Source organism: Callionymus lyra, chromosome 4 (genome assembly GCF_982586985.1).
Source record: "Callionymus lyra chromosome 4, fCalLyr1.hap1.1, whole genome shotgun sequence".
Lineage (NCBI taxonomy): Eukaryota > Metazoa > Chordata > Actinopteri > Syngnathiformes > Callionymidae > Callionymus > Callionymus lyra.
The window spans coordinates 32,618,781-32,759,761 of NC_141821.1; the positions used below are offsets into that span (position 1 = coordinate 32,618,781).

Genomic DNA, 140,981 nt, shown 5'->3' on the forward strand with positions numbered 1-140,981 from the left:
CTAAAAATAATCCCCTGATTAGAGCCATGTGTTGAATTTGGGTCGGTGCGTTATGTGTGTGTTGAACTGCGGTGGGTCGTAGCGAGAAGGGAGGAGGCAGCGGAGGGTGGTATGAATCAAACCAGAGAGAAAAAACAGTTTGTCTTTTCGCTGAGCTCTGATAATAATGCCACGTGAGTCCCCGCTGTATGGAGTTTATTTACTCTCACAACTCCAAGTGTACACACTTTTGCTTCCACGCACACACACACTTAGGTTCTGTCGTCGGCATGACACACACAGATGTCTCCCAGTCGACTTACAAATATGGACATAAACATGTAATCACATCCAGACCTGAAGAAGTCCAGCTCCGTGATGCTAGCACACATAGTGGGGGAGGGCGGGGGAGGGCGGGGGTGCACACCAGGTGGATCATGTTGGAATAGTTTTGTCTGGACAGCTCAGAGAGAAGAAGATAATTCATATGTTCTTCAGCCAGAATTAGTTTCCTATGAATACACTTGGGTGGTTTAAACGTTAACTAAATAAAGATGGACTGAGGACCATACGTCCTCCATTGTGTGTCAACATTTTTGACAGTTACTCCTCTCAGTCTCCATCAGTCATCTCTGTGAAAACTGACCTTTCTCACATGATAATGAGCTTCTTTATTTTAACTGAATGTGTCAATGGTGTACTTTTGTGTTTTAAGGTCTGACGTGAGAGTCAAGTAAGGTTGCAACTGTAAAAATGCATTTCAGGGCCACCATACTTTAGATCTTTATAACTGAAAAAAATAAATGTATCAGATGTACATATGTATTCCTTAAGTTTAAGTTTAAGCTTAACTATCTTAGCAGCAGCATGTGCTGTTAACAGCCAAAGGGATTAAATATTAAATACTAATCCGCCTGTTGGATGAACTAAGAGACTAAACACAAACACATCAACACATATTCCTGCTGGAAGATGTGGATGTTTATTTCAACCCAATACTTGCCAGTAATCGTCCTGCAGGTCTTTTATCTGTTTACATAGATGATCGTTTTTTAAGCCAATGACAGAAACAAATAGTGATGAGGGCTTCCATGATGAGTCTGGAGGAGATTCAAGTGTCTGCTGTGACTTTTTGAACTTGTATTAACTCATAAGTCGCCCATTGTTCAGCCCATATCGTCTCATATCTCCCCGTCAGAAGTGTGGACGCTGCCATGGCGACAGTTGTACACACTTGTCTTGTTACGTGTGTGACAGAGTTGCTGCCTGAGATGAAGATATCTCATCATCTGGTGATCATCATCTCCATCTGAGGGGTCGACTATTGTGTCACCCACCAACAAACATAGCAGTTCACCGTCAGCGGAGAGTACGACTCCGTATTACGAGCCAGCGTCTGCTTATTTGATAAGAAGTCGTCCGTCAGGAAGGAAAATAAACAGCCGACTTGCTGCTACTGCAGAGGAAGAACTGTTAGTGGAGCACAACACAATATTTACACTGCTGGACAGATACACACACAGACTCACACTTGCCAGTACATGTACATACACCTTCACACAAACACCGCAGCGTGAGCAAACACACTGCATAACAGGTGTCTAGACAGGCTTTACAATTATACATTTAATCCTGTTTTAACTCTTAACTTGGCGACGAAGAGTTAGTCTACGTATTCAGTTGTGTAATGTGCATTTTTTACGATTAGTATTTATTTCAATCTCATTTTTTTTTTCTAAATTAACACACATAAAACATATACTGTTCAGCTACAATCAAACATGGTCAGCTCAAGTCAACAATTGTAACCTGAAGAAAAACATTTGGTGTTTTGTTTTTTTTTAGTGTATTTTCATGCTTTTCGATTCGCGGACCAAAATATTTTCTTTTTTTTTTTTTTTTACATAGGATAATATCGAACCAATTTTTTTTTTAGATATGCCGATGTGTTTCATTAGCTTCATATGAATTATTCTGATATAATTTATCTGTTTGTTTGTGTATCTGTTCTAGAATCCAAATTAACGAGGTAAAAATGTACTTGTTTTATTGTTGTTCGTTCCTATAAATGCCTCCTTTGACCTTATAAGACTTGAGTGGATGTTCTCTGAGTAACAATCGAGAAGCAGCAAGAAAAAATCCTTGCAAAACTTCTTGATCCAGCACGGAATATCTCCAAGCGCACCAGGGTGTTCCAGCTTCGTCCACCTTCTTGCCAACCGCTGATTTATCTTCCTTTTCTAAACAACCTGTTAGCAGATTTGCACAGCCCACCGCAGTGAAGATACATCTGCATTTATTTCTGTCTATTCCCTTCCAAATCTGAACTTCATTACCGTACAAATGCAGTGTTATGTTTACTAAAATGAATCCAGACTCAATAATGGGGACGGTGATGGAACACACAAGTTGAACAAATGGCGGGTCTGCTAATGGATTCTCAGAGACTGCCTGAAGAAATCGAGAGAACAGATCCAGGGGTAGCTCTTGTCGGAGCATCTGCCGGAATAGTCAACAAACAGCTTTAAGCTTTTCGCTGCCATGATCGTCTTCAAGGACAGATGTCAAACCTTCTCAGTGGAAAAATATCTTAAATCAAAAGTGGAGGAGAAACATTGAGCTTAAAGTTTATGGTCATTGCACTCTGAGTTTGTAACTGACTCTATAAGAGCTAAGTATTTATGTTATGTTTCTATAAGGGCATGTATTGCATGAACAATTTAATTAAATTCAATAAAGTTCTACCTTCTACCTATTGAGCATACAGTGGTCCCCCGCCATATCGCGGTTTACACAGTGGGTTCTCGCAGATTTTATTTCCTTATAGTACTTCATATTTAAATGTACTGTAGTGACCTTTGTATTATTATACAAGCTTTTAAGTTGCCTTGTAAAGAGCGCTTGACAGCTGTGATCAGTTGGCTGGGCGGCAAAGTACTGTGTAAGCTGTTCAGGTCAATGTTCCTGAGACTGTAAGAGGGATGGCACCTCATACGATATTGAATTACCAATTTAAATTAAATGTAAAATTATACATTTCCTTTATTTGAAACGAGAAACCAAAATTAATGTTAATTAATATGAATTACTTCGTAGATTTGGTTTGATGTGGAGAGGTTTCAGAATGTTACCCCAACAAAACCAAATTATAAGGTCATTTCCACCACTAAAATGGGCTGTAACAACCGACCCAACCAAAAGCATTTATTGTTGTGCTTCACTATAAGACCAAACATGGGTCAATTGACGTAGCAATACCTGGACATTAAGGTGTTGCTGATGCAAGGGATTGACCGAAAACATCGCCATTATTGAAGCGATGAACCACTGCACCGGTCTCACGTCGCCTACTTACACACTACCTGTACAGGCAGAGGAAGAAGTACCGCCAAAAGGGTACTACATCATCGGCTTGGGACTAGATTATTAGAGACGAATGTTTCTGGACCAATTGGTGGAAAAATGCCATTAGATGCAGAACCAACCGTTGCGAGTGGCAACGTCCTTAACATGATGTACAGTATGTAAAGCCTTGTTAACATTAGCTGGAGCTAAACTTCAGCATGGAAAAGGTTTTATTATATTTGATCTTCATCATGTGATTTTAGGCCTTAGCAAAGGTGCTATTCTGCACTGCAACAGTAACCCTATGTGTTCAGGTCCTTTAAACATACATCAGATTATCGTTGTATTTTCAAATGATGTTTGTTAGTTTGAAAATGATAAAACTATCTAGAAAATCCAAAGTGGTGAAGCTGTCAATCAGAGTCATAATGGACTCGACAGTAGATAGAAGGTTTGACAAGTGTGACCTCCTCAAGGGTGCCTGTCAGTCAGAGACACCCCCCAACTCCCCCCTCACCTTACATGGCATCTGTGTATTGTTGTCAAACAGTCGGCTAACTCGGCGTATCTCGCCCGCATGTGAGAGCATCTCGCAGCAACATTTGTTTATTTGAAGAAGGAAAGAGAGCAGAGCCAGGGGACTCGGAGCGGTGACCTATTGGCTCCGAGCTCCGCCCTCTGGCTGTGACTGACAGATAGCATCAGTTCCCGTCCTTATCAGTTCCCGCTGCTCTGGTCTGATCTCCAGCCAGGGTGGGGAACAAGAGGGCTCAGAAACTTGTTTTGGGTAAACATAAAGTGCAGCATGCAAAGGTCTGTTCATAAGTCTGTGAAATAGTCTTTAGGCCGATCTTATGTGTGTAGCAGAGGACTTCTGTCGAACAATCACAACACAGTCTCGGCTACATGAGAACATCGTTGTGTTGTTGCTGCCAGCAGACGATGTGTGCGTCTGTGCGTGCGTCTGGGTGTGTGTTATTTCTCTTGGACAGTGGGTCGCTCTGTGTTTGGGACTTTCTTCAGCTCATTCTGTGTTTTTTCTTTTCCTTTTTTTTCCTTCTGTGGAGTTGAGATCATGCCTCGCCGCTGACTCTGAACATAAAGATGCATTGAGTGATTTGGGACCCTTGGCCAGGCCTTAAGGTACAAGTGGAAACAGCCCTCTGTGTGTGTATGTGTGTGCACTCCAACACACACTCTTTCTCTCGGGGAGAGAGTGTAGTGGGCTCCCGAGGGCCAAGGGGACTATCGTTTTCCTCGTTAATTATGACCGTCTGGCGAGCCTGAGAGCAGGAAACGAGAGAGATGGAAAGAGGGAGGGATGGTAGATAGATGATAGGGAGGCATAGGAAGGAGGGAGAAAGTGAGTCAAAATAAGGGAGGAGAAGTCAAATTCAAGATGGATGATGGGAGGCTTGAGGGGAAAGTTGAGGAAGAGGGTAGAGGAGAGAGTTTAAGTCACATTTAAATTAAAGTTTGATGAGACGACCAGGTGCTCTATTCATTTCAAACTCACTTCACTCCCTAACTTTTTTCATTCCACTCTATGACTTCACTTTTGAGCTAAAGCCTCCGACCCTTCGACGTCTTGTAAGAGCTGTTTTTCATTTTCCAGCTGCACCAGACTTATTGCATACTTGTTTGTTTTTTAAAAAAGTGAAATGCCGCTTGGGCAGGGTTGAGCCAGTCAGCTATACGAGCTGAGCCCAGCACAGCGCGTCTGGGATTTAACTGGCTCCAGGTCCAATTACGACTGTCTGCTGCATCTGGACACAGTTAGGAGTTTGAGTCAAAACTCACACTTCACTCCAACAGGGATATAAATTCACAACTTTCTGACAACTGGCCAGTTTGGGATTTAGCTCGCGACAAAAAGCCCGGCAGTATTTACTGCGGGGCAGCAGCCGGAATGAGGTGACGCTGAAGCCCGAGAGGTTCTTCAAGGAGGGCGTCAGATAGACCCTCAATCACAGAATTAAGTTGCAACGTCGCAGGAAGCATGTGTGTGTGCTGCCAAAAAAAGTTAAATAACATGGAGGAATGTTACTTTTCAGATCATTTTGAGTCCATTAAACACACAGAAATATTTCAATTAAATAAAACCAAGAAAAATGTTCTGGTGGCGATAGTTAAGAGTATTCAGTAGTTTTGTACCACTTTGCTTCTAACAGGCCCCCATGATTACATGTATTGTGTTCATAGAAAAATACTGATAAGATAAAGAGAAATGGAGTTTTTTTTTCCCATTTTTCAAGCAAAGGTTTGGGCTTTAGCAATACCCATCCCTAGATCAATGATAATTTATATTTAAGATGTTAGATAAAGCATAACTTGACACGTCTTGCTTAAATAAGAATAGTTTTCAAGTGACCTTGGTTCAAAAATGTTTTGTTATTAATCTTTTGACATTAAACGTTCCTAGATGAGAGGTTTGACCACTCAGGAATACTGCTAGCACGCCTTCGACCCCAGTCAAAATCAAGGTATTTCTTTTTTCATCATTTTAGGAACAACAACTTTGGTTATAGACAAAAGTTTAAATGTAATTATCAATTCATCTGACTCTGTACAAAAGAATGTCTAAAGGAAATTGCAAAAGGTGGACCAGAATATTGGATGTTGAGCTCCTCCACTGTGGAAACAGCTTATAGGGATGGAAAGGATTGAAGCGGTGGAAAGTTACGGACCCTACACCCGATTGGTACGCAGCTTTCAGAGGTGATGGAACAAATAGGAAATAAAAATATTGCAGGAAGTAACTGGCAAAGACAATGTTGAGCTTTCACCTGCAGAAAGACACAAGTTAGTCAACATGTTCACACGTACAGCAACTCACACTCGGCTCGGGCACAAACGATAGCTCAGAAAGAGTTGTTCTCCCTCAGGTCAGACCCCACTTGGACTGGGATCTTTTTGTCAAAAACTCAATAACAGTGGAATGAGATCCAATAACAGCCTCGGATATACACATGCACACACATGCACACTCGCATTATTACTTTGACAATGTTTGTGGTGTGTGTGTCAGGACGTGTCCATTTGTACTTCCAGCTCAGTGTGTACACAATTATTACAAGACTATGAGCATGTTTCTTCAAGTGCAGTTTGGAAACAGTTATTACAGATTCCCTTTATGACTTCATACGGGAACTGTGTAATTGTCTGTACTTTTACATTATTACATTTGTTGTATCACTGCTGTGACTCGTCTGCGGTGGGAACAACATAACTGTTATTAAACAACAACAATCATTATGATACAGCTGATATGAGTCTAGTGGACAAAATGAACAAAGTATGATCATTTGTACAAGTGACTAAAGGAAGACTAAACCTCTGCAGCTCCCTGAACTGAAAATCAGCTTTTGTTTATATGTTTAAGTCATTTCAAATCTTTTCTTCTGCTCCACAATCCTAAAATTCTCTCCTGGACCCACATGGAGCTCCTCTGACATGAAAAATGAAAACAAACAGCAGGCGGTGGTGACAAAGATCTGGAAAAGATGTTGAAATTCACCAGAGAGTAATTGCCTGAATCTGGAAAAATGGCTTGGAAGTTTTAATGTGTGTGAAAATGTTTGGATTTAGACTCAGCTTTTTTTTTTAGAATGGAAATACTTTGTAATTTGATCAACTTTCAGAGAAGATCTGAGAAGTTTGAATATGTGTACTTGTGATTTATGGTTAACCATTCCTGCTATCGTCTGAGTACTGACTCCAGTTCAGAGGTCAAACTAGGATCATTTACTTTCCTAAGCAGTTTTCCCATGGCTCTGTATTTTAAGGCTAGTGGAAAAAAAATCTCAGGGATAAAAGGTTCCAACATCTTCTGCTCTATTTTTACAACAGTGAAAAATGGATTGACAGCACTCATGATTAAATGTATGACGGTTAAACACACCTAAGCTGCAAGCAGAGGTTCCTTTTTTGAGCGATTAATTCAGGTTTTTGTCAGCCTGAGGAAGTGACACAGCTGCTGGGGTCATCAGCCTACAGAGGGAGCAGAGAGGGGACCGAACCAGAGTTGCCGTTGTCATGGCAGCCAGCCAAACAATGAGATGAGGAGACAATCTGTACTCCAAACCTTCATTAGAAAAAGTAAACTACCTCATGCATTACGCACACACTCAGCTATGAGCCATACACTCTTAGCAGATTCACACCTGACAGCCAAAAGTGTTGTGAGATCTACCTCGGAGTCTTTGTTGCCGAGACCACAAATCACGCCACATGAGCGCTCGCACTCTTTGACGCCTGTCATCCTCTTTACTTTTCATTACCTTCATATCAACATTTATAACCATCTACATGACAATCTGTGCGCGGCTCTATGGTCGTCCTCGGAGGTGACAGGGGTTAGTTCTGAAGGGAAGCATTGCATGCTGGGATAGTGGCCTGCTGAGAGAGAGGCATTCTGGGAGGCGGTGTCCCGCGGGCAGGGCCTCTGGGGGATGCAGTATGGTTAATAGTCCTTTCATGGCCGGCCCACAAAGCCTTTTGTCCCGGGCTAATTCATCCTACCCAGCGTGGAGAGATGGAGAGGGGGAGGGGGTTTTTGGGGGTTCCCTGTTTGGTCGCCCCACCCTCTAGAGCACCAGGGGTAGGACAGGCTGGTCAGGGCATAACACTACAGGACCAAAACATTGGCAGAGAGGTGGCTAACTGCACCACAACACTGGAGAATCACAGTAACTCAAGTACTGCAAAGAACAGCAAAATGGTAGAGCTAACTGAGCTTTACATATTCAACAAGTGATTGTCAAAAAATACCTTTGTAATACTTAAAATTAACATTGTTTTTTCTCTTTTGGCATTTCCTATGAGAGGTTTCTAAAGCTCCCGAACCTGATCCTATCAAGATGGTCCTCACAAATCAAAGTTCTGTGTTTATGTCTTTACACCTGTCGCTGTCCATCATGAAGAAAATAAAGGTAATATGTGAACATTTAGAATTAGAATATCTAAACACACTATCTCAACGGTGGAAATGATCATTGGTATGTTGGTGCATATAGTGGAAATGGTGGTGGAGATGATTTGAAAATGCTTCAAAAAGAACACAAGTTTGCTGGCTGGTGACTCTGTCATTGATCTATGACCCTCCACGACCCTCAACCCTTTGATACATTACTTGACCAGCTTAGAAAGTCTTAACAGCAGTTCCAGATCCCACTGCAGTCCTAAGGAAAGGCGAGTGAGGCTTTATTTTATATCCTTGATATCACATGGAAAAAACACGTAGTAGTGAAAGAGCTCTGACTTAGAAACTAGTCAAACCTGAATTAAGTTCATTCGTGAACAAGTGCATTGACATGTTTACTAGTGAATGCTTAATTGCTCACTAGTTAACTTGTAAAGTATAGTATGCTCACTAGTTAAGCCATTGTTGTCTTTTATTAGTGATCTAGTTTGATCCAATTTATTTACTAGTGAACAAGTAACAGTGATGTTGTTATTTTACCCATGAAACACTTGCACAAGCACTAGTGAACTAGTAGGCCTTTAGGTTTAAAAAAGTTATTAGTGAAAGTCATCGTGACAACTAGTTACAAAAATGAAACACAACTGTGATTTGTAGGACACGACAACTAATCAACACTGAGTTTGCAGTGAAGACCATTATTAGGCCGTAATGGGCTTCACTTTCGTAACCTCTCGTTCGCTGAGATTTGAGACGGGGGATAAAGTACTTTATAAAGTAATGACTTCAAAACATTATCATGATGAGTGACTTACTGCATCTTGGAGAGGAAGACTTCAACAGTTTAAATATGGGAGTGAGTCAGGAGAGTTTGGCCCTTGTAGTCCAGGCAGGTGGGTGGGTACCCAGGTGTGCCAGGACGAAGTTTAATGGGCAGCTGAAACTATTTTTTTTATATATATCTAACTGCAAAAAAAACACTGATATATATCTGTATCTAGGATCTGACTCATCCCATAAACACGGAACAATGATGCTAGCTGTCCAAACATCTCAAATCGATCTATTGAATTGCTGATTGGAATCCTTATTTACTAGTTCACATGATAATGCTGAGGAGGTTTGGCACTGCGAGCCACAACATCAGTGCCAGGTGCAATGAAGGGCCCACATGTCTCAATAGACAGGGTCAACACAAACTCTATGGGGGCACCCCAAATCATGGGAAGGGACTAGGGTGAGGGGGAGGGGTGCCCTTTCCCTGTTTTGGGTGATACAAGTTTGGGGGAATAAGCTTTTAATCACAGATATCCTCACAACAACTAGTTGTCAAATGTTTACTGGTCCAAGGCTAGGTGTAAGTTGGAGCCAGAAGATGCCAGGAGTGTGAGGCAGAGGGCCTCAGCAGCGCCCGGCTCTGGGGTTCTGGGAGCCGGTCCCTATTGTTCAGATCCCTCCTCCTGCTTGGGAAGTGGGAGGACCCGAAAAGGCGTCGCAAAAGGGAGAATTGTTTGAGAGCTCAGTCATCCAAAAACGGCCTTTCAATGTGAGAACTTGGGGAGCCGAAGAAAATGTCGGTGGCATCGCAGTAAATTAAAGAAGCGACGCTTTTTAGAGGGAACAGAGAAGTTAGAACTTTTTGTTTTAAAAGGACTAAAACTCAAGAGGAGACGCAGCTTGAAGGTCGGCTGCTGGAAAATCGAGGTGTAAGCACCACATACTGCAGTTTTGGTAAGTTTTAACCTCTTTTTTGTTGTACCGTAATACACCGTAACAACAACGTTAGTAACACCTAATAGTTGAGCTGCACAATAACAACTTTTATCTCACTTTAAGGCACCACAAATGTGTTTTCCTAACTCCACATTCACGTTTTTTATTCACAATACATCGCTTTTAACCACGCATTCGCTAAACGTGTAACTTTAAAAAGTTAGCCAAACACACGACTGTTTATCCGAGGACAAGCGTTGACGTTACAGCTCGATATCCACTCAACTTATTTCAAGTTATTTATGTTAGTCTTCATGTTTAGCTGGTCTGGATAACCTCTGCGTCCAAACTTCTGCATTACTTTCCACAATTCTCCTCGTTCTTGACTTTATTTTACTCTGCTTCGCCTCGACACGGTGTTTTATTACGGTTTCCGTATCGTTTTATGGTCTTTAAATCGATTTTTCTGGGTGTTTTTGTGAAGCAGCGTCTGTAGGTTTAGCAGGCCGCAGCCTATAGCAGCTCCCGCAGGAGAGACAACACCGTGGAGGAACCCCCATATGACCGCAGCTTCTGGGGTGCCGAGCTGGAAAATGGGGGTGTAAATTCAGGATAAAAACAGGAAAAAGGAAAAGGCAGGATCGCTTTTGGATGTTGAGGAATGTCCTCACCGTGTTAGCATCAGTATCCGGAAGATGCTTATCAGTGATACATATGATACAGAGGGGGGTCAGCAACACTGTTGTGACTGAGCAAAGGGGGTTATAGTTGTGCCATAGTTACTTTAAAATACATCTTGACACGTTCAAAAACCTCTGATGGAACCACAGGTACCTTACACCTCACAAGGACCCAGTATTATATTCAGCAGTATCATCATACTTTTTGTATGTTTGAGCTAGACAGTTTTAAGAGTTAAATAATCCTTAGTTTAATATATTAGTGTGACAACTGAATCAAACAAATGTGACCAAATCTTTGAGATTATTGTCATGTATTCATTTAGTGCTTACATCTTATTTACTAGTACTTATCTTTCATTTCTTAAAGGTAAGGTAGAACTTTATTGATTCCTCAGGAGGTCTCCTTTGGGAAATGGTTTATTGTTATTATTATTTTAAAGAAGCTCACTATTATTTGAGAGGATCAAAATGTCTTAATAACAAACTTTTATATTCGTACAAGCAGTAAAAAACATCTTTCAAAATAGTTTTGCGTTACAGCAACATAAGATTTGTAGTTAGTCACAAAGTTTTAGTGCTTTGTCTTTAAGTGTCTTAGTTTCAGGAACAGTTTAAACACAGATTTCTTTCTCCGGCTTTCATTTTTAATGAGTAAACGATTGCGTTAATAAGCGACTGTTAATGACTGTCCGTCAGGAGCAGGCATGCAGGAACAGCCGTGGGCGTCTCGGGTTTCCAACCCCAGGTGTCGTTTTTTTGTTGTTGTTGTTTGGATTACATGCGGCCTCTGCATGGAGAGAACATAGCCGTCCGGTGACGAACATGGCTTCAGACAGGAGGTTGCGATTGTTCCCAGCCAAATCAATGTCACTTGGATTAAAAGTCGAAGCCGACCGCAGGGCCTCCTCCAATTAGGCTGACAGTTTATAAGGGAATTAATTGGTCTCGGAGAAGAAGGAGTCTCTTGTTGCTGTCCTTGTTTTTGTCACTGATGATCGGCAGTCGGTCGCATCAAAGTGGGAACTAATTGATTTCGCTGTGATTATTTGTCTGTTTCACACTGTTTTAATGTCGATGAGCCGGTCGAATTGGATCATAAAGATGAATATATTGATGAATACGACAAGTGTGAGTTTGACTACGTAGATACATAGATGCTTGTTTAAAGTCCACCATAAATATTCACATTAGTCCTCTTTTGGTTAAATAATGCAAATTAATCAAAGCCCTTTAAGGTGCATTTGTTGTTTTATTAGCTGATTTTAAATTTTGGTTCCATATAGAAAACTAAAAAATAAATGTCCATTCATTAATCCACCTGCATATCAATCTAAACATGATAAAAATATGACCAAGACTACAGCATGTTGAGTTTTTAGTAGCAAAGAAGACAGATACAGAACCTTCAAATACTCCAGGTTATTACAAGTTTCCTTTAAATGTTGTGAAAAAAACAAAACAGTGCAGCTTCAAATAAATGTTTAGGACACTTATAAAAGCAACACCTTTATTTAAGGGGTTTGTTTCCACGATTTCCAGACTCAAAACAATCTTTAACACATTGCCAAGTACGCCTAAGCAACCACACAGTTAAGACATATCTTGCTCAGTTAAAATTGGGAAAGTGAAGAATAAAAAATAAAAAATATGACATGCATTAAATGTGTACAGAAGCTCACAATATTCTCTTAAAGCAAAATATATATACTTTGTTTAAAAAAATGTTTTTCTGTCTGTAACACTGAGTTCCATGTGTCATAGCTGCTATAGGAGGTGCTCTGGTCAGCATCTAACATTTCAAAGTTTTTCTTAAAAACTGGTGTTTTGAGAGAAGCTAGGTTTGTCAGAAACTGTCCACTGTTTGAAAAGTTGTTGACATTAATTTGGTTTGGTGTGTAATGTAGGAGTGTAAGATTAAGAACAAGGTTTGAACTGTGCGGCTGGGAAGCTGCGTAGCTGTTGTTTCAGGGTGTAACTTTGGCATTAAGTGACAAAAGAAAAAGGAAAAAAGCTCCTTCCTGAGGGCACGCTTTTATCTCTATGACAGCGGGAACACTCAAGCAGACATTACAGCCTGCAGCCACATGTGTGAGTGTGTTGTTGTCTTCTGTGTGTGACGGTTCCCATCTTAACTCCTCAACCAGCCACTGAGGTGTTTGACAAGAAAACTTCCGAGCGTTTAAACATAAACTCGATAATGTTCAAACTCGCCTGAAAGCCTCTCATGACCGACGAGGGCAGCGGTTTTCTCATCAACCGAGCATTACTGGCCCGTTGACACATGATGCATTCATCCTTCACTGCTGACAGATTGAGTGGGTTAGACCTAGACCTCGGTGGCCCCCGGGAGTTACCCGGGCCAGTCACAGACCCAAAGAGGGACACCTGGACCGGCAGGTGGCCTCGGTCCAGGCTCCTCCCCCCGCGGCCGCATACCTCTCTCCTCCTGATCCTCCCTGTCAGCCAAGACCACAGTGAGAGGAGGAATGTGAGCATGAAAAAGTTGAGATGAATAGTGAAGGAGAAAGTTCTGACAGAGAGGCCAATTAAGCAACCTGCGATCAAACAAGCACAGTTTTTTGCAGAGATGATGACAAATTGGAGATGAAGTTGGAGTAGAAGTGAAGCGGTAGATAGAAGCTCTTTCCCACGGACCTGTGTTCTATCAGCCTGATTCAGGATCAGGGACTGAATTATCTTTTCTGGCCATTTACTCACCACAAACATCCTTGAGCTGATTTAGAACTGAATATTAGGGATCCACGTTATTTTGTCTTGGATTCAGTTTCTAATCTGAGTAATGCTGATAAATACAACTTGTAGACACATATACACTGACAAAAAAGAACATACGGTAACAAAGATAATGGCTCAGTCAAGCAGGAAGCTAGCAAAGTGGATTCTTTATGCTAAAATCTTGATTGTTTTTAAAAGGGTTATGTTCAGTTAATTAAAACATCTTGTTGCTCAGATGCATAAGTCCCCATGTGAAACATTTAATTTCTTAACAAAACCTTTATTGTGAAGTGAAAACTTCTGACTTTGTGTTTTAACCAAGATATATTTGTGTTAGGCCTTGTTGACACAAAGTTGTTTCATTTTCTATTCAATCTTTTGTCGTTTTTAAACATCCGAACATATCTCATTTATTTGTCTTGTTTTTTAACTCAATTAAACACGTGTCACCAAATTGTTATCAACATCAACGATTTTAGTAACCTATTTATTGTTCAGTCTCCACTTGAAGGTGTGTCTCTTGAAGGGTGATTATTACAGCCTGACATGGTTCTCATCGATGTATAGGAAACACTGGATTTTGTATAAACTTTGTTTAGAATGAAGTTTGTTATCTTGTTTTAGAAACGGGAAGCTTGCACCATATATGAAGTTAGTGAAGATTTGAAGACTGTGTTAATATTTCCCAATACACTCATCTGTAGCTGTTATCTGTAGTTCTATGTTATTGATATGAAGCAATGACTTTTGGAATGAAGTCGAGATAAGCAGTGAATATGATGTCATCATTAAAAAAAACTTGGAGATGCAGAATCTTCTCTTACATTCACTATGACATGCAGTTTTTAACAGACTCAGATCCAGCGACTTAAAACTCCAGATTCTACACAGAACTTGGTCTCCATGTGGACCTGGTCTGATTCAGCTCAAGGTCGCCAGTAGTGTCGCAGTCTCTGTAAACGTAGCCATTGTGCTCACCAGCCTAAAGGAGATTATCCAAATCCATTTAAACCCGTTGAGTTGATTTGTTTCACTACTTAAAGTTAAAGTTCTTGATCAGCTAATGAAGTTAACTTTCAAACACAAACACGCATTGTAAGTCGGTAAGTGGTGTTAGCTCATTGATCAACTCCAGACTCTAGTGAGAAAACTGTGTGTGTGTGTGTGTACACAAATAGCCCTGTGTGTGCACAAAGTAGATATTTGGACAAAGATTAGGGGCTGATTTTACGAGCCAAAAGCAACGCAGACTTTCTAATATCGTTCACACACACACACACACCCCCCCCCCCCCCCCCCCACACACACACACACAAAGGCACGTGATGTGAGACTTGCCTGCCACTCGCTCCTCACACTGATTTTAAGCAACTCTGTGGAACAAGAAAAGGTTCCTGGCTTAGTGCTGTACTCCTTCTTGAAACAATAACAGGGGAATAAAAATGACAAGGAATCTGGATTTGCTCCAAGCTTTTAACCAATAATCAGATTTAAAGTGTTGCCTGGAGAGGGAAAAAGTCATCAGTTAAGAATGTCAAATTGGCAGGAGAAGACATGATTCAACAGAATAAATCATTGGGCACCAGATTAGTTCATGGGCCCCCGAGGTTATCAGCTCTGGAATTTTCCATCGACAGTGTCTGCCATGGTTTGTGAGTGTGTGTGTGTGTGTGTGTGGTTTTACTTTATGATATTTTAGAGCTCCCCCCCTGAGGACAGATCACATCCTTGTCTGTGAGTGACAGCACAAATGCTGGCTCTGCTGCTTTACTTTGTCTCACATTAGCACACACACACTCACACACACACACTAATCCACACTCTGAAACTGAGAGCACTCTTTGAAACAAGCCTCCTTCCAGCTGTTTCTCCTCTCAACAACGACCCTCTGGCTCTCTGCGAGGAGCTGCCAGTCCGAGTCGAGTCCCTCCATCCTGACTTCTACTCGCCGTCTCTTCAGTTCAATTTTCTTCTCAAATTCTTTACCCGTATCTGTTTTTCCTATAAGTCGTCTCCCGGCAGTTGTTTCACTTAACGGCCTCATTCCCTCGCCACTCTCACACTCTGCCTCCGCCCTGGCCTTATCTCAGTTACCGCCAGATATCTGTTTTTCATATAATATTTCACCGGCTCTGTGTTTTCCCACTCCTTCGTCTCCCACTGTTTTAGAGTCAGGCAGCCCCTCGCTCCCTCTGCCTGCTCCTGCTGAATAATGGGGAGAAATTGCTCTTGATTTATAATTGGTTCCATTCAGTCTTGTGCATGAACTGCCAACTCCCCCCCCCCGATCCTTCCCTCTCTGTGTTGCAAGGACTCACAACCTTGTGCGCACATATACAGTACATGTGCACACACTAGCATGTATGACTGTGGTGCTGAGTGTAGTTCAACTCTGCTTCTTAGAAGTGGTAGCCCATTTTTTTTTCTTGTTGACATTTGCAAAAAGCTGCTGAGGTTTGTGAGTATACTTTTAGGCTGTAAGAGGAGTGATTTGTGTGTTTGTGTGTGTGTGGTGAGAGAATAGTTGTGGCTGGATGTGTGTGATGAGTACTGTGAAATTTGCGCATTAGTTATTTTCCATGTTATGCGCGTGTTTGTTGTGTGGTCCTTCTTTTCTGGGAAAGATGCATTAGTGTGTGCGATTAAATTCCCTCTCTCAAGTCAAGTCAAATATGGAATTGTTTTAATGCAGCCTCAGTGTTATTTTAGGGATCACTCTTGAGCTGTGGCTGTATATTTGGTATCGGAGCCAAAGACTCAACTGTAGGTGAAACCATAACACCAAACGTTTGCTATATCACTCTAGACAGCTAAACACTCCTGTCAAAGTTATCTTGAGGTGTGCAGTGGTCAGTACCTAGGAAGATCTGACCCAGCTACCATTAGAGGTTTAACACAATAATAAACATTTATATTTATTCCATGTTACCGTATCGTTATTCGAATACTTTTTAATTCACATTACATTATTTATTATATTGGTAGTTACTAATATAGATCCCTTTGCTTTTTTATTGTCATGTGTTTGGGTTGTTGATCCAATATCTGGGTGTTTTGACCCCATTTTCATGACGATCAAGGCATCGCCACTTTGGTATAGGGCTGGCACCTTCTAAACTAGAAAAGCACAGGGACAACCCCCAGCCAAGGTTCTCATTCATTTATACAACATTCAATATCAAATTAAATCAATAAATCATTGTCCCTGATTCAAGATTTGTGTTGAGTTAAAGCTAAAACTAAGTTTACAGGCCCGAAATGGAATTCGCACCACTTTAAAAAAAAACGCCTGAGTTTATTCAAACAATGTGATATGAATAAGGACTTGTCTTGTCACCCCTGCAACATTAAAGTTGATTTATTTTAGTGATAATGTTGTATGTCGTGTTATTAAAAAGTATTTTTTGTTATTTCCGAACGGAGATGGGCTCGTGAGCAGCAGCGACAAGATGCCATACAAGTGAATAATGTAACCTTTCTGAATCCTGAGGAAACTTTAGAAAAACATCAAAAGAAATCCTAAAAAACAACAATTTTTTTAAATTAAAAAACAGATGCAAGCGTAAAACATCTTTGATCTTGAACACAGATAAGTTCTCCTAAATTGTGGCGCAGTGACATGTGAAGCTCTGAAGCGTATTTTTCAACATCTCATGTCACATTTATTTCTTTCGAAGGGAAAGTTTATGCTTAATTCTCCCTCGTCCAACACGGTCTACAGTGTCACTCCGGCCTGATCCTCGTGTTCCCATGGCCCCCATGGGCACGCTGACATCTCACGCCACACCGAGGAATGTGTGGGGGGGCCGGGGAGGGGGGCGTGTTCACCGGGCCACCATAATTAGCTCTCCGCGGTTAATTCAGCCCCGCTATCTAAATTATGCAAATGTGCTGTTGCCTAATTGATTAGAACGCCACCTTCTTACAACCGTGTCTCTGTCCAGATCCTCGTTAATCCTCCAGACGCTCTGTAGCTCGTTAGCGAGGGTCCCGGGGCGGGGGGGGGGCGCCATATAGGTTGTTAATACTTTGAGAAACGTGTGCTGTGTGAGCGAGTTATTGTGAAGGGCGAGGGCAGGCGAGGAGGGGGTGGAATCTCGTTAGAGATGCTTAGATGCGTTTGATGTGTACTTTTATGGCATGAGAACGAGCCATGTCTCGAGCGAGGGCTTTAAGCTTGTGCCCCCCACTCCACCTGTTGGACCCGGTTTCCATGAAAGTATCAGACTGTTCTGTTCTTCTCTGACCTCGCTCTAGGGGCGAGATAGGTGGGAACAGATTTTCATCCCCTTTGCATGCCAAGAATTTGATCTCCTGAATGAATAACTCTTGTCACATTTCTGTGGGACCCGAAGCGATCCAAGTCAGCGCCGTTCACTGAGAGGCTGTCGCACTATTTCATGAAGCGCTCGTCACGCCATGTCACACTTTGTCACATGGTGTCAACTTGATCACCACAGAGAAGTTTAAAGAACGCATCTCTCTAGAACCCCCACTACTACTATGTTCTTGATTGTCATTGTCAAGTATTTTGCTGGACTGAACTTGTACTTTGATTTAAAATAACAGCCAGTGTTACTGTCAATCCCAGCTAAAGGCAGCTCCTGTAGACTTATCTATGTGATCTCAAATCAATCCTCACGTCTTTTTTAATTGTAAACATGAGTACTCCGCCGACATGTTTGAGGGTGACCTGGGTCGGGCGAATACACCTCTATGGATTGACATAGTAAACTATGTTGTCATGTTCGTAGGTGCTCTGCGGGCCCCTCCCTCTCACTGACACGTCTTTGCTCGCCTGCCTCCCTGTCATGAGATTCTACATCCTGCCACCTCAGTTAAAAGACCCTTCGTCCCAAATACCAATACTTCCATGAACCCCTTCTGCTCATCCCTCATCAATACATAGTGGCATTGAGCCCCCTCCATCTCCTCAAAATCTCCACACTCTCAAACCTCTTGGTCATTGACCCCCTCCATCCTTCTCTTTGGTCAATGAGCAGGACCCATCAGCTCTTCCCCGGGCCCTTCAGAGCAGCGTCTCCCCTTTCTCCGAGGGTCTGCGGGGTCTTTGTCTGTGCACCGGCTCACTGCTTTACAATGACTCTCCACTCTATTAAGGTGCGTTCTGCCTGTTAGCGTCGCCTGGGGCAACCGGCCTCCCGCATGGCAGCTATGCAGCATGGCATTGTGGGACGCTGGGCTGAGCTGGGCAGTTGAACCCCCGGCACTCCTCACACTTGACACCGCATGTGTTTATCTAAAGGGGGGGCTTTGTGGTGTTTGGAGAACCTTTAGGGAGGGGTGTAAAAAGACGTAAAACTCTGGGAGGAGGGGGCACTTTAGGGAGGTGATAAATATTCAGCAGGAGAAGGAGTTACTACCCTGACACCCCCTCTCGTCCACCACCTTCCCCTCCCCTCTTATGTGTCCTCTTCATGCCAGAAAGCAGATGGAATGTGAGCGCTCAGGGAGGAGGCTCCAGTCTGGTTTTGTCCAATTAGCAAGGTTGTCAAAATGAATTTATCCACGGAGGCAAGAGGACAATAACGACGGTAGTGGCCCCCATAGAACAGGGGCCCCGGTGTCTTTACTCAGCACGCTCACAGTCAAGTGACTCTCACATATAAGAAGATCACGAACATGCCTTCACCCGAGCTGCATGCCAGCACAGCCATGCTCACTTGTGCCCGACCCTGGACCTCTGATGCTCACCTGATGCACAGGAAGTCTCACCTGGACACGCAGCTCATATCACTTCCAAACTACTTCTCAACCGTAGTGAACATGTCCAGTTCATTCCCGGCCTCGGCTTGGTTGAAGGATCTGGTCCATCATGTTGATATTCTCACTTCGCAGGACACACACCTTCGTGCAGACAATTATTAAACATCATTGTGCAATGATTCTATGGTAATTATTTAGTACTTAAAGTGAACTTCATAATCGGTGGTGGATCTCAACCAGAAGATTTTGACCAATCAATGGCTCAGTGAGGGCGGCGTGGTTAGAGGTACTTTTTTGCTTTCTCAGGGTTCAATTTTACCATGGCAACCAGCGCACTTGCTGTGACCGCCCTCCACAGTTTCCGTAATGCCATGAAAATATATATATATATAATATTTATATCTATATTATAGTTGGTATGGATACAGATTGATTCACTAGCATGAGGCTGAAAATGTCACTGTTATGACATTTTATAATAATTGTTTCACAAAATTCAGTGATTAACCAAATCTCAATATGGTGCTTATTTATTCAAAGCCTTTTATTTAAGTTTGTGAATATTTGTTAAAATACGTATTTGTTATAAATGTATAATTACTAGCAGTAGAAGAAGAGGATGTTAATGCATAGCTGATATGCTAAAATGACATTATGTCAAACCCGAATGCAATATTTAAAAATGTTATTGCATTATTTGTTGTAAGTCAAATAAATGACTGAAAATATATATTAAAGTTGCATTTTACTTTCTTGTTGTTTTCAATAGGTGTTAACAAGAGCATTATATATATATATGCACACACATTTGCTTTGGTGCCCCTACTACGAAAGAAATGTTTGCCTTGGTGCCCTAAGATGTATGCTGTTCTTTAAGGCAACACTTGCCTTGACCTTAAAAAGTTTAAATTCAAAGCCTGCTTTCTTATGTCATTATTTTTTCTTTTTTTATATAAGTGATTTTTTTGCAGCACAAATGAGCGCTGTTATTACTATAATTTTGTTTATATGACTTTCCTGGTAAAACCGTGGTATAATGCTGTACTCCAAATCACCTGAACCTTACCATTGGTTGACAAAACAACAATAGAACAAGACTTGTGCTGTAACTCCCCCAGTGTAAGCCAGCCATCCTAACTCTTTATAAGGAATGATTGATGGTTTACCTCAACAAGCTTATTTCCATTTAAATCCTGATGATTATCCACTAATCAAGCCAATTTCACAAATGATAGGAAATTGCCTCATACATCAATATGTAAACGAACAGAAGATTTAAATTACACCAAAGTCAAGTAGCCGTGTCATAATATTTTCCTGTGAGGATTGATTTTTTGGGGGGTAATATCACTGCATTTGTGCCCCAGATAGTTAGAATTCAAACAGTCTGCCTGCGATTCTTTCAAACTTCTCTGTTTACACATAATAACTCTGTTTTGGGTATTAGCTGAGTTGTTTTCATTACACAATTGGATTTTTCTTGGTTAATAATTCCAAGCTGCGGTTTTAAATACTTGAGTAGGATTATGGGCATATTTCAGCTGTTTTCTGCTCCATTTTCAGGAAAAGAAGCCAGATGGATTTTTTCTCCTTTTCTTTTTAAAGTGGACTGGAGTGCACAATGGGGCGTGAAATGAATTGTGTAATTATTTCTGTTTGTGCTCTCTTTTTTGTTTCAATATTCTTTGTATTTAGAGCAAGTTTGATGTTTTTGATGTGTCAAAAGTAAATCAATGTAGTGTGTAAGGAAGGCCATTATATAAATTAAAATGCATTTTGGAATTGTTTCATGTGTATATGTGGATTAATCAGACTAAAAGAAACGGTTATTATACGTTTAAAAGTTTTTATTTTGCACGTGAACATGTATGGTAGTGAATTAGTTTAGGTGACACCGGTGCCAAACCCCAACTTTTGAAATGGCTTGAACTGTGTTCAAAAAGGAAAGACAAAACTTGAAAGCAATATTCTTAAACAAGTTAAACATGTTTCCATTGAAGCATGTTTGTGTTGTTTTATTTTGAAGCTAAATTGTGTGTGTTTGAGGTTGTATGTACAAGGTCTTTGGATACACTAAATAAGGTTTGATTACTCAGTTGAGGGTCAAAAAATGCTTGATTATATTGGTATTGATTATACATCCAAAATGTTATTCCACTGACTTTTCCATTTCTCCTTTGTATCCTCCTGGGTACCTTCTTTGCTGAATTCAAACTTTGGTCAAACAGGAAGTGACAGCTAAATATCTGTTCCTCCTCAGTCAAGTATTCTCAAGTGCTCGCCAAACTGAGCTGCCTGTCCCGGTTAAGTCTTGTAGAAAACATTCGGGGTCTGGACCAGTGCGCACACATGACCATGATTTGTGGCTCAGCGTTGGTGCTCTGCTTTGTATCAGCCTCGCTCATGCGTAGGAGGCTCCTCTCCCTCTGTCTGACATCCCTGGAAGGATGGATGGAAACAGTTGGACATGGATGTCAGTCATGCTGTTTGAACTTAATGTCGAGTATCTGCTAAGCAAACACAGATCCCAGCTGACCCATGAATCAGCCGACTCAGAGACACCAAGACCCACTATATCAAAGAGCCGCTCTGATTTCGGCCTCTCGCCCCGTGACCAGTTAACAGTCTTCACATGTCAGGCGATGTGTCCCGCTGGTTGCCTAGTTGGCAGTGTGACTGGTGTGGTTTACGGTCAGCGACCCGCATAGTCGGGACAGGTGCCTGATTCAAATGTAGGTGTCTTTTATGGGCAGCTGTCCCAGGTTGTGTCCATACAGGCAGTGGCCACAGAAGCCACAGGTCGCCCCTGGTAGCTCCAAGTTTGTTTACCAATGAACCCACTTGTGTGAGCGAATGGGACTAAACATGTATGGAGGTGAGCGAGTGGAGAGGTTCTCACATTAGAATCTACATTGGTGTCTCACAACTGCATTTTTACTTCTATACCCAAAACCTGACAACACATTCACAGTTGGAGCCATTGCAGCAAAACTGACGTCACATTATTAAAATAGTAATTGCATTTTCTAATGTTAATAGCTGTTAATACATGTAGCAAATATGGTGAGTAAGTAAGTAAGTAGTATTTGTGTAGTACTTTTCTAGACTAGGGTCACAAAGCGCTAAAACAATCAAAACAATAATAGATGATTAAAAGGTAAAGAAAACACAGAGAACAACACAGGAGTCTCAGAGAATCAAGGAAAAGCCTGCACGAATAAAAGTGTCTTCACATGTTTCTTGAAGGAGTCGGAAGACTCATGACAAGTGTAAATGTTTTCATAAATACTACATCTTCTGATCATTGATGGAAGCAGTTGTTTTCATTCTCAACTAAGTTACAGTTTTATTACAAAAACACTGAATGGTGGTCAGATTTAATAACATTGTTATCTTGCATTTTTTAATCAAACCACTCCAAATACTTAGTTTATAACATGTATATTTTTCGTGGAACTGAAATAATCATTTACGATACATTTTCTTAGAAAGTTGTTGCTTTAGACAATGTTATTTGTTTTGCAAAGGTGTTTACAATCGTGTTCACGTTACATTTTTCTTTTAGTTTATTCCCCATACTCCAGGCAGGTGCCAAGTCACTCTTTTCATGGTGCTGTTTTGAGTTCCTGTTTGCTCAGTACATTGTAACAACTTTGTGGTCTGTTCAAATCGTCTTTCCAGGAGACAGGAAAGGTTCTTGTTTAACTTGGGATTATGCTTGAAGGGCCTGGAGCCTTTCTGCATGTCAATGACTAGATGTCCTGGGCATGAGAAGTTTATCTGAATTCAATTAAAACCACTTGTTTGTGCAGTCCAGCACTAGTGTCACCGGCCATTAATGAATAACCCTGTAAGAGTTTCCATTCTCTGTGCTCTGGCCCAGTGTAGGTGTCTCAGAGCGAGTCGACTTCATCAATCACCTCCGAGCTGCAGTAGAATCAACAGTTCCAGTTGGGGACAGTGTTCATGCAACATGCATGTAGACGTGAGAGTGGAAGAAAGAGGGACTCAGTTTTGCAGGACCACCCTCCATATCCTGACGGGAAGTTGTTAGTTTAACCTGACAGGAAAGAATTTGGGAAACTTGGCAGTGAGCAACAAGGGAGAGAGGGAGAGAGAGATACAGGCTCCCCTTTCCACTATAACCATCTTGCTTTTCCCGTTCTATATACCAGAAGGGTAAAAGCCTCCCTTCTCTCTTCCATCTCTCACATTGCTCTGATAACCCCCCAATTCACTGACCCCCTCATTCCTCTCATTAGTTGTTCTTTGTCCCACTGCTCAATGCTGGCTGTGTGTTTTCCCTCTCCCTTCCCCCTCGCTCCTCCCGGACCCTCTACCTGTATCGGTTACACCTGAGCGGGAAGACTGCGGGGGTCAGGTTGCGAGGCGCGGTATGAGGGCGCCCCTTTGATGAACATGACGAGTGCGGGCGGAGGAGACGGGGTCGGCGGGGTGATGGCGGCTCCGTTGAAAAGAAAGACTTTTTTTGTGTCTGGGGTTTGGCTGCTGAGGGTTCTGCAGAGTGAGGAGACTCACAGAAGTTTGATCAGATGAAAGGACGGAGATTGTGACCTCGGCTGATTCCATCTCTCTGCAGTCGTGTCTTGCTGTTTGTGCGACTCGCTAACCTTTAACATGCTCTTGTGTTTCAGGTTGTATTGTATGGAAGATGTCTGGAAAGCGTGACTGGACGCCGTGGATGAAAAAGAAAAGTGTTCCAGTATTGTGCGCTCTGGGTGCAGTACTGCTGTGCTGCCTGCAGGTGGACGCCGCCCTCTCTGGTAAGTTGTGAAAATGATTGTAAGTTTAATTTTATCTATTTACGGCTGATTTCTTTCAAGAATGAAGTTAAAAAGAAGTCATTGCTACTCATTTATACCAGATGTTCTACACCTATTCCCTCACAGATGTCTCAGCTTCTGGCCGTAATAGTAAGGTTCTTTTAAAGGGCTTAAACCGGTAATAGAGTTGGTTCGAATTACCATTCTAAAATGACAAAAATAATTAAATCATGGCTATTTAGACAGATGATGGAAGGAGTTGTTTGAAAGCAAGTTTGTTTTGGTTAAATAGATTTGTTGCACAACATTCATTGCTCCTTATGTGAAGTTTGGTTACAATAAAGAAAGGATTACTATTGCTCAATGTGTTCCTTCAAACAAAAAAAAGACAATCTTTGCACTAAATCTTTGAAAATTTAAGATTTAAATTGGAAATGTCATGTTGTTGACTCTGGGATATTCAGGTAGAACGAAAGTTACGTATGTAACTACGGTTCTATGAGTCCCGGATGACCGCCAGAGGCGGTGCTTCAAGCACTGAATGTATCCATCTCGCGCATGCGCAGTTCGAGTTTAATACCAACAAAGTCACCTGTGACCCCTGATGACCCCGGAAGGGGTATAACTTCCGGTGACATCAGAGGATCTGTTCCTGCAGAATCTTCTCGCGAAAACACAAGGATTCTGAGTGACAGAACGCTCTGGCGGTCATCCGGGACTCATAGAACCGTAGTTACATACGTAACTTTCGTTCTATTTCGTCCCTACTGACCGCCAGAGGCGGTGCTTCAAGCACTGGATGACCCATAACAACAAGGTCACAAAGAATCACAGTACGTACCTCATTGAGGGGAAGCAACAGAGTCGGGCAACAGGACCACACCTAATGGATGAGGAGTGGTGACGTTCACCCGATAGAACCTGAAAAAAGTGCTTGGTGAGGCCCAAGATGCTGCCTCACAGATGTCCTCCAGGGGTACCCCGCGTAGGGCTGCCCATGACGTAGACATCGCTCTGGTAGAGTGGCACCTCACCCCGAATGGCGGGGGGTGACCACTTCCTTTATATGCGTGGGTAATCACATCCACGATCCAGTGAGACAGTCGCTGTTTGGAAAGAGCAGAGCCTTTCCTAGGGCCACCATAGCAAATGAAGAGCTGGTCCGACCGTCTTATACTTGCGGTTGCAGCTATATAGGTTCTTAGAGCCCGCACAGGGCACAGCAGTCCCAACCTGTCTTCCCCTTCCGGGGGAATAAATTGTGCCACTTGAATGGGACGGTTGAGGCTCGATAGTGACAGAACCTTTGGGAGAAAAGCCATATTTGGCCAGAGGGTAACCCCTGAGCCGTCTGAGCTCCACCGCAGACATGACTCACTCACAGACAGGGCATGTAGTTCCCCAACACGCTTCGCTGAAGCGATGGCAAGGAGAAAAGCAGTCTTAGCAGAAACCCACTTCAGCTCTGTCTGAGCCAGGGGTTCAAAGGGAGGCAGACACAAAGCGTCGAGCACCAGGTGCAAATCCCATGCTGGGGCGCGCTGTGTGCGTGGGGGGCGTAATCGCCACGCGCCCTTTAGAAAGAGGGACACCAGTCTGTGGGACCCCACTGTGTTATCATCTACCCGAGCATGTTGAGAGGAAATGGCTGCTGCGTATACCCTCAGTGTGGCAGGAGACCGGCCACTGTCCAATAGTGACTGGAGGAACTCCAGAATCTTTGGGACTGAACAGTGCACAGGGTCCTCACCCCTGTCTGAACACCATGCAGTAAACAGTTGCCACCTATTTGCATACTGCAGCCGTGTAGAAGGCGCCCTGGCATTTAGTATAGTGTCGCAGACAGCATCTGAACACTGCGTCAGAAGCGGGTTGGGCCCTGCAGCGGCCAGACCCATAGTTGCAGGCGAAGAGGGTCGGGATGCCAAATCTGGCCCTCTAGCTGAGACAGGAGATCGTTCCTGTCGGGGAGGCGCCATGGTGAGCTGCGGCAGAGCCTGCGCAGCAGTGGAAACCATGTTCTCCCTGGCCAGAAGGGGGCTACCAACAGCAGCCTGTGACCCTGCTGGAGGACCCTCTGCAGTGTTGAGAATATCAGAGGTATTGGGGGAAAAGCGTAGAGGAGACCTTCTGGCCAGTCGTGCGCAAGAGCATCCTGGCCCAGAGGACTGCTTTCCTCCTTCAGGGAGAACCAGAGGGGACAATGGGTCGACTCCCTTGTGGCAAACAGATCTACCTCTGCTCTGCCGAATGTGTCCCAGATATTGAGCACCACCTCTGGGTGAAGCCGCCATTCCCCCGATGGGGGCTTGCCCCGAGAGAGCAGGTCTGCGACCTGATTCCGGTCCCCGGGCAAATACATTGCTCTTAGGCTGGCCAGGCGTGGAGCCGCCCACAGCAAGAGGTCCCGGGATGCTTGCAACAGCTGTGCAGACCGGGTGCCCCCCTGGTGGTTTATATGCGATACGGTCGACACATTGTCTGACCGCACAAGCACATGTCGCCCTCTCAGGAAGGGGAGAAAGTAGTGCAGGGCCATATACACAGCTCGTAGCTCTAGAACATTGATGTGCACCGAGCAGTCTCGAGCAGACCACAGCCCCTGGGCTGTACGGTTTTGCCACACTGCACCCCACCCTGAGAGGGAGGCGTCTGTTGTGATGGCCTCTCGGCGGAATGCAACCAAACCCATCTGCACGCCCTGGAGGAGAAAACCTCTCTCTCTCCATGGAGCCAGAGCAAGAAGGCAACGGTGTGAGACCTTGAGTCTCCTGTGCCGGTGCCACCTGACATCCAAATGAAAGTCGTTCAGCCACCTCTGAAGGGGGCGTAGCGACAACAGCCCCAAAGGGACCACGGTGGCGGCAGCCGTCAGTTTGCCTAGGAGTCGTAGGAACTCCACGTAATGCAACCACGTGCCCCTGCGAAAGAGGGGAAGGAGGCGGAGGATGTCGTCCACCCGCTGTGGTGAAGGCCAGGCCTTCATTGAAACTGTATCGAGAGTTATCCCGAGAAAAATTGTCCTCTGTGAGGGAACTAGGCAACTCTTTGTAGAGTTCACCCTGAGACCTAGTCGAGACACATGGGAAAGGAGGCTTGTGGTGTCCAGGGTCGCCCGAGACCGGGACGAAGCACAGATGAGCCAATCGTCTAGGTAGGGCAGGATCTTCATGCCCTGCGACTGCAGGGGCGAAAGGGCTGCCATTACAACCCTGGTAAATACCCGTGGCGAAAGGGAGAGGCCGAACGGGAGCACCCTGAACTGAAAATGACGTCCCTGAAAGGCGAACCTCAGGAACCGTCTGTGGTGTTGTGCTATGGGCACATGAAAGTAAGCATCCTTCAGGTCTATTGAAGTAAACCACTCCTGCCTGGAGACAGTGCGCAGAACCTCTGCAGGGCTGAGCATGTGGAATCTCAAGACTTTCAGGAACTTGTTGACTCCCCTTAGGTCGAGGATAGGGCGGAGTCCGCCATCTCTCTTTGCAACCAGAAAATAAGTCGAGTAGACCCCTCCTGGTTGTAACAGGGGATCTATCTGCTCGATTGCACCCTTGTCCAGGAGGACGGACAACTCCTGGGTGAGGGTTTGGGCTTTTGCCGGGTCGCATATGATGGTCATCTTGACCCGGCCAATGGTTGGGGGCCGGCGTCGGAACTGAAGCTTGTACCCGTTGGTCAAGGTGGAGAGCACCCAAGGGTCCCGGGTGGAAGCAGCCCAATAGCTGAGCTGCTGTTGGGAAAAACAGCCGACGGCCGACCCCAATGCCTCAGCGCTGGGTCCCCCGGCCTCGAAAGGCTCTGGGGGTACGACGGACAGTATGTGGGGCCTGAGGTTGCCTAGAGGGCAGCCGCTCAGGGGCTCGAAAGGTCTGTGCCGCCTGCTGAGCAGGCTGTGGGCTTGGGCGCTGAGACCTGAGGTAGCCTCTGGGGTAAGCCTGTGGCTGAGAACGGCGCTGGGGGGGAGCTGAAGATCCCCTAGGTCTGCCCGGAGGAGGCCGACTCCTGTGAAGCCCGGACAGCTGCTGTTGAGTCTGTCTGGCTTGGACAGTTCGTTCAAGTGCCTCTAGCGCTGCAGGTCCAAACAGTTCCCCCGGTTCCACTGGAACACTGCGGAGGGTTCTCCTGCATGCCTCTGTCAGAGGTGATTGTGCCAGCCAGACCTGGCGGCGAGCCTGGACAAGAGTAGACATCAACCGCCCCAGCTCTCTAGACATCAGCGCGAATGCCTGCAGGGAAGCGTCGCTGAAATTATGGACGGAAGCATCCAGTGGGGTCTCCTGTATAGATGCTGATAAAGCAAGCATCAGGTGGGACATAGAATTACCTATGCGTCCCATGCGTGCCGCTGCGTCATAGGTTTTGGAGAGCAGGTCATCTGTTACCCGACACTGGGAACGAGGACACCTCACATCCGGTCTCAGCGCCTCATCGGGTGAGACAATTAACGCAGCTATTGCCGGCTCGACGGCTGGTATGCGGCCCAACCCAAACTTGGGTGCATCCTGCATGGCTGCCAGGGTCCGGGCGTCTGAGTTTGCACGAGAGAGGGCTCTAGTGTCCCTCCAGCATGCATGCAACTCTCTCAAATATTCGTTAGATGGAGGCACAGTAAAGTTGACGGGAGCTGATCCGCGTCTGAAAAAGGCACTGGCCGAAGCTGGCTGAGCCTGCGGGATATCCAACTGCAGGCGAGCCAGGGCCGTACGAATGATGGCCCCCATAGAGCCGTCTCCAGAACCGACAGTAGAGCTGTGGGCTGAAGAACGGGAGGCCGCCGCAGAGGCGTGGGAGGCTACACGCTGTGGTACCACCTCCTCTCCATATTCGGCGAACTCAGTGGCTGAAGCTGCCATGGAGATTATATCTTCCTCCGGTTCCAAGATGGCTGGAGGAGGAGCAAGATCACCCAACTCTCTTTCACCAGTCCCAGACTTGAAGGCCAGGAAGAAGGATCTCATTTGATCAACTTCCTCCGTTAATTGGTCCACCTTGGAAGCAAGTCCGGACTCTCTAACCTTCTTCCTAGAAGTGGGGCCTCTAGTCTCAGCAGCCCGCCGTTTAGATCGGCGGGATTGAGCTGGAGTCTGCCGCTGGGCTGAGGTTAACTGCTCGGGCAACGAAACGAGGCCCAACAGTTGCTCTACCTCAGCAAGTCTGGCAGCCCTTATTCCCCGGGGCATGAAGCTGCAGTTCATGCAGGGATCTTCTGAAAGACCTTCCCTCAGATGCTCGAGACCAAGGCATGAGGGGCACATATCGTGGCCGTCTTCGGGCTGCAGAGAAGCCATACAGACCGAGCAGGAGTGGCCGCCAAGCATGTTAGCAACAGGCGAAGGCCACACAGAGAAAAACAACAAACGCTGGGAGCGGGGGCGAAAGCGCAGCCTTCACCAACGAGTGTTTACATATATGAGAGGAGTATACAAACGCTGGGAGCGGGTGCGAAAACACAGCCTTCACCAACGAGTGTTTACATGTATGTGAGAAGTATTACAAACGCTGGGAGCGGGTGCGAAAACACAGCCTTCACCAACGAGTGTTTACACATGTGGGATGAAGTAGCACAAATGCTGGGATAGGAAGCGAATACGCAGTCGTCCCCAACAAATATGAGGAATCCACTTCGGTAGCTGAAGGCAGCAGTACAAATGTTGGAAGAGAAAACACTGTCTTGACCAACAAATGTAAGGAACCAAGAGTGAAAAAGTTGCACCGGCACTCAAGGGCAGTTTGTACCGATATATAAACAAAGAATACCAAGCCGGGAGAGGGAGCGAACACACTTCGTCACCGAAAGAAATCAACTACAACCAATGGCGAGTACAGCAGGTTGTACTGATATTCAAAGATATATAATGAAGAGTACAAAGTCGGGAGGGGGAGCGAACCCACTTAGTCACCGAAATAAATCAAATACAACCAATGGCGAGTACAGCAAGTTGTACTGATATTCAAGATATATAATAAAGAGTACAAGTCGGGAGAGGGAGCGAACCCACTTCGTCACCGAAATAAATCAAATACAACCAATGGCGAGTACAGCAGGTTGTACTGATATTCAAAGCTATATAATAAAGAGTACAAAGTCGGGAGAGGGAGCGAACCCACTTCGTCACCGAAATAAAACAAAATACAACCAATGGCGAGCACAACAGGTTGTAAGATATTCAATGAAAAGAAAATTGGTACTCAGCCAAACGAAGACGATCTCCGGACGTTTCCACGGCGAACCGCTACAACTTCTCCGGGTCGAAAGTTCGTTGCAGTCTCTGGAGGGCGAAAGTTTCGCAGCTCCGACAGAAGTCGCGTGACTACCGGCAACGAAAGAGCTAGTCCTTGAGCTAGCCCGGTGACATGCTACTTGCGCAGCGAGAAGATGAAAAGGAACAGATCCTCTGATGTCACCGGAAGTTATACCCCTTCCGGGGTCATCAGGGGTCACAGGTGACTTTGTTGGTATTAAACTCGAACTGCGCATGCGCGAGATGGATACATTCAGTGCTTGAAGCACCGCCTCTGGCGGTCAGTAGGGACGAAATAGAACTAAGTTTTTTCAATAATTAATTTGTAAAGATTCTGTTTTTGAATAAAGTTTTTGAAGTCGATGCTTAAAAAACAATTCTATATAGATTAGAACAATAACTGTTAAAACGTAGATGGTTGTTAATGAAAGTATTAAGCAGGTTAGACAGTGTCTTTCTCAGATACTGTGCTGCTTTGTACATTTCTTACACCTGGTGGAAGGTAAGACCTGCCAAGAAAAGACTTCTGGAGTGAACAGGGAGTGCCGGTGTTTCACATGTCTGGCAGTGTCTGCAAGTGCCGTTTGTTTGAAATACGTTTGTAGAAGGGGGTAGTTTTCCGGAGCTGATGCGCCTGCCAAACTCTGCTCCGAAAGAAAAACAAGTATTCTGTGTCAATGCAGAAGATTGAAGATAGTAGAACACCTGAAAACTCACTTTCCTCTGGTTTTCCCCTCAGACGACGTCCCAGTGTTCTCAGAGGAGCCGGCTTCCGTGGTCCAGAAGTTGGGGGGAAGCGTGAGCCTGCGCTGCAGCGCCCGGCCCGCCTCGGCAAACATCAGCTGGCGTCTCAACGGCCAGCGAGTGGTGGACGGAGACTTCGGAATCGTGCTGCGACCCAAAAGCCTGCTCATCCCGACACTGTCCAACCTGACCCTGGGCAGATACCAGTGCGTGGTCAGCACTGGTGCTGGAGCTCTGGCCAGCGTCCCTGCCAATGTCACCGCTGCCAGTGAGTAGCCACACACTTTGAAACACACGGTCATGAGTGACTTTAGAAAATAAATGCTACATTCATTGGTCTGCTCATACAAACTAGATGAGCACTGAGAATGAAGGTACCTCTGCCAAGGACCCACATTTCACTCAACCCAACAAAAAAATGATAAATGGAATCAACTTCTTTGTGTTGGCTCTTCAGCATTCTCTTCTTGGTGTCTTATCAATATTATTAACACAGTCAATTGAAAGTTTTTATTTATTTGAGTGTTTTTTGTGTTAGTGTTTTTTAGCAAATGATTGGTCAATCACAGTGACTGCATTTGTTTCAATTACAGTTTAAATACTGATTCATTCCTTTTTTATATTAATTTTTCTAATATTAACATATAGGTTTGAGTTGAAGAGCAATGTGAACAAGTGCACCTTAGTCGGAGAAAAGTAGACAACGAAGCAAATGTGAGCATAAATGAATCTGAAATGATACTCAGTGAGGAATACTGGTATTCCCAGTGGCTCTGAATAAATCTCAATCTTAAATGCTGGTCAGAGTGGGTTACATCTGATATGCATCAAGGGACCGTGAGGGGGCCTGACGGCGTGAAACCTGAGTCGCAGGAATGGAGGGGACTGAGGGGCCAGTCAGAGCAGGGAGAGGGGCCATGGTGGTGTTCCTGCAGGAGCCTCCCTCGACCCCCCTCTGCTCCTCACATCACCTCACTCCACTTGACAGCGGAACTCGGCAGAACTCATGGCCCCGTAGTTGAGTGGAAGGCTGGTGTGTGAGAAGCTGGAGGGTGATGCGGGTGTGGCTGAGAAGGGCCGGTCGGGGGACACGGGTTTATGCCTCGCTTGAACACAGTGTTGCGTTCACGATTTTGCTGAGTTGATGATGCGTGAACCAGTTTGAGGTTCTTTCAGGCCAGTCGGGACAAGATTTGCACACAAGATGAGACGTGATGTCACATTCCCTGTCTCCTACCAGGCCTGCACAAACTCCCATTTCTCTCCCTCCACACATCCCTCACTCGTCACTTTCTCACCCTTCATTATCTTTCACTTTCACTCCTGTCACTCAAAACAGATGTGCACCTTGCTTGACCAACAATTTCAATAGTTCATTTCAAAAAAGTAAATCTTAAAACAATAAGTATTATTTTTTCTTTCTCTGAGCGCTTACGAATGTGTCGTGAATTCTGGTAAATTAGTTTATTTGATTACGCTTCTTAATCATCAATTACATCGCCCGTGTTTACTTAAAGAACTATATTCAGAATTGTTAGGCTATAGACCAGGGATCAAAATCCTTTCATACTTTTTGCCCAAAGCCCAAGTTTTATATTTACTGAACCACCTTCTCAAGGAGTATCAAAGTCGACTTAAAAAATTAACCTCTGTTTTATTTGAAGTCTTTGTATACTTCTTGACATCTGTAATCTCTTTCCCTTAGCTTAACCTAAACACTGGCATCTTTATACGCCACTAAAATGGACATGAATCTACTTTTTAGATTTTTAGAAGACCATCTGGCAGCCACATAAAAATGACTTGGCAGGCCAGATTTTGCCCCTTGAGCTGGGCTGCAACATTAAACGTGAGCGTGGATCAGTGTTGTCGTCACAGCTGCATTATAAAACTACTCGCTGTATCTCAACCCTATAAGGAGCTGCTGTGTGGTGCATGTATGCGTGCTCCTCTGGTCCTGCTAGTTGTTTGCACATGTTTTCGGTGATCACTCAGGTTCCAGACTTGCCACTCTGTCTGACTTAAAAGGAGCTGCAGGTTTTTGGCAGAAGTTAAAAGTTCCCGGAGACGTTCACCCCTCCACATAACGTGAGCAAACAATTGGCACAAACATGTTTTCTATCACGCACACAGGCCTCCTGCTGCTGCACGTAAAAATGATGGATGTACGGTCTGGTGAGAAATATTTAAGTGGGCCGTGCCGCGTCGCTCTGGCGTCGAAGGTCTGTTTCACTTTATGAACGCAATCAATCCTCGATTCTCACCCCCGACACGCTAATGGACACACCTGAGGAGCATCCATGCGGGGCCGAGAGACGGCGGGTTAAAAGGGGCAACGGGAGGTATTTAGCTAGTGGAGGCAGGTAGGTTGGACAGATATCAGTGGGGGTGCTGTAAAAACACAACCTGATTGATTTAGCAAATGGAGCGCACACACGGAACACACACCACTCGGCTGGCTGGGATTCTCATCTTTCTAAATAAGGGTGGAAGCAGGCCCGGTCCAGCGATGGCAGAGAATAAACCAGAGATTCTCACAGTGACACTGTTTGCTCTCAGTGAATCACGGCTGCTATCTGTGGACGCCGTCGTGCTCCCGGCCTGGCTGCAGTCGTTGAATTAGAGTTGTAAACAAAGGCCTCGTCGTCTGACTGTGTACCAGCAGCTTGCTCTTTTTGCCAAATGGACCCGGACTGGGCCAAGAAAAACACACCTCTGGAAAAAACAGCGGGTCTGTGTTTGCTAAGAATAAATCAACAAGACTGTTGGACTTTTAATTGCGCTTCTGGAGAAAGTGCCATTAATCACTGTGGTCAGGAGTGGCCTGCAGACATCCTTGTCTTAAGCAATGATGTGTTTTTGCTACAATAAATGATCTTACTTGAGTATTTTTCTTAAAATAAACATCTACTTGTGCTACTTTGTTTTCCTCCTTCATCCAAAAATATGAAATGCACCTTTTTGAACCAGCGGTTTTTAACTGACATTTGAGTTGAATTCCTGATTGTCATCAAGCACATTGATACAAATGTCAGTGTGTAGATTTAACAGCGACCTTTCACCACAATTTGAACGATTTCCCTGGTGTATTAAAGACAGCCTTCTCCCTCAAATTCAAATTTTAGTTCTTTCTCTGAAACTCTATCTATCATACAACTCTCCCCTCTGACCTCCATGGTCAGGCCTATGGGCCGGTCGGGCAGGGATTTAGGGGGTCACAGGTCAGCTGAGTGTCTCTGCTGTGCAGACTGAGAGTCTGTGGGACGGAGTCGAGGCCCAGGGCTCTAGTAATCCCACTCCTCATTTCCCACAGAATCTAAAGCAGCCCTGCTATAATGTTTGGCCGGATTAGTGACGCAGGCTATCTTGTTACCACTTTTAGGCTTTTGGCTTTCTAATCTCTGACATGAAACCAGAAGAAAAGACATCTTCTTCCAGCTACAGTGTCCGAATGTGGTCCACCTGATGGAACATTTCTGCAGCTGCGTGACTCTTCTCTGTGCTCCTCAGAACTGCGAGACTTCGAGCACGATGACCAGCAGGAAATTGAGGTCGATGAAGGCAACACAGCTGTTATTGAATGTCACCTCCCGGAAAGTCAACCCAAGGCCCAGGTCCGCTACAGCGTCAAACAGGAATGGCTGGAGACATCCAAAGGTATTCCCAAACTGTCATTTACAAGAATGCTCTAATCCTGCGGATCCGTCCTGGAACCAGTGATAAGAGTTTTATCTGAGGAATGTTGAAACATCTTCTTGTTTATTTTCACAACTATTTACTTCCAAGTTGGCTGGAGGAGAAAAGCTTCAGTGGTTTGTGGCTGGTATGATAATGATGCCTCAAGGTTGCTGATATCTGTGGTTTATCAGCGAGGAAACCACATTGACAGAGACAGATTGAAGGGATCCACCTAGTGGACATTGTTGTAATTACGCCTTTCTGCTCAAAACGTCACTCGAATCCTCTTTTTATTCCCAAAATACCTGCATAGGTGGTTTTAATAGGATCAATGTCTAATAAAGCAGATGTAATCCTCAACAAAAGTTCAGAATGTTAAGAACCAAGAATGTTAATTAAAGACCACAAATTGTGATGCTTTTCTCTCCATAATATTTTTAAGCTGAATTCTTTATTGAAAAATGTTTACTTACTGGCATGATTTAGTTGACATGCTAGTAATCATCAACTTCATATTAACTGTATTGAATATTATGCAAATCCAACTACAAGGATGAATACAAAATATTTAACTACTAGAAAGTCATGAAATCAGAAGCCTTCATCAGGCTTCTAATTTTACCATATTGTGATTTATTTCTGTTTTAGTTCTGCAATATTATTGCGCGTCATTTATTTCCTCGATATAATTTGATACTTTCTTGACAGCAATTATCTTAATTTGTCAGCAGGTGGCAGCAGCGATACAACAGGCGAGAACAAGAACTGCATGTCAAATTAGTCTTCAATCCAGATTATAATTCATAAAACCATCAAATTCGAATCACAACTTAATTGTCTCATTATCAACATTCCCTGAAAATGTCATTGAAATAGTTCTGTCTTGTGAGTTATTTTATCAACAGACTACAAAAGGAAGAAAAAAAGTATTGTTTCTTATGATGACAAAATCGAATATAATTTATGCTCATCCTAATCTAGTTTATTGTCATAGTGTTTTCCTCACATTGCATCTCTCTTTCAGGTAACTACCTCATCATGCCGTCAGGGAACCTGCAGATCGCAAACGCCACTCAGGAAGACGAGGGTCCGTACAAGTGTGCCGCCTACAACCCTGTTACCCAAGAGGTCAAAACCTCCACTGCTGCTGACCGCCTGCGCATACGCCGTGAGTTACTACCTCCGCGGCTCAAACATTCAGTCATTAAACCCAACGTGCCGTTAACATGTTATAAAACCTGCTCAGGGTCCACTTCAGAAGCCGCTAGAATCATCTACCCGCCGGCCTCTCGCTCCATCATGGTCACCAAAGGTCAGCGGCTAGTGCTGGAGTGTGTGGCCAGTGGAATCCCCACGCCGCACGTCACCTGGGCTAAAGACGGACAGGACATCCGTTTCCACAACAACACACGCTTCCTGCTCAGCAACCTGCTCATCGACGCAGTGGCCGAGGGCGACTCGGGCACCTATGTGTGCAGAGCAGACAATGGCATTGGATCCGCCAGCTCTGCCACTGTGCTGTACGACGTCCAGGTGTTTGGTGAGTTAGATTTTGAGTGTGAATAGATACATGGAACTAATCATAATAATAATATTATTAATAATAATAATAGCTTCAGCAACAAGCTCATTCTACTTGTTACAAAAACAAAACAAAAACATTTTGACATGAAAGTGGATTTTTCTTTCATCATGTCTTATATAATTATAAGACGAAGAAACCTTTAAAATCAATTTTGAAACTACAGAACAGCAGAAAAACTAACTAAACTAAACTAACCCCCTAAAATGAATTCACAACTTTCCTGCACAAATGAGTGAATGATGCGTTAGACCCGAGTGACACCACTTTGAACGTTTCATCTTTGAATCTACTCGGAGTCGTGCGGTGCATTGTTTTTCCTGCTTCAGCAAGAAAGTTTTCCTAAGACCAACACAATCAGTCCTCGATGTATTAACGAGTCTTCAGTGGACCCGGAGACTGTGTGTTTGTGCGACACAGTCGGCGGAGACAGGACGCTCTATTCTGTAACTAACCTTGATTGATTATGTGGAGGTTATGGATGACTGTTTTTATAGTGATTTTTGTGTGCGTCCGTGTGTACAAGTGTGTGTTCTGTGGGCTTGTCTTTGTGCAGCTGGCTGCTATTAAAGCCGTGGAGCTGCTGGAGCTGTAATGAGCTCCGTTTTTCCTTGATTCACGAGCAGCCAACCATCAACTAGCTGGCTCGGACTGGTCGACTCCACTGATTCAAACATGCACACACACACACATGCACACGCACACACACACACACACACACACATACACACACACACACACACACCTCTCACAGTGAGGACAGCTCAACATTACCACTAATGAGTTAAGCAGAACTCAGAACAACGCAACAGAATACAACTTATAAATACACAATAAGACTCCATGCTTAGTTTTGGTAATAAATATATATAATATAATATATAATAAATGGAATAAAACTAGAAAGAAGTAACAAGTCGTTTTCTCAAAATGAGACTTTTGTCTCGTATTAAATGAAATGACCACATAAAAGAGAAAACAAGTGAACCAAATACAATGCAACAGGTACACAAGTGTGAATATTAGTAGTATAGTGGGGATCTCCATGGTAACAAGTCTTCATCTCACCTGCAGAGCCTCCCCTAGTGACGGTGGAGCTGCAGCAACAGGAGGTGATGTACGGCGAGACGGTGAGGTTCTCCTGCCAGGCCCGCGGTAAACCCGCCCCCTCCGTCATGTGGCTCCACAACGCTCAGCCGCTCTCGCCGTCATCTCGTCACCGGGTGACCTCGCGGCTGCTGCGGGTCTTCAACGTGGGTCCTCAGGACGAGGGTCTGTACCAGTGCATGGCAGAGAACGGAGTGGGCAGCTCGCAGGCGTCCACTCGCCTCATCGCCATTTCGACAGGTGAGTCCAGGATCTTCCAGCTGTGGAACCTCGAGTCCCTCACAGTGCACTAATGACACACATTCTTCTGGTAGGAATCGCCCCTCGTGGCAAGTTGCCCTCCATGTACCGGCCTCTCAGCCCAGACAAGGTTCTGAAAGAGCAGCCGCCTGTGAAGCCTGGGGTCGTCGGAGCCATGTTGCCTCTGGACTGTTCTTCACTGCCCGGACAAATCCTCCCGGCTGAGGCTCCGGTGATCCTCAGTCAGCCGCGCACGGGCAAGGCCGACTACTACGAGCTGACCTGGAGGCCCAAACACGAGCGGGGCGCCCCAGTGCTGGAGTACATGGTGAAGTACAGAAAGGTAGGACTCTTGAATTCACGCTCTGATGCGTTTAAGTGCGGCCATGACTGACCTCTGCTCTCTCAGGTGGGCGACCCGCTGGCCGAGTGGACCTCCAGCAGCATCTCAGGGACCCTCCATAAACTCACCCTGGCCAAACTGCAGCCCGACAGCCTGTATGAGGTGGAGATGGTGGCCAAGAACTGCGCCGGTCTGGGACAACCTGCCATGGTGACTTTTAGAACTGGGAAAGGTAAAGAAAAACTTAAGAGACAACATTGTCATCGTGTTGCATTTTCATCTTCCTTGTTGTGTCTTTTGAAGGTCGTAAAGGGAGTTCAGTCGACCTGCCCAAAACTCCTGCCGTCCCGTCACCCAGCCTTTCTCGTAAGTGTTCCTGACGCCCTCGACTCTTACCAACACTAACTTCAACAACCGCATGTTAGACTCTGAACTTTTAATCTCACTAACACGGACTCTTCTCGGTCTCTTCCTCCACTTCTGTCTCTGAAGGATGAACCTCCGTAAGTGGTCAACTTTGACTCACTCTGATGTTCGGACTTTATTTCTCACCCCTTTTTCTGATGTTGTTCTGCAGCTCCCGAGGCTCCGGACAAACCCACCGTCTCCACGGCGACGGAAACATCGGCGTACGTGACCTGGATTCCGCGCGGAAACCGTGGATTTCCCATCCAGTCGTTCCGGGTGGAGTACAAGAAGGTGAAGAAGGCGGGCGAGGACTGGGTGACGGCTGAGGAGAACATCCACCCGTCACGACTCTCCGTGGAGATCACCGGCCTTGAGAAAGGTTAGACACGTTCGCCAACTAAACAAATGTTGAGGCACATCTGAGATGTAATCATGTTTAACAACCTGATCACAATGAAAGGAATGAAAATGTGTTTTAAACAAAACTTAAGGGATTTTCTATTTTGAATGTTGTGGAAACTGACACTTAAAAATTGTTTGGTATTGACAAAACTAACTCTGATCCTTTCATGTATATCTTTAAACTGTTGTTTTTTTACCAATTAAATATTAATATTTTCAAAAGGTGCCTTTCTGGATACTTAAGGTCACAATACAGATGTATTTAAAACAGCAAAACACATTCGAACACCATTTAAACAGCAAAACATATCAAGTATATTTGTTGTGACTCATAACACAGGAGACACAAATGTTTTTTTTCGTTTAAGTAAAAACACTACCTCTTTTATCAAGATCCTTTTCTCAACTTTTTTTTTCATTTTTTCTCAATTGTTGACTTTATATCATCTCTAATGTGAATCTATCGGATACTATCAGTGTGCCTTTCATCATTCTGTGGACGTAGTGTGAAATATAGTTTCTGTGAGGTCGGAGCCTCTGGTGGCAGACGCTGACGATGCTCTGCTCCTGCAGGAACCTCCTACAAGTTCCGGGTCGTGGCGGTGAACGTGATCGGTTCCAGTCCGCCCAGCGCCCCCTCCAAAGCCTACACAGTGGTGGGGGGGAGGACACACGAGCGACCGGTGGACGGCCCGTACATCACCTACAACGAGGCCATCAACGAGACCACCATCATCCTCAAGTGGACGGTGAGAGTCTCAAACCTGTGAACGATGGCTCGTGTTCCACTTGAGTCTCAACGACTTGTTGCGCCTGCAGTTCACGCCGGTCAACAACACGCCCATCTACGGCTTCTACATCTACTACCGGCCCACCGACAGCGACAACGACAGCGACTACAAGAAGGACGTGGTGGACGGAGACCGCTACTGGCACTCCATCACCGACCTGCAGCCGGAGACGGCCTACGACATCAAGATGCAGAGCTTCAACGAGAAAGGCGAGAGCGAGTTCGGGAACGTGGTCATCCTGGAAACTAAAGGTGAGAGTCGGTTTGTCTGAGAGTGAGCGTGAGCAGCACCGCTGACGGTCTCCGTCGTCCCGCAGCTCGTCCAAACCACCCGCGACCAGGACCTTCAGAAACACCCGAAGACATCTCCGGACAGTCCGGCGGACTGATAACTCGACCCGGAGACCTGCCGTACCTCATCGTCTGCCTGGTCCTGGGAGGGTTTGTCTTCATCATCGTGGCCTTCATCCCCTTCTGCCTGTGGAGGTCCTGGGCCAAGCAGAGTGAGTCTTCCTCCGTCCTCCTGCTCTCAACTCAACTGGATGATTTTAACGATATCTCAAACTTCCAGAACAAACATCCGACATGTCGTTCCCGGCTGTTGCCGCCCCGGTGTCATCCTGTCAGTACACCATGGTCCCCCTTCATGGGCGGGTGCTTCCAGGCCCCTGTCCCCTGGACATGAGCGCTCCACATGAGGCCAGCATGGGGGAGCACAAGCCACACGACTGCTCCACCTGTCGACTGGGACTGCAGCAGGTGAGCATCTCCTCCAGGAAACAAGAGTTTGTCGTCCAGGAATGTTTGCTCACTTTATTCATTGGACCTGCAGCGGGAGGCTCACTGTGACATGGAGTGTGACGCGTTGCTGCCCCAGACCATGTCCAACGGGCACGTGCCCGTCTGCCCCTGCACCCCCAGGTATGATAGTACCTCAGGAGAACTTGACCAGGCTCTCTTTAGGCAACACAAGTCCAGAAACTCAGTAGGAATCTTTTGAAAGGTTCACAAAATCACAGACCATCCTTGGAAAACTGTGGTTGGAATTTGTGACTTTTAATGTGTCATAGGGTTTGTGGAACCAGTTTTCTCTCACCGAGCAGCAACAGCTACTGAACCCTTGCTAAAGAATATAAACAAGATTGAAACAAATCCTTGTAGAAAAACGTAAAATAATCTCATAAGGAGATCATTTTGAACAAAAGACTGTCTTCTTGCTTTTTGGCTTTTAGAAATTTCAAGTGAAATAACAGCGACTCGTGTATAGAAACTACTTTGAAATATAGTCTTCGAATATTTCTTTGGATCTGGAAACATTTGTTCAGTAGTTTTCTGTAAATTAAAAACCCCTCTTTTTACTTAAATACTTGAAAGGGAAATTTAATTTTAAAGTTCATTATATATTGAAAATGTATAAAATAATCAAATCAAAAAAACATTATGTGGTAAAAATGTAAATTATGGGGCACAATATTATAAACTATGCCATTAAAAGTGTAAATTAATATATTAATACAAGTAAAAAAAAAAAGGTTCTCAGTAGAAGAAATGAACACTGTGACACACTTTAAGTGTAGATACGGTTAAGAAACACTTATTGAAAAACATAGAAAAATAATAGTTACAATATTAAACCCAAAAAACTAAATGAAATTAAACAATAAAGAAATGTGCTCAGCAAAGTATGCATTTTGTGTCTGCAGTCCTGGTCCTCACTCTCACTCGTGCTGCTCTCCCGGCGACGACTCCACCCTCCAGCTCCTGGACTCCTTCCACCAGCTGCCGCGTCCACAGGAGCTCGGAGGAGACTGTAGCTTCAGTGGAGGCAGCAAGACGCTCCATGCATCTTCAAGTAGGTCACATGATGCTCTGCATCATTTCTTAGTATCGAGGCCTACGCTTGAAACATGTTTTCTAAGCAGTTTTCTGTCCGACACAGAGCCGGGATCATGTTCTCTCCTGTCGATAGAGGATGAAGGGATTTTCACCACGTCATCTTCGTCGGCAGCAACAACGCCACAGTCCCAGTACACGATACAGGAAATGAGCGTGCTCCCCAGTACAGCGTCCGTGGAGGACAAAAGGACAGCGACCACAGCAGACGCATAGAAGTGTTTTTATAAAGAGGAAATATTTATTTTTGTATCACAAATATTTATATATTTATGTTTGTACATACCTGTCTCAACTGTATATACGCTGTGTGAACAGAGACTATCAAGACTTCCACCTCACCGAGTGTTAGACAGAAGAGATGTTTGTCTAAATGTGAAGATTCCACAAGAGAAATCCACCATCAGCACTTGACGCTTCTCACCTCCTTCCTCACAGACAGCTTTACAGAATGAGCCGCTCTGATGCTGTAGTGACGCGTTCACTTCATCCATGATCCGTCTGTCGCTCTGTTCACGACCGGGTGCAACCTTCTCTTCCAGCAATGTTCAAGAGATTCTATATGTACATAAATATATTGTATAGTTATTTATTTTGGATATTTTTTTAATCACTGAATGGGAGAGATTCTGGAAAATATCTTTTACTCAGTCATGGATAAGCTGAACTTTTCAAGTCTCCAACCAATTCCGAGTTTACACGTTTTGCTGGTTACCAAATGACTGCCAGGTGTGGGCGCCGCTGTGACGAGAGCATCAGTATTATATCCCCCCCGCCCTGGCAGCTCACTTTTAAAAGTATTAGTCCACATGAGACGTCTGCCATCGATATGAAGGAGATCCTGAATCCAAACTCCCGCTTTCCCCAAGTGAGGCTGGTCTGCGGCCGCACACGCTGGAGCACTATTGCATGTAAATAAAAGCTTATAAACAGTTCAGATTCGTCACCTTGTCTCTTATTTCTTGCCTTATTCTGGCATCAATCATATTTTGAATCATTTATCCTGTACACGTGTTCTTCACCGGACCTGCATGTATGTTTAGTTATCACTCATTTCTATGCTGAAGTGCACAAGAGCCAGACTGTTTATTTCCAGGTCTAAAACTGGCACCACTTTATGGACTGGAACGTTAGAAACAACTACACCATCTCCTTATAAACTTTATTAATCAATCTTGTATTTACAAATACATACATAATCTATCAATTCTGATATGAAACAATTATTTACAAACAATACTCAGAGAAAAGCTGTTTCTGTACATTACGACCTGATATAAGTTAGCAGATTTACATTTAGAGGTTCCGAAACAAAGAGGAACGTCACATTTAGAGGTTTTGTATAAAAGCGATGTCAACGTTCCGCGCGTGTCCTTGAAACAGCAGCGCATGTTCACGGACTCAGACGGCGGAGCTGCCGTCGTGACCCAGGATGTGGCTGATGTTGTGGGCCGGGCGGTTGGGCTGCTTGCCGGAGTCTGACGTGGAGTTGGAAAGGGACAGCAGCGGAGACATCGGCATGGCCGAGCCGTCGGTGGGCATCCCCGTGGCGATCTCAGGGAACAGAGAAGTGAGACTGAAGTTTGAGATGTGCGGGGTGATTCCAGAGGAGTTCGTGATGGGCATGGGGGGCATTTCAGGCAGCAGGGGGAAGCTGGCCTGAGCGAAGCCGACCGGACGAGGCGGAGACAGGATCGATCCGAAGCGGTTGTTGAGAGGCGGAGCGCTGCCCTTCTCAGAGCTTGGACTGGTAAACATCTGGTTAGGAAAGTACTGGAGGGTGACGTCGCTGGGGAGGCTGGGGTGGGCTGCAGGAGAGTAGGAGGGATAGAAAGAGGGGAGGGTGTTCTGGGCCTCCACTGGAAGCAAGGATGGAGTTCTGGAGGAGTTGGACTGACTGACCGGAGGAATGAAGGAAGAGTTAGCGTTGATAGAGGGGTTCATGCCCCCCTCTGGGATGAAGGGGAAACCAAAGTTCTGAGCCAAATGTTGGTCAGGCACCAGGTTGTTGTCAGCAGAGACTTGACCTCCGTCCGCCATGAAGCGAACAATTGTGCTACGTCTCCCATCGCCGCCCGACTGCGGCCTGCTCAGCAGCACTCCTCCACCAGAGGGCAGCGGCAGGTGACCCTCTGACTCGAACTGGTGAATGGGTCTCAGTGTTCCAGGGCGAGGCCGATCACCGGGCCTTAGCTTCGTTGACTGAGTGTCGCGGGAAAGTTGGCGCGAGTGTTGACCGGCGGCTGCGGGCAGTCGGGAGGGGGCTGATGAGCGCCCCGGCTCAGAGCTGCTGTGGGGTGTCGGGGGGTGGGGGAGACTCGCTCGGACGCCAGTGTGCATATTACTGTTAACCTGAGAAATGTGTCCCTTGTTGCCTTCTAGCCGCATGGAAGAAGCCTTCTGTGTCTGAGGCACACTGGGGCTGGAGGACTTGACTTGAATGTCCCCAGAGGAGCTTCCAGGCACACAGTTATACTCCATGTTGACCGGTGGGCAACACTGGACCACTCGTTGGTGGTTGCTCTGCTCCTGCAGGTGAGGGGAGAGGAGGGTCTGCATGAAGCTCTGACAGGCTTCCTGCTCCCGCAGCACAGCCGGAGCTGCCTGTACCCCCTGTGAAGAGATGTAGCAACCCCGATTTCTGCCATCTGCTTGAGTGCCCATTCTGAAGCCACCTTGCTGCTGCCCTTGGGGTCCCCTCTGCGATGAAGGCCCTGCCTTTGGAGTCATGTCACTACCACGGGAAACTTGAGTCTCAAAGCCACCGAGCTGATGCGCTCCTGGACCTCCACCCATGGACTTGAAAGGCAGACACTCTGTGACCCGCTGGATATCGGCTGGTGCTGCATGGTTCTGTGGGTTGTGGGACAGGTTTGCCTTCCCTCGTGATGAGTCCAGGTACCCACGCATGTCAGCCTGCTCCTGTGTAGTTCCCCGACCAACCTGCAGGTGGAGACCCATCCGCTGCTGCTGCTGCTCACCACTTGTGGAGCTTTTGCCAATGAGAGCCTCTGCAGAGTAGTTTGAGACACGGTGGCGTTCCTGCCGTGAGGTGGCACAGGTGGGATCGGAGGACCGGGACACAGGATTGCTGGGAGGAGAAATGAGCTGCTGCTCCCTGGTCCTTGAACTCATCATCCTCTGCATAGTGTTGGGGTCCTGAGCTGGCTGCAGAGCACATCACATACATTATATATAGACTATAGAGCAGTAATTACAGAGCTCATTTTACATTGCTGTTTTGCATCAATCCTCTTCTAAATATATTAATAATATTCTGGGAAATATGGCTAGCCTTTACTGCTTCTTATTAGAAGAAAAAACAAAACAATATTTCCTGTAATAAAATTGTCCTCAATTTAATATTTAAAATATAGGTTTGATATTTAACTAGAGTTACAGAATTGAGTATAATTTGAAAGAACACAAAGTGTAAGGAGATGGTAATGTCTGACTGCAGCTACTTATTAGCTCCTATGGACTAGCAAGTACACAACCCAGTATAAAATGTCCTAAACATTACATTATAGTCACTAACCTTATGGCCGTCCGGTTGTCCCATGTGGGTGTTGTGGTGGCTTCTTGGCCCAGCGCTCTGGCCTTCACAGTTCTTCTCCTGATGCCTGAAGTGCTGCTGGACTTGCTGCTGGTGCTGCTGGTGTCTGGAGTGGGAGCCCTGTTGTTGCTGCTGCTGCTGCAGCTGTTGGTGCTGTTGGTGTTGTGGTTGGGTCGGCAGTGGATGGGTCTGTTGTTGGTGTGGCTGGGCGTGAGACTGGGTGTGCTGTGTCTGTTGCTGATGTGACGGTTGTGGGTGCGACTGCTGTGGGTGTTGCTGAAGCTGACTCTGTTGCTGATGTGAATGTTGCTGCTGGACCACGGGCTTCTCCAGGTGATGCTGCTTCTGTTGCATGCCGGCAGGTGAAGCACTTTGACCGCCTCGAACCATCCCTCGCTTCTTCTGCACATGTTGTTCCTGCTGCTGCTGCAGTGCCCTCTGGTGTAGAGAGTGGCGATGTGCAGTGTCAGGCTGCATCAAATGGTGTTGTAGATGGTAAAGGTGGTGCCGCTGCTGTTCATGATGCTGCTTCATGTACAGGTTTCCTCCCAGATGCTGCGCCGGCTGGGGTGCAGAGTGCTGTGGGTGACCCTGGGGTATGTGAGACTGGCCTGGTGGGATCTGTTCTAGTGACGGGCAGTGGGAATCTGCAGACTGTACCACTGTGCTCATGAAAGTGTTGGGAAAGAGCGCCCCTCCACCTTCCACGGTTGTTCGCGGCATCAAGGGCAAGGATGTCTGAACTCCTGGTCCTGCCATTATCTGGTTGTGGTCAGATACTTTCACATCCATGTGGCCACTAGGAGGACCTGTGGGGGGGCAAGGCTTGTGTCTCTTAGCGGTGTTCAGCATCGCTTCATCTTGGCCCTGCCGTTTGGGAATTATCTTCCCTTGACGCTCAGCCTGAGCTCTCAGTAAGGACGTCTTTCCATGAGTGTACTCGTTCAGAAGGGCTGCACTTGGGCAGGAAGAGAGGACGATGCTGGAGGGTTGGGACAAGTGCGCTGAAGTCCCCACCGGGGGAGCAACTGAGGGCTGTTGACCTGCTAAACTAGATGAAGTAAGGTAGGGTTTCTGATTGGAACTGGATTTGATCAGATTGTTCACGCTGAGGCTCGCTGCACAGCTACTTTGAGTATGGACCTGAGCCTGGGAATATGAGATGAGATGAGAAGAGTTTTGTAAATGTCGGCCACCACTGGGCAAACCTCCAGACGCCTCTCCAGCCCCTCTGACTGATGCCGACACAGGTGGTTTAGCCGTCACCGTCTCCGAAGGTTTACAAGCTTTAGGGTGGTTCGATGAGCCCTTTTCTTTGCTGGCACAAACTGATGTCTTTGTTGAAGCCCATGTAGTCGTAGTCGAGTTTGTTAAGGTGCTGCTTTCAGAAGAGCAAGCTCCACCTCTCTTTCCTGGACTATCCTGTTCCAGCATGGCTAATGCTAGCATTTCAGCCTGTTCTGATGTGAAGGTGAAGGAACCAAAGGAAGAGGAAGCTGCAGGTATGTTTCCCTGGGGAAGCATCGAGGCCACAGAGAACCCTCGTCCACCAGCCCCCAACATTGAGGGAGAGTCTGCATGTCTGTCAGATGTCAAACTGTGCTCCCCTGTTGGATCATCCAAATTTGTGTACACCTGTTGAGACAACACAAAGTCTTTTGAGGGAAGCGTGTCAGCGGCCGACACCATAACTCCTTTTTCTGCAGCTGTTGTCGAAGATTTCTCTTGTAACGCCTCCCTGTTCAGGACAGGAGTGTGCAAAGCTTTCACCTCAGCTGAGGGGCAGACAGAGGAAGCCGACACATCATGTTGTGACACTGATCTGTTGGTTGTGTCTCTTCCCACAATCTCTGCATTAGTCTCAGTCCTTACAGGGGGCCTCTGACATGTACCAAGAGACGATGGATTCTCATTTGAGGTGGAAGAGCTGATCACAAGATCTTGGGAGCTGGATTTAGTTGGCTTTTGTTGTTGTTGTGAACTTTGAACTGAAGTCACCTTTGTAGCCACTGTGGTACAGACTGGGGTTGGAAATGCAGTGGTCACAGGTGTCTGCTTAAACGGAGGATCTGTGATGCCGACAGGAAACACCACGAGTCGGTTATGTCTAGAAACCACAGTACTGGGGCACCTGCTTGGTGCCATGCTAGTTTCAATGCTAGCTGTAGGTTGTACCTCTGGATTTAAGAGTTTGCTAGCAGCTGAGCATGCTACTCCAGTTACCACTGATTTGATATCAGTGCCTGACACCATTTCAGATAATGGTTTGGATGAAGCAGCCCTGACAGTTGATGCGTTCACAGCTGTTGCTTCACTGCTTGAGCTGACGTTACAGGCATCACTGTGAGCAGCATTGTCAGAGGTGTTAGTCTGTGGATTTGATTGGCTAGCTTCACTGGAGGCATTGCACAAAACCAATTTATGTGTGTTTTGATTATCAGAAACACTTGTAAGAGTTGGGTCAGTGGTGTTGTCACATGTGAGGGGATGTTCTAGAGTCTTCTGTATTGTAGTTTCTGCTGCAGAAGGGATTGTCACAGTGGAAGGCACATGACCCAACTCCTTCTTCTTGGATGGGTTCAACTTCTTGGACACTGTTCTCTTTGAACTTCCAGCAGCTCGTGGCTTCTTTCCAGAAACACTAGCTCCTAACTTGGCTAGGCCCACACAAGGAACATGTATCTGCCCCACAGGGAGTGAAGAAAAGGTACTAGGACCAGAAGAAGGATCTGGTGGCTGTATCTGCTGCACCACTGAAGAAGCTGAAGGACCAGTGTTCTGACTGGTGATGCTCAGTGACAGGCCATGTGAGATGCTCTGGTTAAGACTGCTGAGGGCACCTAAACTATTAAGGGCCACATTAGTCGTTGGTTCCTCAGAGGTGATGGGCTGAACCAACTGCAAGGTGCTCTGTCCACCCTGAGAGGAAGTTTTATCACTGGTCTTCAATGGCTGTAGACTAAACAACTGTCCGTTCACGGTGATAGTGTGTGGGGCAGTTTGGGCTGTTGAGGCCGTTGGAGTCTGACTGACTGGCTTATTCACCTGTGGCTGTGCAGGTCGTGGAAGAATATGCACCAGTTGTTTTCCTCCCACACTCTGTAAGGTTGTTGTAGAAATGCTAGTTGTGGGTACTTGAGTGGTAGATGAGGGTAAGGCAACAGGAACCATTCCAACCTGAGGATTTGGAGCTGCAGGTGCGGACTGATTAGGCGCCTGGATTATGACAATGTGCTGGCAAGGTGTTTTACTGATCACTTCCTCTCTTATAAGCGATTGGGCTGGGCATGGATTGGCTTGCTGCAGGATGACCACGTTAGGGTTGTTAGTTGGCTGCCCTACAGTGTCTCCTGAGGGTGTTGCTACGGCAGGGTTGACCTGAAGCACGTGCATAGTCTGAAGAAGGGGTAGAACAGACGCTTGTGGCTGGGGTACAAGTGTAGTCGGAGTTGGGGCCTTTGCCTGAGGGATAATAGCTGTTGGAGGGCAAGGGATGAGAGAGCCTGGCTGAAAAACAGAAGACTGTGTCTGGGACACAATGGTCGGGTGAGCCACGATCTGTGGCTGAGAAACTATGGTGGCTTGTGGTGGAAGCACAGCACATCGAGGTTGGGGTGCGAGGACGGCTTGTGTCTGGTTTAGGATGGTAGATCGGAGAGGGGAACTTCTTTGAAATGTCGGACATGCGAGAGAAGTTTGCTGTACAGGGATTTGAGATTGCATCTGTATTTGAATGGGCTGAACAGATGGTTTGTTGACTGCAGGACACACAGTCACTTGCTGAACAGTGTGGGTGGTGCTGCCAACCTCCAGTGAGGGAAGGCTCTGGCAAACAGGCTGGACTGTGTTTCCTGCCATTTGAAGTGTTGTCCATGTTGTCTGTGTGCTACCAGAGGCCCCAGTTTGTAGAAGGGCCTGGTTATTAGGGAAGGCGTAACTCAAAGTCCTGGCAGAATCTTGGGCGATGTCTGTGGTAACAGTTTGCATCAATGTTGTTAGGCTGGACACTGGTGTCTCCATCTGGATGGGGTTTACTAAGGAAGGAGGTATGGTGGCAATAGTGGCAACATTAGGGGTAAGTAACTGGGGATTGGATGTAGTCACAGTTGGCAGTTGAAGTGTAATGTAAGAGACAGAAGGTGGCAAAGAAGAGACAGCAGCTGGCTTGTCAATCAAACACTGCTCAACCACAGACAGACCTGGTGTACTCTGCGAGATAGCCGGCCTAGCATTCAATTCTGTGGCTGCAGGGGTGTTGTTTACATGAAGCAACGTTCCATTAACCCTCAGTCCGCTGCCAACATCAACAGGGGCTTGAAGAACTATCGCTTCGGACGGCTGCTTCCCTTGGTTTGAGTCCTTGACAACCGGGGGCATCACGTTGCTTTTGGAGTAGACGATTATTCCTTTAGGGATCTGATGCGTTGGAGTAACCTTTGCCACCTTTGTATATCTCTGTTTGCCCTTCCAGTGAACAGTGGGGTCTTCCAGGATGTTGATGTCGTGAGCTTGAAGAAGTTCAATGTAGTGAGCACTTTCCTTCCTTAACTCCTCCATCTGACGGCGAAGTCGACGTATTTCTTCTGCTGTAGAGGAACAAAGGAAAAGACCAATTCGATTTTAAGATAATTTGAATAATTACAAGAAACCAAATAACATAAATACAAGTTAAAAGAATTTAACATTGCTCTTCATTCATAAAGATCTTTTTGCAGCTTTTACCTTGGACCTTTTCTCCCCCTTCAAGAAGCATGGCGTCGTTTTGCTTCTTCAGTTCAGAGATGTAGCGAAATGCCTGGTCCAAGATCATGTTCTTACTCTAAATTGGGACATTATAATAAAAACAATCGAGTTGTAAATCCATCATGAACATTTTATAAACCATGTTAAAAACATTTGAGTGTGTAAACAGCTTCAAACATTCTAATCAGTACCAAAGTTTTCATATTTTAGGTGGAATGAATATGAAAAACAGGAAACTATAAAATAAGTACCTAATATAAATACTTCCACTTTAACAGAAGCATTAATCTAATTTTAATAGTAGTCCAGAGGTCTCTTACCTGCTTCAGTGCTTGTGAACATGGCAAAAGATTTCCAATCCGGTTTATACCAGCATTTATCTTCTCCTTTCTGTGTCTTTCAACTAATAAGACGAGAAGTTAAGAGTTTATATTGTCCATGTTAATTAATGGAAAAAACAACAATTTTTTTATGACATTTCTAGCCGAGAGATACATAGAAGACAACATACCTGCATTGTGGGATTCTTTGTTTTTCTTTTTTCTAAGAAACAAAAGTTACACACGTTTTTTAAAATGCAACAAAATACAAATACCCAAACATAAAATCTCTCTTACTTTGGTTTTCGACCAGATGCATGTGTTTCAGTCATCTCTGGCATTCTGTCTCAACAGTCTTCTGATGATGAAGGTACCATCAACACATTCACCAAATAGACCTTATATACTCGTCGTTTAGGTCCTGCAATTGCATTTTCACACAGAATTATATTTGTTATTAACTGAAAAGATGCAAACAAGCCTGATCCATAAAAATGCTGCGTTGTTACACATTAAGCTTATCCACTGCTTGTTGATCCTGACTATAATAACGCATTATCATCGAATACTACATCAACAGTATCATTCTAAATAACCCGGAAAGATAATAACGAATTCCTATGAATTTCGCACATGTCAAAACGGTAGGTTTTTATACTACAAGTATATTAATAGGACAAACTAGACAAACACAAATAGGGCTAACAGGCTAACGGCTAGCAATAGCTCCGTGCAAATGCGAGGATTTATACAAAAAACGGCGGATAATCGGGACATAGCCGTAATGAAAATATGCTTGACCGGGTTATTTACACCAACCTGTAGCCTCGACATTGTGGAGACTCTGGATTTGTGCGCGAAGTTGTAAATGAGTGGCTAACTGTTAGCTGGCTGCAACTCATCTCTCAAAACAATCCAGCTACAGTCTAACATGCACAGGGGGGCGGGCTCTCTGGGCTCGTAACCAATGGGATTTGGAAACGGAGACGATGTCAGCCAACCAGAAACACTAGTCGGGGTACAGTTTTAGAGTTTACTGTGGTATTTCTGTGCACCTTTTCCATAAATTGTACGTGAACAAAATGAGGCAATTTATTTCAAAACAAACGAAAAAATAAAAAATAAAAAAATACGATCAAGTTTAAAACGGAATGTAAAAGAGACCACCAACCAGACCAAGGACCCACCACAATATGACCCAAAACAAAACAAAGTCACATATATTGCAAATAGTAATTCCTTTATTTAGACGTTAAAAAGTCTTACAATATAGAGCTCCGGAAAAGATAAAATTCTTCAAAGAAAAGAAAAACATGCTTATACTACAATAGAGAACTTGAGTCTCTACACATGCATTGGCGTCAGAGTTTCTTCTGGGTACACCGCCATTGTTAATGTTAACTTTAGAACCAAGGTGTCAATAGTTAAGGCCTGATGCTCAGTCTACAAAAGTTGTGAAGCCTACTTTGACAAGGTTGCATAAGATGCCAAAGGTAGAGAAGTCTGTTCGGCAGAAGTTGTAATTCTCTGCTCAACATTTGTGACCATTTCACACAAACCCAGGAGAACCTCTGGACCAGCTGCTGTAGCAAAGTAAAAATTAAAACCATTAGTTTGAAAAGGTTTTAAATGACCAGAAATCTTAGTTTGCAGGAGATAACACCATTAGCCCCCCTTTTGTGAACTTACAACCGTTTTTTGTGATTCCTCTGATATTTCCCACAGCCTGGTCGTGTTCCCATTAATGCCAGAACTGATGGTGAGGAGATAATGCCATTCCCGAACAATCCAAATTTCCTGGGACTGTCAGTCATGTGACGACCAATTCAAATCAACGATTATTTGCACACAAGAATTGAAACCATTTTTTTTAGAACTGCATAAAAACAAACCAAAAATAACTTGTTTTTTTGCAACACCACAACCATCAACTTCATCAAATCTAAAAGTGTCTGCAAATTTAACAATATTTGGAAATTCTCTTGGATAATTTGACTGTTATGAAGAATGGGGAGCATTAAAATATGCCAAAAAACAACAAAACAAAAGGCCCATTTGCAATTTGTACTTTTGAACAAAGTGTTGACGCTCAGCGCATTTCACAGTTCTGTTTCTGTGGGGTAGAGCACATTGGTGTGCTTTCGGAAAGCTGTGTCCCCCTACTCTGTCTTCTGAGGCTCTCTGGTGAGAGCTGCACTGGGGCTGCGCAGGCTCTTCTGCAACACATGTGCGTCTGCTGGCTCTATTCTCTTGTAATAATTCTTTTTCGTTTCGATGATCTCGAAGCCGAACTTCTGATAAAAGTCGATGGCCGACTCATTGTTGATCTGCACATGACTGTAAGCAGAAGAACAAACATGAGTTATTGGCTCTTGTGTTGACTGAAAATAACGCAAACGTCATTAACTCACAGGTAAATGTTGTCAAAAGTGCCGTCTTTCTCACAGATGTTTAGCACATGATTCAACATCTTTGTACCTTCAAAAGAAAAAACAAAACTGTGGTTAGAAATCGTTTTAAGCATCAATAAAAATGTAAAATTAGTCTTGAAAAGTGTCTTACCAATTCCAAGTCTACGGTAAGGTGCTAGACAGCCGAGTGTCATGATGTACAGTCTTTTCTGGTTCTGGGAGTGGTCCACTCTGCAGCACACGGCCCCCACTGCGATGTCATTGAAGTATGCTGCCAGAAAACAAATTTTCATGAAATAAATTCCATTTGTTTTGACTTTGGGCAGGATGGAAGAATGGCAGATGTTAATTTAATTCTTAATATAATAATAATTAATTGTACCATTTCAAATCTTCTTAAGAAGTCTGGACTTAAATAAAATGCACTATCAATAGATTTTTAAAACACTAGACCAGACATTCTATAGCCAGAAATAGACTGACTGAGGGATTTGGAAAAACTCCTTCAAAACAATTGAATACCGATAGCTGATCATGTCCTAATGACAGGGTACATCTTAAATTTGGATTATCATTTTATTTTATAAATCCCCTCAATAGTGCCAAATGGGAAGGTTTGAAATAGCAGGTGCTTAAAATTTACATAAAAAGGCAATTGATTATAAAAATCTGAAGTTGTAAAATATACAATTTCCCTTTGACTAAATCCCCATTGTGTCAGTATTAGTTTTCCATTAGAGAAAATGAAACCAAAATGAGGCACCTAATTCACCACAGCTTTTCAGTTTGTTTATTACCGTTTATGACAGATACAGTTCTTACCTAGCTTTGCGAGTTCTCCAACTTCAAGCACATCTTTGTAAAACTTGTCGTTGTAGCTGACGGGGAAGATGACCTGGTTCAGACGTTTCAACTGCTTAATGTTGTGGGGCGTAACGTCCCCCAACTCGATCCGGCTACTGAAACAAGAGCAAATCGGTCAAAGAACTATCATACTACAAGAGTATTCATTTCATTGCTACCTTGTACATATACTTCACATTTTAAATGTCCATTAAGCATCGAGACACATTAGCAATAGCATACTTTTAAAGTTTTTGTTGACGTTGTTACAATTTCAAGAGGCCCCTACAGCTGAAAAATGACATGCGATAGCAGCCATGGCCAATGCTATTGTTAAAGAAGCTTTGTTGTCCACCACCTGCCACTTTCTGCACTTGATTGTACCTAGACCAATTGTTCACCAGTGACTGGTAGAATGTGTTAGAATCTGTTCTGGAAATGGATGCTTGGAACAAATGATTGTCACTTTCAACTACTGTCCTCGATTTATTTGTTCAGAGCATTTCACTCTAAAATTCTATATGATATATAGATAAACTTTATTGATGCATGTTAGTATGCAACTGTTCAAACACATATTTGAATAGATTACAACTGTAAATAGAAAACTTTCATCAGGATTGTTTTCACTGCTTGTTTAATGTGTACCCGATCAAGATTTGGTACCGTCACAAGTATCTATAGTCAAGTAAAACATTCCTGACAGATATAAATAAAATACTCGTGGACCATTTTGTAATATAATTTAAAAACAGGAGAGCAATCTAACCTGGTAAATGTGGAGGAAGTATTCGTACATCAGAATCAAACATTTTTATTGCCAGTGTTGTTAACATATCATAAGATTTATTTTTGTAGTGACAGAATAAAATAATAAATACACGCGTTTGCATTCTTTAAATATTACAGACTGAGTGTTGTTTGTGTCAGTTATTATGGATAAAATTAAGCTGGTCTTATTTATTTTTAACCTTACATGTCAACTTAAAGCCATCATTCTTTAGGCAGTGTGAACAAGCGGTTAATATTCTAACTTTTAACTTTTGCAGCAGTTATATCCTTGAATTACGTGACTTTATCTCTCTTGGTTCTTAAATGTCATCCTCTACCAAACCGAAAGTTATCATGTGTGCAGACACCATAAGTAAAATGAGTCACTATAGTAGCCCAGCTACTTAACATTCCTGCTGAGTCCACCAACTACTACTACGGTCGACTTGTGAGCAGCACTCTCAGGCGTCCAACACAAAACAATCTTCAAAGCTGCTTAAGTTGGTCTCAGTGTCAGCCTGTAGCCGCTGAGCCGTTTTCGAAGCGGTGCGGAATAAAAATAGCCAACAGTTAGCTAGCCTCGCCTAGCCTCTCCTCCCTCTCTTAACGTTTTTCCCTTCGCTGCTGCTGGCGGAGGACATTATTGGACACATTCTACTCACCCTTTCATTGTAAACAGATATAATCCTTATGTTCGATCAAGGTCGACGATTATTTGACAGAGTAAGGATCGGGGATGTCTCCCGTTTCACCCTCCACATGTAGCTAGTTATGATGGTTGCTGTTAGCTTCCCTCCACGACTGAGAAGAACATCCTGTCAACCCTGACCCCCGCATGCGCACTGCTACTTTGAGTGATCGGAGTCATTTTCACCTGTGTTTAGTCTCTCAGGTACAGCGCCCGCAGCCAAGAGTCTTTGCCTCGAAACGATTATAATGTATGGTTGTAAGGACTTATTAAGAGTTGGTCAGAACATAGAGAGTGTCATTCCGTTTCTCTTTGATCATCACAATCATAGCCTGGCAGATAAAATGCAGGGTTAAATCCTTTTCCTTTTGAATCTGGATTTTATTTTATGTTTTATGTTATACAAATAAAAGTAATTTAAATATACATTAACTAAAATTCACATGATTACAGTTTTATTATATGGTAAGGTAAGGTAAAACTTTATTGATCCCTCAGTAGGTCTCTTTCGGGAAATTGTTTTTTTCCAATAGCCACAGAAAATACAGCAATTTTTCATTAAAAATAAATAAAAATAAAATAAAAACAAGAACATAAAGAGAAAGAACAAGATGACACAATCTAAGTCTAAAGAACATAGATCAAAGAAAAAGGATACAAAGATTAACATAGAATAGAATGTTAAGATACATTCACTCCACTCTTGCCCCCGAACTCGGAATTGTACAATTTAATAGCCCGAGGAATGAATGAGTCCTTGAGTCTATAAGTGTTGCATCATAGGAGGAGCATTCGTGCTCCATCTGCTTCTCTGCTCACTGATGACAGTGTTGAGAGGATGACTGTCATCATCCATGATGGACAGTAGTTTGTTCAGTGATCTCCTCTCAGCAACTGTCACCAGTGAGTCAATTATTATTATTTATCAATTATGTTTGATTTGAACCATCATTTTAAAAAAGCCAATTATTGGATTTTAACATCCCAGGGAAGTTTAAACGCTTATTATTGTTTTGTTTTTTTTTCCCACCAGTATTCTTTGAAATAATTGCCATGCATCAGCGTCCGAGGTCAGTGACCAGGGCACAGTGAAACCGTGTTAGTTACTGCCTTTATAGGCGCCATTTTGGCTCCTTTATTTCACCAAAGACAATCGCTCAAAAGAGAGAGTGGTCTCTCACATTGACTTTGACAATGGACTACTTTCGAGGCACAGTGAAAATATATTTTTATATGTATATGAACACATTTACGAATATAAGTTTATAATAACTACGTGTTTTTGTTTGTTATAATTTGCTTTCCAGCTAATATGTCCATCAGGAGCCAAGGTTCGGATGTAAGAATGCTTGTTCTCTGCCTCAGCAAATTCACCTTCTGTTTTTATTTTTTTTTTATTTATATCTTATGGTATTTAATGTTATGATTAAAATCCTTTATTTATTTATTTATAAACCCACATTTTATAAGTGTACTGCAACCCTAGGCTCATTTGCTAAAGCTAAATTAAAACCAAAAACGGCTTCGAGTGGCGCATCTGTTTCTCTCGCAGATCTCTGCGGCTCTGGGCGGATCCAAAATGGCGTCAGTTGCAGCGGCCCTGCAATAAAACGAAGCAGCGAGTGAATGAAGTCAGCTGACCTCAGCCTGCTGTCACGCATCGTTTCTCCGGGAGGAAGACAGAAAAGCACCAGTTCCCCATCAAGGCTGTAAGTATAACATTGACACGGAGGTCATTTTTATCGCGGTATTTGAACTAAACATCGTTATCTTTTGTGAGACAACACTTCCATGTCTGTACTGCAGTAAAACATGAGCCGCTTTACCTCTGAGGCCGAGACCTGTCGTGTTACTCCGCGCACACGACTCACTATTATTCTTATTAAATCCATCCTCACGACTCACACTTCCATCCCATTCGTTTGATCGTCTCTCTTCAAGCGGCGTTAGTATAAGCTAGCTAGGCTACAATATACAGAATCTCGTGTCATTGGCGGACATTTCATGATCTCTGCGTCAAACAACGCAACATTGACAGGTGAAGAAAATGATTTTAACATCACCTGATTCTTTCTATTCACGTTCCTGTGCTAACATTTTGCACCTGCATGTCAAGTATCTGAGGGTTTTTTTCTAGTCGTGCCAAAACACTGCTTTACTGTAAATGATAGACTAGCAACGATTATAGAATCTCAAATTCATCATTTAAACAAAACATGGCAGTTTTATCATACTGTCAGAAATATAAATTATATTATAAATATAAATGGTGTCTTCATGGAAAGCATCGTCTGTTTTAAATGTATAAGTGCGTAATAATTGTGAGTGAATTAAAAACATCTTGATGAAAATATTAATAATGACTTCAGTTAACTTCCTGTTTCTCCCTCCATGTTAATTTTCCACTTCCTTATCTTGAACGTTAAAGCCGGACAGTCATGTGCCAGTCATATGACCAGATGTCATGTCTGCTCCTTTCTCATCTATTACTCTGTAACTTACAGGTTCTTTATTGGTTGTATATCTAAACTAACTGTAGTCCGTCTAAGACACTGTGCCATTGTTTCCCTGCAGCTTCTCTCATTGATCTGTTAAGTAATGTTAGGGTTTGTCTACCTGGTGATCAAACAAGTTGATCTGTTGACTCGGGTCTTCTTTGAGTCAATCACCAGAAACTCTGTTCCTTATCTTGCCATTGTCTTGTCAATCGACGCTCCCGACAACACATGTTGACCACGTTAGTTTCTGTCGATTGTAGACACCACATTTTGTAGTTGTCAAAGCTTATTCCCATATAACTGTAATAACACTAATCATGCAGTACTCTTATTGACCTAATGGTGGAGCTGCTTTATCCCTGCACAGATGGCGCAAAGCTAGTGGTGAGTAAACAGGAAGAATGAACATCAGTTCGAAGGACAATATAAGGGCATCACTAAAGTGAAAGTTTACTCATTAAATTATATTTGATTTAATAATCATACACTAAAATGTTATCTTCAATCCATCGGGATCAATTCCTCTCCTCAATTATTGTGAAGAGCCAGCTCTGTACTGGACAGTTTTGGATATTTTATAATGTTTGTATTGTGTATTATTGTTTACATTTTGTGTATAAAATACATTTCATAGTTTTGTTTCAGCCTAATGCTTGTAATCTTCAACTACATTTTTTCATATGCTACTAAAATGTACTTTTTTTTTTTTTTAATTGTGTCTTCTAACACATTTTAATTTTAATTTGTTTGACTTTGTAGTGAGACATAAAAAGAAGATGGACTTCTCTAAGCTGCCCAAGATCAGGGATGAGGAGAGGGAGAGCCAGTTTGGATACGTCCATGGAGTCTCCGGTCCTGGTGAGTCCACCGACAACATAACGTTTAACAAAAACACACTTCCTCTCTTAGAAACAAAACTTCTTATTGCAAATCCAAGTGCAAGTCAGATATTTTTTTTGAATCCTCTTGACCAAAGTTTCAATCTTTTGCCTCCAGTGGTGACAGCTACAGCCATGGCAGGAGCCGCCATGTACGAGTTGGTCCGTGTCGGTCACAGTGAGCTGGTGGGTGAAATCATCAGATTAGAGGGTGACATGGCCACGATCCAGGTCTACGAGGAGACTTGTATCCTTTCTTTTGACGGCCTCAAGGCAAATCTTTAAGGTGACATGATGAACTAAAATTTCAAGAACAGAATAATTACGACATCATTATCACTTTAACTTTTCTATGCTCTCATTTGAAGCTTTACTTCCCTTATTCTTGTATTTTGATGAATCTAAAGATTCTCATTTTAATTTAAAACTGATATCTTTATGAATTATCCTGGATTTCTTTTCCTGAGCATAAAAATCAGCCGGTGTATCTGTTGGAGATCCAGTCCTGCGAACTGGAAAACCTCTCTCTGTGGAGTTGGGTCCAGGTATCATGGGCTCCATCTTTGATGGTATCCAGCGACCCCTGAAGGACATCAATGACCTCACACAGAGCATCTACATCCCCAGAGGTGTGAACATTGGAGCTCTCAACCGGGACCTCAAATGGGAGTTTACTCCCAGCAAGAGCCTGCGGGTGAGTAAACGACCGACTGCTGCGCTGGAGTTGCCATGTTTACTCTTTTCATAACGGTCTTGATTTTGGAATAGGTTGGCAGTCACATCACCGGGGGAGACATCTATGGATTGGTGTATGAGAACTCTCTGATCAAGCACAAGATCATGCTGCCTCCCAAAAACAGAGGGACTGTGACATATGTAGCACCACCTGGAAACTATGACATCTCTGTAAGTGGAGTGTTCCATTTTATTTTTAGTTCTCAAATGATCTTCATTTCCTCTTTATTAATGTTGGTGTGTGTTCCAGGACGTGGTGATGGAGCTGGAGTTTGAGGGTGTGAAGGAGAAGTTCACAATGGTTCAAGTGTGGCCTGTTCGGCAAGTGCGTCCGGTCACGGAGAAGCTGCCGGCCAATCACCCGCTGCTGACCGGACAGAGAGTCCTGGATGCTCTTTTCCCGTGAGAGTCTTTTTGATATTTACAACATGATTATTTCAACATTATTGTGCCGAACATCTGATCTTTCTCCACAGCTGTGTACAGGGAGGAACCACCGCCATCCCAGGGGCTTTCGGTTGTGGCAAGACTGTCATCTCCCAGTCCCTCTCCAAGTACTCCAACAGCGACGTCATCGTCTATGTGGGCTGTGGAGAGCGTGGTAACGAGATGTCTGAAGTACTGAGAGACTTCCCTGAGGTGAGCTGTGGCTACATGGAATACTAGCTGCTGATCTTCACCCACTCTGACTGACCTGTACGAGACTAAATTATTAGTGATACTATTGCCCATCATTTATATTATCTATAACAGTAGTCGCCGACCCCCAGTTCAGGGTCCGGTACCGGTCTGTGAAACATTTGTTACCAGGCCGCACAGAAAGAATAACCATTTGTATTATTGATTGTTAATGTCTGACATGTTTTGTTTTGACAAAAAGATGGTATTTTCTCCTGAGTTAAATGATCGTCAAATCGTTTTATGTGTCACGCAAGATGGTTTTCTCAAAAGGAAATGGAATTAATATTAATTTCCTGACCTAGTAAAGATGCCACTGTTTAGGATGAGATGAGGAACAGAGATGATGGATGTCAACAATTGAGACTTCCAATAACCATAAAACTGAGGTTGAAGAAAATTAATTTAATACTCCTTTTTTAAAGACAATTTGGTAGTATTTGTTAACATTTTGACACCAGGTTGATTAACTCAATACTGACACTTGAGAAAAGCTTGATGGATGGTACTTTAATGACTCCCCTGGAGGTGAAATTATTTGTCCAGCAGCAATAACTCGTCCATGAATGTAAAACGATCAAATAAATGGATACAAAGCATATAAAAAGACATGAATAAATCTGAGGTATGCAATTTTTGTAACGTTTCTCTATGGCCCGCAGCTGACAATGGAGGTGGATGGAAAGACAGAGAGCATTATGAAGAGAACAGCTCTGGTAGCCAACACTTCTAACATGCCTGTGGCAGCCAGAGAAGCCTCCATCTACACAGGTGCCTTACACCCTCCTTCAATCTATCAAGAGATTCAATCTGTAAATTCTTATTACATCATTTATCCAATATCTCAGGAATCACACTGTCCGAGTACTTCCGAGACATGGGATACAACGTGAGCATGATGGCAGACTCCACCTCACGTTGGGCTGAAGCTCTCAGGGAGATTTCTGGACGTCTGGCTGAGATGCCGGCTGGTATGTCGTTTCTTTTAGTCTTGCACTCCATAGGCCACCATGATCTATATCGGTTGTTAAAAGCATTGTTCTTTCTCATTAAAATGTACATGTCTATTTTTTTTTTATTTTTTTTTTAAATATGGATAAAATGGCAACATTTAGATTTGAATAAAATGCTAAAAAAAACACCTAAACATGTATTATAGATAGACCTTTTTATGGACAATTTTTAGATTCAATGTATTATATATCATCTTTGATTCTTATGCCCATGAAGGTAAAAGCACATCTAACTTGGAAGTAAAGCGAGAGCTTGTGAAGAAAAATGACTTTTCTTTTTTTTTTTTCTGGTGTGACCACACCCGTGTAACGTCTACCTCTGTCATTTGGAGACGCAATTTTGTGTCGTAACAGACTCTGATCTCCACTAGAGGGAGCTGTAGCAGTGTCATTCTTTAAACTAACCACCTGCTGTCTAACAGATAGTGGTTATCCTGCGTACCTGGGCGCCCGTCTGGCCTCCTTCTACGAGCGAGCTGGTCGAGTCAAGTGTCTGGGCAACCCTGAGCGAGAGGGAAGCGTCAGCATTGTTGGAGCGTGAGTGCAGTTTTGATCCTGTGTCTTTAGCGTGTCTTTGGAAAGGGTAAAGACGATTTTTGTTTCCTCAGTGTGTCGCCTCCTGGTGGTGATTTCTCTGACCCCGTTACATCAGCCACCCTCGGTATTGTTCAGGTAGGTGACGAGTGCAATGACGACGGATGAGGGTTCATTTTGACGAAGTGTTCTGCCTCGACAGGTGTTCTGGGGCTTGGATAAGAAACTAGCTCAGAGGAAGCACTTCCCTTCGGTGAACTGGCTCATCAGCTACAGCAAGTACACCCGCGCTCTGGACGAATACTACGACAAGCACTTCCCCGAGTTTGTACCCCTGCGTACCAAAGCCAAGGAGATCCTGCAGGAAGAGGAGGACCTTGCTGAGATTGTGCAGCTTGTGGGAAAGGTGAGTTAAAAGGTGGAAGCAGACTTTATTTATGATTGACCCGCTTCATCCGTCCGACAGGCTTCACTGGCAGAAACGGATAAGATCACCCTGGAGGTGGCCAAACTGCTCAAGGATGACTTCCTTCAGCAGAACGGTTACACTCCCTATGACAGGTAACTGACGGACACACATGCAGGACAAACACGGATAGTAATCATTTGAGTCGGTTTGATTTCCTCCTGATGGAGCCTAAAGGAAGACGTTTTATTTGTCTAGGTTCTGTCCCTTCTACAAGACCGTGGGAATCCTGTCCAACACCATCGCTTTCTACGACATGGCACGACACGCCGTAGAGACCACAGCTCAGAGTGACAACAAGATCACCTGGGCCATGATCAAAGAGCACATGGGCGAGATCCTCTACAGGCTCAGCGCCATGAAATTCAAGGTCGGTTTCCCCCCTTAACAAATAGAAATAAAACTGCTCTGAATGACTACCCTTGTAATGCACACATAGTTAATAAATGTTCCTGATTTTAAAAGTGACTTTATTTCAAACTAGAAGCTGAATTAGATGCGACTATTCCAGATAAATGCGTAAATTAAAACTTGTTGACTTTTCCTGTCACATGTTCCCGATATCAAGTTTTTTTTTTTTTATTCAATTCAAGTAGCTTTTTCTTAGGTTTATTTAATCATCTTTCTGTTGGTGATTTCCTTTTGTTTGCCTATTTTGCCAACTTTATACAATCATCTTCTCAATATTCTCTTTAGGTTTTTATTTTTAAAGTTTTAATAGTCTTTTTTTTTTTTTTTTTTTTAAATATTGGTTTCCATTTCTCCCTCATAATTTCACCTTTTTAAAGTATCTTTATTTGTTAACCATATAGAGCTCCTGTCCTGTTTAAAATTAAAAAAAAAAAAAAGTTTTGGTTGTGTTATTTTCGTTCCTCTTTATTAATTTTAGTGTTTGCGTCAAACAATCTGTGGAAAAACCCTTGTTACTACACAACTTTGTGCTGAGTCTTGCTTGTGCCGTTTCAGGACCCGGTGAAGGACGGCGAGGCTAAGATCAAGGCCGAGTACGCACAACTGGTAGAGGACATGCAGAATGGCTTCCGTACTCTGGAGGAGTAGTCATCTGTCCATCCACAATGTCCCCCTCCCACCAATCACATTCCAACACCTCATATTCCCGTGTGCTTCCCTGTGATCCATGTCTGTGAACGGTCGTGCGACTTGATGTAGAGGAAAAGACGAAGATGAACTGCATTGACGACTCTCTGTGGCCTCGTGTCGGCTTGACTCTGGATCCTCTGCATGTCGTTGGCGTGTGTGCGTGAAAGAGGACATTCTTCCCACTCGTTTACATCTTTTCCGCCTGTAGTCGTGTTCCTGCAGTTTGGTTGATGTACTGTAATCATGATCCTCTGTACAGAAGAATATTGAATATAACTTTAATAAGATCAGTCTATTTATTGCCAGCATAATGACGTAAAACGCTTTGGTGTCCCCGTTTTTATGTTTGTGTTCATGCAGTGCAGTGTTGTTGTGTGTTTGCTGTATGAATGTGTAAGAGCTGGTCATCTAACGTCATGTTACTCTTGAAGGATTAAAACATGATAAAATGGTTTGACTCCATTTTGTTTGGACTTGATTGTTTCTAAAGAATGTGGTGTGGGCTGTTCAACAGGTCTCTCAGTGCCTCACACAGAGCAGAGACTTATGTTATAAATAGCTCAGATTAGCCATCTTTTGTCAATCAAAGGAAACCAGTTGTGAAACAGGATTTTTTTTTTTTCTTTTCTTTCCCCGCGGTGACCCCGAACTTGTTGCGCATCACAAACACTGCAATTTGTTAGTCAGGAGGAATCCACAGGGTCATCCATCTTAAATACTGAAGATGAACAAAAGTGAGCGCAAAATAACCACATTAGACATCAAGTCGTTCATCCTTCTCAAGCACCATTAAGTGAAACAGGTGACAGGGTTTACCATCAATCTCAGACAAAAAATCAATAGTCAGAAATCCCTTGGATGTATAATTTTGGGGAGCAATGGTGAAGGAATAAAGTAAAGTGAACTAATACTACTATTGAAGTAATAATAAACCCTAAACTGGGATAAGAGCTTTACATTTGTTCAATGAAGGATGTTGTCTAGAGTAAACAGTTATTTGTTTCTATTACCATAATTATTTCAGATATGTAATAAAAAATGTTTATTTTGATAGACAGTGTGAAGGCTGATGCTCCCTCCCATCATCAAACAGGAAATCTAAGTGTAGGAATCGTTTAAGCGGCCTGGACTCATTATTCAAAGACCAATGAGATTCAGCCTCGGGTCGACAACTCCCCACAGGTATGTTGCACAGGTGTGATGAGAAGCACCTGTAGAGAAAACACATTTTTACTCTCACACTGGATACTGAGACAAGTGGACTCCACACTCTGTTTGGGACCAGGTGCGTGATTTACAAGGTAAAGACAGACAGAGATTTATTCAGATAAGGTTGTTCTTCTGTGTGTATAGAAGAGACAACATATTCTAATTTAGCTGAATCTAATTTTTTTAACAATAGATCATTAAATCATTTGACTTGTAATATCGACATATATATATATATATATATACATGTATAAAGTGCATTTAGAAAAGAGGCTCACGTTGGATCCTAAAGCTCTCTATTGTGTCTGTGAGTGACAGTAACTTGTCGAGCTGGTCCAGGCGCAGAACTAATGACGTCCCCTGAGGAGGAGAAGACAACAAACGTGGCTGACGCTCAGTTACTAGAGCTACGCTTTCGACTTTAACGTTTGTTTGTTTAATGTTACAGTGAAGTCATGGCGTCATTATCAACCCGGTCCAGTGGCGGGAGCGATGACGTCACGGACGAGACGCAGTCCATGGGGGATATTCAGTTCAGCTCCGAAGACGAGGTGATGACGACAAAAAAATTACATTCTGCTTTTTTTTATGATGGAAAAAACTTATCTCTGCTTTGTTGTTGCTTTTTTTTTTAAAATAATGTCAGTCTCCTTTACTTCTGAACTGTATAAACAATAGTGGTATTCATACTTGGCAACTTTATGGGGACTTTACTCCGAGAAATATGTAGTATTTCATGTTAAAGAGTCAGTATTTTACAGCTGATGTCATTCCATATATGTTTTTTTTAATCTAATTCAACAATAATTAAATTAAAATGCGATTATTGCAGGTATAATTAAAACGAACTGGTTTGAAGCTAGTATTTAATAACTGGCTACAATTATTGTGGAATTTCATAATTATTAAATAACTATGTAGCGATGCTTGCAAAATCAAAAGATGGTGACTTTTGTACGCACGATAGACTTGTAAGTAAGTAAGTACTTTTTATTTGTATAGGGCTTTTCCAGACCAGGGTCACAAAGCGCTTAAACAATCAAAACAATATTCAATAAAGTATATATTTTAAAGATTGTTTTGACAACTTGGTTGTTTTTCTTCTACCATGTTTGTGTGCTATGTATACTTCGCAGTTTCAGATTTAACAAAACGGTGAACAAGGAAAATAAAGCCTCAAATGGGTTTAGAACAGACGGAACGGTCACTTCTTTCACAATTTCATCTATTGGACAACTATTGAGGACTCGCCATCGACCTCTATATAAAGAGAAATGTATACTGCTGAGCTGGTTTTTAATGAGATATTTTGTAAAAGTAGAAGAGGCTGATGAAAGGAGTTCTGGAGAAGAAAATGCTGTTTTTTTTGTTAGTGAGCTTTGTATTTCCAGTACAAGTTGAATCAAAACATACTGTGGAGATTTGTAAATGCTTAACTTACCAACTATCTTGTGGATTGGTTTATCTCTTTTTTCAGAGTTCTGACCTACAAAGCCAATGTTTGGCAGCCCCCCAAACTCCTGTGCCCACCTACAAACAAAGGTGTGAGGAGTTCAGGAAGATCTTTAAGGAGCTGCCAGAGACTGAACGACTCTTATTAGGTGATGTTGTGCATCAGCATATTCTGTAAATCTTGAGCTTTTGACCAAAGAATGAGGGGAAATTGAGGTTCTTGAACCGAAACAAAGTGATGATCTCCCTTTAAAAAGAGATCTCTGTACATGTTGCTTTAGGCATGCACATCATGAACACAGTATGTATGTCTTCCCTCAGACTACACATGTGCTCTGCAGCGAGACATTCTCCTCCAGGGACGGCTGTACTTGTCCCAAAACAATCTTTGCTTCTATAGCAATGTCTTCAGAGGAACCAAGGTACATTCTCAGAGGAAGAACTTGTCCACTTCTGGAACCTTTTTAGAAGAAACCTTTTACAAACCGTTCTTCATTATTAGATTCACAGTGATGTATGGTATAACCTTAAACCCTTTTTTAATCTTTAGCTCACACATTAACATTTGTAAAGTAAAGTGTCTCAAACATGAATTAAAAGATAGTTAGTTAATTGCACACCCTAAATTAAATGAATGATTATGCATTTTTATTTTAGCCTCAATTGTCTCATGTGTATAAAAGATAAATCTGCCTAACACTAAGTAACTTGTACTCTGGTACCTCACAGATTACTCTGTGTCTCAAAGACATCATGGCTATGACCAGAGAGAAGGTTGCTCGTTTTATTCCCAACGCGATTTTGATCTGCACAAGCTCAGACAAGGTATTATAAAATTAAATATATCTCATGAACTCACATGGTGACCTGATAACAAAGATGTCTTTGTCTTGCTCCTCAGTACTTCTTCACTTCCTTCTCAGCGAGGGAGAAAAGTTATCAGGGTGTTTTCCGAATTTGGCAGAACACCCTGCTGGACAAGGTGAGAAACTATGTCACAATTAAGTCAATGATTTCAGAATTTAAAGTCACAACATTTGCATTGCATAAAATATTTTATGTTAATTACTTTCCTTGTTGGCACAACACCTCCAATATATTGCTAACTTGAAACTATGGATCTTCACACACAATCATGTGCACACAAGGCAGATAACGTGCAGATCCAACCAGAGTACAATCATATTCACAAGAGGTCAGAGAAATTAAAGTACAATGGGGAAAAACGCTGCATGTTAATTTAATTTAATTGACTATCACTGTAATGTGTTCTTATTCATCTTCTTGTGTTTAGCCCCATGTTTAATGGGTCAGAGTTTAAACTTATGTCATCATATCAAGGAGTGGAGCTGCACATCACCTCACTCACACCTGAGTTACCAGAAAGGGAACAAAACGTTGATCTTACTGACCGTAATGAATGGAAGTAGTTTGAGCACATCATGCAGAGAGACCTGAACTCACCTCTGTACTTTTTAAGTACTTATCTCATGTCAGTCCGGAGTCCAACTTATGCTGCGACGGACTTCTGTGAGTTATCAGTGCTGCTCTAAATCAATGTTTGGCCCAAAGGTCGACATACAGCAGGAGAGAAAATACTTTCGTTTACCAACACGTGTGTTCAATGAAACATGGGTGTTTTTGGACATGTCTATGCAGCACCGAGTCCTAAACCAATAGATATGTCTTCACAGTGTGGTTTTGCAGTTGACTGACCTCAAAACACACAGTACAACTACCTCCTGCGGGAGGGACGAATCCTACCCTTTTAAAACAGAAGATTCCGTACCTGAGCATCTCATTTGGATGGAATATTAAAAGTTAATTGTTACTAATGAGTGTACTTTACAAATTATAAATGACTTACTTACTTTACCACAATGAAACTTCTGAGTCAGAGTGTGTTCACTTTTTAAACCCAAACTTCTTTAAATATTTATTATAGGATTTATTATTATGATTAAGTGAGCTATTTAAAGGCATATGCAATTATTTGTTGTATGTTCAATGTAGCAATACAAATGCATATAACTGTAACTTGCACATAGTTATGATAATTTGTGCCTTTTTATTTTTGAGAAAATTCATTGAATCCTTCAGCAACTCCAAACTTCCATTCTCCCAAAAGCATGATTTTCAAGCGCGCATGAAATACGTCATTGAAGCGAACTTTCTTCGAGTATTTACATCTTTATCGAGAGTTCTTGTGGGAGGAGTCGCGCGCAGCTCGTCAACTAAACTCAGCTCCTGGACTTCCTGTATGTGTTTGTACCAGTTTGTTGCTCAACGCTTCACCTCGTCCGCTCGGAGGGATCACGTAAGTAAAGGGGAAACAAAGACACTTTTCTTCGAGTTGGGTTTAAACGAAGAGCGTCCAGTTATGAGTTTAAGTTGTCGCGTTGAAGTTTAGACCATCAACACAACGAGCTTTAAAGAAAGAATCTTCTCGCGTCAATCCGACTTTCATTGCCTTTTTATTATTATTATTTTTTAAATAAATGTGGATCTTGTTATTTAATTTGAAGCTCAAGATGCTTCCACGCAGTGTTGAAAACACACATTGCATCATGTCGTGTCTCCAGGTTACCGCCAGTGGCAGCTGAACTCTTCCTGGTGTCTGTGGTTTCCAAGGCAGAGCTTGATAACATCCTTCTCTTCCAGCCTCTCTCATGCGTGGAGCTGTGGCAGATGGTCAAGCAGCACTATGGATGCGACCTGGGTCTGAGTAATGAGGAGATGGAGAGTTTATCCGCAGAGGCAAACATGCAGACCAGGTGAGAAAAGGGGGGTCATGTGTTTGTTTGAGTGATTTAGATTTGTTTGTGTGACTGCGAGGCATTGCATTGACGATGGTGTCCTCAGGATGGAGCGCCCTCCTTCTCTCCGACTCTCCGGTGTTGGCCAGGGACCCCTGGAGACTTCTACACCTCAAGGGGAAGACTTTCCTACCCCGATCAGCTCTCCAAACTCCCCCGATGTGGTATTTCCCCGTTTTAATCTCATCGCCGCGCTCAAAGGATCCATATCTCTAATGTTACCCGACTTGTCCGACAGGAAGAATCTCGCCACCTTGTCTCGCGTCGGAGTCCGGCGCCATCTCTGGATCGCTCTCTCCCGGAACGATCGTCCAAGCAGTCCAACCATTCTCTTGATCTGAACGCTAATGAGAATGGTGCGTCGGGACAAAGTGGTTCTGACAGCTTTGAGGAAGGTGAGGAAACATGGACGACATGGAAATGACCATATTACACACACGGTTCAGGACCAGAGGAGAGGGATCCTTCCAGGCTGTTGCTCCTAAGCTTTGGAACAATCTTCCTCTCTGTCTGTGTTTGATGGATCTACTGACTCCGTCAAGAAACATCTTATGACATTTTTATTTGTGCAGGCTTTTACCTGATTTTCTGAGACTCCAGTGTTTGTCTCAGTGTTGTCTTGATGTTTTAAGTATATATTTTATCGGGTATGGTTTTGATTGTTTAAGCGCTTTGTGACCCTGGTCTAGAAAAGCGCTCTACAAATTGCTTACAAATTAAATCCTTAAAGAAATGCGCCCTATTTGATGACCCAAACATGTGACATGTTGTTATAGTCGATTATTGTTACATTATATTTTATTGATCTTGAGTTTAAAATGACACGTGTCCTTTTTGTGTCTCTACAAGGATCGCAAAGCGGCTCTTTATGTTGTTTTCCCCTCTAAGCAGATGTTTCTGCACAATATACAAGTTGTCTATATTTATCATTTTTACTTAAAATCTCCACTCACAAAAATTCCTGCTATTATCAAGAACATTTACTGCTGCAGAATAAAATGACTACAGTGGTCGAGTCCAAACCAGCCAAATAAATGACACATCGAAAGAGGAAACATTTAAAAAACATCAATGTAACTTGATAAGAGTGGGGACAGTGGACTGTCAGAGTCTGCAGTGCAAACCTGATTAGGCAAATCTAAATAGGTGAGCTCAAATGCAAACTCCAAAAGAGCTTCCAGATATTTAGTTAGATTTAAGTGGATGCTGATTGGTTAAAGTTCTTGTGGAAAGGGTTCATTTATTTCCTCAATTCTTGATAACAATAACATAATTATGACTTCTTATTGTGACGTGGCTAACGGTGAATGTTTCTTCTACTCCTTCAGTAGTGGAGGAGCGCGTTGGACCGTCACAGGTGGAGGGTCGTCTCTATCTCAACAAGGTTTTCCACATCAGCGCCAGCAAAATGTTCGACCTCCTCTTCACCGACTCCAGCTTCATCCGCAGGTTCATGAGTGCCAGGAAAATGACACGTATGTCTTTAAAAATGGTTTCAACCACATCTCACTTTGTCGCTAACATTCTGACGCACCCTTCAGAGCCCACCTTTACGCCCTGGCAGAAGGACGCATCAGGAAACATGAAGAGGAGCCTGAGCTATGTGATAACCATCAGCAACCCTCTGATTGGTAAATTCTCTGCTGCCACTGAGAACCAAGTAAGTTTACACCTCAAAGTTTCATCAAGAAACGACAGCTGAAGCTTCTTCTCTGCAGGTGCTGTACAAAGAGTCCAAGGAAGGCCAATATTACCTGGTGGATGCAGAGGTTTACACGCATGACGTGCCCTACCACGACTACTTTTACACTCAAAACAGATACAGCATTATCAGCAGCTCCAAGCGAAAGTGTCGACTCAGGTAATTGCGCACTAAAAGGTGTTGCTGCGACCGGTTCGACCGCTTTCATGTCGCCATGCGTGTCTTCACCTAATCTCCACAAATTGTGTCTGGTTTCAGGGAAACAATTATGTTTGTTTTTTTTAATTAAGTGAATATAAACATGAGAAGCATTTTGATCACATGACCGCTGTTTCATCAGGGTCAGGGGTCATCCACACACCCTTAGAGTTCTGCTTTAATTACACAAGGAAACGCGGTCAAAATAAATCATTGTTTAAGATTCATATCTGTGTCGCTACAGTTCCTAGAGTGTTCTCTGAATATTATGTTGGTGCATCAGCTCTGATTGACTTGACATTCTTTATGATGTTGTAGTCAAGCTTGCTCTTGAATATGATGATGCTTTGTTCCCCATTACAGGGTCTACACTGACGTGAAGTACAAGAAGCAGCCATGGGGACTGGTCAAGTCCTTCATCACCAAAAACTCCTGGAGTGGCATTGAGGACTATTTCAGACAGATGGGTGAGTGGAGAAGCTTTGCCTCGCGGCTGAAGAGATTTCCAGGTTATGGGTTGTATTACGTCACTGGTGTGTCGTAGATAAAGTATTTTGCTCCCACAGCTGTTTTACCTGCATTATCAATGCTCTACATTTAAAGAGGCCGAGCTGCTGGAGGAGGAGGCCGAGCTCAACCAGGGTGCAGCAGACGCGGGGAAGATGCCTGGGATCCGCAGGAGGAGGCGGGCGTACAGCCGCACTCTGTCGGAGCACAACAAGCCCAACAACCCTGACCGTGAGCAGCACAGAGAGGGAAACACGGGTAAAGTCATAGATTACCACCACCAGCTACTCTTGTCTACCAAAATAAAACGAATGCAAAACAAAAAACAACTGTACATATAGAAAAATGAAAACAAAAAAAAAGCATATAATAATAAAAGTAAAGACAAATTAATCCCTCTTGTATAACTGCTATATTCAGATGGCTTGTAATTTATAAAAACATAATGGTTACAGATTATACCAATTAAAATATATATTTTAAGGGTCTTAAATAATTCAAGAAAAGAGTCCTGTGCTCGTTCGTTCCACCTGAACAAGATCGCCCTCCCGGCCAAGAAGGAGCAAAAGGAAATCAGACTTCGATTGTTAGACATGTTTTTTTTATCTCTCCAGTGAAACCAAATTGAGCGATGAGTGGGAATCGGCACTGTTTTTGCTACGGACAACATTTTGAGTTTTTATGAAAGGTTTAGTTTGATATAGTTTAGAACCATAATTGGAGAAGCTGAGGATTTCCAACTAACTCAAAGCATTTCCTTTTTTAAATGCAAGATAAGATATTTCTTTTAATCATTCCACAGTGATTTAAATTTGATTTGTTAAAATAATAAACTAAAATAAACAAAATTAAAAAATATTAAACTAAAAGATTATTTTTAATGTTGTACATTAAGAAGCCTTTTATTTTTGTATTCTTTTACTTTCATGCTTTTAAAAAAAGGATAGATAGATGGATAGTAGTTTAAGGGAACAAACATTGAGAAATAATTCTGTATTGAATCTTGTATCTAAATTGCTACTTGAAAAAATGGGTTTGACACCAGAAAATACTTTTTGTTTTTAAACATTTAACACTAGAAATGTTAAACATTATTTGTACAAACTCGAAAACATGCAATAACTTTTTTTCTGGTAACAGGTCCTACAGAAATGAACACTTCCTACGGATTAAGCATCAATTCCATAGTAGCAGTAATGAGTGTAATGTGAGTGAAATATTGGCTTTTTATCACCAAAATTAAATGAACATCGTTGATGAATTCTCATTTTAAAATGTATTAATTCTCATTTTCAGACTGCTGATCCTCGCAGTTCTCAATCTGGGCCTCTTCTTTAAACTGTGGGCGATGGAAGACGTGGCCCACCGCATGTACGTGAGCACCAAGCAGCGCCTGAGGGAGAGGAGCGAGGCCAGGTGACTGCTGCACCATTATTTTTAATCACGACCATCTACACAAAGACCACCTTCTTGTAACAAAATTCTGATTCCAATGAAAAAGTTATTGTGTCATATGTTGTGCATTAAATATGTATTTTGTATTTCTTCCTTTCTCAATGAATTCCCCTCCAGCATGGCATCAGAATACGGACCGCTACACCATCCAGGCCACAGAAGCCTGGAGGAGGCGCTTCTACTCAAAACTGTCCTGCAGGATTCCATTAACCTTCTAGAACAGGTAACACTTTAACTTCCATTCAATAAGCTGTTTGGTAAGGCTTGTCAACGCGACAGGATCAGCACACGGCTGCTCTGTTGAGTGTGGTCCAACTGGTTCTGTCACCTGTAGGCCACAACCAGTTCCAGTAGAGTAGGATGAGACTTGAGTGCATCAGGTAACCTTAGACTTGTCACCTCCCTCATGGGTTAAATAAATGAAAGACAAAGTTTGAGTAAACGCAGTGAAATAACTTACTTGCTCAGGTTTTCCTGAGGCTCACATAAGGTTGTGTTTAAGAATGACAACGTGGCAAAGCTGAAGACGATGCATAAGGGTGGACGACGGGTCCATGTAATGGTGCTCAACGGCTCCTGTAACTTTAGTATAGAGACGCCTCTAATTCCATTTTATTTCAATGGAGCACAACATTTTGTCTTTTAATAAAAAAAACGTTGAGTAAATGATGCAAAAATGCTAATTAAAGTTATAAAAACAGCACCATCTTATGGGCGTAGCAGATAAACACAAGATGAAAATCAGCATGACCGTCATATTATACTCGGTTACTTCAAAGTGTACAGTATATAAATACTAATGTCAGGTTGTATTATTTGTTTTAAACTACAAATATTTGTTAACTAAACACCAAACCTCGTAGTGAACAGGCCTGTAATGATCAACGTTTCTAATAGTTTCCTAAAAAGTTAAGTAGTTAAAACCCAAAAGTGACCCAACATTGTTTAAAATAAAAAAAATAAATCATTTTACAAGGTTTGTTTTGCCCTGGATTCTTTTTATATAAATCAGCATAACTTTTGTTTTGAGCTGAAGTTTTAACATTTTTCTGAGGAACCCTAATTGTTTCTCTGAACTTGCTTCCAGATGTCTGTTAGCTGTTTTGTGTTGCTGTCTGCATTAATTTAAGCTACTTCTATTCAATGTGAATCTTGGAATGTTACTTCTGTTTTGTCTTAGAGAGTAGGGTGACATGAGAGTTAGCTGTCTTATGTGGACATGTTGAGCTAAATGAAGATGATGTTCTTCTGACTTGATGTTTGTCCACAGTTTGCTTTAGACAGAAATTCTAACTTTGTTACGTCAGATTTATTGACGTTTGTTAAGTCAGCTTTCACGCGACCACAAAATAAACGAAGAAGCACACACTAAGGGAAAAGGAGATTGGCTGTAGAAGTATTCAAGCCTGGATGAATCTTCAATGTGCCTGGTTTCTGTTGAGAAAATGTGTTCGTAATAGAATGTTCTTTAAACATTATTGTAATTTTTTCTTACAGCTCCGAAGTTCTTTAGTTTTATTGCAGCAGAGCTTTGCACTGGACAGTCCGTCCACACCACCACAGTGACGCTTGGGAGCATCTATACTCCATTGAGCCACAACACGGCAGGGAAAACCACAAGGAGCCTCCAAGGGGAAAAAAAGCTGGTAGCCAGCAACATTGCTGGCATCCCATAATGTGCCCACATCGCCATAGGTAACGTGTCCCAAAGTGGGATGTCGTAAGAGATGTTTAAAAGCTGCTGCAGGGACAACGGCAACATTTCTGTCTTGATAAATCTATGGAAGTGTAAAAAAAACCTCTGTATATATTCTTGTTTTATGATCATAAATGGATTGTTTTAACATATTTATAGCTGCGATTCTGTTTACGATTCTTTCCCCCCCATTTAATTTTTGCACAGGTTTTCTTAATCGACTTCATGTAAATATATATTTTACCAATAAAGCTTTTAAATCTGCCGTCAGAACCGATGGTTTCAGTGCCGCTCTCATCGTTGATTTGAGGGAAAAGACACATGCTTGTTAAATGTAAAGTCATTGTAATGTGATGACTGTGTTCAGTCAAATGTTTGGATGTATTTCAAATATTTTATCCATTAAATGATTCGACTCAACGTGAGGGTATTTATTATTATTATTCAGCAACACCAACATGGAGTCAGGGCTGGTGTTTTTAACTGTTGTTAACTCACTTAAGCTCGTTCTGGGCGGGGAGTGATGACGTCACAAGGAAACTTTCGTCTCAAACTATGGTCTCTCTGGTCAGAACCATGAATTGAAAATCTTAATGTCCGTGTTGGACATTAAGATTGTTGTACGACTCGTGAACCCCGGGACTGCCTCACATTCTTTTCCTTTACCTGGGCGGTTGGAGGAGTAACCTGGATGTTTGCGTCGCTGAGGGGACACTTCCGCCTGTGATGAGGAAGTGACGTCAGAGACGCCTTGGTAATGTTGCTACTCAGGTTAGTTGGTATGTCTGGTTAAAACGTAACTTTCTGATCTGTACGCGACGCATGCTCAAGTAAAACTATTTTATTTATACATTCGAACGACGTGTTCAGCGTTTCACAAACATTACGAGCCAGAATAACAAAAATAAATATGTTGTAGAGTCGCCTTCTTCTATCATCCAATAGCTTCCGCTAACTAACCTGGTACTGGAGCTTGTCCCAGCTCCTCGGGGCGAGAGGCGGATGTTATTGTGAACACAGCACCTACCCTTGTTAAAATCTACCATATTTCTGTTAGAATACAGAGATAACTCCACACGGTGATGCCACATTTAAGTATCTAGTCACCACAAAGTTAGTTTCCAAAAATATACGTATTAAAGCGAAAAAGTTGATAAAAAGTCCTGCCACCACCCAGAGGTCATGGCAGGTTCATCTTTCACTGGTGATCAAAACTCTGTCAGAAGTAGACCAGAGATTTCAGATGGATGAAGCTCAGACAGATGCACCGGTTCATCCAAATGTCTATTGAACTGCAGGATTTGAAACTCGTCATGTAAACACTGAACGTTAATCACATCATGCATGTCATGGGTTTGTACCCGCGGTCGGTTTTGTGTAAGAGCTCTAAATCCTGACAGAAGTGTGACAGATGTGAACCGGGTCATGTGAGTTTTCTGAGCTTTTCGTGATGGAAATGTTTCTGAATCCGCTCCAGCAGATTAAAATCTGAAGATGAAATGGGCTGATGTGTAGTTGGACGATCATAGTCGGCCCTGCAGCGTTTGAGTCTGCAGCTCCTCCTGACTTCTCTTGTTCTTTCAGCCATGAAGAAAAGAGGCTCCAGAGTGAAGGACGACCAGGATGTTCTGTGTTGCTGCGAGTACTTCAATAGACAAGGGGAGCGCAGCCATGTGGGCGCCTGCTGCTGCGACTGTGAGGACCTGGACGAGGCCTGTGATCGGTGAGGTCATGTAGCTTTTGTACCAGCAAACCTGTCTGTTAAAGATGATGGTGATATACTGTAGGTATTCCATTTTAAATCTTTGTTTTCTTTTCATAGTTTTTACATTTTTTAAGGTTAAGTTGTCTTAAACAAAGATTCATGTCAAATAAAAACCTGATTATGAATCATATTCTTTCAACAGCCATACAAATCAAAAGAACTCGTATGCATAGTAGGGGTGTGAGAAAATATTGCAATGTTTTTTTACTGTACCGATATGCAAGAGCACTGTATGTGTGTGTATCTTATTTTTTAAATCACATTTCTTTTATGGCTTACTATTTATCACATCCCTGCTCTACAGCCCCTGTGTATAATAATATTATTTCTTCGTAAAAAAAAAAAACATGCAAACATTCATTGTTTATTCATTTTTGTGTCGCAATTAAACTTCCAGCTACTAGATGGAAGCAGTCATTACGTCCTCTGCAACAAAAAGTGCTGTGATATCCCGCTGATGACTGAGGACGAGAGGATGCAGTAGATGTTTGAAATGTTTTTTGGTTCAAAACAAATGAAACTAGTTAAGACTTCGTCAAGAGTCATGCAGTCTGTAAATACTGCGGTGCTAATTGAAGTACTGGGACAATGCTAAAAATATATCCTTGTTCCTACAGTAGTAGTAGTATCTTTGTTTGGTGATACGTATCATATCGTCAGATTCTTGCCAGTACACACTCCAAATAAAAACGTAATAATTGTTTTGTACTCCGATAACCAGTGTGTCTCTCTCCAGGTTGTTCAAGAATGAAACACAAAACCCCGAAACTTTGTCAAAAGTGGCTGAAGTTGTGACAGACAGACTCCGAGTGCCATGGCTGTGGGGCGGGGCTCGGAAAGTGGAACTGTCCATCATCCCGCCTCTCGTCATCCTCCCAGCTCTGCTCCATCTCGCCGCCCTGCACGTGCTGCTAGGTGTGCTGGTTCTGACGGCGCTGCCGGGCCTGGTGCTGTGGTACTACTACTTCACACACAGGAAGAAGGGACGGACGCTGTTCTTCCTCAGCCTGGCGCTCTTCTCCCTCGTCTACATGTACCTCCTCTTCATCACTGAGGTGCGTCCTCGAGGAGGGGTCAGCCAGGTGCAGGTGGCCGTGGTGTCAGTGGGGGTCCTCCTCACTCTGCTGGTCCTGGCTCTCACCAAAAGGGAACCAGGGACCGTTAGATCAGAGCAGGATCTGACCCACAGCACGGTGACTTACTACAGCCCGTCATCGGACGGCGAGAGGAAAGATGTGAGCGCTCGGGCAGAAGCAACGGATGACAGAAGGAACTGGTGCTCGGTGTGCAGGGTGGTCCGGCCCCCCAGGGCGGGTCATTGTCGCATCTGCGGCGTCTGCGTGCTGCGTCTGGACCACCACTGCGTCTGGTGGGTTCCATTACGTTCCCTCTTCCTGCCTCTTCTCTCTGACCTCATCGTGTCCTGTCACACTCTTCACACAATCTGTTGTGTTCTCAACATTTCTGGAGGTGACCCCTGTGTGACCCTGCATGTGTGTGTGTGTGTGTAGTGTAACCCTGCGGTCTCAATGGTCTGTCTGTGTTTGTGCGTCACCTCCGCTCTGCCTGGAGAAGGATAAATAGCTGCGTGGGTCAGAGGAATCACCGCAGCTTCCTGGCCACGCTGGTCCTCTTCCTGTCCACGTCCCTGTACGGGATCAGTCTGGTGCTGAGAAGCGTCTGTCCTGGACAGAACCCCCTCACAGCCCTGCTCTACTGCCCCGGAGTCTATGAGCAGTACAGGTAAACACAACGCTATATTTTTATTCACCTAAAGTGTGTTGTCTAGTCCTTCAAAAACACAAAGCATGAAATACATCACACTTATGATGAGCATACACATGATGTCGCATTTCCTGATAACCCGTTGTGCTCAACAGCGCCGCCCTGTGTTTCACGTGCGCCTGGTACTGCACCATTGTGACCGGAGGTCTGCTCCACCTGCTGCTGGTTCAGCTGGTCAACATTAGCTACAACGTGACGGAGCGAGAGGCCCGGCTCGCCCTCAGGGAGAAAACTGCCCGCACGTCCTGCTGGGGTCTGATAGTGGACACTGGAGTTTACTCTCAAGGTTGCTATGGCAACTGGGCAGAGTTCATGAAAATGGCAGACGAACAGAAAGACATGTATACGTCAAATTTGGTGTGAAGAGCTGCAATATATTTTAAAATAATTGTTAAACAATCTAGTTTACAATTCATTATAAACACTCTTAAATTATTATTCTCATTTGTTCACCGTAAGGAGATATTTGTATTTACTTTTGTTGGTGTTTTTAAAAATAAAGTTATCAAATTATCAACTCCCATTGAACCTGCCACCTCTAAAAATACTGGAGTTCAGTAATGTCTACATTTTGAATGAGTGTGTGTTTATGTACATATGAGTGACAGATACTAGGACACACATTGGATCACGTCAGGGTCACCAATCTGGTAATAGTGAGGAAACAGGAGTCACAGTGTAGCTGGACTTCATTCCAATTATTATTTCCAAGCACCTGTCTAGACCAGGGTCACAAAGCGCTTTAGCAATCAAAAACAATACACACTTAAAATATATACTCTAAAAGGCCAAGACACATAAGAAAAACACAAGAGTCCCAGAAAAGAAAAGCCTGCACAAATAAAAGTGTCTTAAGATGTTTCTTGAAGGAGTCAGTAGATCCATCAAACACAGAGGGAGAGGAAGATCGTTCTAAAGCTTAGGAGCAACAGCCTGGAAGGATTTCTCTCCTCTGGTCCTGAACCTTGTGTGAGGAACCATAAGTAGATTCTGATCCACAGACCTCAGAGCCCGAGCTGGGGTGTAAGGCTGGATCAGATCAGTGATGTAAGGAGGAGCCTGACCATGAATAGCTCCGAAAGTAAGAACCAGAATTTTAAATGGATCCTGAAAGAAACTGGCAGCCATTGCAGAGTTTTAAGGATCGGAGAAATGTGAGTTCTTCTACTAGAGCGGGTTAGAATTCTCTCTGCAGAGTTTTTATCACCTGCAGGCGAGACAGCTTCTTTTTGTTTAGACACGAAAATAAACTGTTACAATAGTCTAAGCAAGACGACTCACATGCATGGATTATAAGCTCCAGAAGGTGTTGTGACATCATTTTCATAAGTTTATATATTTTTCTAGTTTTCACCGAAAACAATAAACAATTTCCCGAAGGAATCCTCCTGAGGGATCAATAAAGTTCTACCTTACCTTACCCTGATGGATGGGATGCTGCCCCAGGTCCAAGTGTCCGCCACACACAAATTTTAATGAGTTAAAGTTAAGTCAAATAGTTAAACTAGAATACATAAAAATATTTAATTAAAAATGAAAAATGTGCCAAATAACATCATGAAAAAATAAAACATACACAAAGCAGAATGATAAAACTGAATAACCAACGATTATGATTCTCATTAATATTTTCTTTAGTTATCAGCCTCTAAATGACAACTAATGTGAAAACCCAACTCCTATTACTTTATAAAGTTCTTCCCTGTATATAGTATGACTAATAAAAATATATAAATGAAGAGAGTTTTGTACAAACGGTCACATACTGATGAGTACAATAAAGGTCCAAGACCAATTTAAAAACACACTTAAATCAACACATTAGACAATTTTGAAATGTATCAGAAAGCCCCGATTAACTGTTTGACCACCAGATGGCAGCATTGTATCGACTGACTCACAGGTTTTGGTTCTGGTGACTTTTCGATTTATTTCACCCTAGTTTCCAGAGTCACAACGAAGCATTATTGACAATATAAGTGATTCTGAAACCGTTTCACTTCCGAGGACAATGAGCCACTTACCCCTGAGACTGACAACAAGGATATTTAGACACTAGAATCCACCAACACGCCTCAGTGACGAGTAACAACACCATTATTGTAACACACAAATCAATGTCACACAAATCATTTGATAGCAGTAAGCAGGGCTCTCTCACCAACCAACCCATTGAAACACATTTTTATTTAATCACTACACAATTACAACACAACAATACAAGTGTCATGAGTGTGTGTCACTACTCCCAGATAGACAACATGCATCAGGCACTTTCTTTTATTTTCATTGGTGACCGTGTTCATTGACAGAAGGACAGAGAACACTTCTGCAAAAGAGAAAACTCTTGGGAAAAGACAAAAATCACATTCAAACTCACTATAAGATCTCAGCACCACAAGGCTAACAGTTGTTCCCTGGATGCTAATCAAGTTCTATTCATTCTCAACCACTTAAAAATCCTTTTTTCAATCCAGAGAGAAATATATAACATTAACCAAAAATATATATTTGAAGTGATATTGGTGATGCATCAAATCTCCGTGTCTCTTCAGGTATGGACATCAATCATTCAGCAGTTCATAGAACTTTTCTCTGAGATCAGACTCCTGGAGAAGTTTGGCTGACCTTTGATTGAGTCAAGGATTGGTGTGCACGGATCAAGCCGTGTGTGTCCACACACTGCTCCTCCTTGCACTCCGGCACTCTGGAGCAGAAGTTCGGCAGAACCTCGGACACCTTCCGACCCAGCTTCTCCCGCCGCTTGTCCCGCTCTCGCTCTCTGTGCTGCAGGTAAGGAAGTTCCTTCCAGGCCCGCAAACTTCGCCGCTGTAGCCGCCTGTGAGCAGGTGGCAGAACAGATGGAGGAAGAACAAGTGAGTGATATAGAAGTGAATGATTCGGACCTCTGGGATGACAGTGCCTAATGAGATTTTACAAGACTGGACCGCGGGCTCGTGGTCGTGGCAGCTGGCCTGCCGGTGGGATTTCACCTGCAGGTTGCTGCTATTTAGTAGAGTCACCAGAGAAGTTGTACCTAAAGTGATGAATTCATTACATACAGACGGAACACTGAAACTTTACCTCCTTTCATCACAAAATGACTCTGATTCGAGTCTTTCGGTTGACTTAAAGTAAAGTACAAGAAGGAAGAAGTGACTGTAACTCGTGAGCCCTCAGGGGCAGAGAATCTTTAAACTCGCCGCAGTGCAGGTTTTACAGGCACTAAATGACTCAATCAATTAACCTCTCAACAGAACCTGACCTGAACATCCTCTGTTCGCTTGTGGGACCAAACAAGAGGAGAGGAAAACAGCACATAATTCTGATGACCCAACGAGTAAGAGAGTCTGGACTTGTAACTTTCCTCTTATTGCACTTTCTAGAGAAATTCCTGAGAATAGACAAGCCGAGCTGGATCATCAAAGTAACACGGAATTATGAATATAATTTAAATATAAATAAATATTCACGGTGTTTGTGCATCTTTATGTCAACTTCTGGCAGTCATTATGTCCCCTGTAGCTATAGAAACAAGGAAATCCCAGCAGATCTCGATAATAACTGAGTACGAGAGGATACGGCCGAGTAAAGCAGCTTTTAAAGCAGATGTTTCAAAACAAAAGAAACAGGTTACTACCTCGTACAATTACTACACAATTTTTACATTGTTCCTACAGTATCGGAATAAACGGTACTGCCAGATTATTGCCATTACACAACAAGTTGTGACTTAAACACAATCTTGGCAAAACTGTATGTTAAGGTGTAGCAGCAGGTTAGCTGAACCAACCTACTAACTAGTAGAGTATCTTTAATTTTTGTATATTTGATGGCATGTACACCAACAAATTGACACTAAAATTGTTGGTGCGTCATTATTTTTGGAACCAATATTGAAGATGTTGTGAAAAACATGTAAAATTTAATACATAATTCAACACAAAATTCTAATTTGTTTTACATAAGGAGGCTCAGAACGCTGCAAACCTGCGATTGTGCTCCCTGGCCACTTCCTGGCGGTCCCAGTCCAGCAGTCGCTCCTCTGTCATGTAGTCCGCCAGCGCCTTGAGGAACCTTCTCAGAGTTCTGGTCCGATACAAGCGAGCAGCTCTCTCTTCCTTCACAGCCTGCCAGTCGCTGTACTGCGAGCACATGAATCACTCAGACTTGCATCAAGTGAATAATTCACCGTTGGTCCTCTTTGAATATTAATATTTTGGATTGGAAGAGTTTAAATCTTAAATTAAATAACAAACCTATAACATTGAACATGAAATTGAGGACATTTTTATCACAGGAAAACATGTTTCAGCTGAAAATGTGTCCTCAGTTGATGAATATTTGAAAAAACTAGCATGTTGTACTGCGACTCTGAAAAACAATCAAAAGTTTGGAGAAGTGCTGAGTCCGGTTGGAACGTAAACAAGTAAAATAGATAGCCGGGCAAAGTGGAAACATTCTCTCTTTCAGAGAGAGGAAGGTAATGGAGTGCAAGGAGAAGAGATTAGGAAAAGTCAGTGTCCGGCGAGTGCTGCCGGAACTCTGATTGAGTAGCTGGTGCTGTGAAGGTACGTACTGTTTTCCAACAGAGTAAGCTGCTCCGGAGGAGGAAGTGCTGGTGGAGGCGGTCGGCGGAGGCTTCTCTCTCCAAGCAGGACTCTTGTGCCGACTGGTGCCAGGCTCGAGTGGAACGTCTCAGGAGGCCGAGCAAGTGATGCTCGTCGGCCAGCTGGCACAGAGAGACAGAGAAGACACAAGCTCATAGAAGCCTTTATTTGCTTTTGGAAATGCCAAAATTAAACAACAGTGTTGAAAAACTTGAAAACACAATTTGTCTCTAAAACAGTGAGTGGCTCGAGCGTGTGATGGTGGATATGTTTTTTTTCAGATTGATGACCTGTCACAGAAACATTTAAGATTGAAAATGATCTACTCGAAACCCAACAAAATGAGACGCAAATGAAACCTCAGTATTGAAAACAGATTAGACAAAGTTAGTTGTTTTTTTTCAGCCCTCATGAGATAATTTAGTATTCGATAATATTAATTGGTACATTTTCATCTTTACCATTACATGCTATATTTGTAAATATATTGTTAATTTTTCAAATGCTACTACTACGAAAACCCTAGCCAACAGAGTTACATGAAGAGGATGGGATATATGGATACTTCAAAACTCACTAGCCAACACTGGCTGGTAGCTTAGTGTTCCAACATCGACAAGCTGTAGCTGCTATCAGGACTACAGACAACACGCTTTAGCAAGGGAGAGCCAGTAATAAAGGTCCAATAGGGGAAGTGAACATTGACTTTGAGATTTTGTACCAAGCCCCAGAAAAATGAAGTACCTCCAGAAATCCTATACCATGTAAATCAATTGATAGAAAATACCCACTGCAACATCATTAAGACCAAAGAGTTCATGTACAGTACAACAAACCTTAAGATGCTTAGAAACTAGATGGGTAATGTGAAGGAAAACAAAACAGGCCACTGAGGTGGGAGGTAGATGATCTTCATAGTTGGAGACTAAAAACTTGGCCATACAAGAGTGGTAGAAGCCAGGTGAATAAACTGGATATTCTCCATTGAAACAACCACAGTGTACTCTCAGTGTCAAGGTCGTAACCAAAGAGATCAGGGCTGGAGACATATGGGAGAAAAGAAGCATAACATAACCATCCACAGTGGCTAATACGTCAACAACAATTTTCCTGAACCAGGCGCTGTGGCCATCAAGGAAGTCGTCATCCAAGAAGGAGTCTCAAAGGAATGCTGCAAGATGCGTTAAAGCAGTCTCCCGAGACTGCAGAACCAGACAGAGCACCCGAGTGCTGCTTGGATTGATTACAAGAAAGCCTACTCAATGCTTGATGCTCTGTCCCCACTACTGTTGGTAGTGTATAGGCCTGAACTCCCTCAGCCAAATAATCAATAAAGCTGGCTACGAATACTGACTCAAAGTAAGCGAGAAATGGAACATTGATCCACACTAGCAGGACCTACAGCCGTGAAATTAAAATGTTGTATGTGTTTCAGAAGTGTGGCAAAATGGTTGTCCATATGGTGGGCATTAGACTATAGAAGGCCGATGTGGAGGAGAACTTCAAATACATTAGAGTACCACAGGCAAATAGCAAACACGAAGAGGCCAGTAAGAAAGCAGCAACAGGTGCTAATGCAAGCAAGGAAAGTCCTAAAGAGTCGGCTCAAGTTTGGGTCAACTTGCTGCTTCCAATGATTGATCATATACCATATTGGAATAGTAAGCTGAACAAAGAAGGAAATTCAGGCCACTGATGTAAAAAAGACGCTGACAAACCCAATCAAGCACAAGTGCCACCATTCAAGATGAAAAATTCCAAGTTATGTCTATTTGCATAGAGCCTTTCTACACCAGGTTCACAAAGCGCTTCGTCAGCTATTCACACATACTGATATGGAGTAGGCACATGGGGGCAATCAGGGCAAATGTCTTGCTCAGGGACACAATGCCACAAACTCTTGGACTGCAGGCAACCACTCTACCATTTGAGCTATGATGACCCTTATGTCAGGAAGATATCACCAAATTATTAAGTCTTTAGTGAATGACTCAGACAATGGAGACTGTTAGAGGGGGAACCATAATGAGAGGATCAGATCTTACTTTTCAGGAAAAAATCCCAGATGAAGGCTGTGCAAAGAGACCCAATGTCAAGATGGAAAGCACCTCCTAAAGTGATGGAGAATGACAAGTCAATTCTTTGCCACTCCCAGATACGGACCGACAATCATAGAGGAAAGAGGAAAGAGGATAAAAGGAACATGAGTGAAAGGAAGACAAAATAACATGGTATCAAATAAGAGTTAGAGAAAGCCTGGCAGGTGAAGGCAACAGTGGTGCCGGTGGTCATTGGAGCACTTGGAGCAGTGACCCCCACACTGAAGAAGTGGCGCCAACAGATCCTTGGAGAGACATCAGGAATCTCTCTCCAGAGGAGTGCTGTCCTATAAACAAGATACTGCTCAGGACCTTTAAGCTCCCAGGCCTCTGTTAGAGAACACAAACTGAAGAGGACAAACCCCCTCATAGGGTTTTAAATGTTAAACCGTTTTTATCACTCCTATTATCTATAATGTCGCCACTTTTGAATTGCTGAACGCTGTTCTAGCAAATTAACAAAGCCAACACAAACGGATGTGGGATGAAAAGAGATGCGAAGAAAAGAGATGTTTGCAATAGATTAAAAAAAAAAGTATAAGAAGAAAACTGTGCAATTGTTCTTACGTCACAAGTGTGTATTCAATCCCGTTTCTTCAAAAGTGAAGAGACACTTCTGAGAGTGAGCCATCATCAGCCAAAAGAAAATCTATTATTGAAATCTCCTCACATAACCCATCAACACAATAGACGGGGAAAACATAAAAGCAGACACATTTCTTACAGAAAACAATAGAAAGCCTTCAAGTGTATTATTGCAGGAACCTAAAGAAGATGTCAGGAACAACTGATATTAATCCAGAGCAGGTGAACAACAGCAACACCAGTTCACTTGAGAGTGTCTGACATGTCTGTGGGTAAAGAGCTAAATATAAATGATAACAGCCACACAGCAATGACCTGCAGTGAGGATCCTTCACACACAAATCACTCGGACACCACTAAAGCTGCTCAGCAATGGGTCAAGGAACCACGGTGTAAAAATGACAACATTACAGTGCCATGGATTCACTTCATCCAGCATATCAACAACGTTACTCCGAATCTTTGACCAATCGAGCAAAGATGTCAGTGATCATCAACCAAACAATGGTTAAAGAGGCATTTTATACCGGACACGGATAGAAAATTAGTTTTTAATAATTTTCTATCTGTCTTGTTACTGTCTGAAAGGTGTATTTATATATAATGTTAGTCTGTTATGCACATTTATTATGGTCAAGTTTTCTGAAACCTTTACTAAACCCGTACACTAGTCAAAACGAGTAAAACAAAGGCTCTATGTCATCACCTTGTTTCAGAGAGCTCCAGCCCAGATGCTCAATTGACCTTATGTTAAGATTCTGACTGACAGATGGCCAAAGAAACTTCCTCGGATAAAAAACCTTTCGCGACAAGTTCTTTCCCAAGGCCAATATTGACGGCTCCTGGTGTTTACATGTGTTGCATGCTCGTATAGCTCACCCGTGTTTTTGCCTTCTTAATCTGAATGAGACGTTTCCACGGCGACAGGCCTCGTCGTAGCAAGAGTGTTCTCAGATAGTGTTGGTTCGCCACTCTCAGGAGTTCCTGCTGCCTCAGCACTTGTCGCTCTTTTTCCTCTTCTCTCTTCAACAGCACAACATAAAAATCACCAATTCAGCTCAGTCTATACGAAATGTAAACATCTCACCATTTTCTCCAGCCTTTTCTCCTCCCTCCTTCTTTCAGCTTCTTTGCAGCGTTCCATTTCTTTCTCTTTCAGCTTCTGCTCTTCCTCTTCTTTCATCTTAGCCTGCAACGTCCAACAACAATCAGGACAAACTTCAAAGTCTGCTCGAAGAAACTTTGGAGATGAAATCTGTTTTGTAAACTGGATTTTTGCATCGTATATGTTTTCGATGCCAAATACAGACAGAGGGACAGATGGATTGCAGACGACAATCAATGCGACAGAAAGTTTATATCGACCCGAAGTAGGCTTGAAAGAATAAAGACATATTTGCTGGAGAGGTATCAAACTTTATATAGTGGAAGTTTTTATGAAGTTATTTTGTATATAATTAATTGGAAAAAGACTAAAATGGGTCCAATTAAAGAAAAACTTTAATTCAATTATTAAATTCGATTGATGTTTTAATATAAACCACAAATGATTAGTAGACACAATTATAAATTTGAAGTATATTTCAAAATCTCTAAGAAAAGAAGGCTACAAATATTCTGGAAAGTAATTTAATTATTCCCTCATTACCCTGAAAGTCAGAATTTTTTTTTAGATGCTTTCTGTAATTAAGAAGTATTTTTTATTAAAATATTACATATTTGTAATTTGTAAGTCATAATAACACAATATAATGTATGTAACTTAATATATATATCAGTCTTAACAGCTGGGAGGTAAAATATAAATAATTAAATCATTTATTGGTCATTTAAGTATGTTTCTTAGCTGCTAAAAATTGAACTTATCAGTCATTGAAAAGGTTGAAGGTTATCATCGTGGCTAAAAATGGATTTTAAGTGTAGAACTATGATATAATATTGAATCAATTGTTAACAACATTTGAAGTTTGAAACTGTCAGAATAACAAGACATTTTGGGAGGGTCGGTTTCACACAACATTCAAGATGCAGGAAAGTTCGAAGTAAAACTGACTGACCATTATTTATTTCAAGCCTCACTGAACACCATCAAAGTGAGAGCCACATTAGAGACCATCTACACAGCAAACTTAGCTCCAACTTGAGTCGACTTGGTCAGGATTCTGAACGTCAGAAGATGTTTTTTATTCCGTGTGAGTCCATGTGAAATCTCTGTCAGCCCGGTAAGAAGCAGTCAACTGTGTGCGTCTGCAGTTTCTTTTTGAGTGTCTGAATATGCATTCTAATGTGTGGGAGTTTATTGTATAGCATTGCGGAATGAGTGACTGATAGACTCATAAGTAGAGTTAGAGCATTTTCTCTGAATATAAATGAGACATCCCAAACAAAGAGGCAAAAAGAAAAGTGTTTACAAAGACCTCAGGGAGGGAACATTTATCTGCAATGCACATTCTTCACGACTCCCCGATGACACAAAGACGTCACCGGACGGGTGACGAGACAATGTGTCTAATGCATTTTGTGGAAAATGGGAAATAGCATCACCCAGATTGAGCATTTAGTAAGATTTATCATGGAAGTTGAAGGTTTGTGACCTCAAAGTCGGTTGTTAATCATCAGATCTGGATCGCTAAAGTGCTGGGAGTGATTGAGACATTCAGACCAGAGTGTTCAAAAAAAAAAAAGAAACGGTTCACATAATATATTCTTATTTGCCATTACTTTTTTTGTTGTAGCTGTTTTTACTTTCTTCTAACCTCAGATCAGAGGTTGTTGCTCAAGGACTTTACTGACTTTTTTAAGAGTGCTTGAATTTCAAGCTTACTGACAATTATTAATGCTCATTGTGACCCTGGTCTAGAAAGGCGCTAAATAAATAGACATTATTATTATTATTATTATTATTATTATTATAATTATTTCCTCATCATAGTTGTTGAGGGGCACCTTGAATATATTGAGAAACAAACGATGCTAAACAATCTTTTATAGAAGACACTAACTTATGTCGGATTGGTCCAAATTGTAGAATAAAGCAGGACCTGACGCTAAAACATTAATGTTTGATATCATTGAGCTGATCATTTCTCACCAGTTTCTCGTCTTCTTTCTTTCTCCTGAGCTCGTCGATCGCTCTCCTTCTCTCAGCTCGCTCATGTGAACGCTTCTCCATGGCTTTTGATTGACAATTCAAGTGCAGGGTCATAAATATTTCAACTTAAACTGAATATAGCCACTAAACACACTGCAGGTAACTAAACATCGTGACAAAATGTTTTTATTAGCAAATTCAATATCTTGTCAACAGCATAAAAGCGACTTATCAGGCCACATTTGGCACGTGGTTAACATGGTATGACCTTGATAAAGGAGGGACATTATGAGACAAGGTCAGAGGACATAAACAAACGTGCATTTATATAAACAGAGGCTGACCTGTGAGGACGGGTTGAGAGCAAGGCCGCGGCGCGACAGCTAGCTCCGAAGCGTCACACAGATTGACAGTTTCCACATTTTCTCTCTGTGGCCTGCAAATGTTCAAAGAAGAACTGTATTAATTGACATGAATTAACGAAACAAACTGGTCAGTTAGCAATTGGATTTTGTAGAAATGTGACCTGGTGTCACACCTGCTTCATCTGTGGTGTGATTGTCAGTTAGAATTATAAATAAACAATGGATAAAGAGAGAAAATGTCACTCAATTCATGTTAAAGAGAATATGGCAGAAGTAGCAAGGCCTTTTTTTTAAGAAAGAATTCAGGCAGTGGTTGTTATGTCATATTCAGCAGGTTGGAATAAGCATCAAGCTAACATGTTTGTTAGCTTAATGTTGGCATCAAACTGGCCCAATCCTGGCATGTAATTCCTAATAGAATCTTTGCGCAGATATGCGCATATATTGCAATACTTATTTTCACAGCTTTTTAAAGGCAAATACTTCCATGAACAAACTAGATTTTCTTGACATAATCCATATCCAAGCTTTGGTTTCGCAGGCCATTGCTTTCAGATATACAAGTGCTGATCGTAACAATAACTTCATGTCCCTGCCAAAAATACACAAACACTGGACACACCAGCGTGTAAAATGACATTTCCCGCAATAAACAAGATTCTTCCCATCGTGTCATAGCCTTATCTCAAGAAACATATTCAGTTTTGAAGCAAGTGCTCTGAAATCAATTAATTCTTCAAAGCAAAGAAAATCAAGTGTGTCTGAATACAGGAGAAAAAAAAAAGATAAAACATGACTAAATATTGATAATTCAGGGTTTAGGAATGATAAGTTTGTGTTGGTTGACACCACAAGATCTTATCTGCAGTAGAATTGTATTTATTTGTGTTTATTCTTTGATGTAAATAGTGAATTTAAACAACAGCATACTTACGACCAATGTTATGTTCATTTTGGGAATAAACAATTATAAAGCACTGTTTACTGTATATGAATTCTGTGATTTAAATCAACTCTTTTAAGGACCATTAGACTACATCTGCTGAGACACTTGTTGATGTATAACTTCCATATTATTCGCACCAGTGACGGAAGATGGGACTGAATCATCCTTGTCCCGCTATAAACGTGTGCTTAAAAAGATTTTACTTCACTACCTTCTATCTTCCATTTTAATTATTTTGCGACATGACAGACATATTTTCTTAACTGTGATAGTTAAGAAAATAATCTCCTTGGCAGAGGCAATTAAAGCAAAAAAACTATCTATATTTTGAGCTGAGGGACTTAAACCTCAAATACACCGACTCAATTGTGATGAGCCTGCAAGGCGGTGTCTGTGTAGTGGTTTCTGTGTGATAAAACTTGAAAACAAAGCACTTTTTAAATACTCTGATCCAACTCTCTGAGGGTCAGTGAACCTACCATTGCTCAGATTTGCTGACTTTCCTCCTGGAAGTGCTTAGGAAGGTAAACTGCTGGGAGTGGCTCGTGCTCTGCTGCGCTGTTAGCTTTTTGATCTGCTCCTGCTGTTCCCTGAGAAGTTTCCTCTGCTGGACGATGATCTGCTGCTGGCCGGAGTTTCTGTGCTTGAACTCGGCGCCCATGGTCCCCCCCGTCACGTGACATCTGGCTGCCGTGTGTCGCCCGGCTCTCCGCTGCTCAGCAGCAGGTCGTGGATCACGCCGGCGTGCCGGCTGTGATTGAAGAGGCCTTGCTACGGAACCCCATCCAGCATCAAATGTGTGGAGCTCTTCCTGTGGGGCACACACTGAATTACTCTAGGAGGACTATATGAGGATGATGGTTTGAATGAAATCACACTACATGGTCTCAGAGTGAGTCTGGTGTCAAGCCTCTGTTCCTCTCTCCTTCCACCCTCATGCTCAAGCTTCTATATTAACACCAGCATTCCTTTCTGTATCTGACTTTAAAAGCTGGATTCTGCTTCAGCTGAAAGCCCCGACCTTGTGATTGATGAGTCAATTATATTGAGGAAGAGGAAAGAATGTAATAAAATCCTAATATAATATAACTATAGCTTCACTAGTTTTTCATTCAGAATTCAATGTTATAGTGCTTCAAATCTGTTTTATAGTGGATATCAGAGGTTTCATTTCAACATTTTATCTGCAGTGAATCCCTCTGTTGTCTATTCTACAACGTGAACTTGAGGAACTGCAACTTAATTACTTTTTCCTTTATCCTACGTTAATAACTTAGAGTTCACAAATTTAATAAAACAATTTGAATCCTTATCTTGTTGTACGTGATGCAGACATCGCCGCTCCTTCCTGCTCACTGCTTATTATTAAATAAAAATGTATAATGTTTTAATGAGTGTTAATAACTCCCTGCCCTCATTTTTGTACTTCTGGAGTGTGTACTACAGTTTATTGTTGTTGATATACTGAATATATCATTATTTTTATTTAATATTGAGTTAAATTTCTGAATGTTTTTTTAAATGTATTATCCCATTACCATTATGATTGTTTTATTTATCTGTATTAATGTTTCTATTATTATTTATTGTATTACTGTTGTTGTTATTTTGAATATGTGTACTGAATCTCTTAATATCATGAATATGTATATTTAACCTTGTGAACTGCTGTGACGACCCAACCTTCCCGAATGTGGGAAAAATAAAGCTGCATCGATCAATCAAAGTTACATTTAAATGGCATATAGAAGTAGGACCTGTGTAAACATAAAACCAAATACCAACTCTCTCAGGAGGATTATATTTTATTTGCTGCCGTCTCAATATCATAGAGTTGCTGAAGCAGAGGTAGCATTCGACGGAAGTACCACAAGAAGTTTGAGACATAACTTACTAAGTTTCATCCTCACCTACAGTCAATCATGACGAATGATGTAATGATCTTAAAAACAGTTTGTACGGTTGTTAAGGGACTGAAACTCCCAACCACGTCCTTGACAGCGAAGAGCTCCTTTGTATGGAAGTCAGTGCATATAAACAACTTTGTGATGGTGCTCTATCACGTTTCTCCATCACACCTGGAAACGTTCCTTCAGCGTCCATCGTTATTTGAAATTCACCAGACGCTCATACTTGTGCTCCACCATGTCTTGGGTCTCTTACATACTGCTTCCATTTTTCTTCTTGGTCCATCATGTGCACATTTTCTATGCTTCCCATGGTCCTCAGTACTTCTGAGACCATTCGTCACAGAGAGCGGTGAACACCTGTCTCAGAAAACGGCTCTCCCAGGTGACAAACCCGTGCACACACACACACACCTCTTTAGTATGGAACTCCGAACTCAGAACGGAAGTTTAACCTTGCAATAGTGACATTCTTCAAACGAGCAAAATGTAAATCAAGAACTATATCTCACCTTCTCTACGAACTCCAGGTGTTGCCAACCTTCAACTCTCCTCTTCGGCACAAACTCGTGGTTTTCCGTCCCCTTCAGTTTGCCGGTTGTTGCCGCAGTCATTAAAGCCGCCATCTTGCTCCGGGTCTCCTGCTGCTGAGCCAGAAGTTCCCGCTTGTCCCTCTGCGTCCGACACCACTGATGCCACTCCTGAAGATGTCGTCGTAGCAACCGTCTGCGGTCACTTCCTTCAGCTAGCTTGCTTTGTCTAGTGAGAAAACAATGTAAAAATAATACTTTCTACAATCTTAGCTTTACATGGTTCTCTAGAAATGTCACCAGTCGGTATCAATTCTTTATTTGTTATTTTATCTTGTTTTACTTGAATATTTATCATTATGACAGATGTTTTTAATATGACAAACGATATTGATGTTAGTTCAGGTCAGGTGATAAGTCAACTGTATACACAGACTAATTCAGGTTTCTGTAAAGCCAGTGCTTAACTAATAAAACAAAACATATCTGACAGTTTTCTCATTATTTCTTTCTTTATTTTATAAATGCAGTGAACCTCAGGTAGTCACTTTCTCTTTTTTAGATATCAAAATAGGTATTGCTCTTCAACTTTTAAAGCGCTCACCATTTGTTGGCAGATGCTTGTTCACTCATGTTTCTAAAATCAGAGTTTTTATATTCAAAAATACCAAACTTGACTAGATTAAAATCAAAACACCCAAACAACAAAACATTTTATATGTTTTTTAAGGACGTCCACCATTTTTATCGTTTTCTTTTCATTTTATTTTTGGATCATGGATTGGCAATTTCACTCAAACGCAGACAGTCCTTGTGAGCTCAAAAGTGTCGAATAGCAAAACCATATATAATAAATCCAATATGCATTAGTCGAGTGTATAATGCATAAATACAAATTCCAAGAAAATATTTTTACCCTGCAAAATTTGTCATTTTATTTTTCTAAGTTGGCTTTGCTTGTTTCATTTCTCATTTATCCACTTAAAGTTTTGTAAGTTAGTAAGTAAGTAAAGGTTATTTGTAAAGCGCCTTTCTAGACCGGGGTCACAAAGCGATTGAACAATTAACAACAATACATGGTTAAAATATATGCTTTTAAAGGCCAAGACACATGAGCAGGAGTTCCAGAAAATCAAGGGAAAAGCCTGCTAAAATAAAAAGGTCTTAAGATGTTTCTTGAAGGAATCAAACACAGAGGGAAATAAAGCTCATTCCAAAACAGCCTGGAAGGATTTATCTCCTCTGGTCCTGAACCGTTTGCGAGGAACCATCAGTAGATTCTGATCCACAGACCTCAGACCTGAGCTGGATCAGATCACTGACGTAAGGAGGAGCCTGACCATGAATAGCTCTGAAAGTAAGAACCATACATTTGAAATTATCCTGAATGAAACTGGCAGCCAGTGAAGAGTTTTAAGGATCGGAGAAATGTGAGTTCTTCTACTTGAGCAGGTCAGAATTCTCGCTGCAGAGTTTTGTATTAATTGCAGTCGAGACAGATCCTTCTTGTTAAGACATGAAAATAAACTGTTACAATAGTTTAAAAACAATAGATTAAAAAGCTCATGATCGTGTTGTCACATCATTTTCCCAAGTTAACTTCTCTTTAAAAAAGCAGTTTTTGGCTCTTTGAATGGCTTCATTGAAAAGTTATTTCCTGCTCCTGAGTGATGGAGTGATAACAGTATGAAAACACTCTGTGGCAGAAAAAGAACTGAGGCTTTGTTTGAATGTGAATCTGCTTTACAAGAGTAGAAATCGATACTTGCCTGTGCTTACCACGGAGCTCTTCTTCTGTTTTCGCCACTTCACGTTTTTGCTTCAGCGACCACAGCGCTTCCCGCCACACTTTCCAGACTCGCAGCTGCCTCCTCCAGCTAAACAGAGCTTCTGCCTTCCCCACGTTTATCCTGAGGTCCAGAACTACCGAGTGCCAACTCGAGAAATGCCTCTGCAAACACTGTCAAACATCCTCGAATGATGATGCGCTCTCAACATGTTCTCCCACAAAAACCACACTGACCTTGAGGTGCATCATGTGAATCATGAACTCGACCTTCTCTTCTTTACGCACGTTCTCTAAATCTGATTCTGCTGGAGCCGTAAGAAAAGCTTGCTGGAGGCTTTTGGATGACCCCTGACCTTCCACTCTTTCTCTGCGAACACATATCTCTTCTTACATCACACAGATCTTCTTTTTTTCCAACAACAGGAATTACACACAAACAACAAACTCCAGAAATAGGGGAAGAAAAAGTTTGCACGATCTAGAACTTTTGACAAAATTTCATCATTAATAAGACCAGAGTGTAGTGAAGCTATAAAGTTATTGTAATTTATCTGTAAAACCACAAGATGATGTTTAACTTCATATTCTTATCTGGGAAAACTTGGGTTGAAGGTCCGAAGAGCAAGTGGAGGTTCAGTGCATTACTTGACGAACGTTCGTCTTGAGACGGGCGTCACCAGGGAACAGACGGTGAACCAATGATGCCCTTTAACAAAAGTTGGATAACACTTCACCCTGAATTGACAATAAGCCATTTCTTCCTGGCCCAACGGCATGGAAGGATCTTTTTTTTTTATTCATAAAATACTCTTACAAAACATGTTAATCCTCCAAGGGTTTGTATTAATAATATTTTTTCAATGGGAAAAATCTATTATCCTTGGCATGTTTAGGGCGTGAGTATCCAGAAGAAACCCAAGCCCAGGGAGACAACATGGGGTTGTCTCGTACATACATGGATATTTTTGCTCACATTTGCACCATGTTTGCTGGTACAACATGAAAAACATTCAACAGTGACATTTTTAATGGTATAAAATCCTGGCCCCGAAATCCTTTCTGCGACTTTCAAATGATCGCGATGACCTATTCTAAACAGGATAAGCAGCCGTCACATTTATTTTCCAATAAATTGAAGGTAAAACTCAATTTGAGCAAAAAACTAATTCACTCATGTAGGATTAATTTGTTTTCTTGGTTACCTCTGTCGGCGCAGCTGCTCCTGGTCTTTCTTCTCCTGCATCTGTCGTCGCAGTTTCACCATCTCGTTCTGCACCATCTCCTCCTCCCTGAGAGCTTCCTGTTTCCTCTTCACCGCCTCCACCCTGCTCTGTCTCTTCATCTCCTCCATGGCCACCTGCTGTAACGCCCTCGTCTTCTGCCGCTGCCGCCTCTCGACCTCCCGCCGCGCCCGGTTCTCCTGCACCTTCATCCGCAATCAGCAGCAAATTGAGCGAAGCCCGAACCCACCGTTGATTGAATGTCAGGTACCGTCATCAACACCTGTGATTAGGTGTTAAGACACACGCTACCTGCAGGTGGCGGGCCTCCATGGAGAGCGCAGGATTACGTAATTTTCTCCTCGTTTGACCAAAGCCAAGAGCCAGTTCATCAGTCATCCCACAATCCAACACTTCCTGCTCCATCAGCTCCTGTAGGAAATCACCATAAGTGCGCACTTGGTCGTCGATGCCCTGTTTGGAAACACCTAAGTAGAAGAAGAAGTGTTACTATGGAAGTATATCAGTGCCATCAGAAGATTGAATTTCAATATATTAAGGTTGGATTTGTTTTGACATATTGATATGACAGTTACACAGGATTGGCTGCAAGTTAGATCGAGCAGCTCTTTTGGTGTTGTCTGGTGACACTATTGTACCAGCCTTTCTGTATTGAATTTAAAGCGCTATATATAAATTAACAAAAAATAATTAGTAAGATTTAGAAAAACGTTTTTCATTTTGAAAATAATCACTTTTTTAATACAATTATTTTAAATAAATACAACCGTTCACAACATTTAAAAAAAAGATTGGATTAATTTTTTAATGAAAACAAATTTTCAATGTAGAAATTATTAAATTCAATTATTTAAAAGAAAATAATCTACATCTCAATTATAAAGAAACTCCTCTTAATATTGTGTCTTCAAATGATGAACTGGTCCACTAAGAAGAGGCAGCAACGAACTAGGTAAGAATAGGCTGGTCAGATATACTTACTTACTTACTTATAACTACAATTTTAACAATTTCTGCACACTTTTAATCTTAAGCCAATGGAGACCCCGAAAGTTGGAAACAAGGACCCACATGCTATAATGAAGACAAGGCTGATGAATGATTGGCCAGTGAATTCATGCATAATTATAACACTAAGACTTTAAGGTCTGTATTGATGTGTGAAGGGTTTAATGGCCGTTTAAAGAGTCTGAGTAGGAATGTCGAAAACTGATCCTAATCTCTTTCCATAGTGAGTCTTATAAATAGTTACCACATCTGCCCCGTTTCATCGCCTCTGTCGGTTCATCTGGGTCGTCTTCCTCGTTCGACTCCAGCTCCAGTTGCATCTTGCTGCTCAGCCAATCGCATAAAAGGGCCTGGGCTGCAGGATGAGAGCGTTTTATTATCACTCATCTTGATGTTGCTGAGCAGTTGTTTAAAAAAAAAGAAAGAAAGATCAATATGAAGCTAAACGATATGCTCCGGAGTGCTGACTCACCCTCGGTGTACGCCTGGTCATGATCTGACAACTGCTGGCTGCTGTGGAGCTCCACACTTAGGTGGCTGTTATCACAGTTCAGACTGTTGGGCTTTGAGACTTCAGACAGTGCCATCACAGACATCTTTTCTACCTGCTGAGGAGGACTAGCATTAAAGGCTGTGACGGGCGGCGTGTTAGCCCATGTCTATTTTAAGAAGAAACAAGATCACACACTTTGTAACAACAGGAATACAAAAGCAACTTCACTGTCACTTCTAGAAAAGCTCAAGAAACACAAGGCACTGAGAAGCAGGAAACCACTCACATTCTTTTCATTACATTTTTGTGAGGCATTTTTATACATTAACACTATTAAAATAATTGTTTCTGGTAGACAGTAGTCTCTTTACCTTCGCCCACTGACTCACAGCAGGTTTCTTTTCATTTGTCTGTAAATGAGAGAAAATGTTGATTTTGAAAAAAAACACAATAGGAGGTTCAACACAACGGGAGATAACAACAAAACAGTGTTTTAGTTATACAACCGTGTGTCTTAGGGCACAATAAAGTTATGCTTTTCATTTAGACACTGGGCAAAACAAATATATGTTTGTGTGTGTGTGTATGTGTCAGTTTGTCGTGCTGCCATTATGAAAAAGATAATGCACACAATATAAAAGGGCAAACTGTGTTCAATTTCAGATTAAAAAATCAGAGCCTATAGCTATGAGTCTAAGCCATTCTTTTTTCATTTAATAAAAATATTAGTTGAGGCTGACTGCGTTGAGGCCTGAGGACAATTCTGTGTGCTTCACTTTTCTCTCGCCTTCTCTGCCTACAACCATCACATTATCATCTTTGTGGCTGAAAGTAAATCTCCCTGCATATCTTTTTACAGCTCATATGAACAGTTCACATCCAAGTTGGTATTGTGTATGCTATGAGAATAGTTTTCATGTTCCTTATTAAAATACAATACTGAAAGATATACATGGTTCAAAACTATAGAAAAAGACTGGTTAAACATACAAAAATAATTTAACGATTGCTATTAAATCACCTTATCTGCTTTCGTTTTTCTCGTGCTTGTTTTTTTCCACCTGAAAAGGTGACGATCTCGACCCGGGAATTCCATTGTAGTTAATCCCCAGTTAAACCTCTTTATGTGACTAAATTCCGCGATTTAGACAGTAAAAAAAATCTCAAAACTGAATCTACGCCTGAAGAATAGACGTCAAAAAGTCACTAAACAACATTTTAAGACGCATTGAAGCCGAGTATAGGAAAACTGCGGAACTCTGGGTGATGTAGTCGCTAATGAGTGGCATGTCTTCTCTTTATTCAGGTCTAAGGGAGATATAGTACTACATCTCCCATCAGACTCTAGTCATTGCCGGCGCGTTCACAGTTACCATGGAAACTCATTATTACTAGCTTTAAAAAATAAGAAATAAAGTGAATTTTAGATAAAAAATGAAATGATAGTTGGTAAAGAAATGTTTATAATTGGAGAAAAAAAAAACAATACACGATGTTATACACGTCGCTTTTTGATGACGACACGTCAACACGAATTTGTAGTTTTCCCACAAAAACGTGCGGTCTCGTGCATGTAAGGTAGAGTAAAACAATCAAATATTAAGAAGCCAACTACGAATAGCTAAAACCTGGCTTGGAAAAGTTACTTTCACTCGCTTATTAGGTTAGAAAAGCCCGGTCGCTGTAAACGGGTCCGTCATCATAGCGGTTAGCTCTCATGCTTTCCTGCGAGTCAGTCATTGAAATACTTCAGTTTAAACCTAAACATCTCTGTGTTCATGAGCCCTCGTGTTGCTAACAGAATGAAGCTGGAGCTGACCCGGGTGCTTCATGGAGGGAGCCGGTTAGGCGTTTTAAAGGGGCTCGGCAAGACAGGGAAGCACTCTCTGGAGGTCCCAGGATGTCTGCTGTACACACACCTGGGTACAGTTCCTCACCTGACCCAGGACACCCTCAAGACTATAGACATGTTGCCTCCAGTCACACAGATCACTCTGTCCAACATGTAAGATTCAGTAACACCTCACACAAATACAGATGATGTTGTCTTCAAACCTATGTTTCTTTAAAGAGCGGAGCACCATGAAGTGTTGGAGGAGTTCAAGGAGGGATTCAGGAAGTTTTCAGGTAAGTTACTTTTTAAATCGTGTTACAAATGTAATTATTTGATCCTAAATTGTATTTATGAAGTGTAGCTACTGGTTTTCAGGCAAGTTACTTTTTAAATCATGTTACAAATATAATTATTTGATCCTAAATTGTATTTATGAAGTGCAGATGCTTGTTAACATAATGATTGTTGCATTTTTAAACAGAGGAACAAATGAATCAGTCAGCAACTCAAAGAGAAGGAGAATAAAATAATCTGGTACAACTGTCTTGACAAAATCTGGGGGCCTCATGTAACAAGGGGTCATACGCACAAAAAAATGTGTGGACATACTTTTCCACGTCAAAGTTCATATGAATTAATGAGGAAAAGAGTGTTAAAAGTTTGAAACTTCCTGACAAGTTTTAGGTCGCGTAAGTCCTTATTTACTGCTCAGATGCATGTCAGCCTCACTAGTCACGTTGAGATGTTCACATCAGAGTAACATTGACGATCAATATTGATAAAAAATTAAGAAACACAAGTGCGTGTAGTTACACGATTGGATATTAAATTATTCACAAATGTATGACTATGTTCTCATTCACAAAACTGATGTCTGTATTTATTAAGACCACAAAGGATCGTTTCATACTGAATATTTTATCCGTTATTTCACAATATTCAGATTTTCTTAAAAGAAATCATGAGCTTTTTTTTAAATAATATAACAAACAAAAATGATCAGCATCAGATTGATCATAGTTAAGCTGCAGAATGACAGCAGGTAAAGTTTCCCTCATGTGATCATACATAACTTGTTAATTTGTACTTTGTAAACGGAACACTTTTATTTCATAAATGTAATAAGAATTTGTGTGTGTGTTGCACAGCTGCACATTCATATGAAGCTCAGACGATCAGATAGTCTTTACAACAACATCAATACTCAGTGCTTTAAGTTACTGATTAACACTTTTATCTTTGTAAAAATCCATTTTAAGATGTTTCAAATAAGACCCTGATCGCCTTTGTAAATAAGGTATACGCATTAATAACTGTGTATGTAAAATATAAACACTTACACCGGAGCTTGTCTGCATTTTAAACTTAAGTATGTTATCCATGTCAGAAATGTTTAAATGAACGAATATAAACTGTAAATCCAGTTTAAATTAATGTTTTCATTAGTTTTCTTCTGAATGCGGAGAAAAAAATCACAGACTCCGTTTCATTTAAATATGTAAATGAGGGTGTGGAAAGGGATAACATTGTTTATTCAAGCATCTAAATGGATACAGAAAATATCTTTATCGGGAATTATTTCTCTTTCTATGGCACACAAAGGACGAGAAAAATGTTCAGTGTAACGTTGGGTGGAGATTACAGATTATATATTTTCTCTGTAAGTCATCGTTTCTCTGATTGATTGCTTCTTAGGATATGAATCACGTTTGAGTAAGCTTTTAAAAAGTAGCTGCAGATAAAATGATTACGTTTATTTGACCGTCTATCTAGAATTTTCTTTTTTGCAGCTTCACGATTGGGTGTATCTGGTTGATTCATGTAAATGTCACAGTTATTGCAAACCTTCAGCCTGAAGCTCATGTTTTGGTTATTCTATCATTGGAATGCGGGAGTAAATAAATATAATACTAGCAGATTTAATCAACTGAAGATTTCCTGAGAGTGGTTTTGTCCTGAGTGATTTTCCTACAGTTGCCTCTTCTGGCTTTGCTGTGAAATTACTCTAGACTATTAATGAAACCCAAGTAATGAATAACTAATGAATTGTTTAGTTGTTAGTCCTTCTAAGAAGTAAAGCTAAGTCTCTTGTGACTTTTATTGATGGTTTAAAAAACAGAAGTTCTTTGTGTTGCTAGATCTTTATAGTGTGTACATTTCTTCCACTGACAACACGATTTTGCTCTACAGGCTCCATTTGTCACATTATGAATTCAATATTGGAGCATTTTTCTCCACCACACTGACTATGATTCTCTTGTCTGGATTTTCTTTTCCATCTCAATGATTTATGCTTTCGTTCAGGTCTGCGTGATACAGTGTTGTACTCCTCGCTTCACGACCCTGCCAGTCAGTGTCCGCCAGGTTACACCACTAACAAGGTAAACGCGTCCTTCACCTCAAATGAAGTGCATTCTTGAAAATGAAAACGCACCAAAAGTCTAAATGTTGCTGAATTAAAATCAAGTCATGCTCAGTGGCCGAATGTTTCAGGACAATTACTCATGGTTGATCTAACAATGAGTTGAACTTGCTAATGGCAGTAAAATAATAATAATTTGTGGGGTTTAGTTTGTCCAGACAAGGGTTAGGTAAAGGATGTAAATAGATGGATAGATAGAGAAAACTATAGAAATCTATAAATTCTGCCCAACATTACGCTCTACATTATTCTTGTTCTATGTGTGCCGTAAAAGAAAAATGGCTCTTGATGAAGACATTTACTTTATTCATTTATATGTTTGAATAAACACTTTTATCAAGAGATTTTTGAATTGAATTTAAATACAAAGATTGCAGTACAAGCTATAATTTGTATTTGCTATGAAAAGTTTAAACTGATTTGAAACTGACCTCTTTTAAAGGAAATAAACTGTTGAATGAATGCAAACATGGATTAATTAAGCAAAGTGTTTATATTGCTATCAAACGTATAAATCATTATTTTTTAATAATGTACACACACTGCTTTCTTCTTCTGGAATCTGAATTTTCCATCAAGTCGATCTCCGCTGCCTTGCTACCTGTTTTGTGCATCTTCTAGTAGCACCTGAATCACACACATCTTCCTCTTCTTCTTTTACCTGGTGCTTCCATTTCATAATCCAAGTCGACTGCCTCTCCTCTCATCATGTCGGAGCTTTCTTAGTCTTGTTTCTGTTATGTCTCCATCATGATATACTCTTTTGTAATCTGGTCCTTAATCTCTCCCAATGAAACCTGGAACATATTGAACTCTGACTCTTATATTTCTTTTTCTTTCTATCTCTTCTATTACTGTATTTGTGTCAAAGTTGCTGTGTGTGAACAACACAACAAATAAACCATCAGATAGATAGATAGATCCTTATGCACCCCCCTTATTCTCTTTCAATCTCTTTGATTCAGATGACTCATGTTAGTCATATGCCCTCATTTTCACTTGCCTTGATCCTTATTCCATTACTCTGAATGTTAGATCCTATAAACTTGAAGTGTTTTCTTCACCTATACCTTCACTCTTCCTTCTGGCTTTCTCTCTTACCGACCCACATGTTCTATGGTGCTTCGATTGACTTTCATTCCTCTTCTGTCCTGCTCATAAAGAGAAATCACTATATCCTCTGCAGCTAGTACAGTGAATACTAATTAAAATTAAGTTATCCCACAAATCAGTATTTCCAATTTCCTCCAAATCCATTAATCCGGCAGGTCTCCACCAAAAATTGGGCGCAAGACATTTAGTTTTTCATTATTCTTCAGTTCAATTGCTGAGTAATAAATGCATTGATAATTGACTTTACTTTAACTCTTTGTAATAATCACATTGCCTTCACAATCGTTTTTCAAAAAATAAGTTTTGTAACCAGAATTTATAAAGCAGGGTATAATCCAGGCATATAATTGTGCAACTGTGTTGGTTTTGTAATTAAAGTGTAGCAGGAATTGCAGTTTTGTGCAGCGTCTGTAAAATAATCTGTGAGAAAAAACTCTTTATGTTGTTTATAAAATGTTTTCTTCAGAATTGTTTTATGGTGAGTAATTAATCGTAGAGGAATGATAGAGTTGGTTTATCCAGATAACGTTATGTCTTCTTGTTAAGACTATTGTATTTTTGTGTCTAAACAAGAAGGAGTTGTCTCACCTGCAGCTAATACAAAACTTTGCTGCGAGAATTCTGATTACTCTAGTAGAAGAACTCGCATTTCCCATCCTTAAAACTCTGCACTAGCTGCTGAATTTAAAAATTCTGGTTCTTACTTTCAGAGCTATTCATGGTCAAGCTCCTCCTTACATCAGTGATCTGATCCAGCCTTACACCCCAGCTCAGGCTCCTTTTTTCCTTTTTTTTTTGGTCCTTTGGGTGACCTTGACCCTGAGAAAACACAAGAATTAAAAATAAGAGTTGTTTACATAAGAGTGATTTATCTTAATGCTGCTCCACATTGATGCTAAAATCCACCGGCATCTATGATCTGTTGTTAAAGTGTTGCTTGCAGTAATTCTAAGTCCTTTTTGTTCGGTCCACGTCAGACGGTATCAGTGTGGGGGAGCGGCGGGCGCATTCAACTGACGGTGCAGAAGTTCATGGATCTTCAGAAGTGCGTGCGGCCGGACTGGTACCAGAGCATGGCAGACGGAGAGACGTGGCAGAACGAGACCACGCGGAAGAGAATTAAAAAATCCGTGGATCGCACTCTCGCCCACCTGGATGAGTGTTTGCTCCTGCATCAGAAGTCAGAGGTACAAGATGAAGTCTCCGAACACACGACACTGCTTTCTTAGATGACTGAACATGAGCCGTGCCCTTGAAATTAAATCAGTGTTGTTTGACAGACGCGCTTGTAGCTGTGCTTCGCATCAGCACACGAGTCAAGTTGTTACCAGAGGGTGGATGCATGAAGTCGTAGCACCTCAGTAATTAAGCACAACAACAAAGCTTGTTGCTTTAAAAGTCACCAAATATGCTTGTTTGTGATCCAGAGAACAGACACATGGGTCAAGAGAGTGAGAGACGATATCTGTGTAAGTCAGTGGCAAACAAGTTTCACAGCTGCTACGTTCCACCTTTCACCCCGCCTGTCTTCAATTCTTTGAAGGGAGTTTGCTATTTGACCATTTATGTTTACAAACCCCCTATATATAAATATAGATATATATAAATCATTAAACGATTTTGTTTATTTTGTTCACATGTTTGGTTTTTTGACACTGATTCTAATTAAATACAGACACAGTTCATTTGCCAAATGCAGATATGCAAGTATATCAGCGTCGTCAAAATATTAATTATAATATTATAATATTATAATATTATGATAATGGTTGAAACTGTTTCTATTGAAATGATTTTTTTAAGCATAGATTTAAAAAAAAAAAAATTCAATTCATTAGTGTTTATATTTAAAAGTTGAATTTTGAAAAAAAAATTGAATAACATAATGAAATTTTCCAAAATTATTTCAGTTTTTTATTATTCAGTGAAAGTGTACAATTGTATCGTATTTGTAACTCTTATTCTCTGCTGAACTGTCCGTACTATTAAATAAACCAATTCTTTTAACCGTATACGTTAAAAAAAAAAAAAAAAAAAATTACTTACCGTAATTCGTTTAAAGTTAGAAAAGACAAGAGTAAACCCTAAATATTGTACACCGTATCACGTCCCCTTATATAATTTCACCGATCTAGATGTTTCAAATTTTGGCCAACAAGCAGTTTTATCAAGATGACACAGGGTGAGAGAAGTTTGCATGTCTATGTTCTTTGAGATAAAGTTGATAGTACGGAAGTAAGTCACCAAAGTGAACATGTAATCAAAGCAGTAGCCAGGAAGCTGAAGAAATGAATGATGAATCATAACCCATCATTCATCTTGAAGAGCTTTTTATTACTTGATGTCAGCCATCACTCCCTGATGAAGAATAAAAGCCATATTTCAAACACATTTGAAGACTGGGTACTTTATGATTAGATCAGTAAATAACGCTTCACAGCCAGTGTTTTCTAGTGTTGACCGTCTAATGTAATTGTTAATTAAAGTACATGTTCTTTCACTCTGGTGATCACACATTAAGTAAAGGCCTCCACATCACAGACACAATGGGGACCTTCCTACTTTTGTCCTCGCTAGACTGCAACATTGCTGTGGATGACATAAATACACTCGCTCAGACACACTCCACCAGCAGACGCAGCAGTTTATTTGATTGTACTTCAAAATGTATGGAAAATATTGACTATAGCAATGCTGAGCTGCAAAAAAGATTCCTCTCTACAGCGATGACTAATGACTGGGTCAACAGCAGGACCAATTTCATTTGTTCTTTTTATTCTCTTAAAATCTCTTTTTCCTTGACTAATGCTGCTGATGTATGGATTGGAAGTCAGTTTGAGTTGAACAAGAGCTTTTTCATCCGTCAAGTGTTGCAGAGAATGTTTATTGAATATCTTTGTTTCCGTTTTCTTGATGTTCTTTAAAGAAAAAACATTATTTCAACTTATGCAGGAGTTGGACGGTGTGCAGGTATTTGGTGTTGTTGAAGGAGGAGACATCCTTGAAGAAAGAGTGCGCTCAGCCAGAGAGACAGCCAAGAGGCCACTTGCAGGTTTCTGCCTGGACGGCCTCCAGACCGGCTCCATGACCCAGGAGTTGAGGGCAGAACTCATCAGGGCTGTGAACAAGGAGCTGCCAGAGGAAAAACCAAGGTCAGCCCAACTCGTCCTTCATGATGGCTAATATCACCGTTTGAATCTTTAAAAAGTCTTTTAATTGGTAATGTATAAAATCACAAAGGTGGACTCTGTAAATACAGTGAAGGGACCCCGGGGCCACACTCTACCCAGGTATGATTTTAAAGTCATAAATTAGATTAGATTAGAGTGCCTTAAGGAAACCCACACAAGCAGGCGAGAACATGGAAACTCTCCACAGGAAGGACCTTTAACTCTCATCGTAATTGATTTACTTCTTACTCGTGACTTGTAAGTAAAGCAAGGAGGAATATTTACAAACGAAACGTTAATTGCACAGGTTATTATTTTACTAATGATCCATCAGAAGACTTAATGACTACAACTGTTTACTCCAGATAATGGATGTAGGCATTAGTATTACACCGTGTTTGCTTCAAAGTACTTTCACATTATTTTAAAATGCTTGAGCCAAAATGAAGCTGTCAGCTTTAATAAATAAATAAATAAATAAATAACTTAATTAATTAATTGTTGGTTTATCATTCTGTTTGCTCTCGATGTTTGTCAGTGCCAATTGACAAGTTTCTTCTATTAATGATTATTGGATGTTACATCAGTCTGACTGTCACAATGACAAATGTAGTTTTTATAGTAATTGATGACTACCGTATACACAAGTTAATCACGTTGATAGACTCATTAAAACTAATTAAAAGTTATCCTCATCCTCGGTAGAAAATGTGAAACACATAAATCGTTTTTTTGTAATGGTATGTGTGAGTTTGAAGAGAGGTTGTCCTCCATATCAAGTGCTTGCATGTACTTTGCCTTTCCACCCACATGTGAGAATGTGGGATGCCGGGATTAATGAATAATCCTGACAGAAGGTAACATGGACAATGAAAACGTGATCAAAGCACTTTGAGAAATGCTTTTTTGCCAAAATGCTGCAGACAGGACCGGAGAGTCTATTTGGGGTCCGCCCCTTTAATCTTAATATTCCTCAAACTGGTTCCTTCTACTGGCCTCACACAACATTGTTTTTGACGCTGTAAACAGTAGATATAATATGACATCACTTACAACATGCATTTACTTTTCTGTATGTTAAGGCTGTCAGAGAATTTTTCGGGCCCTGGTGGTCTGCCACTGATTTTGATTTTAGTTTGTCTGAAAAGGACACATGTTTTTCATATCGGAGGGGAGACTGGTACTGCTGGTAGAAGTGATGATGGTTATGTAGCTCTGATGGATATTTAATCTCTGTGACACACTGTCAAGTTATACACTCGGCTGAATAAATCCTTAGGTGGGTAAATTTGAATCACTACTGTGAGAATGTCGGATATCATCTGATTCCACTCGACTTCTCCACAATTCTCAGGCTACTGAGCTCTTCTGCCATGAAGTGTATTAGAATGAGTCAATATATCAGTGCTTGACAATTAAGTTAATATTCTCTTTGAATTCCAGCTCCTACTGCAGGTAGGATACGAATGAACTGTGGCAGTCATGACCACGAACATCATAATACAATTGCAACAACTGCATAATTAAGTGGTTCCAAGAATGCATGCGACGCCCACTGCAGCATATGTGTCTTACTCATGTCCCGATGGTTAGCGTAAATCAAAGTAGATTAATAAATGATGAAAAGAATGGAACAAGGACAGAACCTTGTGGAACACCGGCGGAGATGAAAGATGAATCGGAGGTAAAGGTTTTTAATTGAATGAATTGGGAACTGCCAAAATATTTTGTTTGGCCTGTGATTAAGATGGCTTGTGTCATTGAATTTGACACCCCTGCTCTACATGTTGTGGCTGTGGGTTAACTCCCCAGACCCTGCCATGTCACTGAGAAAGAGCAATGCACCTAATACCCAGCAGGTGTCAGTAATGCTGCCCCTGTTTACACTCGCCTTTGTATTTGCATTTTCATGTTGATATCATGACCCATGAAGATGCGGTGTTTTTAATGTAAACTATAGAAGATGGCTTTATCAATGTTAACAATTATACAGTGACGTCCAGTAAAAGTAAAAAATATGTTAAAGGAAAGGATTTGTCTAATTAAGGCTTTAATAGAAGAGGATTATTCTCTGCCTTTCGCAGCACTCAAGGTCAGTGTACAGAAAAACGCAACCGTTAGATGGACGTTTAAAAGTGAAGAGAGCTACAGTTAGATAAAAAGTATTTTTTTAAAGGACAACTACAAAACAAAAACTACAAACAGTTTGGGATGTCCATTGGAAGGGAGTTCTATAGGCGAGGGAAGGTCGGAGTGGAAACTGGGAGTGTTTATGTAAGAGATCAGTCATGTAGGCAGGGTTGTGGGGGGTCTTTATAGCCAAGAGGAGGATTTTAGTTCAAGTCATATGGTGGGTAACAAGAAGCCAGTGAAGTTGTTGGAGAACTTGGTTTGATTGATTAATGGGGTCTTGATGATTATACGGCAGCAGCATTTTTAACCAGCTTAAGGTATTTGGGGGGGATACCAGAGAGAAGTGAGTTGCTATAATCTAAGTCAAAGGTGACCATGGAATGGATCAGGGTAGCATTGATAGGAGCTGAGGGAAGGATGAAGGCGATTCATTTTGCGACCATTGAAGTCTGCTGATGGGGGCTGTCAAGGATGACCCTCAAGTCCGAGGGGAGGATGAAATGGAGGAGTTGATGATGGTGATGGTGAGATATAGCTTTTGAGAGGGTGGATGACGAACCAATGAGATGTACTTCAATTTTACTATTACTTAGATTGAGGAAGTTTGAAAAGATGTTAATTTCTTGTAGGAAGTATTCAGAGAAAGAAGGAGGGTGTAGGTTGGTTTTGCTAAAAGATACAACTAGGTTTCATCTGCAAAACAATATAATGTGTAAATCTGTGTAAAATGTGAAAGAGATGGAGGAGAAAAATGATGAAAAGAAAATGACCGATGCTAAGCATCATAGTCTTCTGTTTGTTAGTCTTCTAGTATGTCACGGCTTGTCACATTATGATAGTAAAAGGCCAGGGGTTGAAAAGATGTACAGGGACTGTGACTCAATTGAATAGCTGATTTGGTGACAAAGCAGAGGAGAGCAATTACCATGTTTTGTGCAAGGTGCCACGGGGTCCCATGTCGGCCCTTCACCTGCCTGCCAGCAAAATGTTTTGTTGCCAAACATATTCAGCTGTCTGAAGTGCCAGACGCTTGCCAAATTGCTTGAAATCGTTGAAAGAATAAGAGGCACTTAGACACTTAGTCTGTGCTGATCTGAAGCAGACACGAGCTCCCCACAAACCAAACACGTGCGGGACATCAATTTCCATGAAGACGAACTGGCCATGATCTTCTAGTCGAGCAGTGCAACAGAACCTTTGCTGGAAACTAACCGTGATTTACTGACTGGTTGAGAGAGGTGTGGCCTTCTATAGGGGCAGCTTTACTCCTCCCTGCTGGGTGGCGAGTGCATTGATCTTCCTCAGCTACGAGGCATGGCCTCTGGAGGTAACCCATAGCGACACCCTATAGATGGCAGAGGACCCATGAAGTAGAATCTTTGCTACAAAAACGTGAGCATGATAAACGTGTTGGCTTTAGGCTGTTTTAATTAAGAAGTGTTGAAAGTCCGAGCACCTGTCATTCAACTTCCTATTGTACGTTTTAAACGTCCATAAAACACCCTTCTGCCCACAAGTGTGTTTCTCAGAAGCTCTGCGACGTTAATCCTACAAAGGTACCGAGAGATCCCTAATTAACTATGTGCCAAGTGTTCATAAGGGGGCCGCCACACACACTCGCCTGTCAAACATTTCAGAGACATAAAAATTCTCCTCAGTCAGCCTGGCAGATACTTTATGGACAGTCCTAATCCAGCCAATATGTTTCTCGAGCAGCAGCGTGTATCGCGGAGCTCCCTCTGGGCTTCACCGAGTTTGATTCTTAACACGCTTGGATGATGAGCGGGACATCCTCCCTGCTGAGGGAGCAGTTCACCGATGGAGAGGAGAGTCATTCTTACATGCTAAATTGAACTCCACTTGCTGGCTGACGGCAGTGTCCATTTTCTACAGTCCAGGCTATTGGATATGTCGTAGTGGGCGTTTGCATTTGTGGAACCACTTGACTTAATGTTAACTTGGATAAATGAATCGGATGAAATTTCAAACTTTTTTTTTCTTCTTCTCAGGCTGGTTTATGGCGTCGGGCGTCCTGATGAAGTGCTGGCGTGTGTGGAGGCCGGAGCCGACCTGTTCGAGGGCTTCTTTCCTTTCCAGGTCACAGAGCGAGGGTGTGCTCTCTGCTTCAGTTATGACATCTCACCGAATCCGGAGCTCGCAGGTAGAGCGCCCCCTGCAGGTGTGCAAATTTTGTCCCGGTTTCTTGTCCTTTGCTGAGGATGATAAGCACGAAGAGAGTTAGACTATAGAATTGCAATGACAAGAAAGAGATCCTAAGGCTAGTCCAGGAACAAATTAGAGTCTCTGCATCACATGGAAACTGAAAAAACATGCCCGCAGGTTTCTCTATAAAGGACAAAAGTTGTCACAAATTAAATCCAAACACAAAATGCTTTTCTCCCTCCTGGCGTGGTGAAAGCATCAGCAGAACAGGAGACTATAAAATACCTCCTTGCCTCTTCTCAACCTTTACGAAGGAACACTTCTCTCACATCGCTGCCACTGGACCTTGTTTTATGAGGAAGTGAGGAAGAAAAGCAAGTGGGAGGGGAACAAATGTGCAATCTAACAACGTTAATTAAAGAGCGTGTCAATCTAAAAAAGGTCGTAAAACACATGAGTTGTTTGGAAGTTTAGATGGCCAGATTCAGGTTTGAGGCAAACTCCTTTCAAAGTGCATGAGATTTGAAATTTAAATAACTAAAAAATAAGTCAAATAAAATAATAAGCAGAAATGATCAATGTTATTAACATTTCTTAACCAAAACCAGACTTGAGAATTAAATTTTCTCTCAGCAGCTCAGTAACAGAAACAGCAGTTGAGTGAAGAGATTAAAACGCTGTAATTCAAGGACTTGAAATATTGTAGCAATTGCTTTCATTTTAAGTTAATATGCTTTTGCAACGTGAGTTAAAATATTATTTGAGATTAATTTTGTTGACCTTGTCATGACTAGACAGCAAATATATCAGCAAAAGTGACAATTTTATACATTTGTTTATGTTTTTGGATACAAAAAACTCCAGATGGTGTACCATGGGGATGTGCCAGTGCTCTTCCATATTAAATGTATAGGTGTTCTTTGAAGCCGGTGCCATTTCAACTTTGTATTTTCTCGAAACCGCATCATAAACCTGCTTTTCATTGTGGCCCAGTTAACATTTTTCATAGAGCAGTTTAATTCACATGAAAAATATCCTCCATTAAAAAGGTTTTATTTAATTACATATTCAAAATATTTATATTCTGAACTTCATAATATTTGTAGATTTTTATTTGAAATGACATTAAAACATAGTTCACAACACTTCAGTTTGGATTCTTTGTTTAGGTTCTTGCTTAGATTTGATCAGACATTTGTGGGAAAACCTTGGAACACAAACGGCCTGCTAATGAGGAGAACTATCATATGTAAATGTCCATAGGAGGACTCATTTGAAAATTAACTTTATCTTCTTCTTTTTTTTTAATGTTTCTGAATAATCTCCGTCCACAGTCTGCACAGAGGACATACCTTAATTATACCATCTTTAACAAGAAGTAGAATTTGAATATTTCTTCAGTGAATGAGCTGCTGGTCTCGAGAGCATCAAGGCTGCTGCGTCTCTCACATAATTAATGGGGGGAAGCGTGTTAACCAGCAGACGAAGGTTTCATCTTGAACATGAATGAGAGGGATATTCGATGGCTTTCTAGACAGCAGATGGAGCGTGTTTTTTGTTACCAGTTGAAACCATTTGGTCGGGGGAGATTCAGTGGCGGAGATTAAATCAATGATCTGACGCAGCGCTGCTCCGGGAAGGTTCGAAGTCTCGGCCAGACGTTCCGATTGTCGTCCCCGGTGGGATGGAGAAATGTTATGACAAGAGCCGAGGGAACTGTGAAGACCGGCCTCGCAGAAAACTTTCTGCCTCATTAAAAAGTTGCTTTTAACTCGTGAGGAGTGCATTTTGGTATCAGGTTGCATCTCCCGACAGACGGCACTAATCGATTCTGCCTGAAGTGCCTGATGGAGTTCATCGGAGGTGAAAGCCGTAACTCTGTCAAACCTGTAGAGATTCAGATCATCCCTACAGCCAATTACAATGTCCCGCAAGAAGAGGGGGGTTAGAGTGTGTGGGAGGAAAGTCCCACTGAAGACCCTTTTTGACATGTGTGAATATTTTCTTATTCATCAGCTCAAGGTTTCTCTGCATAACTTGTCATCAGTTAGTCTCTTTTCAGACTATGTCCTGATCTTGTTCTTCCAACTGCTGTTAAACATGCTGGTCTGTGTGTTGATTACACGTATTTAATATAATATTGTGTGAGTTTAGGATAAACAAGGATAGGACGAGAAATGTTAGCTGTTTTGTTTGTTACATTTATACGAATATTGGCAGTAATCTGAACCTTATTTATTGATATTGCAACATCCTGTGTACTGCATGAAAATGATGGAATTCAAATAAATATATTTGAGCGGAGAGGACGACAGCATAGATGTTAATCTTCAGCTTTTTTTAGTCTTCTGAGAAAGACTGGTGATCGTGTGGTATAATAGCATAGATATTTGGATTGGTTATGGAGATCGTTTTGCTCCCTTGATATATTGTTTTTTTTGTTTCATAATGTTTCAGTGGAATAATTACCCATTTAAACCATATTCAACCTCAATCAGTGCCATTCATTTTTGACATGCAAACAATGAACGAAGAAAATGAAAAGAAATGGGATCATTAAGCTTATGAGAAAAGGACAAGTAGACCAGAAATAACTTCACCATCCACTTGTACTTCACCTCCTCAACCTCTTTTAAACATACCACTCAGTGCAGTACTCCCACATCTCAACTCCCATAATGCAATGCAACAGTGAGATTATTTTGCAATCTCCACTCAACACATTCAATCTCAGATTTACTATACCGACTGTACGTCCAAAGCAAACGTGAAAAAAAATGATCACAGACGCACAAAATATGTTGCTACAATAGAAATACGTTGATTATTTTCAAATATTTCCGTGGGTTTGTGATGCCTTGCAGTTTTTTTTAAATTAACTTTATGATTAATTTTCTATATGTAGTTTCTTTAACATTCCATCCTTGTGCCCACACTGACAAGCACGATGACTCACCTTCATCATCTTCCCCCTCAACCGTCATCCCTTATGTCTAATCAGTCTGTTATTTTCCCCTCTAAGGCCCTTTCAGACTTGGAATACACAATCAAAAAAGCATATGACCGTGTTCTCTCAGCACTGCATACGGTTCTCTATTAAATTACATGAAATCACCTCAGCCGTGCGGCGAGTGAGGCCGGTTTTAATGTAAGTAATTGTTTCATAATGCCAGTGAAAATGTAGGACGGCTCAGTTTTAATAGGGGTCAGACTAGAGTTGGCGTGTCCCAGGGGCACAGACACAGCCCCATGATTGTGTTATGATGACATCATGCACCGGTATTTATGAGGTTTGGTTTTTAGTGCTGCAGGACGAAGGCCAGGGTGGCTCAGCAGGGGACCTGCACCAGTGTGGCGACAGGAATCCGGACCAGCCATCGAAGATGACGTCATTCGAGATGGATCTTAACGACAAGAGGTTTGTGCGACAAGTTGTTCACGGATGTGAAATGGCCCTGTAACTGTTCCCTCATTCTTCAAGGTACCACGATGACTTCAAGCCCCTGGTAGAGGGGTGTGGCTGCTACTGCTGCAAGAACCACCAGAGGGCGTACCTCCACCACCTGCTGGTGACCAATGAGCTGCTGGCCGGAGTTCTGCTCATGATTCACAACACATCCCACTATCTGGGCTTCTTCAGCAGCCTGAGAGAAGCTGTGGCTACTGACAAACTCCAAGTGCTCAAGAGTCGCATACTCCCAGAGAAAGACAGAAAAGACTGAACACTTTTATCAGCACACATTACAGTCTCCAAGGCGATGCTAATATGTTTTGTTATTTTACACACAAGTACATGGTCTCTGTCGTTTTACTCATTGAATTTTTGACACAGACCATTCTAATAAACGTTATCTTGTTCTATATTTGAATAACCGTCTGATCAATCTGTGACTGCAGTAAGCAATGAAGGCTGCACTCATAAACAGCAATGGAATTAAATGAACAACTTTATATGTTCAATAAGAAGCTGGTTTGATGCAACTTGAACTTTAAACTTTTTTCAGAGTCTAATCATTTAGTCATACTTGGTAATTCTGTCTTTGACCCCAGTTATACTCTGCTATGTGACGATATAGTATTACACAAATAAATACACATTCAGCCTCATTTGTTGTCAAGGTGAGCACAGCATGTGCAGTTATTCATCCCATAAGAAGGCCAGAGCCACATTGTCGGGGACCAGCTTTATCGTCACGTCCTGTTGATGCCTTTTTATCAGAAATAACTCTCAAACAAGATAAAGGCTCTTGTTTGGGTCCGTTCTTGTTTTTATCTTACCTGTCAGTCCAAAAAGTCTCTCGGTACTTAATATATAAACACTGTCTCTGATTCACTCCATAGAGTTCTACTACATAAGTTTGGTAAAAAAAAACTAAAAAATGAAAGCAGTATATATATACAGGTATATATATATATATATATATATATATATATGTATGATGGAATTGGATTTGAGTCACATGACCCAGGCAAGGCAGCCAGAGGGAGGGGAAATGGATGCTGTATGAAAGTAATAGAGAAAGTGGGATTTTAAGATACGGTTTGTCTGTCCTGCATCAAGAAAACTGCAGTTTCGCGGCGCAACCCAACGAGCTTGACAGTCGGGTATTACCTGGTGTAAAGAGAGAAGAGGGCAGACGACCGTGGTGACTTTGGTTTCATGTCCTGGCGTCACACTGTAAGAACCCCTTCTGCGAGCTCACATATTGATCAAGGAGAGCGCCGTGGTCAATGGGAAAGGAGCTGGATGAGAGGTCAACCTCCATTTGCATAAAGACAGGAATGTGAGGATGGATGGTGAACAATCGAACCCTCCCCCTGGTCCCTCCTGTTGTTTCCAGCTGATGACGAATGTCCTTTAGTTTCTTTGATACGTCAGACAAAAACCCAGGTGACCTGTGAATTTGTAAGAAAAAAAGTTGAAATTGATTCTATATTCTCTACCGACATGAAAGGTTGGTGGATTGAAACAGACGTCCCTGGAGAAAAACTGTTGTCGTCTCACGTTCCTTTATTGTTTCCCCCCAAAGTATGACTAAATTGATTCTGTATATTGGGTTGAAAGGGTCTAATTTGAATGTATATCATACATATGGACCATAACAAGGTCGGAGTGAATCCCAAGGGTTTTTTCCATGGTCGTCATATTCCCTGAGTCTTCCATAAACCCACCTTATAAACTGGACTTTGTTTTGAAACAGACGTCCCTGGAGAGAAACTGTTGTTGTCTCACGTTCCTTTATTGTTTCTCCCCAGAGTATGACTAAATTGATTCTGTATATTGGGTTGAAAGGGTCTAATATGAATGTGTATCATACATATTGACCATAACAAGGCCGGAGTGAATCCCATGGGTTTTTTTCCGTGGTCGTCATATTCCCAGAGTCCTCCTATAAACCCACCTTATAAACTGGACTTTGATCTTCATTACTGCCAGTCTCTGCACGTCCCAAACTGTGTTATTCCAGTTTTCAATCTCATCTCTTGCATCAGTGTCATTAGTTCTACTCTCCATCTCGGGTATCGGTGGCAACACGTTTTCCCATGATGCCGCACAAAAACACTGGACCCTCAGCATTTCATTAAAAAGAAACTGCAATAACATGGCTGCTGAAGAAGGGTGTACAGGGGATACATGGGTATGAATTAGTATAAAGTTAACATAAGGAACACATGCATTTCTTTAGAACAGATCTGGTAAACATGTTTCACACAAATAATAAACCATTTTATTTGTACCTTTACAGTTCATCAGTGATTCACTTCAGATGTTTGTTTTTAAACATAATATTTCCCACTCATTTGTCCTTCTTGTGAAGTGATATTTACATGTTTTGTTCATATCATAGGTATGTTCATTCATGTTTTCCACATACTGATATATGAATTGATTAAAATACATTAAATTAAATCTACAAATCAAAAACTTTTATTGCAATTTGATCATTTTCTGCTGCATATTATCTTGACCTTTAAAGTATATACTTTGTTATTGTTATTTGTTATTGAATATTGTTTTGATTGTTTAAGCGCTTTGTGACCCTGGTCTGGAAAAGCGCTATATAAATAAAAATTACTTACTCACTTACTTACTCATTAGGTCCACGAAAATGAGTTTTGAGATGTTGAACACTGGTGACTAATCTACTCTCCTAGTGCAAATGCTCCGGCTTGCAGGGAGGTTAAGCGAAGGTTTTCGCTTCTCTATCCTGCTGCTGAGGATAAAGATCAGGAGCTGACACAGGCCTGAGCTGCATCCCGTGCAGTGATAAATGGAGGATTTCTAGATCTCTAGAGGTGAGGAGGTATAATTGACTGCCAGACGGTGCAGATGGACGGACCGGCCCAGGAAAAGTGGGGACTTTGACAGATTTACAAGTATCTTTTTTGTCCCCACTCGTGGGATTTCCTCCTCGCTGTGAAAACTGTGCACTGGTGGAATAAATGGCTGAGGAATGAGGGTTTATTAATGCCTTTCAGCAGGAAAGGGTAGGAGGTGAACAACATGATGACCCTCAGACAATGTATTGTGTGTTTAATGGTATGGACTGACATACTCGTAGATTGTGCATTTAAAACAAATCTCATCTCATACATTTATATTCTGACGGTCTCAGCACATTCTGGCGTCTGTACCCGGTGCATGGCACGATATGTTGCCAGAGATGTGACATATTTATGATAAAGTATATTAACGTTTCTCTGGTGAGATTTACTCACATGTGTGTTTCACTGCTTTTCTTCTCTGCTGAACTACTGTGTTATGACCTCTACCAAGGAGGTGATGTGATAGTTTATGTTTATCTTTCCCTATGTCTCGGGGCAAGGTAACTGTATAAAAGAGAATATTTTTTCTAAAAATTTCAAGCGAGTGACCCCATTAATGCAATTTTGTGTGGTTAATTGTGAATTTGGGCCATTTTAATCCAAGCCAGGGAAGTCAAGGATTAAGTTAACGATAACATCTGATGCGATTAACTTTTCTTTAAACATCTGATGTTGAACAAAAATAGAGTCCCTCGCTCTGCCTGCACTCATAAAAACTAAGACAAAAAATGGAGGGCCGTGGAATATATCATTTCACGGGCTGCAAATGACAGATTTCAAACATTTAAATCTAAATAGTTTGGAATTCTATCTGGGTTAAGGAAAGGTTCGAAGGGTTGCCAAACGGTTTCAGATTAAAAAATTCTAGACAATCTGTATATTTTTTCATGTTCTACCTCTACACTTTATTCCTCTACTCATTTGAACCAGTTAATGTATATATTATCCAAAAAGTTTTGTAATTATAATATGTATAAGTGTTTTGTTAGGTGGGCATGAACACTTTAACAGACAAACTTTTGGGAAAAAATTATTTACAAAATATGTGGTTTTTAATGGACAATTACAAGTTGACACAACGTTCAACCTTATGCCATGACATTAAAATCCAGAGGTGTCCAAACTTTAATGACGGGGCCACATTCTGTGCAGTGAAAACCAGCGAGGGCCAAATTTAAGGAGACCAACAAAGAGTTTTTCTCATTCAGAACTTCCTAATAAAAGCTCCTACATATTTAACCAGACAGAGAAGAAAAAACATTTCCAGTGTTTAGGAATTAGCATTGACAGTCATAAGGTCACACGTATTGTTTCCCTTTCCCTGGTTACATAATATAGTTTATAACTCAGACCCTCATGAAATCAAATAAATGGCCCCTAGGATGCACTTTGGACATAACTGGCCAAACAACGTAGTAAGGTTTTGCACCTTTTACAAAGTACACATTCAAATACTAGTACACATCTATTTTTTTTATACACTGCATTACTTTAACGGACGCTTCTGGTGGACGATGTTTTCTTTAGGGACTTTCTCACATAATTACCCTATATTAACTAATGATATTAGTGAACTAAAACTTTGATAAAATCCAAATTAAGACGGATTTTGCTCCAGTTCAAAAGTAGAGCCACTTCATCGTTTCAAACAGTTAAATCTAAATATTTTCCTTGATATAATCACCATGTAGTATGCTGTGTCCTCAAACACTTATACTGATGCAGAGAGATGCCAACTGCTTTCAGACCAAACCAAATTAGAATTAATTCACATTTGCTCTCGGAAAAACCCTTCGCTTCAGTTAGTGAAGTTAGTCCAATTTGAGTTCTTTAAAAGCAGTCTTATCCAAAGTTCGGGAATTGGTCTTTTCATTTCCCGATGCCTGCAACCTTTTTTTATAATTTGTTGTGGCCCACCACTGCCCTTTTCCAGAATAATCCATACTCAGTTCTGTGCATCACCAAGAGCTGGTGTCAACAAAACTGACCCAGTCAGGCTCATTTCTGAAATGGTCGGTGTAAATTGCGAAAACGAGGTTGAATCCGCAGCCCTTGGCTTGTGAGATAAATAGACTAGTATCCCTCTTTCTGTTTTCCAGCAGACTGTGGCTGTTTTTTAATTTATGTCACAAGGTACTACCAGTAGGAATCTGTAAAATAACCTGCAAACTGGGAGCAAAATAATAAAAACGGCTGCTTAAATGTTAAAATGTCAGAGCATTGATTTGTTCCAGAAACTGTGATCCAAGTGAAAATGTCACGACAGCGGTTTACGAGATGTCGAGACTAATTGTTATAAACGGCAACAATTGTATCCCGGGTAATTTATCTTGACTAAGATGGCGCAGAATAAATCTTGGTTCACTGCATAAAAAAGATTCTAAGACATAAACAAATCATGTTGTTATGTCTATACATTTTAAATCTTGTAGGGCCAGTGCAACCGTTCTGCCAACCTTGAGGGAAAAAACAACGTTTGAAAGATATATGTGCAGCAACAAAACTGACAATGCAGCTTCCTCCCACCGTCTCATTGTGTTATAGCAGACTCAGAAGGCTCAAAACATAATGGTGTCATAAATGTCTCAGAATGTATGTTTACAATCAGTGAACAGATAATATCAGCATCCCAGTCCATGAATATTTACCTTTGGATTGTATTTTTGCAGTTTATAATAAAAAAATCTCTATATATACCCATTACATGTATATGTGTGTGTTATATTTTTTTTTAACAGGAAGGTGTTGTTGTTGAACACGACAAAGCTGTTTAAAAAAGTACCTACAGATGTATGAGTGTGTGAGAGAGTGAGTGTGTGAGTGTGTGAGAGTGTGAGTGTGAGAGTGTGAGTGTGTGAGTGTGTGAGAGTGTGAGTGTGTGAGAGTGTGAGTGCGTGAGTGTGAGTGTGTGAGTGTGTGAGAGTGTGAGTGTGTGAGAGTGTGAGTGCGTGAGTGTGAGTGTGTCTTACTTACTTACAGGCTTGTACTCAGGAGGGACTGATAACATATTTCACTCCTGGAATGTCTCTCAACCCTTGTTGTATCGTTGGGTCAAGGTGACCCGAAGCCATAAAACAAATGTGTCTGTGGTATCCCTTGTGTTGCCTATGGGTCAAGGTGAACGACATCCGTGGTTTCCATAAATACATATGCAGTGGTGGAGGTGGTTCACCTTGAACCAGAGACAATACAAGGGATAAAACGGTCCTATTGAAGAAGACATATATGTATTTAAGAATTTAAGAAAGTGCATGACTAGAAGCAGTAGATAAGTGACGTTCAATAGACAATCTTCTTAAAGACAAGTGCGTTGAATCTAATCATTGACTCATGCAGACACAAAAGCAAAAACAGAAAATGTATTTATTCCCATGCATCAATGGAAACATGCTGGATGACATGTTTACTATTAAACAATGTCTGACAATTGACTGGTGTCATTACTCAGGTTGCTGTGCTACATCCTGTTGTGGTGTTATTACGTGATTCTTCCTCTCAAAAAGCAAGCAATCCAGATTCAGCCCATTTCACAGCAAGAAGCCACTTTTCCGATTCGAAGGTTTTATCTAAACGTACCAGACTCCACCTGAGGATAAATCACTGACGTCCTGAATGACCAGAAACAGCACTTCAAGTTGGGGAAATCTATCTCTAACATGCATCAGCACCAAGGTTGTTTTCCTCCCTCCATTTCTCACTCTCCATCCATAGCTACTCCTCTGTTCATCTGTCAGATCGCTCACACTCTACTGGTGAACTGGGTTTCCTCCCACAGTCCAAAAACATACAGAGGTTGATTGGGAACTTAGGGAAATTGTCCATAGGTATGAGTGTGTGTGTGAATGGTTGTCTGTCTTTGTGTGCCCTGTGACAGACTGGCGTCCTGTCCAGGGTGTCCCCCGCCTCTCGCCCCAATGTAACTGGCATAGGCTCCAGACTCCCATAACCCCATAAGGGAACAAGTGGTACAGCAAATAAATGAATAAATACTTCATTGACTCTGGTTTACTACCTTCATTGAGGCCTTAGATCCCCAAACTTTTTCCTGTGAGGGCCACATAACCTTTTTCTTCCCTGATAACTACAAATAAAAAACGAATAAATAAATAACCCAAATGTAATAACCTTTCCCAGGTTCTTCACAAAATGATAAAGTCGGGAAATAAGTAACACTATTTATTGGATAAATAATAACCGAAAAACCATCTCTGAGCCCTAAAATGTTGATATTTTTCAAACCAGACCTTTATAGAGAGCGAATAAATGTACATAAATCAGTGGCGGGCCGTGCATTTCACACATAGGCCTTCAGTGGCGCACATTTGAATGAATCCACCTCTAAATAACTACTTTAAGGTACTTTATACACAACAGGGATCTGAGCGTGTGCTGTTATAGGTCAATAAGACGTTTATCATCAAATAAACATCAGTGCATTATAAGAAACTGAATCAAAATATCACTCCCACTAGTCTGTGTGGTTTCCATGGCCACGACACACAGGCTCTGCATCGCCAGTACCCCGTACCCCCCATCAGCATCAAACACACACACACACACACACACACACACAAGCACCACTATTGATCTCATAAAGCGCAACATTATTAAGAAAAAAATGCATTTACTCACGTAGTTCATGGAGGAAATAAATAAATCCTTTTAAACTTGTGAAAGACTCGTCTCGGAGTTAGCATAACTTTCTTAACAACGTCCAGCTTTTCTTGAAAAGTCTAAGCGCTATCCAATCAGAGGACATGAACGTGTCACCTGTTCAACGCGTCCAGCGTCATGGAAGCTGTGACGTGTAGCTTTCCAACCGCTGACGTTGTGTCGTTAACTCAAATCTGATTGGTTAACACAATCCTTCCGCTGCCGTTGATTTCAATGGGTATGGGGCAGCTCTGAAGCTACTGAAGGCCTCGGGTAACACATGACCTGCTGCTCAAATATGATTGGATGAATGCTCTCACATGAAGGTAGAATCCTGGAAGCAGTGCGCGACTTGCACAAGCAAGAGGAAATAAATGAAATGAAGAAAAGACTATGAGGAATCATTTAATACATATGTATGAAAAATAAACAATAAAAAAAATTAATTAAAATGTTTTAATTAAAAATTTAAATGTATCTTCTGATTATGTGTAGGCCAGCAGAGAAGGCCTTGCTGGCCCTGACAGCCCGTCACTGACATAGATGAATATCACAACAAAACACATAGACTTGATTTTACTCTCTAAGAAATTATCCCTAAAAATGGGTCGTCCTATATTTATGTCACGCACAAAAAAAATTCAAAATACGTCTCTGGTATTGTTCAGGGGGCCATAGTTTCGGGACCACTGCCTTAGATGGTGCTATTGTTTTTAAAGGTAAGAACAGTTTTACTTCCTAAATTATAAAGACAAATTCATCATTCTGACACCAGTGAATGTTATAAAATCTGTTATTTTGGGTATATTCTTACCAAGGATAAAAGTAAAAAATCAAGCATATTGTATCATGTATATTTCTATTTCTATGTCTTATGCAGCAACTACTCTAAGAACGTTTCATTTTAGTTCAGCCCCATTTGCCAAACAAATGACATCTTTGGCCATGCTATAATAGTCAAATATGATGATTTAATCATCTTTTTTGCATCATATTAATTCTTAAATTATTAAGGCGAAATCAAAAATTGTTATGACACTAAAAAAATGAATAGAGAGAATAAAGTCATAAATTAATAAAAAATGTGCATCTTACCGGTCGTACAGTTCGCAGTAAAACTGTGATGATATGTCACACGGCACACACAGCTGTGTCAACGCTCCTAATTTGAAAGCCGGGAGTTCTTTGCCTCCTTTTGAATGGTGTCAAAGTCTAGCGTTAATGCTCCAGTTTCAAGTGCGGCTCATTTGACTGAAGAAACACGAACGATGGTTAGCTCGACCGCAGTAAGATGTCAGTGCTGCTGTGTTAACATGTGCAGTGTTTTGTGTAGTGGCTTGAAAAGATGGTTTGGAGTCGCCAAAAATGGCCTTATGTTGCTTCTTATTGGTTTATATTGCATGGTGCTCTCCATGGTGGGCTGGGTTTAAAGTTTATTATCATGAACAAAATAAATGTAGAGTATAAATGGGTAAATATAAGCACGAGGAATGTCAAGTGTGGTGTGAGAATAGCTCAAATTGCGTGCACAGGTGCCCAAATAATGAACTCCTAAAAACACTCATTATCTCCAGCGTGATGAGGATAAGAACCAGTGAGGACTATTTTCGGATTGGGGCAGGCCCACAATTGACTGACAGCACCAAAGCCTTTTTATCTTCTGAAGCAGTAACTTCAGATGCCATTAGACCAGAAAGGGTTTATTGTCTGGTAGTTAATAATAAGGCTCACCATATATTATGTAGGAATATACACAAGGAATAATTCTAGTACAGTGTGTTGAGTGACAGTGGGTACAATTCCCATTTGAATGCATGAATGACTCAGCGTACATATGTCCCTCATAGCTTCTTCCAGGCAATTATTCAGAAGGAGTGTAAGTCAGGCCGACCATACGGGACCAGTTCTGGGGTTGGTGCGTTTAAAGACATTAAAGGTCAACTAATATCAATTTAAGTGTGTCTAAAATAGATTGTGAGCGTCTATTGTATTGGAATGTATTGTACTCATCATTATGTGTAAACCATTATTACTTCGTAATGGACTTCACTCTCACAACCTCTCGTTCGCCGAGATTTCAGACGGGGGAGAATTTATAACTTAATAACTTCAAAACATGGTCATGATGAGAGACTTACTGCATTTTCAACATTTGAAACATTGGGTTTTCCCATTAGTTGCCCTTTAAGGTAACCTTAGATGTGATTTCCTGCAGTAGATCAGTAATATAATACTTCTGACGTAACTCACATTATTCATAAAGTGTAACGGTGGCTCGTAGCCGACATACCTTTTTTGAGATGAACGGTGAAGTCCTTAAGCAACATCCTACAATACCTATATTTATCATATTGTGGTTTCAATCAAATTCACAACCCACTTCTTGGCTAGAATAACTGTTTTTAATATGTCCTGGAAATGAATAATCAGTGCAGCTGGAGGTCCAGTTTTCAGAAACAAATTAGATCCTATGACAATGAAAAAAAGAAAGGTTTCAAAAAATATACTGCATTTTTGCTCTGTTTTCTTTTAAAAATGTCTTTCAAGTTAGTCAATTTGATTCACCAACTTTGGCTCCGTATTCAAAAGACAATTTTGACCACTTCACTTTGGAATGTCAAAAGTGTTGATGTCCACACAGTTTATATTCCACAGAAGACGATGCACACAAGTCTGCTTTGTCTTCTTTGCATTGATTACAAATGTGTAGCTGACTGTGCAAACAACACTTGATTCTCTGGAACACATGTAGCGCTCGTTTCTGAGCGCAGTCGGCGGGTAAAGAGGAGGCTGAGCGTTTTCTGTCTGGGAGTCTCCGTGGTACGAAGATCGGGGTTTAAACAGCCAGCGGGCAGCTTAAAGACCTTTTGGGGGAGCCTGGGCTTGAATTTCAATTTCAAATATTCTACCCCCTGGTGCTTCTTATTCAGAGTCTCGCCTGGTCATCCTCACCCGCATGAAAATGTTGAGTGTGTAAGCATGAAAACTATAAGACAACGAACAAATTATTGCTGATTCACAATTTATCCTGATTGGATCATACTTTTTAAATATGATTATGGCGGCTATGTAGCGAAGTCACAGATTCAGCTACCTAAGTCATACCAAGAACAACCTTCAGAAGCTTTCCCTTCAAGTAGTCAAGTGGTCATAATGCTGTGGCTCATCTGAGAATAATTCAATACAGTCTTTGTAAAGTATTTCGACAGTTACTTGGTTAATACACATGCTGGACCTTCTAGGATTCTGGTAGGGAAATATGACTGGACCTTCTGCCCTGAAACCTTTGACCCAGGAAGATGGTGCGCTGCCGCTCTGACCCTCCAGGTTAACTACCGACCTTCCAAACCAGAAGCCGGGCTTCTAGCTTCATATGTATCAGATTGGTCATTCATTTCAATGAATGCGCAGCTGGCTGGGTCCCAGGGCTGATAGAGGTGAATCGACGTGGCCTTGGTTACGCCCATCTCTTGCCCTTTGTACCTAGAATAAATGTGGAAAACAATTATGTTTTTTAAAAGGGTAGTTCACCGCAAATTCAAATTTCACTCAGCTTCACTCAATGTGGCAGCTGAAATACAAGAGGGCCATCACAGACGAGCGGTAAGGATGGATTTGGATGTTTTTTTCTGGTGTGCCTTTTTGGATAAGAAAGTGGGCTCCGGTAGCGACCATCATATGGACATATATTTCTACCTATAACACCATAAAGACATAGATTAGTCTGAAAATCCTGAAATTTGAGTTTTGAATTTACTTTTATTAACAATCTGCTAGTTAGAAGATCTCCTTTATCTCCCATCTTGAAAATTTCATATCGAAATACATTGCAAAGTAGCAATTGAAACACTCGTTCTAAAATTACATGTCATTCAAATTGACAACTTAAACAGCAACAACAGGTTTTGAACGTCAAGCTTTGATTAAAACACAGTCATGTTAAATGGTACTTTTAATTACTTTAATAACATTTCAGAAACATTGGTTTTATTTTGTCAAAAGCTCCTCTGCAAACCACAATGCATTCTGTTAGACTTATTATTATTTTGCGGCACAATTTAATCTGTTTTTTAAATTATTTTTCGTTGGTTGTTGCTTAAAAGAACTTGATGATTTTGATGTTTCAATGATAATAATCCTTGAGCTGCATGAACAGGATGTAGTTGATGGCAGGAATGTGATATAATGACATGTCTTGTGTAACACAAAATAAGATGTCATCAGTATATATATACAAAATGATCGTTCATAATGAAGAACAAAAGACAAATTAAATGTTTTGCTGTTGAATAAATGACTCTTGTTTGAAATGCTAATGTAATTTTTAAATTGGACGTGAACTATCATCTGAGCCCCACCGTTATATGCCATCATCACTTATTAAATTAAGTACGTCAAAGCGGCCACTAGAAGGACCCAAAGACATCTGTCACTCATCATTCTATGCTACTCACTCATCATTAAAGGTGTTTGTGCATTTAATTAAGTGAATTTAGTAAGTAGTAAACAAATTCTTTGACTAAAATAGTTTGTTTTTTATGACTGTTATTTAACCCCGCCTAAAATAAGCATCATTTCTTCATCGTCTCTGCTAACATCCTGGAGAAAGGTCAAATCTATGTGGCCTTTCCAGCCCGTCTCTATACAACCACAATGAACACAGTTGACCTTTCGTTCAACTCCCACCGACCTCCAGGGCAGTACAGCTGTAAGCACATTCAACTGCAGAGTTCAAATGACCTCCCTTTCACGTTTGTTTTTCCTCCCTGTGGTGATGAAGCAGCGTTTTTAAAGTAACTTATGGTTTTGTGAATTAGGCTTTGACATCTTCAACATCCAGCCTGTGCAATTCACATCACGCGTCTGATTTCTGAGAGTATGTCTTGACACCGACCACAGAAAAACCCATGGTGACCCAAGGGACCGCCTGTCGGACGAAAGGTTATCTATTGTGGAAACATACACTCACTGGTCCCTCAACTGATAAAAAGGACTCATGAAATAGAACCTCTCAATGGCTAGGGGAAAATACCTGCTGCAGTGGGATGAAACCTCAGCAGCCCAATACCCCACAGTGATGGACGAAGAGATGAGGGACGTCTTAATGGTCTTTTCCTGATTCACAAGGGGCTAAACTGTAATAATGACTAAAAAAAGTGAAGTTTCTATTTAAAAATGATTCCTTATTCACTTGTTCAGCTTCTAAACCAAGGGTGTCAAAACTTTTGATAAAGTGAATACAAGTCAAGTGTGCACAGGTGAGCGGTGACATCATACCAAGATCAACACAGAATTTACTCTTGTTCAGCGACAAACAGGTTAATGTTGCAGTATTTAGTAATTTGCTATTTGTAGTTTTAAAATGTATGAGTCGAATGGAATCTGTATAATGGCCACGACTTTTACCAAGATTGATGCTGCCTCCCTGTCCTGCTCCATTCACACCCATTCACAAACCATAAAATGAAACCCTTAAAATACGTCATCTTTCACATAACTAGAGTGATGAAGGTAGTTTTTGTCTTCAACAAGTTTATAGGTTGTATGGTAAGATTGCTAAAGCTTTGAAGCTAACTTCCCTTTGAGCTCTCTGTGTTTTCAACTGCCTAGGTTCTAGTTCAGGTCAAAGAACGCCTTCATGTTGTGACTCAACACAATGAGCCAGAAAAGTTTTTGCACCAATTTGATTCTATGCTAAAAAGTCATGCCATTAAGCTCTTTGGCAGAGGTCTCCGCCCCTTTCCAGTTATTACTAAACCTCCAACCTATATCAAGACACTGCCTAGAATTAGACGTAATTGAAACATGATAAAACGATCAAAACACGGAGTCCGTTCCGTCGCTCAAAACGACGAAACTTCCCGTTCCAGTTCTTGTGGAGAGATGGACAATCAAGAGTGTGTCACAGGTCGGTTGTTCAAACCAAATAAAAGCTTTACGATCGATCGGACACACTTTCTCCCGGCGACTGTACAGGTCAATAGCCTCGGGCAGAAAAGGTCTAGATCTGTAGAAACATCGCTATATTCAAGGCAAATTTCCGGTCCAGGGGGTTGTCCCTTTCCGGCCAAATGGTTCTTTCAAGTTCCCTGTGTCCCAATCCCCCGTAGAGAGAGATCCTGATTTGGTTTCTTGTAATCTAATCATTCAAATGTTCTCGGTGGGGGTTTCCGTCTTTTAGTCCCCTTTCCCGGATGTGTCTTGCTTCATTCTTTGATCTACGATTTAAGGTGTAATTGGCAGATGAACAGATGTTTTAAATAACCGGTGTCGTATCTCTAATTCTGTTTCAAGCTTGTCTTGAAACAGTGTAAATCAGTCTGGAGTGAAATGTTGATTGTGAATGTGTATTCAAACGTTTAAACTCTTAGATCAAGCGAGTAGTTTATTCTTTATATTTTGATTATCTTTTAGCATTAATTCAAGTATGGCGTATACGTATAGTGTATAATAATTGTAATCTAACAATGAAGTTTATTTAAAGACGTTTTTCGCTGTTTTAAATAGTGAACACACATTCTATGTCAAGGAGAGTCATGAAACAAAAACTTAAAAATAGATTTTTTAATGAAATTAGGGCAACAGTTGGGCCTCGAGTGAACATTCAACTACAAAGATCTGCATCTAAAGTCCACCAGTTCACTGTATATCAGAGATATATGAAGACATTGATTTGTAAAAAGTACAGCACTTTTTCCCTTTCACAGTTGATATAGATGAATTGTTAATGCCATCGTTTAGGTTAAGCCCTAACAACTACAGAGTAAAATGTACAAATGTTAATACAATATATAAATGAAGGAAATCGTAGTAGAACCAAATACTTGCTAATAACAAGAGATTCAATAATTCCAACTCAGTGGTCCAGCAACTGTTTCCTCCAAAGAAGCTGCTTACAAACAGACTGAAATGATTCACACAAGAATAAAAGTTAAATCTCCCTATAGATGCACAAATCCCATTAAAACTCCTGGTTAATTTAATTATTTCATTTTATTAGTGTCCACTGTACTGAACATTAACTCTACTGTTATGAATATCAATCGAGGGACCACCAACTTGCAGCTGGTTGTGTTTGTGCGGAGATGTTTACACGTCTATTTTATATTATATTGTATTTATATATCATATTTCACTTCCTCTGCTTATGAAATATGGCTTCAGTCGTCCAGTTTAGTCTGAGATTCAAACACAGAGTCAAGAGGGGAGCACATGGGTGTCATTATTGCTTCAAGCCTGCAGATGATTGTGGAACACATAGGATCCAGAAATACAGTACATGACACTCAAGCGTCGCGCTTGCTGAAGCGAGCGACCGGTTCCATCATCTCGTTCTTTCATATGGAGAAGACCGAGAGTTAGACAGATAATAAGGGTTTTACACAGCGTTACCGTCCTCTTCTATGTGTTGCTGAATGATCTTGGCTACTTCAAATTTAATCCAAAAACTTTCTCTACCCTTGAATCCTCTGATGTAACACATGGCTAGATTTGTAACTGGGGAGTTTACTTTTTTCTGCAGTTGTTTAGTTCATGAATATGGAAATAGGAATCTCCCGTCAAACATGTTCTTCCTCGTCTCAGCCTGTTTTATTATTATATTAAAAGGTTAGTAAAGCCACTTATGTGAAAAGACATTTGATTCCATTGCGTCTCAACAGAAAATACTTTCGAATTTAGCATCCTTGATCCTTAGATGACATTGTAAATTTACAAACAAAATATCATAAAGTGTCATGATAAAATATAAAACACTAAAATGCAAAATATAGTGTATTCAACTAATTTAATCAAGAAACACTAATTATTATTTTAGAATTAAATATTAATTCCATACTGATTTCAAAATTGTCGACGACATCAATTGCTTGAGAATTTCATAAACAAGGTGGAAAAAAACATTTTTTTTTTTTCATTTCACCACTACAGAATTATGGTTCAAGAAAAATAATGACTAAATTTGATTTTCTTTTCAATGACATATATTTTAAAATTCAGGTCGGTTCCTGTGGCATGTCTACTCCTTCTTCAAAAGTTAAAAGGTAAAACAAAAAAAACACTAATATGGATATTTTGACAGAAATAGCTTGTCGACATTTTATACAAGTTGTGTGTCCAGACAGCTTCATATGACACATGCAGCTTAGTCCTCCAGATGCAGGAACTAGATGCTATTGAAAGTCATAACAAGCTGCTGATTTACTCTCTGCATTAGATGATGTAACTGCTCCATCCATCTTTTTTATTTGGTGAACAAAAGTTCCACAAGCTGCTGCAGCAAATTTTACAACTGTCAATGGGTCACCTCAATTCATTTTTAGCATCTGTCTCAACTAATACGATTGCTGCAGAAATAAGAAGAAAGGCAGCCAAATGTGCAGAAAGCGTAGAACTATCCTGGATATGTAAACAACTGCTGTCAAATTCCTTTTGTCTGGTGGAAGGTAGTGGTGGATGCGCAGCTGTCACACGCAAGATCTAGTGACGTTTATTGAGTATGACAGCAATTTTCCATGTGTCTTGATTAAATCAGGAGGCAGACGTCGATAGCAGTGCCGGATATTCACACTTGTCTGAATAAAATGTTGGATTTATTGACAATGCCCCCAGACACTCACATACAACGTCATCAGTTCATTGTTTTTGTTTTGTTTTGTTTTGTTAGACATAATGCGAACGATACTACAAGCTATATACAAATAAAATAAGAGACATTACCATTAAATGGCATAGAAATAAATAATGAATACAGTTAAATACATTCAATTGAATTAAACAATATTCCTGATCCGACTAGCATGCGGGTAGAAAGTACCAGGATGCAGTTGGAACAGGTGGTGTGAAAGGGTCAGGTACGATCCTGCCTGAACGCTTCAATGTCCTAAGGATGTACAGTTCCTGCAGAGATGGAAGAGGGCACCCTCTCTTTTGACTGTCAAGACTTGAAATAGAGGTGGCACAGTTTACAGAATGATGGCCTTGATGTAATCTTTTTTTTATTCACCGATCGAGTTAGCAGCAAAAGACAGAAGAGTTATGTTTTAATTATCATTTAAAATTTAAAATTCAAAATATTTCACCTGCCATATTTAATGATCTGAGACCTTTCAATTGGCTGAAAATCTAAATCTGTTTTAAACAATCAATAGATATGGAAAGAATTAATGAACTGATAAATCATTTAAAAAGGATTAGCAAACGTGTAGTATAGTGTATGTGACTGGGATAATAAAGCATTACAAGGAAGACAAAGCTGATTAAATGCTCTTAATTTAATAACCCAACGTTTATTTTCTTCTACTGAGGGGAAGTTACAGTAAACTTTAGCGAGAACTTTACAGATTAAAGTTTGGCTCTAGAGTGAAGAATCCCCAGCGGTAGTCAGCATTATATCAGCGCTGTATTTGTAGTTAATGTGAAGTTAAGTTACGATGACTTGGTCACACGTTGTTGTACGTTATGCTGTAATGAAAGATATTTGTTACTTCTGATTGGTATCCTAATAATATTGGTGCCTTCCGTGATTGGCTAGATTTATGCAAAAACGACTAAAGTTTATTATCATGAAAATATAAATATTGAGTATTAAATGGGTCAATATAAGTGTGAGAAAAACAAAGAGTATTTTATTTAAGGCCAAAATGCAGTTTTCAACCATATACATTTTATATAATTTAAATTAAAACTCTTAATTGTATCTGTAGATAAAGTCCATGTGTCTTTCCTTTGCCACATAAACCTCCATTACTTTGTTGTAAAAGTGCACCTTATTTACTTTAGTTTTAAAAGTCATTCCGCCTCAATGGAGATGTGATGTAGTTTGTGGAGGCTCATTTGTGTGTGCCTCAAACTTTTCACTGCGGTTGTATTTCCGATCAGCGAATCTAAATAAGACCCTTACGAACATTACACTTTAATGGTTAAAGACATCAGCCAGACTGTGGAAAAGAATTTATACAACCTTGTGTGTGTCAATGTCATGTATCAACACAGTTTGTGATGGATTCGCATTGAGAGGTGAGGCACTGCCTCCCCTGACCGCACCTCCCTGGATTTTTGGATAATCTGGCAAAGTGTGAGAGTATAAAATATGAGGATGAGTGGCAGCTGAGAAAAGTGTGTGATATCTGTTAAGGGGAGTGGAAAGAAATATACAACAGAGTCGTTTTGTTACAGTCCTGAAAAAAACAGAAGTAGCCAAGCTGCAGCAGCAACATTTGGGTCCTCTTCTACCAGTCTCTGACAGATTGCTCCTTTTTATTTCTCGCTCGACTCGAGCCACCGGCCTGATATATCACCACTTACCAAGGTCCCTGCTTTGCTTATTCCCCAGAGGTCACATGGTCTGGTCCTTCAACGCTGCACTATCTACCTTGTTTGCTGCTTCTGGCAACCTTTACATTTCAATTCAGAAGCCTGTTTGATCGATGTACAGTATGAGGAGCTGTGTCCGACCATCACCGTATGAAGACAGATCCATGCAGAGATCAAAGAGGACGGATAGAAGTAGCAGGAGAGTCCTGAATGTATTAGTGCCTGGGTTCTCTGGCTCCTCATACCATCACGCGTCTGTGTGATTTCCTCCTCTGGCACTTACTGTCCCTGTTTTCAGGGACTGAAACCTGAGCTTACTTGATCATGTAAGGAATATAGGGCGTCATAAATAAAGGGCCGTGGTTGTTATATATCTGTTATTCTTCCAAGTTCATCTATCTATAGAATTGAACTCATTTGAAATGCATACGATGGGACAAGAGTATACCCATGTCCAATGAGCAACGTTAGACCAGCATGAAGAGTCTTTACAGCTCGCAAGCAAAGCAGTGATTCTCCTGTTTTTAACGAAAGAGATGAAACTTCTTATAGTTTTAAATCCAATTTAAACTACATGAACATTAATCCTACATTCGAGACTTTCTGGCTTTACCCCAGCTGATTTCCCCAACAATATTATTTTTTAAATATTTTATAAACATGTTTCATTGGCTTGACCTGGCAAGTACAAAAAAGCGATAATGAAAACAGCATTTGTCAGATTCTACACAGCAGGTCCTCCTGCAGTTTTCTGATGAACATCGATAAAGTGACTGATAAATGGTACCTTTAGCTTAGCTGAACGACTTTGTTAGTTTTTTTTTTTTTACGAATTATAGTAACTATGGAACGCATGTGCATTATATCTTAAGTTCAAGGCCAATGAGGTCTTATTGTGTGTTTGTCTTCTGTTCTTAAGCGTTATTTCTTGAGTGTAACCTACATTAGTTTGTTCTCCAACACAAATACATTTTTTATTCACTTTCAAAAGGTGTTTATTGCTTGGAACACATTCTCTTTTTTTGGCTGCATCCAATGTTTACCTAGACTGAAGAGGAAACAACATTTTTGATCCAGGACAATAGTTAAAATATTGATTGATTATGTTCTTAATGAATCTTGGTTTATCCATGAAATGGTTTGATGTGAATTTTTTTTCTGCTGAGCGAGAAATCAGGAGAACTTGGATGCTGATATTAAAATTACACTACTTCCCTCCATCTTCTACCGCTTTTTCAGTCTCTCCAGAAACTTCAAACTATTCTGGAAGATTATTAAGCCATTCGATAAAGGTGCATGAGCTACCCAAGTTTGGTTTTCCTCGATGAGGAGGAAATGGCGGTTGTAGAAAGACTTCACCATGAGTAGAAAACTCATTTCTATTTGCCATGTTGTCTGCCATTCTCAACAGGTCTTTAGTGAGGGATTAGACAGAAGACTCATAAACCTTTATTCATTCAAAAAGAAAGACTTTGTGAAGTTTCTTACCAACACTGATGATGAATCTAGAGGCAGGAAACCCTAATGGGGCGTCTTCATGTTGTCACATCACACCCAGTAGGCACTGAGACCACCATCTTTTACTTACCTAGATGTGTTAAATAAATGATCACGGTTCATGGTAGCAGACCTTTGAGTCCAGAGTTCTTTTCAAGGATGTAATGAAATGTTGAAAGAACAGATCAATCCTCTCTAATTGCAGGTCGCTCACTTAATTTTCTCACCTACAGGCTGCTTACATGCTCTGAGGACTCACTCATTAGCTTTTTTCAATTAAGCATGCACATCAGTGTACTCAGTGTTCGCACAGCTGATCTGTATGTATTGGCTGTGAGGAGGGATGTTTAGAGATGTTTGACTCCTTCTGGCTACTTGTCCAGTGCAAAGATGAGGCAACAGCAAAACACACACTACCAAGTGCGCACACACACGTGCACACACAGAGAGAAAGTGAGAGCTGTTTTAAACAATTCATGATCTAATGAAATTAACTTTTAGAACATATTTATAAATTACTCACTTTGTTTAATTACCTTGTCACTAATGTTATTGATTTTACCATTAAGCATTGGTTTTACCCAAATGTTACAATAACTTTCATACTAACATGGAATCTGGCCAAAGGTAACAGGTTCAAAATCAGAATTGATACATTGAAAACCTTAATATCAGAATCATAACCAAAAAACCTTTATTGCCAGTGTTTAAAATAAAACATTTGTCTTTCCTGGGACTCTGATTATTGTAACTAGCAACCATCCTCAGTAATAAAATCATGAAATACAAAAGTTTATTTCTCATCATCTACCTGAGCTAGATTTATTTTGTACATCTTCGCCCAGAACATCTAAAAAAACATGGCAGAGGAAACATGCAAATCAGGTGCAAACAGAGTCAGCAAAGAACAACAGATGTGCATATAAGTTACTTAATGACCGTTTTGTCACTTCAGACTGTATATGGGACTACCCAGGGTGAGTGACAAAATAGCTGCCAGAAGGATGTGACCTGCAGGACACTGCCAAAGGCATAAAGAACTGCCGGCCAGCAAACTCGTGCTGTGCGAACCAACCCATGGACACCGGTCGCGAGGACGTCCAACAACAACGTTTCTGGATGTTTTCCAAATAGATGCAGGAGTGCAAAGCACCAGTGAGCGAGCCGGACGTATGGTCAATCGAGATGACTGGAAGCAGCGATGGAAGGCTCGTCTGAGGATGACCTGGAGAAGAAAGCTGAGCAAACAAGATGGAAATAATCCACCACTGCCTTGATAGTGTATTAACTTTAAGCCTGTTGTTTACTTTTGTATTTTTGTCCACATACATGCATATATTTAACCAAAACAATCCTGTTTATTTCCTGTTGTTCCTGTCTGCACATTACACAACACAATGAAAGGCCTGAAATTCATTTTTTAACTGCAAATTAAAAAAGTGATTCAGTCTCCAGTTCAATATAAGTACATGCTGAAACCAGCATATTATTTTGAACGGCCTTATATTTGACCGTATCGGAAGCCAAATGTTTTGAGGATCCTGGTACCCTTACATCTCGCTGCTCAGTTTTCTCATGGTGCTGATAAACAAGGGAGCCCACATTTGCATGAAGTCAATCCCAGGAAGGAGCAACACAGCTTCACCTCCAATCAAGAAGACCTTGCAGAAGACGCGGACGGGGAGATGGCTGAGACGTTTCCATGAATAACATTTAATTAGAGCAGATGTGAAGCCTACATGAATGCTACGTCTCTCCACACCCTCGGAGGACTGACCGTACACTTGCACAGCTGACACTATCATTACTCTTCCTCTATCTGGAGATGATGTCCTTTAATGAGCTGGATTAAGCTGGTGATGTTTTTGGTGGGAAAAGTTGATTCACTTCAATAAAACGGGCATGAAAGGAATATTAATTGTGGGCTGCTAAAGTCAGTCATCAATACTCATTATTTCAAGTGTTTTATTCATCTCATCCAACCAATTATTACACATCATGCATACACAGCTCATCATCTTGTATCTTATTTCATTAGGACCAGTTTAAAAAATTGAAATCTATGTTTCCTTTTCTCCTTAACAAATTATTATTATTTTATTTTAGTTTACCATTATTCTGTTTTCTATTTTGTTTCTCTTTAAATTCCTAATGATGTAGGAACCAGAAGGAAAACAATACGAGTCAGTCGTTGTAAAATAAACCACACAATATTAAATCAAATGTTTAACATCTAAATTGTGAAGTCTCGGACTGCAGTTTTCAATTTTCGTATCTTGTACCGCGTATTGCCAAACCTCTCGCGAACCAATAGACTGCTTGTGAACTGCAGACCTGCAGAGAGTTTTGTGAGTTGGTTTGAAGCATGAGTTTGATTGTTTGATTGTTGATTGAGTTTGGATAAAACCACGATCTCCTCCTGAATCAACAGCAATTGACAACACTTTTTTCTGGAGATTAAATCTCGTTTGCTATAACGACGCCCGCTCTGGCGTGATTTGTCAAATATCAAGGTTTGTCACCACGGCTTACCAATGGTAAGTCTCCATCTCCAAGGGACTCGTTGTACAAACAGAGTGGGTGTGATTACAGCTGGCTGGAGGAGGAGTGAAGACCATTATTGCGTCATAATGGACTCCGATCTCGTAACTTCTTGTTTGCCGAGATTTCAGACAGGGGAGGACTTTATAAAGTAATAACTTCAAAACATCATCATGGTAAGGAGACTTACTGCATCTTGGAGAGGAAGACTTCAACATTTGAAACATGTGAACAGGAGAGTTGGGTTTTACATCAGTTGCCATTAAAGGTTGTCTTTTTACTCATAAAACCAATCCAATAATCAACCAATCAATGTCAAGGGGGTACATTTATTGTTAACAAATTCAACATTTGATTCAGACGGAGAAAATTATTTTAATGATGAAATTGGGGAGCACATTTCTTTTTTTTAACAATAATTTTATGGACAAATCCATCATGATGTTGTTATTTTTAAGGGCAACTGTGATGATTCAAGCGCCTGTGACTTTGTGTATTTCACTGCAGTTGTTGTGGAACGGCCGAGCTCGTCTGCCGCCAGCTGAGTCTGTTGCTTTAGATTCAGAGGTCACATACAAAGCGGGCTAAAAGAACAGCTGTGTAAAAACAGGAAGCCGCCTACAGCTGTAGGAATAAACAAGGCTCGGCTCACTTGATAACGAATGTATTTAATGACGGTGAGCGTTTGAACATGCACAACCCTGGTCCGTTGGCTGATTTGCATGTTTCCTCTGCCGTGTTTCCAGTGATGCTGGTTACACACATGCACACTAAAGGTCTCCAGTAGCTGTGCCTGCGTAGACTTATCAGCCATAAACCACATTCTTAAAGGTACAACACAATGGCTTAAGATTCAATGAATTAGGGATGAGCAGCCGTGTGGAGCTGCTCCAGTTGAGAATGAAAGTCATCTATTTGTGTCCATTGATTAAACATTGTTCCCCGGGGGATTTCAAGCTACACATTTAATTAGGTTCCATAGTTCTAACAGGCAGCCGGGGAGTGCAGCTGTAAGACCAAGACAGTTGAGGATGAAGAACAAAAGGTTTGCAACAGAGAGAGGAACATGTTTTGGGTATTAAGTAACACTGCTACAGTTGAGGGACTCGTGTGATCATCAGACTGCTTTTATTTTAATTATGCTATATTTATTGACATGTGAGCTATTATAAGACTTTAATATTTGGTGTCCAAGTAGTAAGAACATAAGTGATAATTACTTATAGATGACCGTAGAAGTCTTAGGTTTATGATCTGATCCTGGTTCTCTCAAGGTTTCTCTTTTATTTCGCTGTAATTTCAATATGACTTGTAAATGGAAATGATTGGATTTTTGCACTAAATGATTGTAATGCATAGTTCTCTACTTAAACATTAAGACCCTCCTGCACACAGACAAACACACAAGCACAAATACCGACACCATTTGGAATTATCCTTTGTTAGTTAGACACACAAGAAGGAAGTAGTTTGAGTTTAATTGGAACCTGCAGCTTTCTCGTTGTGAAGCTGTAGAACTACAGCACCAGTGTGCGGCTCACAATTCAAAACTTTATTGATCCCTCAGGAGTTCTCCTTTGGGAATTTCTTTTTTTTAATTTTTTTTTATTTTTTATATCGATGAGAAGTGCAGAAAAGACCAGTTCATGTCATGGATAGCATTAATAACTGCAGGTGACTCAGGCTCAACCATTTTTCATATTTGCATTGTCTGTAATCAAAATTAAAAAATGTTAAAGATAAGTGAAGACTTGTGCTTTCTCTGATGTTTAGTTATGTTAATGTTTTCTCTTCTTCTTCAGAAAATATTTCATTCGAAATTGTGCTAACTCTTTCTCAAGCTATGAGTTGTGTGTGTAAATATACACACGACACAAGAAGGAATCAAGGCTGAGGTTCAGTCAATACAACAGCTCACTGAAGCTAATCTGAATCATTTAACCCTTGTGTTGTCTCTGGGTCAATGTGACCACAAACACATTTGTTATCGGGCCTCCGGGTCACCTTGACCCTGAAATAAGCCAAGCGTTAAAAGACTCTCCTCTCATGTGCTTTAACTTCATTGCTTTAACACCCCAGATATACTGTACATTTATTTTCTCATGACATTTGGTGAAAATGCTTAACATCCGTCATCCTCGCTCTCTCTGTTGGCATTATCTTGTGTATTACCATCCCTCAGCAGCCCAATGTTGTTATTTCTCTACAGCCTTACTTCAACTGGAGAGTTTGAGCTCCAAACCTTTCATTCATGTTGCTAAAAATGCAGAGTAGTTTGATTATCAAGGAACGGGCTTCAGCTCATTTTCTTGTTGTTTTTAATCACTTCTCCATTACATGCAGTTGAATTTTAAGTGTTAATATGATATAAATGATAAACAAGATTATTACCAACTTCCACTGGTGATGTTTTTAAAGAAAGAAAATCTTCTAAAGACCGCCTCATGCAGATGACATGACCCACTTCCAAATATGTCCGACCCAAGAAAGTTCATAATCGATTTGTTTGCTCCTTCTCATCCAAAATGGACTCTTAGTTAGAATGACTCGATCCAATCCCAACTGACACGACTGTTGCAGAATCATCGCGAATGCTGGTGGCCTTAGCACTCGACAACCTAGTGTGTAGAAATTGTAGAGACATTATTAGCCAAAGTGAATGTGGATCACAAACACAACAGAAACCAGCTCTGTGACTTAAACCACCAACACTATAAATATGAGAAAGTGGCATTATCTCAGTCAATGTTTTATCTCAAAACTGGCAATGTTTCTGAGTGAGATTAACATAACTCAAAGACCACATTTAAATACATGATAATGGTACAAAGACATGAGAAAACTGCTGACATTTCTGTGGTGTTCTGGAGTTCCATCAGGATCTAGTAAGGTTTCGAAGGTTATGGCAGTTCAAAGCTGTTGCGTGAAAGAGTTCCATGACACTGTTACCACCTGCTGTCCAGTGCTGTCAATGCAACAAACACTTGTCGAATATACACTAAAACAAGACCAGCCTTATTTTGTAATGTCTGGTTTATTTTCATTTAATTTCCTGCCAAAACTAAACTTAAGAAAACATGTAGCAGTGGTTATTTTAGGGCTGATATTTAGACATTTTCAATAGTTTTCTACACATATTTTGACATTAATAGCTTCAAAATACTTTTAGTTATTCCATGTTGTATTACCTGTCTGTTGTGTGCATTTACCATAATTGGAAGAAAACGAGGGTGTGATATTTTCTCTATAATTTATAGTCTGCCTGATCTTAATGTGTTTTGACTCCCAAGCGACTCAACAAAATTGCTTGAAAATTAACTGACCTCTGAGTCAAGGTTTTAGGGACAAGGTCATCACAGTCCTTGCTGAAAAGGGGGGAGATTTTATTTCTTCTTTTGCAATTTTAAGGCCCAAAATCCACCTGAATGGACCCTTCTGTCCTAACCCTTTATTTTTTCATTATTTTTTTAAGGGTTATTTAGTATTCAAATGCTTTTTTTTAATAGCCAGGCAACGCCGGGTATTTCGGCTAAATATGTTATCCCAGATTAAAATGGTGGTCTTGTATAAGTCTTCAAATGTGCGCCTGAATGCTCTCAAATGAGCACATACGTGCATACAAACACACGCGCATATTTCTTATCAATTTTGTTGTACATTTATGTTGCTGCTTGAGAACGTGAGTCACAAACTCAGGACCAACACTCAGTGCTTCTCCTACTAACTCCTCATTAAAGGTGTGAGACCAAGGAGGGGGTGTGGATGAGGAGAGGTGCGCATCGCTCATTAGTTGTGTGACCATATTGTACATGCACGATCATGAAGTGGAGATTTGCATACTATCTGAGGGAGCACAGGAAGATAAAAGAAAAAACATTCAGGCCACATGTTATCTCACACTGGCCGATCAATACGACACAACGTTCAGTGAATCACAAACACAATGCATTAAGGAAATTAACTTTTGCTAGCATTTGACCACCAGTGTTGAACTTTAATCTTAACTGTTCAGTTTTAATCCGTTACACATTTAAAATAAGAGTCGGGGGACACCCTGGACAGGACACCAGTCTGTTTCAGCACACACAAAGACAAACAACCAATCACACACACACTCATACCTATGGACAATTTCTCCAAGTTCCCAATCAACCTCTGTATGTTTTTGGACTGTGGGAGGAAACTTGCCCGGAGTAAACCCACGCAACACGGGGAGAACATACAAACTCCACACAGAAAGGTCACATGTTGGACTGACTCTGAACCTGCAACCTTCTTTCTGTGAGGCACTCGTGCTAACCACTGCGCCACCGCGCGCCCTCAAGGGTGGAATCTTTTAAAAGACTTTGACTACCTTCTGTCAATCACAGTGATAAAGCTGTGTCCATCATCACCCCCTCCACCATTAGCTGGTCTCTAGAGAAAGCTAACACAGATATGGTCTCACTATTCAGCATAAAAAAGTCAACATTGACATGTCAAGGCTTCAAAGGCAGAATCAAAACATCAAGAGAGGCTTGATGGGTCTGGCCTGTTTCAGTCCATCCATTGATCCATTAATTCCACTAACTAACTTGGAGTACCAGGGCAAGGAAAGAGTTAGACCTGCAACTAGATCACGGAAAATACAGCTTATTATGTCATACTTTGACATTTTGATTTAAAATATAAATCTTGACCAAGACATTATTATCCCTCAGTGAGCTAGTAGCCTGTAAAGATTGACTGTGATTGTTATGATTCTGTTACATTAAATATGTTATTAAATGAGAATATGAAATCATGTATTTAAATTCAGTTTTGACCAATGCAAGTGGCCGTTAATGTAATATCCCTTTAAATATACAATATAATCTTCTTGGTAGACGAAATAAAAGATAGGTGGTCCTAATTTTATTAATTTGTGTCAGTATTAAGCTCTGCAAGATGGAGAAAGAGCATTCTTCAAAGTTTGAGTGAAAATGTGAATCATTGCATTCAATAGTCTGAATACTGATACTTTTTTAAATTATGAATTTCAGAAGCAATTATCTCTGTATTGTACAGATGAAATCCAATCTTAACAAAGAGACTGCTTCAAATGTAGAAAAAATGAGTTTGGTACGTCAATCGCAGTTTTCTTTCCCTTCATAATAACTTTGCTTGTGAGAAGACCATCATTGTCTTGTACTTTATTCAAACTATATACGTGTTTTTGACAGCCAATCCATCATTCTTGTTGTAAATGTTCTATTATCGTAGCTTTCTGGAACTTCAAATGCACTAAATGAAAACGTTTCTCGAACTCAAATTACTTTTGAACTCATCAACAACGTGCCTCGACTGCAAGTTTGAGTTGTAAACACCCTTCCTCAAAGTCAAGTTGTTACGCCTGCTCTCCCAAAAATGACAGTCAATAAAAGTGCAGTGCACTTGCCACTTTAAAAAAACTGATTTATTATTTCCCATGAACTAGACTCGTCCACTCAGAATACGTTGACAGCATAAATGTCATTATGTCCGTTTGTTAAACCCTCAAGGAATCATACCTTGTTTTGAAGATATTTCTCAAATTAAAAAAAAAATTAAAACTTTTGATGAGCTTGCTGCAAAGTAGAATTTATAAACAGAGTAAACAATACAAATTTGAATTCAACAAGATGACCTCAATTAAATGCATACAAAAGCTAAGCTAGTTTTCAATCTCCATCTCATTTAGACCGCTGAATTCCTCTCTCTCAGAAAAAACAGATGACAAAATTTTCTCTGTGACAACTCATCATTTTTAATGGCAAATGTAATATTGTAATGTGGCTATTGGCTACCACTCTTTTATATTGTGAATTCACTTGGCAATATCTTCACCTGAATATATGTATTAGGGTATTACTGAATTCATTTTTATTTGTTTTATATTTTTGGTTTTATTCTCTTTACAGGATCTAGGGAGGTCTGAGTCAATCCAAGCTACTCAGGGTGAGAGTCGTGAACCCACCAGGACAGACTGTTCCGAGCACAGATAGACAAACAGTATCCGCCACAGTCTTGGGCAGTAAAATATTAAGAAGCATTGGCATTGGTCAGATGATGCAAAATAAGATCACATTACACATTAGTTGTGGTGGCGCTGATGGGCTGGAGGCTGATGCTATTCATTCTCTGAGAAGGACAGACAAGGTCGAGGCAACCCAGTCCCTCACGCTACAGTGAAGTTTCGTTTTACGAATTCGGATTTCATCACATGTAATGTGTACAAATAATTATCATGAACAAAGTAAAGATGTTTGCATTCGCTACATTAATTAGTTGTAGCATTTCTTTGTGGCCAACACCAAAAACAGAAGCCGCAGTAATGAGTTGATGAAAAATAATCCCTGCACCTGCTGCTCAAGCTGGTTGTGAGATGACAGACAGTTCTAAACAAACACTTTCCACATGTGCATATGTTTTGTCATGATCCTTTGGGCATCCCCACTGATATAGCCTTCCATCATCTCTTTGCCTGAATTCAATGAGAAATGTGTGAGTTGTTCAACAGGGTGTAAATGAGCCGACGGATCTGCAATCAAACTAAACAAATGATGGTTATATGATTATATCAGAAATTGACCACACTGGAAAATATTGAAATTATATTTAATTTATTAGTTTTAAGCAACAACATGTAACATTTCCATGTTTTACAGCAGTGAGTCAGAGAGTGTTCTTATTTGGCTGAAGTACTATGAGACTGATTAAATGAGAAACTGAAGCAACGAGAGCCTTTTTCAGGTTCTGTAAATAAATCCTCGCAGGGAATTGACAAGGGCAAAACAAGAGTTCACAATAATGCAGTTACATTATTCTGACACTGGGAGAAGAAAAACTTGAATCCTTACCCAGTGGATCTACAGGTTTTAATTGAGGAACCAATGAAAAAGAAAATACTGAAATGAAACAATACTGACCACTCAGATTGATTGAATATTATACATTTCCTAATAGACACTGAATCGGGGCCTCTTGAAGATCATAAATTGATCCTAAAAGAT

The 140,981-nt window shown here is 41.3% G+C and overlaps 8 protein-coding genes across 12 annotated transcripts; 5 read left to right on the plus strand and 3 right to left on the minus strand.

Annotated features, from left to right (window-relative positions):
• Positions 1-9,630: 9,630 nt before the first annotated feature.
• boc (BOC cell adhesion associated, oncogene regulated) lies at positions 9,631-42,251 on the plus strand. Its single transcript, XM_087789875.1, has 18 exons — positions 9,631-9,976; positions 23,760-23,888; positions 30,873-31,145; positions 34,388-34,534; positions 35,580-35,723; positions 35,802-36,095; positions 37,212-37,484; positions 37,559-37,827; positions 37,894-38,059; positions 38,131-38,193; positions 38,405-38,614; positions 39,211-39,386; positions 39,457-39,679; positions 39,745-39,930; positions 39,999-40,186; positions 40,260-40,348; positions 41,131-41,279; positions 41,367-42,251. The coding sequence occupies exons 2-18, from the start codon at positions 23,777-23,779 to the stop codon at positions 41,534-41,536; spliced, it is 3,132 nt and encodes a 1,043-aa protein (XP_087646001.1). The 5' UTR covers positions 9,631-9,976; positions 23,760-23,776; the 3' UTR covers positions 41,537-42,251.
• Positions 42,252-42,500: 249 nt separating this feature from the next.
• On the minus strand, positions 42,501-51,055 carry usf3 (upstream transcription factor family member 3). Its single transcript, XM_087789876.1, has 7 exons — positions 50,759-51,055; positions 50,237-50,360; positions 50,131-50,162; positions 49,940-50,022; positions 49,599-49,695; positions 44,859-49,462; positions 42,501-44,488 (listed from the first exon to the last, which is right to left on the minus strand). Exons 2-7 carry the CDS (start codon positions 50,278-50,280, stop codon positions 42,722-42,724), a joined length of 6,627 nt encoding a protein of 2,208 aa, XP_087646002.1. The 5' UTR covers positions 50,281-50,360; positions 50,759-51,055; the 3' UTR covers positions 42,501-42,721.
• A 107-nt stretch (positions 51,056-51,162) lies between these two features.
• Positions 51,163-54,776, minus strand: naa50 (N-alpha-acetyltransferase 50, NatE catalytic subunit). Of its 2 annotated transcripts, none has more exons than XM_087789878.1 (5): positions 54,627-54,776; positions 53,173-53,306; positions 52,502-52,621; positions 52,351-52,417; positions 51,163-52,276 (listed from the first exon to the last, which is right to left on the minus strand). In XM_087789878.1, the coding sequence occupies exons 1-5, from the start codon at positions 54,632-54,634 to the stop codon at positions 52,099-52,101; spliced, it is 507 nt and encodes a 168-aa protein (XP_087646004.1). In that variant the 5' UTR covers positions 54,635-54,776; the 3' UTR covers positions 51,163-52,098. The 2 variants fall into 2 exon arrangements, with proteins under 2 accessions (XP_087646004.1, XP_087646003.1); XM_087789877.1 differs by having other exon boundaries at positions 53,173-53,309.
• A 1,462-nt stretch (positions 54,777-56,238) lies between these two features.
• Positions 56,239-63,008, plus strand: atp6v1ab (ATPase H+ transporting V1 subunit Ab). Its single transcript, XM_087789879.1, has 15 exons — positions 56,239-56,361; positions 57,910-58,008; positions 58,147-58,275; positions 58,508-58,722; positions 58,797-58,934; positions 59,014-59,165; positions 59,240-59,402; positions 60,104-60,212; positions 60,290-60,412; positions 60,877-60,991; positions 61,063-61,126; positions 61,191-61,394; positions 61,455-61,549; positions 61,653-61,824; positions 62,421-63,008. The coding sequence occupies exons 2-15, from the start codon at positions 57,927-57,929 to the stop codon at positions 62,511-62,513; spliced, it is 1,854 nt and encodes a 617-aa protein (XP_087646005.1). The 5' UTR covers positions 56,239-56,361; positions 57,910-57,926; the 3' UTR covers positions 62,514-63,008.
• An 803-nt stretch (positions 63,009-63,811) lies between these two features.
• Positions 63,812-74,010, plus strand: gramd1c (GRAM domain containing 1c). Its single transcript, XM_087789880.1, has 18 exons — positions 63,812-63,840; positions 64,213-64,315; positions 65,242-65,365; positions 65,538-65,638; positions 65,946-66,041; positions 66,118-66,198; positions 67,878-67,990; positions 68,079-68,196; positions 68,271-68,427; positions 69,361-69,507; positions 69,574-69,692; positions 69,751-69,893; positions 70,296-70,399; positions 70,536-70,697; positions 71,580-71,646; positions 71,736-71,855; positions 72,012-72,117; positions 73,392-74,010. The coding sequence occupies exons 2-18, from the start codon at positions 64,220-64,222 to the stop codon at positions 73,458-73,460; spliced, it is 1,923 nt and encodes a 640-aa protein (XP_087646006.1). The 5' UTR covers positions 63,812-63,840; positions 64,213-64,219; the 3' UTR covers positions 73,461-74,010.
• A 297-nt stretch (positions 74,011-74,307) lies between these two features.
• On the plus strand, positions 74,308-77,653 carry zdhhc23b (zDHHC palmitoyltransferase 23b). Of its 2 annotated transcripts, none has more exons than XM_087789882.1 (5): positions 74,308-74,361; positions 75,175-75,313; positions 76,092-76,724; positions 76,931-77,098; positions 77,236-77,653. In XM_087789882.1, the coding sequence occupies exons 2-5, from the start codon at positions 75,177-75,179 to the stop codon at positions 77,501-77,503; spliced, it is 1,206 nt and encodes a 401-aa protein (XP_087646008.1). In that variant the 5' UTR covers positions 74,308-74,361; positions 75,175-75,176; the 3' UTR covers positions 77,504-77,653. The 2 variants fall into 2 exon arrangements, with proteins under 2 accessions (XP_087646008.1, XP_087646009.1); XM_087789883.1 differs by having other exon boundaries at positions 74,357-74,369.
• A 2,088-nt stretch (positions 77,654-79,741) lies between these two features.
• Positions 79,742-96,960, minus strand: ccdc191 (coiled-coil domain containing 191). Its single transcript, XM_087790226.1, has 17 exons — positions 96,835-96,960; positions 96,176-96,214; positions 95,784-95,919; positions 95,556-95,666; positions 94,595-94,770; positions 94,265-94,488; positions 93,297-93,429; positions 93,043-93,233; positions 91,256-91,502; positions 89,316-89,647; positions 87,870-87,961; positions 87,526-87,608; positions 85,522-85,623; positions 85,314-85,457; positions 81,720-81,872; positions 81,131-81,285; positions 79,742-79,979 (listed from the first exon to the last, which is right to left on the minus strand). The coding sequence occupies exons 1-17, from the start codon at positions 96,898-96,900 to the stop codon at positions 79,742-79,744; spliced, it is 2,622 nt and encodes an 873-aa protein (XP_087646352.1). The 5' UTR covers positions 96,901-96,960.
• A 372-nt stretch (positions 96,961-97,332) lies between these two features.
• On the plus strand, positions 97,333-112,500 carry qtrt2 (queuine tRNA-ribosyltransferase accessory subunit 2). Of its 3 annotated transcripts, XM_087788256.1 has the most exons (9): positions 97,333-97,382; positions 97,606-97,809; positions 97,876-97,931; positions 99,943-100,019; positions 102,151-102,360; positions 104,126-104,325; positions 108,486-108,655; positions 111,943-112,057; positions 112,121-112,500. In XM_087788256.1, exons 2-9 carry the CDS (start codon positions 97,607-97,609, stop codon positions 112,359-112,361), a joined length of 1,272 nt encoding a protein of 423 aa, XP_087644382.1. In that variant the 5' UTR covers positions 97,333-97,382; position 97,606; the 3' UTR covers positions 112,362-112,500. The 3 variants fall into 3 exon arrangements, with proteins under 3 accessions (XP_087644382.1, XP_087644379.1, XP_087644381.1); XM_087788253.1 differs by having other exon boundaries at positions 97,361-97,809; XM_087788255.1 differs by having other exon boundaries at positions 97,361-97,809; positions 108,486-108,637.
• Positions 112,501-140,981: the final 28,481 nt, after the last annotated feature.

Excerpts from the sequence above, each read along its gene's own strand:
- boc (XM_087789875.1), top strand. The coding sequence starts at position 23,777 with ATGTCTGGAAAGCGTGACTGGACGCCGTGGATGAAAAAGAAAAGTGTT. Across the intron at positions 37,485-37,558 it reads CCTCATCGCCATTTCGACAG|GAATCGCCCCTCGTGGCAAG; the intron begins GTGAGTCCAGGA and ends TTCTTCTGGTAG. Across the intron at positions 38,060-38,130 it reads GACTTTTAGAACTGGGAAAG|GTCGTAAAGGGAGTTCAGTC; the intron begins GTAAAGAAAAAC and ends TGTCTTTTGAAG.
- usf3 (XM_087789876.1), bottom strand. The coding sequence starts at position 50,280 with ATGCCAGAGATGACTGAAACACATGCATCTGGTCGAAAACCAAA. Across the intron at positions 49,696-49,939 it reads GTTCACAAGCACTGAAGCAG|AGTAAGAACATGATCTTGGA; the intron begins GTAAGAGACCTC and ends GTCCCAATTTAG. Across the intron at positions 49,463-49,598 it reads AGGGGGAGAAAAGGTCCAAG|CAGAAGAAATACGTCGACTT; the intron begins GTAAAAGCTGCA and ends GTTCCTCTACAG.
- naa50 (XM_087789877.1), bottom strand. Across the intron at positions 52,418-52,501 it reads TTACCGTAGACTTGGAATTG|GTACAAAGATGTTGAATCAT; the intron begins GTAAGACACTTT and ends TTTCTTTTGAAG. Across the intron at positions 52,277-52,350 it reads ACTTTTGACAACATTTACCT|TCATGTGCAGATCAACAATG; the intron begins GTGAGTTAATGA and ends TTCTGCTTACAG.
- atp6v1ab (XM_087789879.1), top strand. The coding sequence starts at position 57,927 with ATGGACTTCTCTAAGCTGCCCAAGATCAGGGATGAGGAGAGGGAGAGC. Across the intron at positions 58,276-58,507 it reads CCAGGTCTACGAGGAGACTT|CCGGTGTATCTGTTGGAGAT; the intron begins GTATCCTTTCTT and ends CATAAAAATCAG. Across the intron at positions 61,825-62,420 it reads TCAGCGCCATGAAATTCAAG|GACCCGGTGAAGGACGGCGA; the intron begins GTCGGTTTCCCC and ends GTGCCGTTTCAG.
- gramd1c (XM_087789880.1), top strand. The coding sequence starts at position 64,220 with ATGGCGTCATTATCAACCCGGTCCAGTGGCGGGAGCGATGACGTCACG. Across the intron at positions 68,197-68,270 it reads CTCCAAACTCCCCCGATGTG|GAAGAATCTCGCCACCTTGT; the intron begins GTATTTCCCCGT and ends CTTGTCCGACAG. Across the intron at positions 69,693-69,750 it reads CTGCTGCCACTGAGAACCAA|GTGCTGTACAAAGAGTCCAA; the intron begins GTAAGTTTACAC and ends TCTTCTCTGCAG.
- zdhhc23b (XM_087789882.1), top strand. The coding sequence starts at position 75,177 with ATGAAGAAAAGAGGCTCCAGAGTGAAGGACGACCAGGATGTTCTGTGT. Across the intron at positions 75,314-76,091 it reads CTGGACGAGGCCTGTGATCG|GTTGTTCAAGAATGAAACAC; the intron begins GTGAGGTCATGT and ends GTCTCTCTCCAG. Across the intron at positions 77,099-77,235 it reads GGAGTCTATGAGCAGTACAG|CGCCGCCCTGTGTTTCACGT; the intron begins GTAAACACAACG and ends TGTGCTCAACAG.
- ccdc191 (XM_087790226.1), bottom strand. The coding sequence starts at position 96,900 with ATGGAATTCCCGGGTCGAGATCGTCACCTTTTCAGGTGGAAAAAAACA. Across the intron at positions 95,920-96,175 it reads CTGTGAGTCAGTGGGCGAAG|CAGGTAGAAAAGATGTCTGT; the intron begins GTAAAGAGACTA and ends AGTCCTCCTCAG. Across the intron at positions 94,489-94,594 it reads TGGAGGCCCGCCACCTGCAG|GTGCAGGAGAACCGGGCGCG; the intron begins GTAGCGTGTGTC and ends TTGCGGATGAAG.
- qtrt2 (XM_087788253.1), top strand. The coding sequence starts at position 97,583 with ATGAGCCCTCGTGTTGCTAACAGAATGAAGCTGGAGCTGACCCGGGTG. Across the intron at positions 108,656-111,942 it reads AGGTAGAGCGCCCCCTGCAG|TGCTGCAGGACGAAGGCCAG; the intron begins GTGTGCAAATTT and ends TTTGGTTTTTAG. Across the intron at positions 112,058-112,120 it reads ATGGATCTTAACGACAAGAG|GTACCACGATGACTTCAAGC; the intron begins GTTTGTGCGACA and ends TCATTCTTCAAG.